Source organism: Haliotis cracherodii, unplaced genomic scaffold (assembly GCF_022045235.1).
Source record: "Haliotis cracherodii isolate W230 unplaced genomic scaffold, xgHalCrac1.p SCAF_14, whole genome shotgun sequence".
Classification (NCBI taxonomy): domain Eukaryota; kingdom Metazoa; phylum Mollusca; class Gastropoda; order Lepetellida; family Haliotidae; genus Haliotis; species Haliotis cracherodii.
Genome location: NW_027266269.1, coordinates 18,524,695 through 18,654,891, shown reverse-complemented (window position 1 = coordinate 18,654,891; position 130,197 = coordinate 18,524,695). Strand labels below are relative to the sequence as shown.

General features: G+C 38.6%; 2 protein-coding genes and 1 pseudogene across 2 annotated transcripts; 1 reads left to right on the top strand and 2 right to left on the bottom strand.

The window, feature by feature from the left end:
* Nucleotides 1–41,706: 41,706 nt before the first annotated feature.
* Nucleotides 41,707–93,835, bottom strand: LOC139460261 (uncharacterized). Its single transcript, XM_071241767.1, has 33 exons — nt 93,658–93,835; nt 92,894–93,028; nt 92,407–92,514; nt 89,172–89,393; nt 88,763–88,966; nt 87,706–87,840; nt 86,732–86,860; nt 84,413–84,421; nt 72,086–72,223; nt 70,583–70,717; nt 67,440–67,577; nt 65,340–65,474; nt 64,874–65,011; nt 63,761–63,895; nt 63,175–63,312; nt 60,454–60,568; nt 59,984–60,060; nt 59,517–59,713; nt 59,113–59,200; nt 57,371–57,444; nt 56,874–56,910; nt 56,384–56,481; nt 55,873–56,004; nt 53,685–53,839; nt 53,327–53,462; nt 52,933–53,079; nt 51,606–51,705; nt 51,231–51,304; nt 49,878–50,000; nt 48,948–49,070; nt 48,382–48,518; nt 47,922–48,057; nt 41,707–43,054 (listed from the first exon to the last, which is right to left on the bottom strand). Exons 1-33 carry the CDS (start codon nt 93,833–93,835, stop codon nt 42,983–42,985), a joined length of 4,098 nt encoding a protein of 1,365 aa, XP_071097868.1. The 3' UTR covers nt 41,707–42,982.
* Nucleotides 93,836–98,153: 4,318 nt separating this feature from the next.
* Nucleotides 98,154–101,200, top strand: LOC139460260 (uncharacterized; annotated as a pseudogene).
* Nucleotides 101,201–115,804: 14,604 nt separating this feature from the next.
* Nucleotides 115,805–125,391, bottom strand: LOC139460259 (multiple epidermal growth factor-like domains protein 10). Its single transcript, XM_071241766.1, has 9 exons — nt 125,256–125,391; nt 124,602–124,736; nt 122,243–122,377; nt 121,778–121,915; nt 118,217–118,354; nt 117,489–117,614; nt 116,491–116,535; nt 116,245–116,323; nt 115,805–115,997 (listed from the first exon to the last, which is right to left on the bottom strand). The coding sequence occupies exons 1-9, from the start codon at nt 125,389–125,391 to the stop codon at nt 115,805–115,807; spliced, it is 1,125 nt and encodes a 374-aa protein (XP_071097867.1).
* Nucleotides 125,392–130,197: the final 4,806 nt, after the last annotated feature.

Here is a 130,197-nt window from a genome sequence, read left to right as displayed (position 1 = left end):
AATACTTAATGACTTTATCCCTAGATTTTGGTATTCCCTAACCTTAGCTTTTTGTGGAATTGCTCCTTCATGTGTCGGCTGTTTTCTTGCCAACTCTGTGGCCTGCCATAGCCTGTCTTTGATTTTCGACGCATAGTTTAATACGTCGTCAGAACGATTGTCCTGTGACCAACCATCTTTGACTAGCTTGAGCAGACTCACGGGTGCGCAAACAGCAAGATCCCTAGTGACTCCCGCAGTAGGGGGCACGGGTGGCCTAGTTGTCTAAGGCGCCGCGATTCGCTGTGCAGAGTTGCGTCCCGTGGGCACGCCAGAAACCTATGATTGTGGGTTCGAATCCCGGATCGCCCCGATTTTGTTAGCACCTGCATCACTTCGGGCTTTCCTCCCACATTAAGCTGACACGCAGTCAGCTAACTGCAATACTGTTAAAAGCGGCGTTTAACCCAACTCACTCACTCACTTTTAGGTATACAGCAAATAACCTATTCGAAATTCCGACATCCCAAGCTCTCTGATGTTCTTAAAATAATACCTCAGCGACTTTTTAAGGTTTGATGAAACTATTCAAGAGGCAAGCACTAGGCCTAAACTGATGTATCCCTAAGAGTACCATGACTACTGGTCTTAAGTAGGAGACCCACAATGTCTATCAACACCTCAGGGAAAGCCTCCACAGGGATAGGTACTAGTTGGAGGGTGCGAGAAGGATAAGCTATTTGGTTATACCTGACATACGTGACACATTCTTACAAACTCTTCAGAAACGTGGTACAATCCTGGCCAAATGAAATCTGACGCAATAAGATGGTAGGTTTAGTTCTTCCTAAATGACCTGAAAACAAGCTCTAATGGGCGAGAATGAGGATGTTGTTTCTGTCGATTTTAGTTCAGGAACTACTATCTGGAATCTGTAATATTCTTATCTGAGAAATTAACATCAGCATCGGAGACACCATATTTCCCTACCGACTGAGGTTCCCGCTCTACTGAAGACTTGCAACCCGCATTGTCTGACTTTTCACCATTATCACCATTAGATTGATAGCTAACTCTTATCTCGGATCCGGATCCTAAACAGACAGGTATGGACCAGAATTACTCCTGCTGTGTACACGTATGGAGATTCTGCTGCTTATAAGTATAAAACATGTGTAAGAAATATGTTCGTTTTGCAACACAGTTGGAGGGTTGGGTGGACAGTTTTAATGTCTACACCCAACATATCTTTTGTAAGTGACTCAACATGAATGATAAATGTTACAAAGCTTATGATGATGTCCTCCAAAGACACCCGGTTCAAGCTATTATCCACCGAAACAGATTTATATGGTGCACAAGGCAAAATAACTGATAAATTACATGAATGGATTACTGCAAATCAGTGATGACACCAAACTCCACACAGCAGTAGGCCTGCATGCGACAAATTCTGGGCAAAAAAAAACAAAATCAGTTTCACAGAAGGGGTTCATATCTACGATCTACTTAATATTAAGCTCTCCCTCAACATTGAGCAGCCATGATGTAAGTGATAATACTTATGTGGCTGGTGTGTTCAAAACATTAAACGCTAATGTGTGCAATAGATATTAAATAGGAAACGGATATAGGCATAGAAGCCGATCATTCGTTATGAAAAACAGTTTTTGTCATCTGATCATTAATGGCATATATAACTGTTTGAAAGCTTCTAAAGTAATTTTCGGGGTACTTACGATCTTTATAATGTCATTATTCAAGGAAAGAAAAAACAGACACGAGCACCAAAGATCAAGAATGCGATAAAGGTAATATCATTAAAAACATTGATAAAATGGTTATTTCCTTCCAAGCTTTAGAGTTATTGTTATATCTATGTGAACAATGTTTTTCTTCTAAAACTAGAACCGTCAGTCTATCCATATATTGAAACACAAACGTAGGAAGTGTCTTGCAATATTTATGTGAGTAATTGTCTGGAAACCAAATCTGCTGACACGACTAAGGCTGAATGGAGGATGTCATTGCTCATTTGATCAAAGTTGTATTCAGTTAATCACCTTTCAGAAACTCTGAAAACACAGCAAACATCTTTTCTCGTCACTAAAACGAGACAAACCCCCATCATGCCATCCATATGAAGCCATTGTTTTGGCATTATCCATCACAGCATGGTTTCAATGATAACATTGGCTTAAAAATCGCTAGCCATGGGAGTCGAATTAGGTTGCCTGTACAATATGCTTCTGGCTAGATCCAGATGCCAGGGCACTCTCTTTGATCTCTAAGCTAATATGTCTTTAGTCTGCTTGATGGATTCTTTGCACAATTTCCCTTTTTACATTCCAACATGCTATTATGAGTTAGTGAGTGATTGAGTGAATATGGCCTTACGCCGATTTCGCACTATGCAGCAATGTCACGGCGGGAGGACACCAGAAATGGGCTTCACACATTGTATCAATGTGGAGAATCGAACCCGGGTCTTCGGCGTGACGATCGAATGCTACCCCACTGCCCAAGAATGAGTGAGTGAGTAGTCCGTAGCCCCTTTGAATAGAATTATATACTATTCCAAAAAAGAAACGCATAGGTGTTTCTGAATTTAAAAAAAGTCCTCCGATCAAAGAATATGTCAACTGAATCAATAAAATATGTTATAAATCTGTTAAGGTGACTTCTATGCAAATCTGTATTTTAAAAAAACACCAATACGCAAAACGTTGTGTTTGATAAGACCTTTTACAAATTTCTGAAAACACATCACCAAAACGAAACCAAACTCATTTTGCACGTGCAAATTGGGCCATGAGTAGCATGCTGTATCTGTCTATAAAATGTCATGTCGCAATCGAAATGTGAAGTCAGTTTTGAAGAGTTGCACGACGGAATCATCATGCCACGTCTAGACGCTGCGACACGCAATATCGCCATTGGAAGACTAGGGGCTGGTGAGTCGCAATCTACAGTTGCAAGACGTCTAAATGTAAGCCAGAGTACGATTTCTCGACTCGCAACACGCTACAACCTTACGGGTACGACAAACGACCGTCCACGCACCGGAAGACCTCGAGTCACCACAGCAGCTCAGGAACGCTACATCCGGGTCCTCCATTTACGTGATCGTACTGTTACAGCTGAGAGCACAGCGGCCAGGGTGCCTGGACTTCAAAGGATATCGGGGCAAACAGTACGGAACAGACTGAGAGAGGTTGGACTGAGAGCCCGGAGACCCTACTTCGGGAACGTGTTACGGCGTCAGCATCGTGTCCAACGTCTCCCCTGGTGCAATTACATGTCGGCCTGGAACTTACTAAACTGGAGGCGCATATGGTTCAGCGATGAATCTAGGTTTCTTCTACAGAGACGGGATGGACGAAACAGAGTTTACAGACGGGTCCATGAACGTTATGCTCCTAACTTTGTACGTCAAGTGGACAGATTCGGTGGAGGAAGTGTCATGATGTGGGCGGCGATATCCTACACCAACCGTACTAATCTTATCCATGTCCAAGGAAACCTGACGGCTGTGCGCTATAGGGACAATAGTCTTCGGCAACACCTTCACCCAGTCATTGACGTCCGACGGGAGTTATTCCAGCACGACAACGCCAGGCCACATACAGCACGTGTCACCATGGAGTATCTGGCAAATAACAACATTCCTGTGCTCCCTTGGCCATCTCGTTCCCCGGATCTCAACCCAATAGAACATCTTTGGGATGAACTTGATCGGCGTCTACGTCAGCGTGTACGTCAACCTCAAACTTTTCAGGAGTTAGCTACATTTCTTCAGCAGGAGTGGAGGAGAATTCCTCAACCAGTTATACAGCGTCTGACCCAGTCCGTGACGAGGCGGGTCCGAACTATTATTCGTGCACGTTGGTGGACATAACAGGTACTGACACGTCTGTGGACGCTGAACAAAATCATGACTGTTTAGGCTGTGGTGATCATTATTATCGTATACACACGTGGTTCTGCCATGTGCACGTCAAATTTCATGCTCCTGAGTATGTTTGTTGAATAGTTATCCACGTTTGAATTAAACCTTTGTCTCTTCAGGTTTCTACCTTACGCGTTTCTTTTTTGGATTAGTATAGTTATATGACTGCTTGTCAGGTCAATGCGGGATGAACAGCTAACTTGACACAGGTGGTGATCAGTACTGCTTTCGGGAAAGTCGACGCGTGAAGATTCCGGTGTAGAATAGGTCTTCAGCATGCTTGCCGTAAAAGGTGACTATGCTTGTCGTAAAAGGCGATCGCGTGGTCAGGCTCGCTGACTTGGCTGATGCATGTCATCGATCCCAGTTACGTGGATGATATTAATCACTGTATTGTCTGGTCCAGACTCGATTATGTACAGACTGCCGTCATATAGCTGGAATATTGCTGAGTGCGGCGTAAAACAACAAACCAACACACCAACCAACTTTCGGGAAAGTCACGAGGAGGTCTATGTTGTTGACAAGTCAAGGTGTATGTGGTTTAGAACAAACAGTCAGTGATTCAATCTATGCTACTTTGCATTTTCTCAAAGACCAAAATTCTAACCATACCATCACCTACCTTCCGGTCCGAAAATGTAACTATTACATTTTGAGCTTAGTCAAGACAATAACTTGAGGGAGCATAAGTAACGCCCCACGCCAACGGGGCACAATGACACGCAATTACTCACGTCAACAAGCTTAGCATACAATCTTTGTTGACACGTAAAGATATAAGTGAGTGAGTTGGGTTTAACACAGCTTTTAACAGTATTCCAGTTATATCACTGCGTGTCAGCTTAATGTGGAAGGAAAGCCCGAAGTGAAGCAGGTCTCAGACGTTTACCACTTCGGTGAAACCCACGAGCACGGGTATGGTGCTGACAAACCTAGAAACATAATTGGGGAGAACCGGGATTCGAACCCACACTCATAGGTTTCTGGCGTGCCCAAGGGACGCAACTCTGTACAGCTAATCGCGGCGCCTTAGACAACTAGGCCACCCGTGTCCCCCGTAAAGATATGTGTACTGGAGACCCCAAAAGGTCAATCAAATAAAACAAAGTTATATACTTAGGCTGGCTGTTTCCACAAATCCAAAACAATGAACACATCATTTTTGCTCCGTTTCTGTGGCTTCCTTTTAAGCTCTCTTTCAAAACTGAACTGACATTACATTACATTACTGATTGATGTAACGGATGGGGACGTTTGTGTGATGAATAATGAGCAGGTAACGTAGGCTTGACAGCGGATCAATAATTCTGGAACTTTTAGTATATGTTATTCTCAATCTTCCATCTGATCGTTTGTGGGACTCGCACTTAACTGCCTGAAAGCTCATTTAATCATTTTGTCTTTATCATGCCATGTCATATCTTGACGAATGGAATGGAAACCCACTCACAAGAACCCAAGATCAAGAATACGACGAAGATAATGTCATAGATAATATCATGGTTAAGACGGGTTTTTTCATTTGCCTTTTCCTCCAAACCGGGAATAGTATTCTTGATAATACCGAGATTAGATTTTAAATGTACTATTCGAGAGAAGGAAACATATTTAAACTCAGCTGGACACACTTTTAGGATGGTGCTTTTACTGTGGAACAAAGTGTATTTACTACATTACGTATTTCAGAGTCTAGAGCAGTTTTGACCTTGTAAACGTGCAATGAGCCAAAAAACTTACTGAAACGGTTTAGTGTTGTATAAGGTGTACGTGGTTTTTACCACAGCCAAACACATGCTGACATGATGTGGCGCTGCTGGCCTCACCTTCCTTTTCCAGACAAGCATGTCGTATTAAAAAACAGATATAGTAGTATAGGTAATGGGGGTTCTGCCTCAACCCCCACTGGAGCCAGATTTATATACCTATACCTCTACTACAGATGGATTTTTTATGCAAAAATGATGATGAGATTCAACGATCGTCATGATTCGTATTAAAAGAATCATCAATATTAATTAATAATGGATAAAATCTACTATAGCCCACGAGGATATTGGAAAGGTATAGGAGCAATAAAAAAATTAGCCACTGCCGCTAAGGTATCCAAAGATTTGCCAAGGATAGGTTAAAGAAACAATTGCAAGTGATGTGGCAAATATACTTACTGGCACCGCGTTATATACCGAGGAAGAAGTTTGATATTTTTACAACGAATAAAGTTCATCAGGCTGACCTCTTGTTTCTTCCCCATTATAAGGTAAAACGCAAAACATATAAATATGCTTTCACTGAGTGGATGTGGCTAGTCGCTACAAGGAGGCTGAGCCATTAACCTCGAAAGATTCAACAGAAGTACCTAATGCACTCAGCCCCATATATAAACGCGGATCACTAAAATGGCCCCAGTTATTTCAAGTAGATCCTGGTCGCGAGTTTATGGGATCAGTAACTAAATTGTTAACAAAGCACAATGTCGAAATCAGGCGTGGTGAAAAAGAGGCCCTCCGTAGTGAAGCTATCATTGAAAGATTTAACCGGACATTAGCGTTTGTTTGGCTATCAGTACGGGATCGAAATGAAATCGGAACGATTAAGATCAACCGAACGGGTGACACGATTATCCGGATTGTGTCAGCGCTCAATAATGAAGTAACGAAATTAATCAGGAAGAAACCATCTGATGCGATTAAAATGAAATCCGTGACTTCAGAATCTTCAGCACTGTTGAGAGGCAAAGAACAAAAACTTCCGGGTAGAGTATGCGTAACATATTTATAGCAGCCCGCTGAACTCGAAGGAGGCCAACGTCGTGCAACCGATCCGATTTGGTCTCTTAAGATATATAACATAAGTCGGCTGGTTATGAAAGAAGGACAGCCTATCCTTAATTATCTTAAAGATGGACCTGGCAGGGGATTTGTACGAGAAGGTTGCTCATACTTCCCAACGATACAGTATTACCTCCCAAAGTAACCATAAGTCATTTGTGGTGTCCCCCGCCGTGATATTGCTGGAATATTGCTAAAAGCGGCGTAAAACCATACTCACTCACTCACTCACTCATAAGCATAGGTAATTGCACCATCCTTATCAATCCATCTCTTTGTATCTAAGGGGGATAATGATGTCTTGATCATTCTTAATCCATATATCCTGTGATTGACACTTCTTAAAGAGTTCATCTCGTGTTTGAATGGTCTACCATTAACTAATGCTTCTTTATACTGTTCGTGTTTGATATGCTTTTTTACCACATACTTCTTAACACCCTTAGCTTTTCTTATCTCCCCATTATCAGACTTTTTTTTATAGAATACATCTTAGTCCTTAATCTGACATACTTCGCAATAGGAGTCCCAGCACATTCATCCTTCATCTTACCTAATACCTTTTTATTTACAAGGCTGTGCATTGGATTATCTTTTGGGTAATCGCTCGTGACGTACATATCTATTTTTTCTGCCATATCTTTATATACATCCTCGGTTTCTATTTCCATCAACAAAGAATCTGTGTCGGTATTTAATACCTATTGCCGTATTGCTTCATAAGTTCGTTGTAATAAAAGTCATACATTAAGTGTTTTGACAATTCAAGAATACTCATACCAACGTACACCGGTCTGTTGAATTTTATATAACTCTTCTGCATATGTAGTGCTGCTGAGTCGTTATCGAATATCTTGCTTCTGTTAAAAGCCAGAATGGCTATAACTTTCCTGAGTCTTTCTTCCTCATTAGATCTGACCAATTTAACGCTTCCTTAGATTCCAAATACTGAGTTATTCATGAGCTTATATAAGTTCTTTTCGAAATCGCTGGTGGCTATCTTTCTTAAATCTGTGTTCAGCCTTATATAGGGCTCCATCCAAGGGCTTTGATCAAACTTTAGAACTCTGTGTATGTTCTTTAGTTTCATACCTCACGAAAGATATAACTTGTGATTTCTGTAGTGAACTAAATATTTTGTCTTAGCCATCAAATTTGGTACGAGTTTTTCTACTCTAGCTAACCTAGTATTACCGATCAAGCATTGTTGATATTCCGACATCCAATCTTTACTAACCATTAATCTTTTGGGAGCTAGCGGATAACTGTTATGGTCTTTGTGCAACGAATTTGGATATTCCAAGTCAACTTCTAGTATGTATCCTTTATCAGAATCTGTGGGGATATCATTCACATCGATATTATGAATATAAACCCACTCAAAACCACCTGTTGGTAAAGGTTGACTCATAGCCCATCCGTACAAATTGTTGGCGTCGAGATATAATATGTGCGTATCGGGTTTAATCGGATCATATCCTTCCACTAATTTATTATTAGCCTTTGAATACCTTTTTGCTACCATCACCATACAACCTCTTAATCCTTTCTCCATAAACAAGTGCATATCGTAATCGGTGAGTAGTTTTAGTTCTACACCGGTCTTCTTCAACAATGACGGGACTGGAATAGTACCATGCTGGGACCAAGCCGTATTGTTTTAAACATGTCTTTCTAAATATCTCGAATATATCGGCGAGTAACAGTACATCGGTTGTTAAGAACAGATTGTGATAATCACCTAAATTCTTACAACCTAATTTATCACAGACCGTCAGAGCATGTTCATAATCGGCATCGGTTATTTTAGATTCTGTTAAGTTACTATAGAATGATTCAAGGGGTGGTAATTTAGTTTAGTCGAATCTAGACTAATCATCCATATATTCGTAAGGATATACACCTTTTCTCAGCAACAAATGACGAGTTAACGAATCGGTATATTGATTTGTTTTTGCAAAGTCGTCGGTATTGTTCGCATTAGATAAATTGTCCAGGGAAGATAATAGAAACTGTACCGAGTCTATGAATCTAAGTCAATTACTTTGCTTTATTCTGGCTTTCCCATTCTTGTCCGTATAATGTATAGTTTTAGTCAACAAGAATGATATGCATTTTTCCATATTATTAGGAATGCACGTTAAGCCGCCGTCGGTCTTTGGGATAGCTTGCATGATGAGATGTGAATCATACCCTTTAAGGTTGTCTAACACAACGGGGATGGGTATTGTTTGAGAATTCATTTTTAGTTTCAAGTTACACTCGTTATGCGCGGCTACCCGATAATTACCTGTGACGTGACAATAATCTCTTACTGAATCCCCATTCAGGGGTTTATTACAAATATGACAACTCGTTGACTTCTTATAGGTCCTCCAATCATCCTTCGTCATACACATGGCTTTCTTACGCAATAAATTTTCCCTGATTATTCTCTCTTCATTTTGTAGATATTCTAGGAAATATCATTTTGTAAATCATGGGCGGGTTTGTTTTCCCATCATACCTTACAGCTATATATCCAACCAAACCCACATGGAATATGTTCTTGAGTTCTTGATTGCTTCGGTTGGTATTTTCTATAGGTTTGATAAGCGCTTCGAAGTCAGGGTAAATTACGCACGGTACTGGCATTTTATTACAATAATGTTCAAATTTTGATATACTTTTTCCCTCTTTAGGCATATCAACACCTCTGCAGTCTTCTTTATGTGCTTCCAATAGATCTTGTCTGCTATACCCATGCAGGCATCTTTCACAGAAATATTTCTTTTCCTTATGGGTTCTTTGATCGTATAATAGTCTGCTTAAACTCTTTATCCATGTATATTGATATTTTTCAATCAGAAATGAATTGATTCTGCAAATAAGTTCCGGAGCGGAGCTTATCCTGTGTACAACAATTCCGTTAAGAGAATGTCCGAAAACATTTATAGCTAAATTATTTTGCTTTTCCGCCTTATCAATTTGTGAGATTGGTGTAGGTTCGTCTATACCATCAAGGTTTAGTCCGTCGTTTTGGGGATAGCTAGAAGGTCTTTTGCAATTTTGGATCTGCGGGGAACAATACGGATCTTATCATCATTCTTAAACAGTCATTGGATTTATTTTTAATGGCTTTTTTCTTTTTATAATACGAGGGTAAATCTACATAAGATCCATCTTTGGAAGGCATATAATTTGCTATATCTAAATATAAACTATCGATTTTATCCACACCCCAACCCGAACCTCTATTAGTCCAGGGTTCTAAAGTTTCCTGTATGCGTTCAATTGATGTATCTAATGATGAGCTTATAGTATCGGATTCGGTTATAACTTCTTGATTGCTTCGGAAATAAGGTTCGGTATATTCAGTGCTATCGTCTGCGTTACCTTTACTCTATGACATTTTAACCGTCAGCTGGTATTTCATACTATTTAAATTATCTGATTCATCGTTAATTCATGTATAATATACATTTAATACGGTTGATGTATACTCTCAAATGATTGAACCAAGACCAATTATAGACTATTATATGATATAATAATATACACTATGAGTTTATATCCGGTGGTCGATGAAGCATCTGAAAAGATGGATACTGTTGATGGATTTCAATTACATCAAATAAGCGACATTAAACATCGAATAGAGAAGGAGAGGGAGTTGAGACTTGCATTGTATAAAAACTATCGCAGAGCCGTGAATGCTGTCGACGGAGTTGACACAGTGCTTGTAACAGCTGGCATGGGACTCGGTGTAGCCGGTGTTGGTTTATTATCAACTGTCATCGCCGCGCCTATCGTACTTGGCATGGAAATAGCCCTCGGAATCTCAGGACTGGCAGGAATAGTGATACAATTTATTTCTCGTAAGTTGCAAAAGAAAGAATTAAAACATGATTATATTCGGATACTCGCGGAAGCAAAGTTGAATAGCATTGATGATCATATTTCGACAGCAATGGCTGATTGTAAGATATCCGAGGTGGAGTTTCGCTTAGTGTTGTCAGAACTCACCAAATACAACGTAATGAAGCAGGAGATTCCACCAAATTCTCGTAAGACGAGTATTAGTGAAGACGAGAAAAAAAGTTCATAGAACAGGGGAGACAACAAGCGCGTCGATTATTCCGTGCCAAAACCAAAGAACTGTTTGGAGATTAAAAATAGATTGCTTCCTACCGTTGGATCGCACCACATACAAAATCATACATTCATTTAAACGAATGCTAACATGAATATATGATAATGGAGAATTACAAACCAACGAAGGAAGAACTCGAAAAAGCTATCAAAGCAATTATGCTCAGGGACAAAATTATCAAATGGAGAGAATTACCACAAGGTATATATTGTATATTATATCAATGATGTCAAACCAACCAAACACGGTCATCAATTGTTTCTTTCCAATTACCAAGAAGAGTATTCAATATAGTCTGGTCTCCTGGTAAAATGAACGAAGAACTTGAAAAAATGTTGAATATCACTTTGTTAAAAATAATAGAGAATATTTTCATTACAATTTAGTTTAATCTCATGATGATGGTTGAATCGCATAATCATTTTTGCATAAAAAATTCCCTCTGTAGTGGTGGTATTGGTATATAAATCCAGCTCCAGTGGAGTTGCGGCAGAACTCCCATTACCTATGCTACTTATATGAAGACGGAACATAATTCCAGTCAGTTCCTATGAAACTGATTCTGGTAAATGTGACATTTTGTGAACACAATTTATATGCTTCAAATGTCAAACAGTATCTTAAGTGATACTGCAGTATGCATAAGTTTGACAAAACAGAACTTTCGTCTTACTCGTATTTCTTTGCTACATTCTGCTCTGAATTATAAAAAGAGCATCATGTTTCATGTCTGAGGCGTTACCACAGTTTTTACCGTGAGTGAGTGAATATTGTTTTTGCATACATTGTTTGTTACGAGGTAGCAATGTTTTTGCAATTTCATGGCGGCGTGTCAATAATCGATACCAAAAGACCAAAAGAAAAATGGCTGAACGCATCAACGTCACACGACGTCAAGGTACGATGATACACATTAAGCAGATTTGCAGAGCTTAACCCTTAAGTTGCCCTATGAGTACGAGATGTTGGGGACCAATTCTTACCGGAATCCGCACTGGGGTAATGTTTAGCATTGTTTTCACAGATACAATGATGCTATGACGAACTATTTATGCAATGTCTTTTTAAACTTTTATTTGCCGGAACCTTCGCTGATGTTGTTTTTTATCAACTATAAGATTACTTGTACCTACACTGAAATAGATAATTACAAACATTAAAATAACCTGGAAAAAAATCCAAAAAAAACCAAACTTAAGTGATTATAAACATTTACCTCCAATATAATGATAAGTCATACCTGAATAAATTGGTTTTAAATACTTCCCGATCTTGGGATTCGAACGCGTATACCGGATTGTTATTGATTCCGATCTCGGATCCATTCGGCCACTGATGCCTTATGCACAGACCGATTGTTCTTGAAGTCATGCTTTGAAAATATTAAAATTTAATACTTGGAAAATTTAATACAATGTATGTTTTATGGTCTTATAAATTCATGACACTGAAATGTGCAATCGCATATGAAGGATTTCATAAGAACACAAATGACAGAAATAACTGCGCACGCGTTGCTTTCATGCGATACATGTATTGCACGTGCGAAACTTACTAGACGCCAGTGAACTCAACTTATGTATTGGTGGGACAATCTGACCAATATTCGCTTAATGGTTTCTCAATATATTCTGACACACCACGATTTGTTAGAATCAAAGCTAGATAAAGCACCCTTCCGAGGTTATGCTATGGATTGTGGAACCTGAGGGAAGAATGTTAAGGAGGTTTAACGCGTACGCCCGTTGCGATGGTCGCAGTAACTAAACCTCACAGTACATATCTATGTCTATCTTCCCAATCTCACGGACCGCCTCCGTTGTCTAGTGGTAGAGAGTCCGCCCGGAGAGCGGAAGGCCCGGGGTTCGATCCCCGGCCGCGTCATACCAAAAGACGTTAAAAAATGGTACTTGTTGTTACCCTGTCTGGCGCTCGGCACAAGGGGCTAAAACAGGGACTGGTCGGCTCGGAGTCAGTATACTGTGTCTGAGTGGGTTATTCATGTTAAACTGCGGCATGGTATCTCAGTGAGCTAGCACAATAAATCGGCATCAGTCCGAACTAGTACAAGCAGACACACACAAAACGTGCAGTCACGTCGCTATAATAATCTTGGACGCGACGGTAAACCCAATTTCACCTTCACCTCCCAATCTCACGTACAAAGTATACACATGAAAGAAATAACACTCCTGAAATACACGATTCCTATGGTAAATGAGACTCTTGTTGTAATTGTACCATCTAATGCAAAGTACTATTTGTTTATCTTAGAACGCTTAGTCCTGCATTTAAATATTTCAAGTGGGTTTGATCATAATAACTTTTACAAATGTTTTCGAGACACAATACCGCGCACAGCCAAACAGTTTAGTGTTGTCAGAAGAGATGTACACGAAAAGTGTTTCTGGTAGAAATGTGTACCAGAAATGACTTTAAAAAAATATTTGCATAAATTAAATTTAAAATTGGATGTTACTGTACCTTTACGACATATCAGGACTTGCTTGGTTATCATAAAGTAATTTCCTTTCATTAATCACTTGCCTTAAATATCACAATAATGTCAAAGCAACAATAAAGGACTCCAATATTTTGGCGTTGAATTTTGATGATGAAGTTCTACCCTCATAAAGGTAGGTAAGAAACACCCCTATTGTTTACAGTGAGTGAGTGAATTCGATTACGCCGCTTTTAGCAATATTCCAGCAATATCACGGCGGGGGACACCAGAAATGGGCTTCACACATTGTACCCATGTCGGGAATCGAACCCGGGTCTTCGTATTGTTTTGATCATTGAATTGCATTTGCTGACATTGGATCATTGTAAAGTTGGCGAGACCCTACATATTTAAAGTTCATGGCTGCTAAAGGGCTTGTCAGCGGAAATGGAATATGACCTTTTATTTGTATTTTATCAGGAATGTGTGACAGACATGAGACCTCAAATCAGAGTGTCGAAGTACGTTGACGACTTAATGGTTGCACAATTGTCTGTGTACAACGCTTGGGTGACAAATCACGCGGTGTTTAGCAGCGCGGAGAGTAGTAGGATGAGTGACTGCGGCAGCTCGCCTCCAGAGATTTTCTAGCCTAACAGCGAAGCACATGCGTGCATGTGGTGTCTCTTTTGTTCGAATTGAGCCTCTGTTCACCCATCAGTAAATGGGTAGCCAGTAGGATGAGCTGGTAATATGACCGTTAACCTTCAAGCGCCTTACAGGTAGCTTGGGTTGTAAACTCTATAGGGAGCTGAGAATGCGATGAACTCATCACCAGGGTAACAATGGTGTAGCCTTGAGCATGCCCCTGTGTGGTGTGGAAATATATCACATAATAAATGGCCCACTTATTATCAGTTAGTAATACACGAATCTTATAATATAAACAAATACTCGCTTCGCATTTTTATGTTAGCTGTATAACGCCACACTCAGCTTTATCACAGCTATGTGACGTCGGCCTGTAAACAATCGAGTCTGGACCAGATAATCCAGTGAATAGAAATATTTATTTGTTGTATTTCGCATGTTGTCCTGGATTGATTGTTTAAAGGATGTCAGCTTTAAAAGATAAAAGTGGTCTCTTATCAGAACGTTTGAAGACCTAAATAATTGTGGAGATCTAGAAAATGGCCTCTACCAGAGGCACATTCGAATTATTGAAAGAAGTTTGATGTATTAAGTCATTAGCCTTCACTACTTTCTCTTTTAGACATTTTATAAAGAACGCTATTTCGACGTCTTCGTTTACAGAAATAAGAATAGGATGAAAAACATCAGCTCTGAATATTTAAACACCATCTGATACAAAGTTATTCGAGCCTCACCTGTGAGACCCTATTCTTCCCTCGTGTATTTTCTATTTCATTTTCTGGCGTTTAAACAACCCGAGGATAATATTATCTTTACACAGTCAATGTCTTTCTCGTAATTGAAGATATCAAGAGTTATTTCTTTCATGACTTGTTTGGGGATCAAAGCACACAAAACAAATCCCAACAAACCACACTTTAGTAAATGATGCTATAACTATCGGAATGTCAGCCTCCTACCGAATGTGTGCTGTCCCTTGACAGATATATGTCAAGCCTGGTGGGAAGCAACTTTCCCTTCACATCACTGGAGTCCTAGTGAACCCAAAAGTTATTTTTTTAAACTTGATTATGTTTTGAAGGTACCCTTTCGGTGCGTTCTTGATCAAGTTTAGTTATGTGATCTTAAATACTTAAATACGAAATGACTGTATAACCACGCTATATGTTCGGTTGAACAGAAAGAGGCAATACTTCTGCCATATCCAGGGAGGTAACTTATTCATACATAATCACAATGTTAAAGTGCATTGTAAAACTCTTCAGCTGTCAATTTTTTTGTCTGAGTTTTAGAGGAGTTAACAATTGTTCATTCGTTACGGTTCTAAAACACCAGTATCAATGGCACAACGAACTCATGACATGCGCTGCATAAGGAAAACACACAATGAGTTACTTCTGATATGAAGGATAGCCTAGTGGTTAAAGCGTTCGCTCGTCACGCCGAAGACGATTCGATTCGAGGGTTCGATTCCCGACATTGGTACAATGTGTAAAGCCCATTTCTGGTGTCCCCCGCCGTGATGTTGCTGGAATATTGCTAAAAAAAGCGGCGTAAAACCATACTCACTCACTCACTCACTCTGATATGAACCCTAATTTCCAACCCCCAACTTCTTGCTGCATTTTGGGACCATATAGCTTTATTACAACGTTGTTGAAAATTATTATATGAATCAGCAGAGCCTTCCATACTGTAACTACGTTTTATAGATTATAATGTCCAAACAATACTGTCTGAGGCATTGTAGATCAGCGCTTAACTTTATTCGTTGTACGAGGTTCGATGATACATCGTTAATTTCATTCACTGTCAAATCGCCGGGATTACAAAGACTAATTAAACGCATTGTTACATGCTTAAGTTCTTGCTTTTATACTGTCGTTCCCAAAAGTAGTAGTTACCTTGACGGATCTGGGCTAATGTTTCATTTTTTATTACATTTCCCATCATATTTTACATTTCAATGTCATACATAGAGTGTGCATGGATTATTTGTTACATTTAACATAATTGTTATAGCGAGATATAGTTTATTCTATTTAAGCAAAATGCCAAATTAAAAAATAATAACAAAATTACATCATATGACAGATCATAGTTCATAGGTTATATTGGGTTTCTAAATGAAAAGAAAAGACCAGAAGGCATAGAAACTTGCATAATTACAACTTGAATATGGAATAAATTTTGTAATTTCATTGTATCTAAGTATTTCTTTTTGAATTAGCCAAAACAATGGTTTTACCTATTTTTCTATTAATGATTTTGTTACCATAAATACTGCATTGAGTGAACTGCTATTTTCCCCTTTAAATCCTAAGAGTATGTGTTCATTACTAAAATTAACTCTGCCTTCTCTTTGGTTTCCAAGCCAATCTGAAAGTTTCATCCATATGTCAGCAGCACATTGACAATTACATAATACATAAGTAATTGTTTCAGATGGTTCATTGCATAATGAACAAACAGCTGCAGGCGATTCAACATATCCAATTGTAAGTAAAACACCCAGTTAGGTCTTAAAATATTGTGTTTTTCCTGAAATTGAAACCTTTTTAATACAGTTCTTTATGTACAACTTTTTGCCATAAGGTTAAAGATTATCCACATGTATCTGTATACTGATTTTCAAAGCAATCTTCCTATTTACTGTGACACTTGTGTTTGATGAATTTAGAGTTTAATAGGGCTTCATAAAATACCTTGCTCCCCTTTTTATTTTTTTATTTTTGATACATTATACGGCAGCATAGGCCTTTGGCAAACTTTAGCACGATGTTTTATAGTGTTATTTTGAAATTAGTTTTGGTGGTAGGAGCAGATCCCCAGGATCAGTGTAAGTGTACCATTTCAAGACGCGGAAAGATGAATATACACAAAGCTACATTTCACAAATAAACTGGAATGTTTTATCACATCGTTGATCGTTCCAACCCTGTCCCTTAAAAAAATTCACAGAAAGATCGACACAGTTCTCCTTCTTCCCATCCGGATCCCTGAGAGACGGTTGACCATTTTGCCATTTACTGAATGTCACAGGTGACCCGTCAGTCCAGAAGAAGGTGTCATTGTCATAGACATCCTTCAAGCCTATCCAGTGTGACTCTGAAATAACACAAAAGTTGTTTAGATGTTCAACATTAACCGACCGTGATATCAATTTACAAATTTCAGATGTATATACATGTACATGTAATTTCATTCCGTTCCAAAAGAACGCGTATTTACAATTCAAAACTTCAGGACACAGTATGATACATGTTAGGACCCTTTTTGGTCTCCAGGATATATGAAATTTAGGTAATTCATCAATATGTTTACACCTTGTTTTGAATGTTATCAGATGTGTTTGTATGAACCAGAATTAAACACTAACATACCATAAAAACATAGGCCAAATAATCTTTGGTTGCAGTTCTGAGTCATCGTCCTTTTTCACTCACATTAGCAATTACTCGTGTACTAACTAATGACAAATGCCCCAAAAGAGAGTTAAAAAGAAAAGGGACAATTTTCAGCCTCTAAAACACGAAAGATTTTATGTCAAGATTTTTTGGCAAATTGTGTGGTATTTCCCTTCAGCATAACAAAAACCAGTCTTTCAAATGTTATGGTGGTCCGGTTTGAGAAAGAACTGCTTCAAAAGGAAAATGTTAATTCTCAGTGAAATTGCCATCAGCAAAATCATGATCTGAACGTCAATTGTAACCGCTCCCAGACCATGCAGAGTGCATGCTCTTAAAATGGCATGGTAGGATATATCATTGATTGTTTGCATCTGATACGTAAAGTTACAAGACCACCTCCTTTGGTGTTGTGGATAGAGCGTCTGCCCGCAGAGGACAAGGTCGGTGGATCTTCAATGCGACGCGAAACCCCATTTCACCTCACCTCATAAAGTTACACATACATTTATAAATAAAGAAATTGCTTTTGAAATGGGATATGATACAACATGCTTTAACAATATGGTAATGTAATTTAGACAAAGTGTTGTTTATGAATATTGAATAGTGATACATTGGAAAATACTGCCATATCCAACAAAGAAGTACAAGTTTATGTCAAGGTGTTTTGAAAAGGAGAAATTGTCAATATGGGGCATGGTTGAAAAAGTAAAATAATGTTATACATACTAAAGAACGCATATTTTTTTATAAGTGATCGGCTCTTGAGGCGAGTGTCTGGTTTCACAAGTGTTCCACCATCAGAACGGCACTTTTCCAGAGCTTTCTCCCACGTTTTCTTTGCAGCATACTTTTTGACTAAAAACGCTCTCTTTCCGACCGTCATCTTCTGATAGCCCACTGGACCTGACAAAACGGCAAGGTATTTTATTATTTAAATTAAACAACATTAAGAACCGTACTAACCAAATTAATAGACAATGAAGGTTTAACACACATTTATAAAGTGGTCAGATGTAACAAATGTTATATTTGGGATAACACTTTCTTTGTAAAATACAGATTCTCGTACTTGTCAGAGTAGTACAAAAAGTATGACTTTGTGATCTAGACTACTAGTTGCCGGATTTTTATTTTTTGTGGAAGCCTCGGTGGCTGAGTGGGTTAGATCGCTGACGTTGTGTGCTGGCGATTAGGTGCCTTACTCTGTCTGTGTGGGTTCGAATCTCAAAGAAGAACAAGTGTCTGTACATTACAAAGAAAGTGTTATCCCAAATGTAACATTTGTTACAATGAAGGTTTACCTTTGACATATTGTACGGAAGAAAATAAGAAAATACAATGACAACTTATGACACACCATTCTTGTGTTATAAACGATTGATGATTGACGAGTGTCACTGAATGAATGAATGGATAAATAAACGTTCCTAAGCTTTGTCGGACGGCCTGTTCTAACTGAGTTCCGGCGAGGCAAAGCAGGAACTGAAACATGAACATAGGTCAAGGCTACTGGGCAGGATGAAATGCAATTTGCGAATCGCCTTCTACGAGTCGACCTGTTGACCAACCAATTCAATTGCTTTTTTCATGTCATGGGGACCTTTTTTACCCTTACCACAACATTGTGTCATTGGGCCAGATGTGACCATGCGTACCACATACACATGTATATATCAATACGGTTTTGATTTGTGTCCTACATTCGACAACGTGTTCTAGTTTTTTATGTTGCACTTACTTGGAGGAACGATTTGTTTCGTTTGATGGACGTTATCATCTCCAGTTTTCTTTCCATTTACACCTTGTTTGGGCATAACAACACTTGGTTGTGATTTTGATATGGTTTTTGTCACTGTCAGATCCAACTTTTGGGCTTGCTTCTTTAGTACAGTCGCATTGATTCCCAAATGATCTGGTTCCTTTCTTGTTATATTCTGGCTATGTATACCGATGTCCTGCGATGGACTGGTGCTAGATTCATTCATACGTCCTCTCTCTGTTCCCCTCCTCTTTGAATCCTGTTTAATGGCACTCTTGCGTGATGGTGAGCTGGGTTTGGTGTAATACATTCTTCCCCTCGCTGTCCCCTTTCTCTTTGTATCGTGGTTGGGGACACCACTGCGTGTGGTTGGACTGAGTGTGGTTTCATTTATTTTTCCTCTCTCTGTCCCCTTTCTCTTTGTAGCGTGGTTGAGGACACCACTGCGTGTGGTTTCATTCATACGTCCTCTCTCTGTTCCCTTCCTCTTTGAATCCTGTTTAATGGCACTCTTGCGTGATGGTGAGCTGGGTTTGGTGTAATACATTGTTCCCCTCGCTATTCCCTTACTCTTTGTAGCGTGGTTGGGGACACCACTGCGTGTGGTTGAACTGCGTGTGGTTTCATTCATTCTTCCCCTCGCTATTCCCTTACTCTTTGTAGCGTGGTTGGGGACACCACTGTGTGTGGTTGGACTGCGTGTGGTTTCATTCATTCTTCCCCTCGCTATTCCCTTACTCTTTGTATCGTGGTTGGGGACACCACTGTGTGTGGTTGGACTGTGTGTGGTTTCATTCATTCTTCCCCTCGCTATTCCCTTACTCTTTGTATCGTGGTTGGGGACACCACTGTGTGTGGTTGGACTGCGTGTGGTTTCATTCATTCTTCCCCTCGCTATTCCCTTACTCTTTGTATCGTGATTGGGGACACCACTGTGTGTGGTTGAACTGAGTGTGGTTTCATTTATTCTTCCTTTCTCTGTTCCCCTCCTCTTTGAATCCTGTTTAATGGCACTCTTGCGTGATTGTGAGCTGGGTTTGGTGAAATACATTCTTCCCCTCGCTATTTCCTTACTCTTTGTATCGTGGTTGGGGACACCACTGTGTGTGGTTGAACTGCGTGTGGTTTCATTAATTATTCCCCTCCCTGTTCCTTTACTCTTTGTTTCGTGATTGGGGACACCACTGTGTTTTGGTGAGCTACGTGTGGTTTCATTCACCCTTCTCCTCTCTGTCCCCTTTCTCTTTGTATCGTGGTTGAGGACAAGGCTGCGTGTGGTTTCATTCATTCTTCCCCTCCCTGTTCCCTTATTTTTTGTATCCTGGTCTTGAGATTTGCTGAGTGGAGATGAATTTGGTTTAGTTTTATTCACTCCACCTTCTTTTGTTTTCATTCCCTTTGCATCTTGTGTTTGAACATTGACGCGTGATTGAGAGTAACTTCGTCTGACCGTCCTTCCTGTCTGTTGATCATGGCTGATTTGACTTGGGTTTCGGTTGGCTGTGTTCAGTGCATCTTGCACCATCTTCCCCATGTTAACGCGTGCCTTCATTTTTGAGTTTGTTAACACTGAGTTGCGGGTCTTAGCGCATTGCAATCCTGCGTTTGTTTCCAGCGTCTGATTTGAACGCTATTGTTGTCAAAAATAAAAATGAATACATACGTCATTTTCAAATATTATTCAACCAGGAAAGTGTTACATTCCATGCAAAAACAGAAGTAGACTTTGAAAGAAAGATTATTATGCCTGTAGCTACTTTAATTTTAATTTTATAAGAACCTCCCATTTATTAGCATCACTTCCTGTGCGGGATAATATATCGTTGTACGATACCGAGTTTATAATTTTACCGCTATCCAAAGTGTGCAGTGATGATGTCTTATTGTTGATAGTCATTTTGGAGACAAAAACGCGAAGATTCGTTTATGCGAACATTTTTCGCATTTACAGTATTAATCAAGATGAATTATTGATATCAGGTTTTTACGAAAATGAGAGAGTATCCTGCCCTACCGCTGGCTACCCACAAAATCAAGTCAAGTACTCACCTGAACAAAACCGGGAACATATGGTACAATTTACAATAGGGAATTGCATCTACGTTTTTTTTTGTCACTGATGCGTCGGAAATAAAGTATACGGATTCATACGTATCAAAACCCTGATACTCTTTATTTAAAGAAAGCTTTCTGAACACTTACTGAGATTCTCTGTGTTTCCCCAGCGTCTCCGTGATCATGGTTTGGTCTGTGACAGGCAAAGTAGACAATTCCTGTTTGCAATACCACATACCTTTCATTCTTCACACAGACGTCCCTACAAACCTTTATCTTATGTGAACTAGCTGATGCCAATGTACTCAACGTTAGTGTAAATGTACAGAAAGTAATCATTGTGTTTATGCGATGCTCCTTCATTCAGTGAAAGACAATGGATCGACAATCCAACTTTTGATATTTAAATATTTAAGTACTCCAAGTTATGCTAACCGTTTGCCGTGGTTTCACACAGGGATTACACAGTTAGAGGTAGCAGTTTGCATTCCAAAAATGCTTGCTTCTCAATGCTTTTTCGTTCATAGGCATTCAAAGTTGCTTGTAACTAGATCGTCTTTTTTCTAGCGGATCGATTTGTGGAATACCATTGGTTTAAAAATGTAAATATTTAATCCTCTGGAATAAGTCAGTTGTGACTGTATGCACAGATAACGAAACCAAACCAAATACTCCCTGCTCATTCCAGTATTATATCAGATCGCAAGACCACGCATGTACTGGTTTGTTAGGAATTTTGGGAAAGACACAACAGAAATTATCGTCAAGATCAACAAAAAAAAATTCAACAGTTGTCTTCCAACATTTCAATTCTGACAAACACTTAACACTTTTCATGAAAGTTTGGATACTAGAGAAAATATATCATGTAATATCCTGCATTGGTGACAACCTTTTAGAATTTCCAGATCACAGATTTAAAATCATTTTGAATACTGCCAAACCCATGTGCAAAACGTGGGCTAAAGGAGAAGATGGGCCCCATGATTATCGTCCAGATAGGGTTTTGTAAATGCATGATGTTGGTAGGATGCACAAACTGAAAAAGAGGAAACAGAATTTGGACATATCCATTCTGTGTCGGTCAGCTGTCATCCAAAGTTTGGATGTTCTACATGAATGGCCTGTAGTTGTTCCACCGCGACAAGGTGTCAAATATCATAACCAGTGCATGAAAGCATCACTGCATTAATCTTTGATCAAAGACCTTGGTAAAAGTGGCACAAAAGTTATGCCAGTATGTTAACTGAGAAAGAAATCTACCCAAACCAAACATATGTACTATCGATATTTGGCCAGATTCTAATCTCTGAAGACATGCCCTTTCTTTAATATATCACAAAACACTTATCATTCCAAAGGAAATTACATCTGGAACGATTCTTGCTCGTCTCTCATACAACCCACTCATGGAAAATTTGGAATAATTGAAACTGATGTTCATTTCAAATGGGATAGTGGGTGTGCTGACCCTGATTCAATCACCTACGTGGGAACAATGGCTGAAAGTTGCTTAAAGCGTCAGGCTGATGTCACTTAGTCATTCACTCTGTTTGAGATGATGCCTTTCTTTATTTGCATATCTATAGATTATTAATCATGTGTGTAATACTGATTTTACGATACGAGTGTCAGAATTCTTGTACATGAGGGTAAAACATGAATACAGTTTCGTAATACTAATTATTACCCCAAGGGCTATGGGCAAAAATACTAATTATTACCCATAGTGTTAGAAATAACCGAGTTCATAAAAATCTTTTCGTCTTTTGACAAAATGTGGTTTTCTAGGCCAGCAGCGGCGATCAGTGCATATTTCTAAAAGGGAGAAAAAATGGTTAATAAAGAAATTATTACACTCACTTGTTTGTCATACTGGCAAATCCATGCACTACCCTCGCTCTCGCTCGGGAAATACTAGAATACTGACACCCGTTTTGTAAAATCAGCATGACACACATGCTCGTATAACAATCTTTATTTATTGACCTTTTAGAAGTTGAAGTAAAAATGGCGGCAGAGTTGACTTATGTATTTCAACTTCTTTCAATCTTCCAATGGACGTATCAGTCTATTTGCTTGTATCTTTATCAAGCAAGCGATCAAAACCGGAGCACGAAGTAGTTAGATAGCTCAAGTTTCCGTTCATACCTTCCCATTGTGATCCAGAATGTTTCCAACCTTGAAACCTTCTGGAAACCTTTCCAGAAAAAAACGTTTGGTACTGCATTTTGTTGAGTAAGATGTGAAAACCATCAAAATACACTTGAAATTCCCCCAAAAATTGAAGGAAACTGAAACTGTCAGGAATATGCCATATCCATATGCAAAAGTTAACCCTGGTGTATCGGACAGGTGTAGTCCTTTCTGTGTCAATCTGTATTTAAACTTGTATTCTTTCAATGCAACGTTTTGGTACAGATGCAAGTGCAAGAATTACATATACATAAAATTAACAAAAACAACAAACAAACAAGGGTGGCAAAGTGATGATGCGGTAAGCCTGAGAAATCCCGGTCAATGCGATCAAGAACATTTTAATTTGGCAGTTTCCAATGTAGTGTTTACAAATGTGTCTATCCATCAACACCTAGTTATCACAACGTTGTGGACACATTGGGGGTATGTTACGCATAGCATGACACCCACCAGTATTATATGGAGTTATTTTTATTTTCGGAAAGAAGAAGCTATTATGAGATCATTATTTGCATTTGAAAATCCATTCATGGGTACGAAATTATACTTTTTCAAACCTAAAACATGTTTAGGCAATATTTTTCATTCATTGGTTTACGGAACAGCCGATGATTCCTTGAACATCAAATACAATTAAAATTTGCTCGGATCCAAACGTTTCGACCCAAATACGTTTAATTACAGCTTAATTAATTCCAAATACGTTTAATGACAGCCAAATTAATTCCAAATACGTTTAATTACAGCTTAATTCATTCCAATTTGCCATTTAACTCTTATTTTTCCACGATATCGATCAAAACGAAGGGAAATATAATGGTTTCCCAGCGTGGTTAATATGATCGACACACTGGATAATCTATTCAGCTATTATACGACTTGTCATCACAGTCACGTTTATTTCCAGTTACAAACCTGTGTTGTAAGAGAAATAAGAGTAAATTTATAAAAATCAGAAATAGCTGTCATATGCAACTCTGAAAACCACAATATTCAACACAGACGTTGGTGAATTGGACTGAAACCCGAGTAACTTGATCAATGACTTACAATCAGGAAAGTAGTCCGTCATAATCTGACCTTAGTTCACCACCTTGTAGGAGCCAATCACGAGCCTAAAATTCGATCTCGCACATAAGTTTGATACCAGTTATCTCAAGTTGGTTTCTCACCAACAGTTATATTAGAAACTAACGTTTACATACGCATTGATGTGCGTCACATGCAGTTTCAGATGCATTCAGACGCATGCACATTGCTCATTAAGTAAGTCACTGAGACACTCTGGATTGTAGTTCTACTGTACTTGGTACTTGCATGGATGTGTGACATTAGTGTCAATGAGACATTACGTACACGTTGGTGATTATGTTTTGCAATCAGCTTTCTAAACCTGTATTTCCTCTCTCTTATGTCAAATAGATGAAACACATATCATTTGTTTTGATAAAAAAATACACATATGCCAATTTCAATTACTCTGTTAAATGTTAGGAACTGCTATTAAATGTATATTGCAATAGAAACTGTAAATTGTAACTCAATATACGGTGAATCGCAATAACCCTTTGCGTAAATTGTAATAACTTCTCCCATTCATTGAGAATCCAGACAGCTTGAATTGTTCATTTGACTTACGTGTACACGTAGACAATTTCGATCTCCACCAGGTTAGAGAAGATGAAACTGGGTCGATTCTTCAATTCATTTACACTGTGAATTATGATTGACTTCTGTAAAATGTGATAACGTCTAACGTAAGAAAACGTATGTCACATTATTTCCGGCTGAAACCAAATCACATAATAGGGGGCCTAGTGCCATATGCATCACGGTACATGTAAGAAACGTAGGTATAGCTGTAATTACATTTAAAACCGACCATCAAAAGAAATAAAGTTTTTTCTCCACGATCTCTTTTTTAACTGTTAACGTGTGTCATTATCAGATGCCCCTCGACCATTTACATGTCATGTTAAGGCTATTAAAGCTATCAATTTCACTACGGAATAAAACACTGTTTATATAACCTGAAAGCTTTGTGAAAAGTGGCAGTGTGTAAATGATACATGTTTTGGTATGAACGTTTTTTATGTCTCTTCATAAAAATATTCATAGCAACCTGGACAATGGTTCGGTAATTTGACTGATCAGTTGTTATCAGTTATTTTATTTACGTTACACTTTCATATTATATTTCATTACATATGAACAGTTTTGCCGACTTTTCACATGGCACTAATTCATCACAAACAACTGAGACATTGGCTACTATAATTCAAAAGTGTGCTAAAGAAAGTGGTTTGGCCAAATTAAATATCATTATTGACAATACTGTTTTCCATTCTACACTATGGTTTGATGCAGAATGTGAACATATAAAATGCTGAGTTACCAGCGATATGGCCATGTTAAAGAACTTATATAAAACACATACTAAATTAAGTAATATATAGTTCGTCGAAAAAGGGATGTTTATAAAGAAAGGGCTATTGCTGTCATTCTTGATAAATGTAACGATAATAGAAATTCTTAATGCGCTAGGCTTGGAGGTTTAAAGAGAAGATTAAAGTCAAGAGATCATGGGTAATTGTGAAAGTAGTGAGTAGCCATCGACTGCAACTGCAACTGCAACTGCAACTGCAACTGCAATCAATGAATATGTCAACCAAACCAGAATCTAGCTTTAAAAAACAACAACCAAGAGATTTCAACTCTAAATTCTAAGTAGATATTACATTGGCACATACACCAGATGGGATAATATACCTTATGATTATATGTGCACGAATTCGTTGATATGAATGAAAACATACATAACATCTACATTGTGTGTTGCGTAGCAAAATAACGTAATGAAAATACACATGCCTTCATGTCAAAAGCATATGAATTGAATTAAAAGCTTTGCACTGTTTACACTTCTTTGTCTGTTATAATCACCGTAGCCATGTTACGTCACCTTGATGGGGATGTGCTTTCTAAACATGGGCCACAGAACCGTCATTGTGATCATTCACTTGCTGTGTTTCAGTTACACACGAGACGTATTAGACATAAATAGAGGTTATCACGCGAGTGTGTTTTGGGATCGTAAATATCCTGTATAAGGAATAAACATTGTATTTAGCGAGCCTAGTGTTTATTCCTAATACAGGATATTAACCATCCCAAAATACACGAGCGTGATAACCATCTTTATCATATAATGTCATTCTTAACGTTTACCGTTGAAAAATGTTTTCTCATCTCCCACAAACATTGCAAGTTTTCCTGAAATGTGCACATTAATATATTACGTCACAACGTAAGTGATAAGTCAGTTAGACTGGTCAAACGGACATAGACAACAGACAATAGTTCCAACAGAAACTTGTATTTTAAGACACTGATTATTGGCATCTCAGACTAATTATTTTGATAATGAAAACAAACACACATTATGAAGGGAGAATATGCTTCAATGAACGTTTGAAAATAACTACAAAGGTTTGTTTTGGTTCACATTTCTGCACTTGGGCAATGTGACGGGTCATCAGGAGGCGAAACAACGACATCAGTCAAGAGTTTCCTGGCTACTATCTGAGTCAATTATTGCCAGACGCCGGGATTTCCGCGGTGGTGAGGGTTTCTGCTCAGGAACAACATTCACAGTGATGTTACCCCCCATGACAGGACCTGCGAACAAAGTGTTGACACCGCCTGACACATTCACAGTCATTTCGGTTTTGTGACCGAGTTGTGGAAGCCGCACATGGCGGGACCAAGCCAAAGGTGCCAATCGGTGGGACAGGATAACACAAGGCAGGATTGAATGAACTGAAACTGGGTCTAGTTGTATCTGACAGAACTCGGGAGATGTCACGATGTTGCTGTTCATTTAGTTTACTGTAATTGTTTATTGATTGCATGTGTTTGTGCCCCGAAAGCTGCATTATTTGATTGGGAGGGACGTTGCGGTCTGACAATTTTTAAATCAGATATTTCCTTGCTCTGTGGTTTGTGAGGCGTTTGGATGTTTCGAGTGCTGCCGACTCATTCATGGATTTCAGTGAACACAGTTTTCTATCTCCAATTGATTGGCGACGAAACCATGTGTTGGAATCACCATATTGTGCGTTTGGACCAAAAGTGTTTGTCGAAAATGTAAAAGGATTATTTGGTTCATTATAATCAAGAGGAAGTTTTGCTGCATACACCTTGTAGATTTTGACAACACTCCTATCAGGATCGTCAAGATTTCCCCACAGTTTGGGAGTAACAAACTGGATATCTTTTGGATTTGTACCTGGACGTGTTTGTCATTGAAAGTGAGAAACCCCAACCCGTTTGAATTCCGTTTCAACAAACCATCTCCCCAACACATGGATCGGTGTCGTTTCCACCCTTAAAAAGGCCAAAGTAAACTGTGGTCTCAATAGGCCTATGATCATGGAAAGGAAAGAAAATCACCCACAAGGTTCATGGTGTACAAAGTCTCTCTAGCAGTGTTTTTATTTTCATTTGTCTCTATGATTTCATCGATATCCATAAATTCTTATCTTTACTTAGTACTCCAACTTCTAAATGCCTATCAAAGAAGAAACCTTGTAGTCGTCTGCTCGGAGATCGGCATTATCGGACGTGGGATTTTACATGGTATCTTTCTTAAACGATGTCGTTCAAGTCGTCCTTCGTAATCAGTCCCAGAGATCAGAACAAAGAAGGACTTCTCAATTGAACTTCGATCTATTATTTCAGTAATGAGTCCACATCCGTGATTGTCAATTCTGACTCGATCGCCGATTGCCATGGGCGACGCCATGTTTCTTTGTAAACACTGAAAGTGGTCCCTACTTGACCTTCGATATTTGCATCTCTATCCTCATATGACCCCAACGGATATCGTTTTGATCCGGTGGTTTTACCCTGCCGAGAAAGCCACCCATTATATGATAAACCGAATTATCTTGGTGAATGTTTGTCAGGATATGTTCTTTGGTTGACACATTGAGATAAGAATCTTGGAAATGATTTCCTTAATATTGATACACTTTTTTCCTACCAGAAAAGGCAAAATGCCTTTTAAGGTGACCTTATGCCAGAAATAAATGTCTAGCTTATAAGTGTGAGTGAGTGTTGCTTTAAGCAAGAAATGGCCTTTACACAAATTACCAATGTGGGGATCAAACACGGGTCTTCAGCATGACGACCGAACGCTTTAACCACTGGGCTACACCACCGCCCCAGCTTATAATAGAATGTATGAATTGCAAAATGTATATGAAGAATGTACACGGATTCTGTTGTATCTTCATTGTAATGATTGTTATGCGTTGTGTAGGAATCAGAACTTACGGAGTCAAGAAACTGTTTTGATGTTGCAAGTAAACAAAGTATTTGTGATGATACAGATGAAAACATGTTGCCTGATAGAAAACTACATGCCAAGGAATTGCTAATGCCATCTCAGTGCAAGTGTCCTCGTGGATGCTTATGGGTGATAAAGGGCTTGCCATCTCAAATCATCAACATGCAAATTCAAGTGATCTCACGACCTTTTATAAGAGTGTCAGACTTCATATGGTAAAATACAAGTCTTATAAATAACAAAATACTCGTTTTGTATCGTTTGTTTGTTGTTTAACGCTGTTTAACAATATTCCTATAATATTGTGTAAGAATCGAGTCCACATGCCTTACGATTACAATTATGTGAAATAGTAAAAGACATATGTGTTAGCATGTTATCCTGAATTCATTGTTTGGAGGCTGGCGTTTTCTTGATATAAGGGCGCAAGGGTGGCCTAGTCGTCTAAGGCGCCGCGATTCGCTGTGCAGAGTTGCGTCCCTTGAGCACGACATAAACCTATGATAGTGGGTTCGAATGCCGGTTCGCCCCGATTAGGTTTCCAGGTTTGTGAGTACCATAACCGTGCTCGTGGGTTTCATCGAAGTAGTAAACGTCTGAGACCTGCTTAACTTCGGGTTTTCCTTCCATATTAAGCTGACAAAACTAACTGGAAAACTGTTAAAAGCTGCGTAAAACACAACTCACTCACTCAATCTTGACATGAGATATATAGAGGATACACGAGTGTGTAGATTTTTCGGTAACAACTGAACACAGTGGTTAATCCTTTTTCTCCCATAACAATACGCCATAAAAAGTCGAGCTCGTAGTTGAAGATTTCCCGTGTTTAGTAACCACTTGGGATTCCCCCCAGCCTCGTTTTCGAATATGCTCACTAAGACAACTGCACCATAAACAGGTAAAAAGGATCTAGCGAAGACAACTCACACGAGTTTTCCGTGACAGGCAAGCCACTTGTTAGCATTCATGTTATGTTTTTTGTTAACTATTAAAAGCTGATGGGAGTAACGTTTTGAGAATTAGTAATGTGATTTGATATTTGTTAATGGTTTTGGATTACTCGGCCCATATCTTTATTTGCATTCGTCTCGCCGTGACTATCATTCTCAATGCGCAACACTAAATAGGCCCACTTTTTAGTGTATGTAAATACGTTATTCGTTTATTTGTTCGCTAGAAACAAATTTTATAAACCCAATTAAGAGGAAATTAAATATTGTCTTGTATATTGTGAAATATTGTTAACGAAAAACAAGGGCCCAAAGGAATTGTCAGCAGGATTGATCAGGCAAGATTCTATAAATACCAACTCAGGCAACTGATCAACTGATTACATCTTCTCAAATCCATCAATGGATTGTAATATTTTTGGATGAAATTTCCTCTTTAAAACTAATTTTACAGTGAATAATTTAATATGTAAAATGATCTTTTTTTTTCTTTTTTCCTGAACATGGCGAGCAAGTGTTTTTATTATATAAAAAAAACCTTATTCAGTGGACAATTTTTCTTTTGAACATAATATTTAAAATCATGACACCAAAAATGTTACTAAATGAGTCATCTAATGTTCCCATATTTGTGAATGACAAGAAACAATGTGAATTTGACAAGCACAATACTTTATTGTGTGTGAAACATAAATACATAGGATATATGTAAACAATAAATTACCATTTCAGTAGTTCTACAAATATTTGCATTTTAATACCCTTGTAATTTTACATTACTATTTTACTGCAACAGTTACCTCCAAACTTTATTCTTTTGTTATTTTATCAGATTGGAAGTTAAGACTTACTGATAATAGGTAATTTAAAATTGACATTTTCTTCTTTTTAATCTTCATGAAAACAAGACATAATAATAAATATGTATTTTAGTGACCTGTTCATAAGTGATTTTTTTTTAAAAGTATTAAGATTAAAATTAGACATTGCTAATGTAAAGAATGAGGTTTATGGTAAAATGTTATAAGAGGACCCCTTGTTGGTCACTTCATCACCCATAAATTTGAGTTTTTCTTTGTTTACCATGTTCTGAAAATTTACACATTAGAATAATTTAAGGTCTCTGATCAAAGTAGCGACACAGCTTTCCACTCCCAGGCAGCCAATTAGATTATGTGAACAAAAATAAACCATGGGAGAATAATAAATAAAAATGTCCAGTTTATCATCCCAAGAAATGCTAAATACTTATCATTAAAATTAAGCTAGCTATGCATATTGGGGCTCTTTATCTGCTATGATAATATAACAATTGCATTATTCAAGAATTTTTTAATTTTTTTTATCATGGTAAATAATACATCTTTGGTTTAAAGAATATACTTGAGACAAACCTAATTCTACATGTCTTAATACTCTGTATTGTCTGTTAATTCTGAAAATGACTAACTGTAATATTGAGTTTCTACCTAAAACTAATAATATAAAATTAATTTTGAGATTATTTCATCCTATCTAAAATACAAAATATATTTTAAGATGTATACATGTACATCATTGTTGCGACCAAAAAAATTATTTAAAAAAAAAATACATAATAAGGTTGATTGGTGCCCACCATCTTTATCTTAATCATTTTGTCTGCTCCCTATAACAAGTCAAAAGACATATATTACCTTCTGGAGTTTATTTAGATTTAGGTATGACTTAATACATTCAAGTTTAAACGGGGTAATGTTGTTTTTTCATATTAACGAGTTTCTTAATTTCCTGAGATAGTATGTTTAAATAATTGAAGTCTTCATGTTTAAGAAATACCAAATAATTATAGGCCAAAATACATTAATTATAACTCCACCTGTTGAAAGGGGAAACAACTGCTGTGGTTGCAAAACATCTTGGTCGTGAGGTGTACGGTCCGTCCGGCAAAGATTGATCGTTTCCTGCATTAAAATTGAGTATTGCTTTAGATCCAAATTATCTGAGTGTTTATTTTCTTAAAATATGAAATCTAAGTCTCGATTATTTTAATGTAACTATGAAATATGTTTTTGATCGATCGGCTCTAGATCAACACTTCGTTATAACGTGACATTTCTTATGTGGTTGACAGTTGTTTTTAGAAAAAAATACCAATCAATATGGTTTTGTTTCACAATTTCATCGGTATTTTTAAATGAATTAATTAACTGTTTCATTAGCTTTGTTATTAGCCTTCAAAACGCCCAGTAAAGAATGTACAGGAGTTGCTCACCTGGTCCCGTAATATCGATGCGGTATCTCGCTTTGGTTACCGTCTGCAACTGAAAGTGGTACGTTGGGAAGCCGAAATTCTCTGATATATCTCCACATATCACACCCCTTCTTCCCCCACAAATTTTCTCTCATTCACCAACTTTCGGCAATGGAAACATTGTCACTACGGTAATGTTTTGCCAGCTGGGGATTTCCTGTACTGGACGACCTCGGGTATCCCCGATCCGAAAATAGTGCCGTCAATTATTTTTAGCCAGCCAATCAAAACGCGATGACACACTCTCCACTCTCAGCCAGCCAATCAGATTGGGTGAAAAAAATAAACCACAGCGAATAAACCACTGCTGGCGATTGAAGATCAAGCCCTGTTATGGGAGAACAGGATGCCATCAAATAGTTATCCAAAGGAAACATGTCAATATTGCACGTCAACTGAATAGGGAAAGATGGTCTCTATTCGGTACCCCTCAAAAACTGCATAATTGTGGAGATAATCAGAAGAGCCCGAAATGACCTCTACCAAAAGACAAATTCGAAAATACTCAAATATGTTTAATGTTTAGTAAGTTAATTGCTATCGCTATTTTCACATTTAGACATTGTATCAAGAAAGTTATTTCGTGCTGCTGCTCATCTGATACAAGCAAGATCGTGCTCAGTCGAGTGTCCGTATCTTTATCTGCAATTATTTTTTTCATTATAATTTTAACAAAGCACATTTTGATGGAAATCAAAACGAAAACCACCAGAACATTCCCCATTTAACGATAGTATATTACATGAAAATGTTTGTTGTACGAACCTGCACATGAATCACAGCACAAGCTGGGAAAGATTGTAATAGCATTCATAATTACAACCTATTGTATTCCTAATCAAGCACAATACATCAATTTGTAAACTTGTTGAACTTTAAAATGTGACACATATGGCTAACCAGGTGTGACAACATATGCCTACGGTTGTATGATTACATATTAAAAAGTCCTATGCTGCTGGCTAACATTTGCATTGTGTTTAAATAGGATTTTGTACGATTTTGTAAGGGGAGTTAGAATTTTTTGCTACCTACGGTTCTGAAGCACCAGTTGTGATATCAATGGCACAGCGAAAAAATAACAGATGCTGCTACGCTGCATAATTTAAAAACAGTGTGAGCTACTTCCGATATGAATCTTTTTGTTCCAACCCGAACTTCTCAATCCATGTTGCTACCATTTCATTTTGTTACAAAGTTGTTCAAAATGACCATATGAAGCAACAGACACTTCCAGACTATTACCACGTTTTATAGATCATAATGTCCAAACAATACTGTCTGAGGTATTGTAGATCATTGCTTAACTTTATTCGATGATATATCGTTAATTCCAGCGGCCCCGTCATTGTGAAATCGCCCGGATTTCAAAAACTCACTAAACGCTGTGTTGAATGCAAATGTCGTTCCCAATAGTAGTTACCTTGACGGATCTGGGCTAATGTTTCATTGTACCTTTCCAAAACCCCTGATATGTCCCAAGTTCCCAGCAATCATTGGAGTGATACCAGTTTCCAATTATTTTTATTACATTTCACATACTATTTTACATTTCAGTCTCATAGAGTGTGCATGGGTTATTTGTTACATTTAGCATAATTGGTATGACGAGACATACTTTATTCCATTTAGGTCGGGACAAACGAGATTTAAGAGAACTGTTAAAGCATAGTATTCTCTCCATCAGTTCTGAACAGTTACTGAGGTAGGTACTACTTAATTACTTTCTAGATTACAGTGTGGTCTGTGACCGGTAACATTCCTTGTTGGGGAAACACAAATGTTTCAGTATTCTCATAGACATTCCTCACACCTGATACTAGCTTTCTCAACATCTCAAAACTTTTTCAGGAAGATGTTTAACATTAACACGTCTATTGCTGTGGATGGATATCACACATTGATTTCACAGTTAGAGGTAGCAGCCTACATACTACAAGCCTTGCATTGTTACCAGGCAAAGCACTTTTTCTGACTCAGCATGTGCACTGGGACACTGGGAGACTCCAGTGCCCCTTTCACGTTGACGACTTCCTTACGTTTTGACATCAGACAAGATCTTTGCAGCAAGGCACAACAAGCTACAGCAAAATGCTGCTGCTCAAATGAACCATCAATGCAGGAAGTGATCACACATGACAGCTATATTGGTATTTCGGCATGAGTACCTAATTGCATACAGTAGTTACAATGGATCTCCACCAGCCTTTTAACTGTTGGTGTTTAAGTTGGTGGAGAAGTACAGCCCAGTCATGAATTTGCTATTCATGGTTACTTTTTCTCTATGTTCTGTGTATTAGTCTTAAGACCTTTGGACAAAGCTTTTTCTTATTATGTGGTGTTCTTTCACTGTGAAACTCTCTGCCAATTGAGCTCAAGAACTCTTTTTCTCTGTGTGTGGTTAATTATGTAATAAAACGCATCTCTTTCACAAATACTACGCCTGGCTTAATCATGTTCATCATATGCGCTTTGGGCAACTACATAATGGATGAAAATACTGCCTTACAGTTGCTGGATCTGCTCCAAAACGACGTATATGCTGATGAGAGGATTAACCTAGAAGCGTTTCTGATGAGGCCAGCGTGCTGAAACCTTTGTCATGCCCAGTTCATTCCTCAGAGAGATGGCTACTGTATTGGCTATGAGACGTCGTCGATCAACCTTCATCATACGTATTTTTCAACATTTTCCTTAGTGGTAGCAGTTGACGGTCTTCCTGATATTGGATTATCTTCGACAAACCCTTCCTCTCTTAAACTTCACTGTCTACCTCTTATCAGTGACAACGGAATGAGTATCATCCCCTAACGTCGACACCATTTTGAATGGATGGCTGTTAAAGTGTCAGCCCTTACAGTTGGTCATACTTGATGATGGTGCTGTCGCCAATTTTGTCTATTTTCGTCAACTGTGAATACTTAGTCACTTTGATGTGAAAATATGCAGACACATGCTGCCTGGATGCGTATTTGATGCGATACTTGATGATGGCGTTGTCGCCAATTTTGTCTATTTTCGTCAACTGTGAATACTTAGTCACTTTGATGTGAAAATATGCAGACACATGCTGCCTGGATGCGAATTTGATGCGATACTTGATGATGGTGCTGTCGACAATTTGGTCTATTTTCGACAACTGTGAATACTTAGTCACTTTGATGTGAAAATATGCAGACACGTGCTGTCTGGATGCGTATTTGATGCGATACTTGATGATGGCGTTGTCGCCAATTTTGTCTATTTTCGTCAACTGTGAATACTTAGTCACTTTGATGTGAAAATATGCAGAAATATGCTGCCTGGATGCGTATTTGGCTTAAATGCACCGTGCAAACATGTGAAGTATTGTACCTAACACATGCACATTACTGAGGGTGTATTATTCAAACTATGTTATTTTAAGGCACTTCTCGTATTGATGTCTATTCGTTATTCTTCGTACATGTACGATTTATGTCTGCATGGACTGTTGATCATCAATGCTCTTACAATGACTCAAAGTGTGGTTTTGGTCTGTTAAACCACCGAAACACTTCACCTGTATTTGTCTATGACAAGCATAGCTGAAGATTCCTTTCTGCAAAGTATGACACCGTTTTGTCGCGACACAAGAATCCTTGCACATCTCTACCCAGTGGGAGTTTGTCGATACAACTAGTATAACTTTCCCAAAGATCATTGCCAGTCCACAGAAGACTACCATTCTTGTAACGGCGCAGGTATCTGCCTATTATCCGCAGAATATTATCCGCCGAATGTCTTTCTTTCTGTAAAACTACCAATTAAAAAAACACCAGTTAAAACGTTTTATAATCCTAGAAATTCACTTCACGCGCAACGAGCCTAATGCTGCCCTGAGAAACTGTGGGAACGAATTCCTATATATGCCATACACCTGAGATATGTCAATTAATGATCTGTTCAGTCATGCATAAATCTGAACAAGCTAGTACGAAATCGGATCTGTCAACGTATGCATTGATTCATAATGTATTGGTCAACAGGATCGTTAGTTATCCTTTAAGTATATGAATCAATATTGGGGGTATGTATGGTAATGCTTTTCACAATGTGATAATTGCGCTGTAAGAATGCCCGTGTGTGGTGTGGAAATATGCGCAATGAAAATGGTACAGATTAAAATTAAAAATGCAGCGAAGAGGGTTTGGGTGATCCTGGCACAGTCAGGCTGCTTAGGCACATCATCAACTCAGGACCCTTTCCTCCTCTACACGCCGCCCATACAGCGAAAGGGGCTTCTCCCAGGAAGCGCTGCCTACAGCTAGTCAAACCCGCCCAGAACTTTTCGGAGAATGTGAAGCCTCCCCAACACTGCAGCCTACTGCATTACTCAGATTGTCAGAGGGGCTGTATTCCTGGTAGCAAACCCGGGTACTCTCCCGATGTCAGTCAACAGATCGAGAGGTACTAAACTTAAGGCATCGAGAACAATGGGGAGTCGGGTACTTAGGATAGCGAGGTCCGCATATTTGCCATGTTGTTTTTCGGTATTAAAATGATGTAGCCTCTCCATCATGTCACTTAAGACACTTAGTTTGTGCCAAAGCTGGGCATCAAATGACAATGTGTTCATTACATAATCTACATTTCATGTTTACATTTTGATGAATAATCACACATTGACGGTTTCGAGTGGGAAGTGACTGGTCCTGAGCAGCAAACAGAAAGCACTTTTCAGGCCAGCCGACCTCATCCAAGACGAAGGACTCTGCAGGGTTGCATTGAGAATATGTCCTACATCCTTGTCTCGTTTACGAAAACTGTGGAATGCCTTGTTTTCATCATCTTGAGTCTTGACATGCTTCACAAGAGGATTATCAGACAAATATATGTGTGCAAACGTGCTCTAAACAATTTTATCATGTAGAGTCTCCACATCAATCAAACCACTCCCTCCCATCATAATTGGTTAATATAAGCCTGACCTACCACGAGATGGTCAATGTTTTTGAGTGTGGATCATCCATTGGCAAAATGTAATGGAGGTGAGGAAGGGGTGTTGGGGATCTGTGCTGAGGAGGTCCCGAATGATAACCTTCCTCTTTGCTGAGCAAAAATCTAAATGATTTGGTGACAAACAGAAAAGCAAAGGGCTAAAAGAATCGCCCTGAAATATTCCTCTTCAATAGAAGTAGGTTCCGAAGTCACCACCCGCCCCTACGAATACACCTCAAGATGAGTTGACCAGCAATTTATTAAAGACTTGGGTAAAACAAGTAGTCGCTCGGGTGGGTTAGTACGTTTGAGTGACTTCAAAATCCATTCATGAGGTACAGAATTCTAAGCTTTTCTGTAGTCTATCCAACACATTGAAAGGTTACGGTGGTAAGTTTTAGCCTCTTCAAGGATCATTTTCTAAACTAGTAGTTGATCCTTACAACCCCAACATCCCTTTCTGGCTCCTTTCTGCTCCATGTAAATAATGTCATTGGATGCGCAGCATGATGACACAATATCTGTAAGACACCCTGTAAATATTTTATATTGTGTATTCAGACAAGTATATAGGCCGAACAATTTTGGGATCAGTCAAATCACCTTTCTTTGTGAACAAGTAGTGTTATTATTATTATTATTATTATTATTAGTAGTAGTAGTAGTAGTAGTAGTAATATGATGATGATTGTTATGTAAAGATAAAAATAAAAATTGCAGCAAATAAGGCATGGGTGATCCGAGCACATTCAGGCTGGTTAGGCTCATCATCAGCTCAGGGCCCTTTCCCACTCTACACGCAGCCCAGGCAGAAAGTGGGACTTCTCCCACAAGTGCTGCCTATTCCTGGCAGCAAATCCGGGTACTCCCAATGTCAGACAACAGATTTGAAAGTACCGAACTTACGGTACAGAGTACAATGGGGAGTCTGAGAGCCTGGTACTTGGTTTTAACGCCAGTTTGACGCCAGTATTCCAGTCATATCACAACATGTTAGATAAATGTGAGAGGAAAGCCTGGAGGTATGTAGATCTCGAACGTTTACTACTTTGGTGAAATCCACGAGCACGGGTATGGAGCTGACAACCCTAGAAACATAATCAGGGCGAACAGGGATTCGAACCCACATAATGATTGGTGTGCCCAAGGGATGCTACTCAGCGAATCGGTCGATATCAGAGGTCATTACAAAGTGTTTAAATGCTGCTTTTAACTTATTTCTCCTAGGCGACACCAGATCATGTAAAAACATTATTCACTTTGGGCATTATTGCCACAATTATATCAACCTATGCCGTTTTGTATTCTCAATTAACGTAATGGTTGTTACACATGGTATATTACACTTTGTCAGATGGTGGGGTGCGATTATCACATTTGCATGCTCTTTATTTAACCTCGTGTTTCAAAGGATGAAATAAGGTTTACTGAAACGTATTATTTGGAAAATATGTTCCCTGTTGGTGAAAAATAATTTAAATGGAATATTTTGAAAGAGAATGCCAATGAAGTTTTACGTTTCCGTGGCATGGAAAACGATGGCCATGGAAAATGTTGTGAATTTGTGGCAGTCTGTTGTTACTTGCATGAAAGAAATGAAGCCTCTCCTCAACGGCATTTCCAGGACCATAAATAAATGCCTTGTGATGAAAGGTTACCTTTCAATCATATTTTGTTTGACTGTGTGGAATGTGCAGTCGCAAAGGAGGTTTATTATAAAGCATAAAATCGGAACGATCTGCTTTCCCCATGTTCGTGGGCATCTGCTAATAAATACCTGAAGGAAAATGCTCTGTATCAAATATTGTGAGGCCCCGCCGTAAGGTTGCCGTGTATCCCAAACCATTGACCTGTACAGAGTAAATCCTAATCGGGTTCAGCAGTGAAAATACAACTTTCATCAGTTTATGTTTGTGTGGAGTTCCCATAAAGGAGATAGATAAACTTGATATTATATCCCTGTGAAATGCAAGCACTGCGTGGTATCAAAGAAAAAATAGGCTTCTATGAAATTCAAGCAAAACCTTAAAAATCCTCATTTACGTGTTTACTCTACTCAACAATAATGTTTAATCTGCAACTTTTATCATTGTTCACATGAAGATATAAAACATGTCATGGCAATGAAAAATAGCGATTTTCTAAAGCGTTTATCAATGTCAACATGATTGATGTCCTTTATATATCATGGCATAGAACGTTTTTTGAATGATTAAAGACTTGTGTTGATTTGAACATTGAGAGGTGAGGTGAAATTGGGTTTAACGTCGCGTCCAAGATTATTGCACTTATATAGCGACGTGCATGCACGTGTGTGTTTGTTGCTGCTTCTACTAGTCCGGACTGATGCCGATTTATAGTGCTAGCTCACTGAGATACCATGCCGCAGTTGAACATGAATACCCCACTCAGACACATTATACTGACTCCGAGCCGACCAGTCCTTGTTTTAGCCCCTTAATGCCGAGCGCCAGACAGAGTAACAACAAGTACCATCTTTTAACGTCTTTTGGTATGACGCGGCCGGGGATCGAACCCCGGACCTTCCGCTCTCCGGGCGGACGCTCTACCACAAGACCACGGAGGCGGCTGAACATTGATAGAGAAAAGCTTTTGAACCGCCAAAGATACCAATATCATTTTGATCTTTTGTAAAAATTGCCTACGTCCTTTAACTCAAACAGCTGTTTATATAACAGACTATCTACATCTTTTACATCTGGTGTCACAAATATGATGGTAGCATCGGAATACTAATGGTAATAATACAACGAATATTTTACAAAAACAATTTTTTAAGAAGTAGACTATTGAATATTTAAGTGTTGCATTTGCAAATTATTTTGTAGTGTGATCTCCAGAAATATAGTAACGATATCAGTAAGAAAGCTACTGTGACATATAATGTCCAAAATTCCTGTCCTTTTGAGCAATTGAGATAACCTTTAAAACATATTTGTCTTGTTGTAAATGGCCTCTGGCTCATGCAAAGAAACGAATCGTGACAGCTGCCAATGAACAAACTCATATTTCTCACTGTCCTGATAGGTCAAAGGAAGCTAAAAATGATTTGTGCTTAGCTGATATCTCATGCCAACTAGAATAGATTTCCCGTGGAATCATATCTGAAACGCAAATATACTTGTTGTATAGTATACAAGTTCAGAAGCATGTTTTACTAACAAAACATTCATTCTGTAAAACATATCTACATGATTAATAGATATACAGGACAAACAAAAAATCGCAAACAGAACTTGAGAAGTTCTACCTTTCAACTATTCTGGTTGGCATTCCCGTTTATCGTCAAAAATACATCTAAATGTAATCCGTATGTCCAATCTTCATAAATATATTTGGTCAGTTTAAATATTGAAAGCCAAATAACAAGGAAAAAATAGTTGGTGGATTTCTTGGAAGTTTTCAAAACGAGGAACTAATGACAACATGAGCATATAACATGTCCCCGGGTCCATCGTTAACACAACCTTCCAATCTTTAACCTGAATCAAGAGATAAAATTTCAGAAGAAAGCTTAGTTCCATAATACGACAGATTCATGTTCACAAGTAACTGACAGATATTTGAAGCATTATCAAAACTCGTCAAACGACTGGTGGCAGGGATTTTTCACGATGAGGTCAAATGACTTATGAAGTTGTACTAAAATTAGCAATTTGATGTCATTAGGAAATAGTTACTATTATTTTAATACCAACGGCTTCATATTCTTGCGACACCTCCTCTGAAATCTTAAGACCCATGAAGATTAACTTTTGTATGGATGATCCTAGAAATACTTTCCACAAGAAATCCACTGGGAAACAACATTAGATATGCAGCAAGACTATGTATACGTGGCATATGTTGATGCCAGCCTTAACTTAAGTATTGTGTGATAATGTATGGCTACAGAAGGATATAAAGGTTATGGGAGTGTTGTGGTGTTTGGTAAATATCATGTATTAGGAATAACGTTGTATTCATAAATATATTGTTTAAATTGACATTCACGTTTGAATGCGATCGCTCGGACATTGCGTTTATCTGAGTTGCCAGCTTCACGTATGGGGAACAACTCACTAGGCAGTTCTCTCTCAAAAATTCACTTGGCGGGCGCATTTTCGATTCTTCGGAAATGACGTCATGATAAAACAATGTTATATCGTGAAATAAATTACACTTCATTCTTCATTGTTCTTTGCGATTTATCGCGTAGCTGTCTTAAAAAGACATCATTACACCTTCGCAACTCCCTCGTTCAAGCCAATGCCAAATGCGTAAGAGTGAAGTCAGGTTTTACGCCACAGTTTCAGTTGCATCATGTCATCTTCACAGTTGAGAAACTCTATTGTGACAGTAAGAGAGTGAGTGAGTATGGCTTTACGCCGCTGTCAGCAATATTCCAGCAATATCACGACGGGGGACACCAGAAATGGGCTTCACACATTGTCGGGAATCGAACCCGGGTCTTCGGCGTGACGAGCGAACGCTTTAACCACTAGGCTACCCGACCGCCCCTCTAGTGTGACATGGGTCTTTGACATTGACAACCTTCATAAAACACAAATGCATGAAACGCGTGCTTACAGATCAAACATCACATTAGTGACACATATGTGACAAGCTCCAACGATTAGTAGATCTTGTCCAGGCGTAGGACGAATTATGCAATTTGCGTTGCCTTAGATAGCTTGGCTGCTTCTGTTAAAAGGAACAAAGACAAATTGAGGAACATATTTTTTATTTATTTCTACAAACTACAAATGCTCGCAAAATATTGTTTTGAAGACTAATGTTATTAGGTCAAATGTTTGTTCATGAGATGCAGTGCCGTCAAGTAAATGTATACCTGATTTCCTAACATTAATGAAAGTGCCGCCATGGTGCAGGTGAAGCGATTTCAGTGGCAATTGTTGCATAGTGACACTTATTTTCACGTAAAGCTTTTCTATCAAAATAATAAAAGTATATAAGCTACACAAATATAAAAAGATAAGGCAATATAATAGTGATATAATATGTATTGGAAATGTCATATATATCATAACCATCTATATTTTATGTATGTTTCATTTTGACACATCACTAAAACAACGACGGAAGCAAAACTAAAGGCTATAGATATACATTTCAGATTGAAATACTCATTTCTCATTGTTATAATAAAATTACAAACATAGCTGAAATGAAAATCAATAGTCAATGTCTTTATCTCTTTTGATACCTTGCATTCTCAACCACCCCGTATACTACAGAAAATGCTATCTTGTTTGGTCCCAGCATTGTGTATTTCTTAATAAAAGCTATGAAATCACTTTGAGTATGGATGATTCGAGTTGTGTATTGACAGTCTGATATGCATCAACATTCCTACAAATCTGAAACTTCTGTATTTTTCTTGATTAAACAAAACCAGATACGTATCAATATAAAAAACCTTAGGTAATTCGGCAAAACATAAGTATCGATACATCGACGATATCAGTACCTGATCATTAAGTCCTCTGTGTCCATGTGTCACAGTGCTCGACCGAGCGAAAACAAAACACAATATTGTACGTTACAGGCTGAAAAGTCCAGTCCACATATATAAATGATGTAGGGACATGTCCATTGGTTTTCAAAATATAATCCATTTTATTTGCTATATTTTTACATGTGTGTGTCCCTATATGTTACATATACTTAATTGTAAATAACAGAGATTTTGAGTACAATGGCCTACAAAATCCACAATATATGGTTAGAAAATAACTGAATGATTGTGATACCGACAGAAAATATTAATAAAAAAATCATTCCAACCGATTTTTAAAAAAACGTAACGTAAAGTGCATAAGTTAGACCTAGTTCACCAAAAAGGATCCATCAACTTGCATGAAATACATGTCTAACATTATCCCCATGAAATAACCACTACTAATGAATATAATAGCAGTAAAGTACTCCTTACACGTATGTGTGTTAAAAGTTGAAAACAAATGGCAATATGTAACGATTCTATCCCTGTTTACAGGTTGGCGTAGACACTGGAATCTCGTAGGTACTCTTTTACCATTCCGTAACAGAACTTGTACTGATCCTGGAAAAGAAGAAAACCGGTATGTTGTACTCAAACTTACTCAGACAATTAAGTATGCAATACATTCGTTACTGGAATACACAAACGGTTCATCATGCATACATTTCGAAACAGAATCAGTGCTTGAGGGACCAACAGTTTGCTACTTAGAAAAAAACGCTTCAGATTTTAAGAAATAATTTGGAGACTGGATATCCGGAAATAAAATGTGTTGTGGTTCATAAACAAAATTTGGCTTCTCCCTCGTGATTATTCAGCCTCCTATACGAATGGCTGACATTTTACAACGCCACTGTCACTGAGTCACCGACTGCTTGGACGTTACGGGTATGCCATGTGACTTTATCGCCCTGGGAAATGTGTTTGACACACTGGTGTATCATGTCAAGGTTAAAGTCATCTTCAATGCCATAGCCGGAAAGAACTTTGCATAAATATATGAAACATGGTACGTCTTCCTTAGGGCCCACGTCGGAAAGGCTTTGATTGAATTACGTATGCGAATGCCACTCATAAAGAATATGCGTCAGTTTCACTCAAATGACCTTCTGCAGCTATTTTACAGTCGCATGCATGTAGTTCTTATACATTCAAATGTTTTTGAAGGGAAAATTTTCTTTTAAGGTCACTATCACTATCATGCATTATGTGCACAATATGAGTTCATTCTAATATGGTGAAATTTGGTACAATTCTTCAGGGAGGACCATAAATGTAATATGGTTTGTGGCGCATTCTTTCATGGTCATGGTCACTGGAATGGCAATAATTACGGTAGCTTCATTGTGTATTTCACCAACCCATGGCCGGGGTATATGTGACATGTTAGTGAGAGCTATGTCAACCAACTGTAATTATGCACCCCCCTTCTCCAAAGGGAGGAGAGACATATTGTTTTCTGCTCTGTACCGATTGGCTGTTCTTAACATAAATTGGCATGTGCATTGTTCATCAGCCGAATTAGTGCCGTTTGACATTTTTAAAATTTTCAAAATTGTATTCTTTCATGATATATAGAAACAATTTCGACTTTGTCTCAAACGAGGGTAGGGTTCGTTTCCGGGCCATAATTTGAAAACCGATCAACATATTTCAACCAAACTTGGCATATGCATTATTCTATAGATGAACTGGTTCTATTTCAATTTATTTCTTAATTTTATTTGTTACTTAGTCTCATAACTCTCAAGCTAATGAATATGTTAGCTTGAAACTATACATGTGCTATGACCTGATGCTCAACTATTGCCTTATCATATTTTCCATTTTTTTTCTTTTTTGCTTTCTTGTGTCTCCATAGAAACAATTTGGACTCTTAAACAAGTACCGTTTGTTTCCCGCAAAAACTCTACAACTAATGAATATGTAGTCCAAAACACAACTGTAACACTCGTATCAAATGGATCACCATGGAATAACTATTTATCGTTTGCTTCAGTTTTAGCCAACATCAAACATGGGTGTTTACTTTCTCTTCCCGGGAGTTTATGCTTTCCCATACCCAAAATAAAGTGTGTTATACTCTCTTATTACGGCATGGGACTTTCTGTTAGAATATCTTGCATTAGACATATTTTGCCATGTCGAAAGTGAAGCCGTTAAATATGCTTTTGTGTTCCTCATTATATTAGCTGGAGTCAAGGTACTTTAATCTGCAATGAGGTTATAGTGGACATGCATTTATATAAACTGAAGGCAATGGTATCAAACTGAAAATGTGTGGTGGTATGTATTCATTTTAGGGACATCCATGGCGAGGCAGCGTCTGTTTTTGTAAGTAGTTTCAAACACTATTCTAGCTCACAAAGGAAGAGATATTTTAAAGGAATAAGTCAGTTATGTATTAGATACTCTTCAAAACAATATAGGGATACTCGGAAAGTTTCAAAAGTTGTAATCGATATTAGTTTTTGTAATTGTTGTGTGATGATAATGAACGGATTGGGATACCATTACAACCGGTAGTGAAGTATGACAGTAGATGATAGGACTGCCAACGATCTGGAAGGACGATAGGGGTAAGATGGGAAATTTCAAAGTTGACATTTTTGGAGCAGTAATACCGCCACGTTTTGTCAAACATTTATTCACTCGACGAGACATACTGCGTATAAGTCTCCCAATTGCGATTTGAGGGAGTCTATCCCAAGCCTCTTGCAGCGCCTGACCAAGTTCAGCCAACGTTGTTGGCGGTCTATGACGTTGACGTACACGTCTCCCTATAATGTCCCAGGCGTTATCAATGGTGGAAAAGTCCTGGGCTCATTGCTGGTCAATGCATTTGATGGATGTTAGGCTTCTAAAGGTGAGCACTGAAGATTCGTGCACGGTAATCACGGGCGTCGCCGGCCTGAAAAACAAACCGTCGGCCTAGACGCCTTGTAAACAAAGGGTGACAGTAGGATAGTACTGTCAAGTGAGCCTTCCTTGAACAAAATGGTGTGGGGGTTGCTGACTCGTAGTGACCGAATCTGTCGTGAGGTCTCAGGTTAAAATTGGGCTGACAATCATTTCGAGGACATCAGACACGACCTGTCAGGAATGACACCCTACGCATATGTGTGGCGATATATTTTGGTGTAAAATATTACAGACACAATAGCATGTTTGTCGTCAACTCTAATCTTTGTTCTAATATAGTATTAACATTATTATACCATGATCCTCTACTTTTCTTGAAGAGTATATGTTTCTAAAAATCTGAATGTTTCTGATTCGCCAAATTTCATCGTTAACTAATTAAAGATTCATATTTCAATTTACTAATATAGGATACATACTACACCTCTGCTTTCAAACTGAGAATAACACTCATATAACCTACATATTCTAGTGTTACGTGTATCAATATTTAGACCCATAACATCGGTCTGTTCAATATGTGTTAAGAGCCCTGTGTTCCTAGTGTAACATTCTTTTCTTTTCTCAATGGACTTAACGGCAAAGACCTAATCGCTCCCAGAACTGTTTTTTGTGGGTTTTTGTGTGTGTATAAACTGAAATACAACCACGACATACGTAATTTCTCGTTTAGCTACAATCTTCCCAGACATTGAAAACGCTCTGTCTGAAAATACTCAGTTCTGAGATGAAAAAGATGAAAAAGGATCTGTACTGAGACCAGATAACTGTGGAAACTGAAATGTATGAGAAAGTATTTCTCTCCCCAATCTAAAATCTACCGAGACTTGGAAAAAACCGCTGTTTTCTGAAAATGCCTAAATCTGAGGTAAGATCAGAGGAAACGAGCCTGATTTGTCGTCCAGATCACCGTGGAATCTTGCTTTCATGAGAAAGAATTTCTCTCTCCAATGTGCTCGAGGCAGATTTTGGAAGAGATATGAGAAAATATGGGTAACAAGCTGATTTGTTGTTTCTAGAATATTCAATGAACGTGTCACCATGCATGTGTTTTCTGAAAACACGATGAAAAAGACTTTGAGGGGCGGGGGGGGGGGGGGGGGGGGGTGTATACATTTTCATACTCTTGCTTGAGAACGGCGTTACAACTACACCGAAACGTCGCTCTTAATTGTAATAAAGAAGTTGTTCATCCATAAATCTTATCCTTATTTATTACTTTTCTATGCCTATAAAGAAGTTAACTATCAAAAGACAATACAATTAATACATACTATTCTTTTCTTATCGATATGATGAATATGTGTAACGTCATTGAGTGAACGGGGGCACGAGTGGCCCAGTCGTCTAAGGCGCCGCAATTCATTGTGCAGAGTTGCGATCCATGGGCACGCCAGAAACCTATGATTGTAGGTTCGAATTCCGGTTCGCCCCGATTATGTTTCTAGGTTTGTCAGCACCATACCCGTGCTCGTGGGTTTCACCGAAATGGTGAACGCCTGAGACCCGCATCACTTACGGCTTTCCTCCCACATTAAGATGACACACCGCGATATAACTGGAATAATGTTAAAAGCGGCGTTAAACCAAACTCACTCACTCTCACATTGAGTGAACATTCAACGTTTTAATCGACGGCATTGTCTCGTGGTGCCATGGCGAACGCTAGTAATCTGCCAAACATTATACAAAAACAAACAGTGACCGTCTACTAGTCATCTCAACCACTTAAACTACAGGTCACGTGAGGACAAATCGGCACATTTACCTCCGGTAGTTTCCGGAATACGAGGATTTTGTTATGTACTTTATTTATGTTTTTTGTTTACTGTAATCTCATTTAAGTTGTTTCGTGTCACAAGTTATGAGAAGGTCAAAGGTCGAGGTCACGAGAAATGTGCTATTATGCGCGTGCATACATTTCCTCAAAAGTGCCTTATGGATTGGGTCATTCTTGTGTTCAATGAATGATGCAATGTTCTGAAAGTTTTGCTCAGATTCTGGTGACTTAAAATTTCTAACACTGTGTGTGGTTGTTTGGTACCGGGATGGTGTTAAGTTTTAGACTTGCTACAATGTTGTGACACTATTAAAAATGCGTCTGTTTCACTCGAGAGTATTGTACACTGACCATAAACCATTGCCTAACTATACATTGTATGTTCTTTGCGCTTGTCGCTCATTAAACAAAACTCCTGTAATTGAAGGGCAATATCATAGTGTTAACTTTCACCGTCTACATGTTACATAGATAGCAGTCTATCCAATGTAACATTAATTTAGCATTAAAACCTCGTGCTGTGTGTTCTGATCAATTAGTCAGGTAAACTAACTCTACATAGGAGCTCATTCGTTTGATATCCTATAACATCAACCCAAAGTGAATGCCTTGATTGCATACAAGTTGTGGAAGCAATGAGTGTTAAGTGTTTCCCATCATAGTGCTGATCTGTTGTGACACACACGTGTACCTTCCCTTTTGGATGACGAAGTATCTAATACTTACATAGGACTCGATGAACTGAGGTCTGATACACTGAAGTTCCCGGATTGTTAGGTAGATGTCCACTTCCTTGTCCAGTCGGAGTCTGCTGATGATGTTGAGGACGCTGCAGAACACTCCACACAGTCGGGCACCGTCACTGTATAAGATGAGAAAATAACATCAGTAACACTTTGAAACTGTAAATGTGTACACATTTAACTGACTTAACGAATCTCACCAAGATCAGTACTCACAGAGTTTCGAATTGATAAACACTTAAAGTATTATATCAGCTGTAGAAGATGCATAGAAAAGTATGTTGTATAGTTATATATACAATGCCATAGCATCAGACAGTAGTCTCAAAGAGTAGATAGACATAAAAAAAGGAAACTGGTTATGATGAATGGAAAATAATGGGACATGCTACAAAAGGACATTCAACTTTTTTTAAAAGCGCTCAGATCAGTCTGAAACATACGGGCAATGAACAAGTGTCCTGTGTTCTTCGGAACTGCCTTTTGTTCCGACTTCATTCACAAAGTCTAGGAATGGTTCTGGAGGTCCAGGAATCTGTGATCTTAGTTTGAACACACGGATCTGTTGATGTGTGTTATCCTAAAGATAAGAAGGCTATTAGTGAAGCATAGCGACACTTGACTAAGAAAGTGTTCCTGGATAGTATATAATTCCTTATTGACATGAGCTTTGAGAGTTCGAAGTGTGTAAAGACTCCTTTGGTACAACTATACCAACACTCGACTCAATCTTATCCCTGACGTTAGCTTTGCCACCATTTAGTGAAACTCATATTTGCACCTGATGCGCTGGTTTCACATGGCTATTACAGTATACAGTACAATCAGGCGGCATTACATACAAGTTTTATACTTTTAACGCTAGTGACATTTGTTCTTAAATCGGCCGCCCAACCATACGAACTATATGCAGAGGGATCGGTGCATACAACATTACTACGCTGTTGCTTCCGTAAGCAATAAGTAGGTCAAGCTATAGGCCGAGTGGACCACAGTGGAACGTCACTACCTGTTCCCGGAGAGCCAAGTTAAGCTGCATCACAGTAAAACTGTCTCGGGATGCGTCCACCTGCAGTGTTGTGATGCGGAACGGTCCTATGTTCAACGTCTCATTCTGTCTTGGATATAAGGCCTTCAAAGAAAAAAGAAATCATTCAGAAATCTGTATATCTAAGAATTGAACTTCGGGCTGGATGGGTTCATTGATGTGTGAACGATTTGAAAGCGCTGGTTAAAAAGAAAATAGAAAAACGAGTTGATTGTAAACCCAGATCGAGAGTTCGGGATAACGCCGGAATGTAGTTACGGCAAAAGTTCACACGATCAATTTCAGAAAAAAATTGTTCACAACGTGTGAACTTTTCTCTCCGTTCACAGGTGTGTGAACTCCAAATATCAAATTAGGTGACTATTCATTCAGCCAATCAGAATGAAAGAAACGGTGTAACTTGTAAATTATATAGATATAACCGAGTTCATCAAAATCGTATATGCACAAGAGCAAACATCACTTCTCGCGCACAAGTGTATTGTTGACGTCATCATTCGAATCTTATTGTGACACACTAGAAACGACATCATTGCTGGAGATTGTTGAGGTCATTCGACAATTGTGGGTTTCTAAGATTCTACGGGTAGATCAAAACGATTAAGAAATAATTGGTATAAAGACAATATTGCACTCTCATCGTATGATTTCACGAAACTTGTGTAACGATTAATGTATTACCCTCGCTTTTGCTGAGGAAATACAAGAATACTTCATTGCAGGCTACGGACACCAGACATTTCGGTAACAACTCGATCATGAACCTAATTCCACTGACTCTACAACAATAAAACCGCCAATGCTTTATGAGATGCTACTGTGTTGTTCTTGGTGGGACAGACGGCAAATGCACAAATACATGTGTGTCGTTGAAGTTCATGCATCACTTACCTGATTATCCTCCAGGCAGACGATGGTGAAACAGTCATGGTCATATACCAACCTCCAGAAGTCTACAACAGTCTGCGTCAGCGGTGTCTGGGTTGCTAGCAGACCCAGGGGCTGTGTTGCAGACTATAAAATAGGTAAATAACATAATCTAGTTCGAAATTAATATCATTCAGTCAATCAATGTTTATTCATGACGATGACAGGGTCATGTGTCTACATTGAATAAAGTTCTTGCGATTTTGCCTTTTACGTCGAAATGAATCAGTTTCAGCAGATAATTCTGACTGATAATTCGCTGGCGTTGACGTTTTATTTGTACACGTCCATTTTGAAAATGAGTGTACTGGACAGGGTTGATACCATTTCAAAAGTTCTCAAGAATGTGACATGAAGTTGGTCGGTTGGTTCGGTTTTTAACGCCGCACTCACAATATTCCAACTATATGACGGCGGTCTGTAAAAATCGAGACTGGACCAGACGATCCAGTGATTAATATCATGAGCAACGATCAAAGCAATTGGGATCGATGACATGCATCAACCAAGTCAGCAAGCCTGACCACCCGATCCCATTTGTCGCCTCGTACGACAAGCATAGTCGCCTTCTACAGAAAGCATGGTTTGCTGAAGACCTATTCCAGCCCGGGTCTTCACGGGTCTGATATGAAGTGACCGCCTCCGTGGTCTAGTGGTAGAGCGCCCGCCCGTGGAGCGGAAGGTCCGGGGTTCAATCCCCGGCCGCGTCTTACCAAAAGACGTTAAAAGATGGTACTTGTTGTTTACCCTGTCTGGTGCTCGGCATTAAGGGGCTAAAACAAGGACTGGTCGGCTCGGAGTCAGTATAATGTGTCTGAGTGGGGTATTCATGTTAAACTGCGGCATGGTATCTCAGTGGGCTAGCACTATAAATCGGCATCTGTCCGGACTAGTACAAGCAGCCACACACACACGTGCATGCACGTCGCTATATAAGTGCAATAATCTTGGACGCGACGTTAAACCCAATGTCACCTAACCTCACCTTTTGTATGAAGTCTGTGTTTAGATATACACTAGGTTGATAAGTTTTACAAATGTCAAGTTCAAGGGGCGAACCTATGTACATATCAATATAACTAACGTGACTGAGAAGGTCGTAAGCATTTTGTGAAATATGTATTGCTTACATTTGGTTTGGAGAGTGAACACGAGACAGTGAAATATATATATTCTCAAGACTCCTCAAGTTAATTGAGTCAAAGCTATACTTGGAACGATTTCTCATACGTATCCTAATGTCCAGTGCAATTCATATCATTAGTATATACATGTAAGCAGATCAAATGTTTTTGAAAAGACAGTCGACATACTTACAGGAAGTACGACAGCGTTGATGTAATCATTGTGATCTGCGACAGGAGTTGATAGAAAGGGCCGGACTCTGTTCGCTAGAATCACATGAGATATACGACAAAACCCCACTTTGTACACAACACATGTATAATGTAAATGATCTTTTGAACAATTACATGATATTTGGATGTATCGTGCAAATGACAAGAACGTTTATTACCACTACTGCTGTTTACCTTAGATTCGGCGTGGATTAAGTTTGTATAGGCAAATATATATACGGAGGTTTAGACGTTGTCAGCAAAACTTGTGAAATCGTTCATTTACCAGTTGCAAAGGAAAATGAGGAAAGGTCAGTCTTTAAACATGGCGGACCATGCGAGACAAGATGCAAACCTGGGACAATATCCTTGTTTCTGTTTTTGCTGATATTATCTGGAAGATAAGCATCAGATGCCAACTTCCCTGGGATCTCCATCTTCATGGATTCAAGAGACTGGTCAAACGAAACATAGACACGTCATTACATCATACGTAGGAATGCATAAGTACAATACAGTGTTTTTCAAAGAATAAACTTAACATTATTACAGACACAACATATCAATAAAACGTTTTCTGACTATTTTCATTAATATATAGAGCACACTTTGAAAAGTATGGAGCCTTTTGGTTGAAACGCATGTTCTCGGGGATGATGGAGTTGTGTCCCTTTGATTGAAGAACGCAATCAACACCGACTGCAATACTACTGACATGCATATGTTACTGAGAGGACGATAACTATAATAAAAGAAACATGATTAACTATTGATTAACTGTGTTTTCAACTTTCATTTAAAATAAATTTACATTTATGATAAAGCAGGGAACCCATTTCCATAATCATAAGAAATCTCTGTAAAAGACTACAAGTCCACTGTGCGATTCTAAATATGCATGTGCAAGGAATAGTATGTATCCGTATGTTTTACATGTTTTGCCACAATATAAAATAAAACATACCAATATCAGTCCCTAAGTAGTAGCTAAACCCTATTCAAGGAAAGGAACTGAGATCATTCTAATAAACATAATTTTCAAAATACAATGAAAATTGTAAACGTGTTCACAAAATATGTTAACATGCTCTTGACCCCGAATTCGTGTTAAATGGTCAATGTCAGTCTCATACTTTCCTAAAGAAATTGCTTCGGTCGAAATGACAATCCTTTTTGGTGAGAATGGAAAATGCTGTTTATGGGCATGTGCACACGGAGTCTTTAAATGTACCAATATCAATGAGATGTATGGTTCATCTTGCGGAGAATCCGGGTAAAAGCATTCAATGAAATTAATATTGATTACGCAAACATGTTTAGCTGACACATGTATTATATCACTGAAGAGAAGTAAGAGAGCGATGGGTAATGCGGTAATGAATGCATATGATTACATATTATTTCATCAAGCTTCAGCCCCGTGATATCATATATATACCCTTTAGCTGGACCATGAGAATTCAGGCAAGTCTTACTGTCAACTTTTACATATAAGGGCGAAATGACATGATCCTGTACTTTCATTTTGGAACGCGATGATAACGCCAGAACATTTACAATATCATGCATAACGTCTTCAAAATGTTGATTCATTTTTTGGAAACCTTCAGGTCTTCAAGTTAACTGCTAAAAATATTATAACAAAACAAGTGTTCCCTTTTCCAACTGATGGTAATCCGCACCTGAAATTGTTTGTTCATCTCCATTTCCTGTTGTCTGGTATATTTCACCTCGGTACCAAACTTCTTCTCAAAGTCGGACAAAGTGTAGAACGTGCCCCTACTCGCTATGGCTTCCATGACAGACTCGTGGACAAAACGGTACTGCTCCTATAAATACGATTTTCTTCTGACAAAACAACTTCAAAATTGGGTATAATTTCTTTATCAAACAGTTAATAGATTTTTCCGACGATTCTAAAGCTCAATAATGAAACATGGCCAAGCATGATATTGCTGCTGGCCTACCTACAACACTGACATAGAATTTGTCTTTTTTAATATTTCAAACCATGTTATACCGACACATGAAACAGGAAGGAGTCATTTGTCGTCTACAGTAAAAATGTGTCCTTACCACAGTCTGCACCATGTTAATCCTGGCTTCTCTCATCTTGGACACACACGCGAACACGTTTACTTTGTTCAGAGATTCTGCTTCATCAAAGAGGTTGTCCAGAGCAATGAACGTTCCCGTCCGACCGACTCCCGCACTAGCAATACAGCGAAAATACAGCTACAATGTGTACATTTATTTCCTGTACAGAATCGGAATATATACTGGATGAAATGTTTTGGATGATACTTATCTAGGTAACATACAAATGCACGAAATCGAGTGGCATGGAATCCATTTCCTGTCGTGTGTTATTATTGAAACTGATATGTTATGAAACTATTTTGCATGTTATTACACAAGCATGTATGTTTTGTACCTGCAATGAACTACAACAGGTCCGGTAATGTCCTCCTCTGATGACGTCAGACTCCTGTACTGCTTCCAGAAGCCGACCAGAGCCGGCGCTGAAGGAACATCGTGGTCAGGCCAGGACGTGAAGTGAAGCTGGGTGACTGTCCTCTTGTCAGAGGGCTTCAATTGGAGACGTATATTATGCAAACATTTGTCTAATAGGGAGACTAATTATTCATGAAAAGAGTATTTTTTTACAAATAAATGAAATCATGAATATGTGTCTCAGTATCATCCAAAGCGAAAAAGAGATCATGATAATAATGTAATTTGGTGGTCGAAGAAGATCGCCATTTTGACAGTCGCAAAATACAAATACAGATCATGAACATGCAAAATCGCCCAAACGCATCCACGTGAATTGTGAATGCGCGATCTGAGCGTGAAACATAAGCACATGTTCAATTCAATTCATTTCGGTTTATTTCGTAAGTGTAGGCCATCGGCCCATAGATACATTTGTATTACAATGGACGTGATGTACACAGCTGTTATTGTTGTGACAATAATGTACTACGAAGTGACATCGCTTGATAGATATAGATAGCTAGACGTTCAATTAATTTAAAATCAGTTGTAGACATAATGATATTAAATTTTTATATGGTCGGATATTCATAAAATGTTTGTGGTGAGTGATCCATGCGTAGCTTGTTATAACCGGAGCAAACTAACAAAAAATGATACTCGTCCTCCACATTCCCAGCATTACAAACACAACATAGTCTTCTGTTACGTGGGATATCAGCATATCTCCCAGTTTCAACACACAGCTGATGCGAAAAACATCTAAACCGAGCTAGCGCCACTCTCAATTTACTGACGGTCACACAGCTAAGATACAACTCTGTACCAAACAATACCTTGAATAGAGAATACGAGAAAGATTTACTACCCTTTACCAGAAGACTATGCCAATCCTGTTCATAACTACATTTCAGACGCGACATAAATTCTGTCAAAAACGAATGAGGATGACTTATACACTGGTTTTCCCATACAGAGCCAAAACACAAACGGAACAATAAAGATTTACATTTTGATACCCAATTAATTTTACCATTACTTTCTGCCTGAAGCATCATATAATAACATTTCTTTGGAAAGCGACAATCGGACATACTCAATAACCTTATCCAATAACCAATAAATCTTTTGTATGCATAAATATATAATGGATACCGCCCACATAAGCACATGTGCTTCAGAGGGATGTGAATAATGTGCAGGATTTTCGTCTAGAGCACAACAGAAAACACATTGTGGCGGCTCAGTAAAGCAGAAAGAAACAAGGTCATTGGTTGCTTGCAAACGTATGAATCCAGGTCCCAAGCACAAAAACTGGATTCTGGAATCGTTACCAACACGAAGCGACATCACGCGACTTTCCCTGATCCGGTTGATTGTGTGTCGCCACTATTGCCTATTGCCTAGGGCAGCTACCTGGGTCGACCACGACAACCTCTACAGCATCTACCGTACCTAAGTGTACATAGGGTATCAGCCTAGACGGCGAGGAACAGCATAAGTGAGGCAGATCTTCTATCAAAACGGCCTTTTCGGTGTGCTATTGTAACATCGTCGACAGCGACGTGGAGGGCTGTGTGCTTTAGCGACAAGTTTCTTCTTCGTCATTAAAGCGAAGGATGTCGGGTGTATTTTGACGTCGACGTGAACGAGACTAGTGTGAGAGTGTAGGCAAGAATCTCGCACAACTTCACTGCACAACGATATCGATTTGAAAGTCCACAGCCACACGTCACTCCCATTATGCAGAACTTCAAAGCCGCATTCCAACATGATAATGCCTGGGCAGTTTAAACGTTGTTTGTTTGTTGGTTTGCCCTATTCTGTAACATTTCAGCTACGGCAACATATACTCTATTACAAAGCTACACTTGCTTTCTGGAAGGGAATTTATTTGTGATTTTGTATGAGTCTATGGCTGCATCGATCCTGAATCATGCTATGAGTAAATGGGATACAACTATCCAAAATCCTTCACAGACTGAGAGATGAAGAACGCCCGGGTTCAATGCTTCTTTCATCAGTACTTCGATCATATCACTGCTACCTTACTGGCAAATGTAGGGAAACAAAGACTAATCTAACAGGAAACAGTATTCCTATCTGAAGAAGTCATTTATAACTACCTTATTGGAATGCTGAACCAAGAACTTCCTGGTGGTAAAATCCGCCCTGACAGTTGAAAGGAGTGGCTTGATTAGAATGTTTCCACATTTCTTTTCCTTCGTGCCATCTGGCCAGTACTGTTCACACTTTTTCTATGTAAAGACATTGATATGATATGAACAGTAATGTGCACACAATTATTACACCTGAACGCAGTGAAATCACTTAATATCAATCACGAACATTTTAAAGCACTTTTAACCGTGCTATTCTGACTTTCCATAGCACATTTGTAACGTTTCGTTACTGATTTCAAGCAGAAATATATCTGGTGCTGATCTTAAATTCCGACACCTAGTCCAAGGACAAATAACAAACATATATTGATATCAGTTAGCATTATAATGTTCTTGTATGTATTCTATGTATATGGATTGTCGGTTTACATGTTGTATTCAATGCTACTATTATTGAAAGGTTTCTGTTTGATTAGTCAAAGGGAAACAGATAATCAATGTGGAAGGGACTTACCCTGTTGAGTTCCATTACCCTGGTCAGCATGACAATCTGTGACACGTTCTCTTGCCATATCATTCTCCAGAAGTCATCCACGGTTACGTTATTTGGGCCTGCAGTATGGAGAGTTTTTATCTACTTTATCGAAAATTAAAGTTGAGACCAATCAAGGGTTTAATTAAATGCAACGAACGTCTTATATGAGTGGGATCAAGCGTTAATTAATGCCAAAACCATAACCCGACTAAACATAGCAAAACCCTAATAAGATTATTACCATTCAAATGTGTTTGAAAGGATAGCGGTGAAAATTCACGGAATCGTCTATTTCTTACACCAAATGCAAATGGATGTTTGATAACTCTTGAAACAGAATCACCCACTTGCAAATAGAATCAGTATGACGTAACGGTCTTTTTTGTATCCAGGTTCAAATGTTGTGTTATTTGTCATTTGTAATGTATTAGTGCTTTAAAGTAAGAAGAATTCATTATGTAGGGCATACCTTGAGCAGCTATGAAAACACTGGTTTCATGAAAACCCTGAAAGAAATTAACTTTATCTGTCAAAAGGACTTAGGAACTAAATTAACTTCGTAATAATTCATTTAGGAATTATAACACTTGTGTGTCATTGTGCTTCCAGGTGACATGAAAAATAGCCCATCGACGACAGATTGACCTAAACTCACAAATTCAGGTGAGTAAATATAAATAAATGTACATCTGAAGACATTACGCAATTATTCAACATTACGAAATGCCACGCCTGTCCGAAAATGAGCATCTGCGAGCCATTGTTACGCTTGAAGCAGGGTCGAGTCAACGTAATGTTACAAGACAATTCATTTTATTTCTTAATCACGGAACGTTCCATGTACATATAGCACAACTCAAATTGTTGTAATATGATTAATGCTTATATGCTCCTTCGGAAACAGACCCAAGCGTTTATCAAAAGTGGCCCAGTAATCACTAGAGATTCTCAACAGTGATAACTGACCTGTACATAGCTGGCGTGGATGTAGTCACACGTAGCGTCACCATCAGGGGACAGGACAACACGACTGGCATCATCTGTTGAATAATAAACATGTCGTAGATGCGTGTTGCCATGGATATGGTGATGACAAACTAAACATTATAATCCAAACAAATCTTCAGTCGGACCCAAGGACTGGTGATCCCAGCAGTAATACGGGACGCAACTTTGTGTTCATACTTTGTTTGAAACCGATTAATCACAGAAATACTGAGGCTGAATCGACTTTGACCTAAAAGTTTTACTTTATGTACAATGTATATTTCAACGTATGTACTCTCCCACTGATAACACAGGGATCTGTTCTTATTCTGGTAATCTGGCACATAATACTTAGTACAGGGTCCATTGAAAATGTTATATTCTATATAGAGGTAAATTATTGAATAAATGCAATATTATTATATGTAAGTTATCCTAAAATATGATGGATTCCATATGCCTTGTTTAGCATCGTGCAACCACTCAGAAAAACGACAAAATTACGCAATTATTCAACATTACGAAATGCCACGCCTGTCCGAAAATGAGCATCTGCGAGCCATTGTTACGCTTGAAGCAGGGTCGAGTCAACGTGATGTTACAAGACAATTTAACGTCCACAGAAACACAATTTGGTGTTTATGACAATGTTGGCAACAGACAAATGAAGTCAGAGACCATCCTCGGTGTGGCAGGCTTAATCGATAAGACAACTGGATTCGAACAACACACCTACGAAATCGATTCCAGCCAGCAACAGTGACTGCAAGAAGTATCCCTGGATTTCGACGGATATCTTCACAAACCGTACGTCGCCGCCTCAGATGTGCAGGGGTTGTCGCCGGAAGACCCGCCAGACGTCCCATTTTGACAGGAAACCACCGTCAAGCACGTCTACAGTGGTGCAGACAGCGTCTACGCTGGACGGCCATGCATTAGGGACAAGTTCTATTCACTGATGAGTCTCGTTTTCTCAGTCTCAGCGATGGACGGATTAGAGTGCACCGACGTCGAGGTGAACTTTACGTCAATCATTGTGTCATGGAAGAAAATCGGTTCAGGGGCGGCAACGTTATGGTACAGGGTGGGATTACAGCAAGACAGAGGACCAGTTTGATACCGCGACGAGATAATCGGCCCTGTTGTTCTACCATTTTTGTGTCGTCATGGCCCAGGGATTACCTTTCAACATGACAACACCCAGGGTCATATTGCTCGACTTGTTCAGGGGTCTCTTCAACAAAACAACGTGAATGTCATCCCCTGGCCGGCCCCTAATCTCTCACCAATCGAGCACATGTAGAATGAGATTGATCTCATTTGAAAACCTTACAAACGAGCATTTCGGAATGTCTAATATAAGGTCCCGATTGTATGTCGGTGCTTCCGAAGTACTGGGAAACGCCTCCTCCGTTCAAATGTTTATCCCACGGAAGCGAGAGATAGACGATAATTTTGACGGAATCTGTCGTACAGGTCGTAACTATCGTTCGGATTACCCCGAGTTAACGTTTTCGAGGTTGCATGATTAGAAAACACATTCCGACTGTCGCTTTCATGATCTGGTAAACGACGCTTTGATTGGTCGGATGAAAGGTCGTTCTGACGTGACCTGTAATAGGATGTCCTCAGATCTTTGTTTGGCGGCAGAGAGAACTAAGATTTGATGTTCATGAGATCGTAAAACAGCATGAATCGTCTCAAACTAGTATACAACTCACATGGAAACAGAGCCAGAAATCTGTTTCTCTTCTTATTTTCAGGTTTTTTTCCCTCCGTGTGCTCTCCATTTAGTCCATGACGTAGTAGCTTTGCAATAAAAACAGAAGAGTTAAAACCTAAATGAATATATTGATTTGATACCAAGCACAATGTCTACAGCTACGAAGCCTACAAGTTCTCTGTGCTGCATTATTGACTGATATGAAAGCATTTTAGAATGGATGTTGGCGTTTGTGTATATTATGTATCAATGACCATGTGTTAACCTTCAAATTCCGAGGATTTCTCTCTAAACACTCGTATTAATTGGAGGTCGCTTTTCACATGACTCTTGAAACATTAAATACTTTTCTTCAGTTTCACCTGGAACAATGTTTATACCATTTATTTAAAAAACACTGACCTTATACTCGTGTTCGAATCCCATGCCCGTCACCTTCTCCCTGACATACTGCATGAGTCTGTCCAGGCGTACAGGGGCTGGGAGGACGTTATAGTAGTGGTCCGAGTTCTCGTACACGTTGTCGGCGGGAGGTTTGGGTTTCTTTGGTGGCTTAACAGGCTTTGTGGACTTCATAGATGTAGATGCTGTCCTTTCGCCTAAAACACGTAACATTGGTGAACCCTCTTAACAAAAACAGTTCAAGATTTTCGTGATGCAAGAGAAGTAGACACAATCCCTTAAATGTAATATATCGCCTTTTTCAAACTAGACTATAAATTCAGTTGAAAACACGCTATGCAGTACTCTAACTATTATTGACAGGGCAAATCGATGGTGAGCTAAAGACGGAAAAAGTCCTTTTTCCTGCTTCTGCTGTAAGACGAGGTATAGTATAGAATACATTAAACAAATATCCATTTACTTACTGGAACCTGCACTGAAGGAACTCTCTGTAATATCTTCCTCGGGTTGGTCTTCTTTGTGAGAGTTCTGTGTACTCCTTCTACGAGTTTGAAAGGAAATACATAAATACATGTGTGAGACTGGTACACGGTATAAAAAATGGCAAAAAACACATACTTTACGCTTCTCGAAAACAGGTACACACGAAATGAATACACGAATATTACTATGTATAAAGCAAATGGACATCTTTATTCCGTAAATGTGTAATGAAAAAAGATCAATCACATGAAGTTTTAATTTTACACAAAGGTTAAAAAATTGTGTGATATCCTTGCGGCTAAAGCGTGGCTCCTTCCGCTGACAGCTCGGGTTCCAGTAAATATATGTGTGCAATGTATGGAACCTATTTCTGGTGTCTCCCTGCAATGATATTGCTGGCATATGGCGGCATAATATCAATCTAAGTCACTTACTTTAGTTGGAGACTAACCTTCGTATGTAAATCAAAACAACGACGAGAGCAGCAACTAAAAGCACTGCTATAACAACACCCACAATTACTCCAATCATCGATTGTGGTCCGAGCGCGTTGCTTTGTTGTGCCACTGCAACATAAGAAAGGTTGAAATACAATAGTTAGTAATTAACATCTACACTTAGCAAGAAATGAACACATTAACTTATTTTCTAGTGAGTGAGGGAGCTAGTGATTAACATAATCGAGTGCTCTGTTTAGGCTGAGATGCCGAGAAACGTACGTTACACGGCTCTTTGATGTGCAACAAAACGAAAGGTTACAGTTGTTTGGAATATCTAGCTTATTGTACTTTAGAAGATTACCGCTACACATGTACACTACTAACATTTAGTAACTCGAAAGGTTGTAGAAAAACAACGTCTATCTACCTTTCAAAAACCAAAGGGTTGGATATGAAAACAGTATTGTGGTAGATTGTTTTCAAATGTCCTCAATACTTTGTGCCCCAAATGGGCAAAATTCAATTTTCAACAATTCCCCACCCACTCAATCTGATCTTGCAGTGTCTGTTTCATTCAAGTTTCATTCAGCTACATAGAGGTTATCACGCGAGTGTGTTTTGGGATGGTAAATATACTGTACTAGGAATAAACTTATATTTAGCAACCCTTGGCAGATTAATAGCCCGTATTAGGAATAAACATTGTATTTAGCGAGTTTTGGCGATTCTTACCATCGCTAAACACACACGCTCTATAGTGATAAACACTATATCATATAATATCATTCATCAATTCTGTGGTCGAAAACACTCTTCCCATCTCTCACAGACATTATCTAACCATTGCAAATTTCCTGGATTGTGCGCATTAATATATATTACGTTCGAAGGCATGTGAAATGTCAGTTGAACAGTGTTAGCAATCAATATAGTTCCATGTGAAACCTGTTTCTTATACAGTGGCGTAACTAATATAGGCAAAACAACAACTGCCTCACAATTGTTTCTACTTATCTTTCTCGGCAATCCATCGGTCTGTACCTCAGAGTAACTGCCCTTTATCTACTCTAACCCTAGTCTATGAGACGTCACGTTTGCTGTTGTCCCGTCATAACGATACGCAGTGCAGTCAACGAAACAAGGTAACAATTCGGACATATTTTGGCCAAATCCAACTGTTTTGATATGGGGAAAAGGTTCCAAGCCGCACAGGTCTACAAGCACAGCTATGGACAGTTGTCATAGCTATGGACAGCTATGGACAGTTGGTAATTGATCCCGTTTGGCTTGTGTCCTCGCTAAATTGCTTCGCAATTTACATTTCAAAAGTTGTAAAATGCCTTACCTACGTCACAGTTAGACATTGATTTTCAGTATACAGTAAACTACGTTTATAACGAACTCGAAGGGACCACTAATGTTAGTTCGTAATAACCGTAGTCTGTTATAAGCATAGATACAGCAACATATCGTGATATCGGTCATTTCGTTTTTAGCGTGTTCGTTATAAACGTAGTTTAATGTATTAGACTATTCTTTTGAGAATGATAGCAATTGTCCCAGTAGTTTCTCCAGACACATGATTGTTTATTCTTGCACGATGGCCAAATTACAAGGGCGATGCCATGTAATCCCTACTTGACCTTTAATATTTGCATCTCTATCTGGACATCGTTTTTATCCGCTGACTTTGTCTTGCCGAGAAACCTACCCATTATATGATAAATTATAGGCTTAATGTTTTAAGGCTTAATGTTTTATTGTTTCATGAAAATAAAAGTTCAGTTGAAGGAAAATTTATGGATTAGACATAACAACCCAATGACAATAACTAACCAAAGGCCAAAGGTTTTTTCAAACATTTCTGGGTTATATATCGGCAGCATATCCCCTCAGAACACAAGATACCCCTCCTTTCTGACCCAATCTTTCCATTACCTTCATCGCTCACACTATTAAATTGCCGATGCTGGTGGATTTAATTGACAGTAGGGAACATGTAAAGATTGAGAGCCTGCTGTTGTAGTTGCCCGAGAGTTTTAATACAACGATAATAAGCTGGGACTCAAAATGTCAATTAAAACAAAAATAATTAATGAGAATTACATTCCGTAATATTATTCACCTTTACACAAGGGTGGACTTTATCCAACTTTACATCCACGTGTACATGTGCAGTTACCATCATCTTATCTACAGCTTGCGACATCACTACAATGACCACAGGTTAACAAACAATTGAAGCCATATTGGCCTGAAGCACTATCTGTATTGATTGCCATTTAGTATTATGAAGAAAGTTAATAAAATGTCTTGGACACATATGTAATGTGTTTGGTTAATGTCTGTTTGGTTTCTACGATATCCATTATATGTTTATGGTAGATTAAATATATGTATGAACTAAATATACTTTAAATATTGTGTGATGGTGACTGAAATGTGTAAAGAATGTTATTACAATGATATCGCCATTCGTGTATTGGTCAGACCCCTGTTTCATCTACTGCTACTTCTACTACTGCTGCTACTACTACTACTACTACTACTACTACTACTACTACTACTACTACTACTACTACTACTACTACTATATAAAACAATATACGTTTTTAGAATTGAACTAAGCTGATAACAAGTGGTCTGTATTTTGAATGATTATTGAAATAGCCTGTGGCACTGTGATCCGGTTTCGAGGCCATGGTATTGCCTGTTTTCCACAATTGACATACCTTCCTGACATCCTTCTCCCTGCTTTCCTTCAATACATCCACTTCCACAAGAGCCGGAAGTTTTCTCACAGATTTCAGATTTGTTTCTACAGTGGCAATGTTCGGAACAGCTTCTGCCAAATCGCCCATTCTCGCAATCTTCGTGAAAAAATGTTTCATGACTACATCCTACCAGATGCATCACAAAACAAAAATCTTGTAAATATCTTTTGTCTAGTTATTTGTGTACCATACATAGAGAAAATGAATTAAGACACGAATCATAATAAAACATAATGCAAGAAGTATAACTGCATTTGGATTGAATATAAAGATGTCGGATTCTATTGAGGGAGACATCGTTATTTAAATAGGGGTTAACCCATTTTATCAACATCCTTAAATATTCTGTGCTTTATGTTGATATCACATATGAGAAATAAACGACTCGTGGTCGTTGCGATCCTCATGGTTTATTCTCCCTGCAGTATTTTATAGTACGATAAACAACAATTACGTGTCGTTTTTTTCTTAAATTAGCTGCGACTCAAAATGGCAATTAAAACAAACACAGTATGCGAGAATGACGTTCCGTAATATTACTCACCATTACACAAGGGTGGACTGTATCCAACTTTACATCCACGTGTGCAGTTACCATCATCTTTCCTACAGCTTGCGACATCACTACAGTGACCACAGGTGAAGGAACAATTGAAGCCATATTGGCCTGAAGCACAATCTGTAAGGATTGCCATGTGGCATCATGAAGAGAGTAAATAAAACGTCTTGAACACATATGTCATGTGTTTGGTTTATCTTTGTTTGGTTTAATGATTACCAAAATATGTTTACAATAGAGTCATTACGTGTATGAAATAAAAATGCTTTGAATATTGTATGATGGTTACTGCAATGTGTCAGAATAACATTACATGTACAATGGCATGCCGCTGCTGCTACTGCTACCACATAAAGCAATATTCGTTTTTTTTAATTGAACTAAGCTGATAACAAGTGGTCTGTATTTTGAATGATTACTGAAACAGTCTGTGGCACTCCTGCCCGCTTATCGAGGACATCGTATTGACTTTTTTTCACAATTGTAGATAAGGGGGTTGTGTTTGGATTATGCTTGTTTGGTATCTACGATATCCATTATGTGTTTACAATAGATTCATTACATTTATGAAATAAAAATACTTTGAATATTGTATGATGGTTACTGCAATGTGTAAGAATGCAATTACAATGATATCGCCATTCGTGTATTGGTCCTATTGCTGCTGCTGCTGCTGCTGCTGCTATCCCTACTACATAAAGCAATATACTGTTTTTGGAATTGACCCCAGTTGATAAAAAGTGGTCATCCTTCTCCCTACAAGAAGTAGTAGTTTTCTCACAGATTTCAGATTTGTTTCGACACTGACAATGTTCAGAACAGCCACTGCAATCTTCGCGAAACAAAGTTTTATGATCTTGTTGGATACACAACACACATCCATATTTATTACAATAAATATAAATCTAATTTACATTTAGCCTAGTTATTTGTCAACCATACTTCTACAAAAATAAATTTAGGCATGAATAACAATAAAATATAACTCAAGAAGACTTGCTACTTTTACTTTTAATATATATTTAAACAATAATAAACACAGATATGTATCAAACATGAGTAACTTTGTAAAATAATAATACAAGAATAATGAGTTACCGTCCTGACATCCAGATCCCCTTTTCCCAGCCAGACACCCGCTTCTACAGTTCCCGTTCACCTTGTCACATACTTCAGTGATATTGTTGCACTTGCACTTCTTGGTACAATTAGTTCCAAACCAACTGTCATGACATACTGCAATAATACATTTGGGTTGGTTTTTGTACATATAACATGCTATTTTTATCCTATGAAAATGCAAGCATTACCATTAATAAATACTTTGCATAACAGAAGATGGTGGGAATATGAAAAAGATATTGATGACACTTGCCACGTCTGAACTTACCTTTACAGTGCAGTCCTTGGAAAGTAGGTGTACATTCCCCTTTACAGACGCCTGTGGTCTCGTTGCATCTTTTAATTATCTTTCCCACACAACTGTACGCATAATTTGTATATAATTCAGTGAATTATGTGTAATTATACATATAAATGGAATGCCCATCAACTGTAACATTACCTTTACAGTACGGTTCTTGATGATGAGGTAGACAACCAGTTTCACATACTCCACTTGTATGATTACACGTGACACCAGTTGAGCAGGCACCGCAAACTTGAAGGCAGTCTTCACCGTATGTCCCATGCTGGCACTCTGAGAATTAATGTTCTAAGTCACTATGTAAAATATTTGTATATTTGAGTAGCTGTCACTTACTATGCGAGGCAGCCGTGTATATCACGAGAATGTGTTAGTTAAACCAGTACTACCTTATTCCCCTCTAAAACTTTGCATTGAGAAAGCATGGTGCACGCTTGTGAAACGAGTGTTCCACCATTTTCACACGGTTTGAGCACTCGTTGATTACGTGTGTGCAAATAGTGAAGTCCATCATTTTACAGGTACATGTTCTGGTGGCACAGGTGATTTACACTTATCAAGTATTTAATGGAGCTCTAGAGGAAGCAAAGTAGAATAAACTGTGTCTGATGATTGATTATTACCCAGAGGGTTAAAACTAACCGAGTTCATAAATATCGTGTGTGCATTAGTGCAAATATCACTTCTCGCTCACCAGTGTATTGTTCCCGTCATCCGTACAGCATTGGTCATGTCATTTAAATCACAATGTGACGTAAGTTGGGAATGACGTTACACTAGAAATGAAGTCATAGCTAAAGGTGATGAGTGCATTTTTTGTAAAGGAGAGCTCAAAAGGATTAAGAAGTAATGGATAATAAAGAAAACATTAAACTCATATGACTGTCATCCTGAATTTACGTAACTCGTGTAAGAATGTATGTATTACCCTCTCTCTCGCTTTAGAAAAGTCAGTATGACACACATGCCAGTATAAGAATCTCTATTTACGAAATGTAGGCATCTTAGCGTGTCACATCGGTAACACATTGTCTTAGTTTTGTCTGCCTCGCCACCGAGTTTGATAACAGTGATCAATCAATTAGTTTCTACAACATAACATGTCATGCATGCACACTTCTCGCAATATGCAATGTACATGTATGCACGGATGCGAATGGTTTGTATATGACAGGTCAATAGTAGGAGTCACAGACGTTGCCAATGATCATCTATTACTATCTATATCACAACTACAATGACATGAACTCGTTTCCAAAATAACAAAGACAATATTAACAACGAAATGTTAAAAGATACGTAGGTTCATATCCCAAAGAGCACCAGGTCATTATTCGGCTCTCGGCAGTCAGTCGCTGCTGTTTTTCAAACATTTCTTGGTTATATTCCGGCAGCATATCCCCTCAGAACACAAGATACCCCTCCTTTCTGACCCAATCTTTCCATTACCTTCATCGCTCACACTATTAAATTGCCGATACTGGTGGATTTAATTGACAGTAGGGTACATGTACAGATTGAGAGCCTGCTGTTGTAGTTGCCCGAGAGTTTTAATACAACGATAATAAGCTGGGACTCAAAATGTCAATTAAAACAAAAATAATTAATGAGATTTAAATTTCCGTAATATTATTCACCTTTACACAAGGATGGACTTTATCCAACTTTACATCCACGTGTACATGTGCAGTTACCATCATCTTATCTACAGCTTGCGACATCACTACAATGACCACAGGTTAACAAACAATTGAAGCCATATTGGCCTGAAGCACTATCTGTATTGATTGCCATTTAGTATTATGAAGAAAGTTAATAAAATGTCTTGGACACATATGTAATGTGTTTGGTTAATGTCTGTTTGGTTTCTACGATATCCATTATATGTTTACGGTAGATTAAATGTATGTATGAACTAAATATACTTTAAATATTGTGTGATGGTGACTGAAATGTGTAAAGAATGTTATTACAATGATAACGCCATTCGTGTATTGGTCATACCCCTGTTTCATCTACTGCTACTTCTACTACTGCTGCTACTACTACTACTACTACTACTACTACTACTACTATATAAAACAATATACGTTTTTAGAATTGAACTAAGCTGATAACAAGTGGTCTGTATTTTGAATGATTATTGAAATAGCCTGTGGCACTGTGATCCGGTTTCGAGGCCATGGTATTGCCTGTTTTCCACAATTGTAGATAAAAGGTAGAATCGTGTTGACATACCTTCCTGGCATCCTTCTCCCTGCTTTCCTTCAATACATCCACTTCCACAAGAGCCGGAAGTTTTCTCACAGATTTCAGATTTGTTTCTACAGTGGCAATGTTCGGTACAGTTGCCGCCAAATCGCCCATTCTCGCAATCTTTGTGAAAGAAAGTTTCATGACTACATCCTATCATATGCATTGCAAGAAAATAAATCTTGTAAATATCCTTTGTCTTGTAGTTTTTGTACCATACATAGAGAAAATGAATTCAGACATGAATCATAATAAAACATAATGCAAGAAGACTTACTACATTTGGATTGAATACAATATGATAATATGATAGCTAGGCGATAAATCGAAAAGAACAATGAGGAACGAAGCGTGGTTTATTTCACGATGAAACATTATTCTATCATGACGTCATTTCTTGAGATAAGCACATGCACTCGCAACTTGATGATGTCGCTTGTTTGACGTAGTTGCATCTTAGAGGGGAGTGTCTGGTGAGTTGTTCCCCATAGATGTAGCAGGACAACGCAGATAAACACAATGGCCGAACGATCAGATCCAAAACATGGAGAGACATTCAGATCGACTCGTGGTCGTTGTTTATCGTACAATAAAACACTGTATATACAATGTATACGTTTTAGTAACGTAACATTCGACGTCAGCACAGTGCGGCACTGAGCGGTATGCAGGCTGACTGATGTCCATGGCGGCACCATGAGGGTTAAATGACACAGGAAAGGTGGAAGTAAGCATTATTCTTTGCAAATTTATCCTTTTGGCATGCAAATCAGATGGTTTAAATATGGGCGAAAATATTCAGTGTAAAGCTGATTGGCCAGTTGAACAAAGATCAATTTTCATTCGACAACGGGAATTTTTTTCTCATGCCATTCAATCACAAATCGACCCCATTCTTTCACACGTTTACGTGCTACAATCTCATTGATTCGATATTTTTAAGACAAGAAACATAGTTTCATATCAACAACATGATTTCACATTTTTATTTTTATATCTATTTCACATTATTTTCATTTTAGGGAAAAAGAACAAAACTACGTCTGCGTTGTTTGTAAACCATTTGACCATTGGACACCTGTCAAAGTAAAAGACCTCATTAAAGCGGACGGAGATCTGACTGACCCGATGGGTTATTCGTATAATTCAACCTCTGAACACCTTTAATGTCTTTGTTGTCAAAACTGTATAAGTACAGACTGAAGTTCCAAGATTCAGATTGCGATGTTGCCAGAAACTGCTTCTTGTGCGCCAAGATCAACACCACCAAGTCCGGGTTTGCATCGGTGTTAGAGATTTGCTGTTTGATGATTTTTTCGACCACCCTAATCAAAAAACCGGACTTAGCAGTACTATACAGACAAGTTTGCCTTTGTGAACGATGATGACATCGATAACTGCCAATGGAAATGACAACACAATGAAAAAGACTAAACTTGACAAGTTGACATAAACTTTGTTCACAAATTTATACAGTTAAGAAAAACACGAAAAATAAGACAACTCACACTTTCAACGATGGCATCGGAATAAAAACAAACTCATATTGCAACAACTTTTAGACTTTCCGAAGGACAATATAAACCTCCAATATTTCGTAGAATTGTGTTACGTTGAGTGAATAAAAAAGAACGTTGTGACACTTTTTTATACAATTGTATACGGTTTGGTAACGTAAAATTCGACGTCAGCAGAGTGCAACACTGAGCGGTATGTAGGCTGACTGACGTCCATGACAGGCACCATGAGGGTTAAATGACACAAGAAAGGTGGAACTAAGCATTATTCTATGCAAATTTATCATTTCGGCATGCAAATCAGACGGTTCAGAATTCGAACTGTCTCCTTTGAAGGGGATCAAGGGTAACATAGACCGTTGCCTGAGCGACATGATTACCAACATCTGCTCGCTAAATCGATGCACTTTGATGAACTCGGAGGGGTTTAGAAATCAAAACAATTTCTTTTAAATATACAAAGAAAAGAAAACTTACCTCAGTGAGCTGATCCTGTGTCCGATATTGAATAAAATGACCTCCGTGAATGCGGAAAGCTTGGCACTAAGTCTCCAGATACTGTGTTAGTCTATGAACAGCATATATTCGATCATGTAGCCTGTGAATCACATTTTAAAATATCAACAAACCCCCGTCATCTAGGCCTACTAGGCTGTGTCCACTCAACAAGCGTGTTTGACAAGTCCTTCTAAAATCCCACATGCACATGTTTCCCATCAGTCACACTTGTCTCAAATCACAAGTTCATTAAACTTGTTGTCTGGATTAAACTGTAACGCCGGTTCTCTTGACATTCCTGGTTTCGGCTATCTCATATCTGGGCCATGTCGGGTTATTCATTCCGACACTGTGACAGCAATCGTACTTTTCAAAATTTACCTACTTTTAGTAACTTTTCTCCAACAAACAAGACTTCTGAACCATGCCGTCTATGTATTTGTTATAGGTTTTGGCATTTTTTTAAATGTGACATGAAAAATATTGACAGGTTTTCCGTGTTTCCTCTTTTCAGTGTGAAATGCATGTCTCTGCCGATGCACGACAGTTGTCTGTCAGAGACGAGATCTTCTCAAAACAATTTTAAGCCTTGATTAAAAAAACCTGTTGAACCTTTTCGGAAACTTACCATGTCTATCAATGCTAGATAGTGTATGCAGTGTAATTCAGACAGAAATATAACTGCAATAATCTGATCTTTATAGTCTTTACGTGATACAACACGTTAAGTGAGTGATGCGATTGGATTAAGTGGAGTGTTTTTTTTAATACGCGGATTGATACAAAACAGCTAATTCTTGATCGCGACAGTCCCCCGCCCCCGAAACATCTTTTATATGATTATGGGTAATAAAGCTAAAGCTTGGAACTTGAATCATTTTTTTCACTCGTAACATATTTTCCGTAATTACTCGTACCTCGTGGGTAATTCTATAAGTAGGGAGAATAAACCATGAGGGGCGCAGCCCCGAGTAGCTTATTCTCCCTACAGTGTTTTATTGTACGATAAACAACGATCACCACGAGTCGTTTATTTCTTTAATTAGCTGCGACTCAAAATGACAATTAAAACAAACACAGTATGTGAAAATTACGTTCCGTAATATTACTCACCTTTACAAAAGGGTGGACTGTATCCATCTTCACATCCACTAGTGCAGTTACCATCATCTTTCCTACAGCTTGCGACATCATTACAGTGACCACAGGCGAAGGAACAATTGAAGCCATATTGGCCTGAAGCACAATCTGTAATGATTTCCATTTTGTATTACCATTTTGTAAAATGTCTTGGTTTGTTTGTTTGATTTCTACGATATCCATTATGTGTTCACAATAGATTCAATGAATAATGTAGGAAATAAAAATACTTTGAATATTGTGTGATGGTTATTGCAATGTGTAAGAATGCAATTACAATGATATCGCCATTCGTGTATCGGTCTTATTGCTGCTGCTGCTGTTGCTGCTGCTATCCCTACTGCATAAAGCAATATAATGTTCTTGGAATTGACCCCAGTTGATAATAAGTGGTCATCCTTCTCCCTACAAGAAGTAGTGGGTTTCGCACAGATTTCAGATTTGTTTCAACACTGACAATGTTCGGAACAGCCCCTGCAATCTTAGCGAAACAAAATTTTATGATCTTGTTGGATACACAACACACATCCATATTTATTACAATAAATATAAATCTAATTTACATTTAGCCTAGTTATTTGTCAACCATTCTTCTACAAAAATGAATTGAGGCTTGAATAACAATAAAATATAACTCAAGAAGACTTGCTACTTTTACTTTTAATATATATTTAAACAATAATAAATAGAGGTTATCACACGAGTGTGTTTTGGGAATTGTCAATGTCCTGCATTAGGAATAAACATTGTATTAGCGAGCCTTGGCGAGCTAAATACATAGTGTTTATTCCTAATACAACAATTGTTTTTACTTGCATCTCGCGGCAATCCATCGGTCTGTCCGCTAGAGTAACTGCCCTTTGTCAAAGGGAAGCTACTCTAACCCTAGTCTATGAGACGTCACGGCCACGGTCAGACGTTGTTGACAGTCGCACTGTCCTGTCATAACAATAACAAGTGTACTCAGATGTACACACAGCGACAAAACGAAACAAGGTAACAATTCAAACATATTTCCGTCAAATCCGCAGAGGTCTACAAGCACAGATATGGCTACTGATCCCGCTTAGCTAGGCCTCATGCCCTCGCCAAATTGTTTCGAAATTTATATCTCAAAAGTTGCCAAAACTTATAAAATGCCTTAGCTGCGTCACAGTTAGACACAGATTTTCAGTATATTAGAATGTTCTTTTGATAATGATAGCAATTATCTGTGTAGATTATACAGATTCCCGATGGTTAATTCTGACTCGATTGCCGAATGACGAGTGCGACGCCATGTTTGTTTATAAACAGTGAAAGTATTCCCTACTTGACCTTTGATATTTGCATCTCTATCCGCATATGACCCCACCGGATATCGTTTTTATCCGTTGGCTTTATCCTGCCGAGAAACCTACCCATTATATGATAAACACAGATATGTATCAAACATGTGTAACTTTGTAAAATAAAAATACATGAATTATGACTTACCGTCCTGACATCCAGATCCCCTTTTCCCAGCCAGGCACCCGCTTCTACAGTTCCCGTTCGCCTTGTCACATACTTCAGTGATATTGTTGCACTTGCACTTCTTGGTACAATTAGTTCCAAACCAACTGTCATGACATACTGCAATAATACATTTGGGTTGGTTTTGTACATATAACATGATCGTTTTATCCTATGAAAATGCAAGCATTACCATTACTAAATACTCTAGATAACAGAAGATGGTGGGAATATGAAAAAGATATTGATGACACTTGCCACGTCTGAACTTACCTTTACAGTGTAGTCCTTGGAAAGTAGGTGTACATTCCCGTTTACAGACGCCTGTGGTCTCATTGCATCTTTTAATTATCTTTCCCACACAACTGTACGCATAATTTGTATATAATTCAGTGAATTCTGTGTAATTGTACATATAAATGGAATGCCCATCAACTGTAACATTACCTTTACAGTACGGTTCTTGATGATGAGGTAGACAACCAGTTTCACACACTCCACTTGTATGATTACACGTGACACCAGTTGAGCAGGCACCGCAAACTTGAAGGCAGTCTTCACCGAAAGTCCCATTCTGGCACTCTGAGAATTAATATTCTAAGTCACTGTGTAAAATATTTGTATATTTGAGTAGCTATCACTTACTATACGAGGCAGCCGTGTATATCTATATATGAGATTGTGTTAGTTGAAGCAGTACTACCTTATTCCCCTCTGAAACTTAGACGCATTGAGAAAGCATGGTGCACGCTTGTGAAACGAATGTTCCACCGTTTTCACACGGTTTGAGTGAGTTAATATTTAACGTCACAACGGCAGTATTTCAACCATATCGTGACGATCACACGGTTTGAGCACTCGTTGAACACGTGTGCACAAATCGTGAAGTCCATCATTTTACAGGTAAATCTTCTGGCGACACAGGTGATTTACAATTATCAAGTATTTAATGGAGCTCTAGAGGAAGCAAAGTAGAATAAACTGTGTCTGATGATTGATTATTACCCAGAGGGTTAAAACTAACCGAGTTCATAAATATCGTGTGTGCACTAGTGAAAATATCACTTCTCGCTCACCAGTGTATTGTTTCCATCATCCGTAAAGCATTGTTGACGTCATTCAAATAACAATGTGACGTTTGGAATGACGTTACACTAGAAATGACGTCATAGCTACAGGTGATCAGTGCAATTTTTGTAAAGGAGAGCTCAAAAGAATAAAGAAATAATGAATAATAAAGAAAATATTACACTCACATGTTTGTCATCCTGATTTTACGTAACTCGTATAAAAATTTATACATTACCCTCTCTCGCTTGAGAAAAGCCAGTATGACACACATGCTCGTATAATAATCTCTGTTTACGAAATGTAGGCATCTTAGCGTGTCACATCGGTAACACAGTGACTTAGTGTTGTCTGCCTCGCCACCGAGTTTGATAACAGTGATCAATCAATTAGTTTCTACAACATAACATGTCATGCATGCACACTTCTCGCAATATGCATTGTACATGTATGTGCGGATGCGAATGGTTTGTATATAAAAGGTCAATAGGTGGAGACACATGACGCAGGCGCTGTCAAAGACAATATTAACCATGAAAAGTTAAACGATACGTTGCTTAATATCCAAAAGAGCACCAGGCTCCTCTCTCGACAGTTTGTCGCTGCCCTTTTGAGTACAATGTCATCGACAGGTCACCAAAGGTTGATCACCTGGCTTAGGAAATTGTCCATAATTTCATTCTTACACATTTCAATTGGGTACACTGATTTTATCGGACACAAATTCAACAAGAACTGCAATCGATAGAAGGCATGTGTGTACCAATGTCTGCTTCAAACTATACTGCAAATACGGTGTAATGCATCGTCACCTTTTGTTATTAATATCGACACATTGTTACTTGAATGTATTTAATCAAACTCAGTCCGATGTTGCGTCTACAGTTTTAGCCATGCTTTATCATGTTTGTATAACACAGGTGATGCGCACCACTCAATAAACAAAATACTAGTAAACAAGTATGGCACGTTCTAAACACACCAATGGCTGCTCACGGGTTGCGTCACACGTTGCCCCAGTGGGAATGAACTTGTAGGCAGTTTTGTACATACTTAGTGGACCAGAAAAGTGTTAGCATTACATAACAGAAGCAGCTTCACTCCACCATTTCCCGAATGCCCCAAAACTTGCCCATGAGTAACATGTATCATGAACCAGTTTGACTTTGCCAAATCACATGACAGCTGACCTCACCTTTATGTATCAAAATTCGTCTTTAATCCCAAATGTTGCCCAATGCAGGAGACTTTAGTGTTATACCTCAGGATGTAACTTTTAACAAGTCATAAACACTTGCGATTTAGTTATATCACCTCCGGACTTTGAAACAGAAAGTCCTGTACCTCTAAGCGGTTTTCGGCCGGGAACGCCAAATTTAAATATCAGGTAGTCCCGAGAAAGCCGAACTCATAATTCAAAGGATTGGTACCGCGAGCGGCAATTTGATTGATTAGCCGTGAGTGCGGTGAACCGTGAATGCATATCTTTTTATGATATAAACGAGGAATATCGAAATAGAAGCTTTATGATGTAAACGAGTTATTCAGAGTTATTGACTGCGTTAACAGTTGCAACTAGTGAGTCTACTCTCAATGCGGATGTGCTTACTGATGAAGCGGTTCTTTTAAAGATCAAACAGTCGTCATAGGGTGTTTCGTCCATTACACACAGTGTATCTGGACACTTGTGCTAAGCTTGTCGTGAGGGGCGACTAACGGGATCGGGTGGTCAGGCTGACTGACTTGGTGGATACCTGTCATCGTATCCCATTTGTGTGGATCGATCTTCATGATGTCAATCACTGGATTTTCTGGTCCCGACTCGTTTATTTACAAAGACCGCCTTCATATAGCTGGAATATTGCTGAGTGTGGCGTTAAACAACAAACAAACAAACCAAAAAAGAAGTGAAGACTCTGAGGTGAAGAAGTTAGTTAGGCGTGCCGCTGCCTTGTCCCTTGTGCCACTCGACGAGGTAGCAGATGTGTGGTTTCAACATTTTAAACATTTCAAACATTTTAACTGGTAAGAACATCATCAGGCAATAACGAACAGAGAAGCCTTCGTGACATTATGACATTGCTTTGGACGGAGGTTTTGGAACCATTGAATACTGACATTCCTTTACATTTAATTCTTGCACATATTTATTTACAAAAAAATATTTTTTTGAAGAAATGTTTTGTTTGTTGTTAAACGCAACACTCAGCAATATTCTAGCTATTTGACGGTCGCCTGTAAGTAATCGAATCTGGACCAGACAATCCAGTGATTGACATCATGAGCATCGATCTATGCAATTGCATTAATCAAGTCATCGAGCTTTACCACCCGACCCCGCTGTAGGTTTATCATCAAAATGAAACTTGCATTATTTGAAAAATGAACATTGTCTTTTCCACATTATCCAAAAGTTTATGCTGTGGAATAGTGCGGTTATGTGGCTGTTTCATTTGCAAATGTTGACGATGCATTCTTCTCTTTAAATTTTGTCTCCCGAATATACTTTTCATTGCAACCACTGCAAATATTCAAATATATAATAAATATTCTAATTTACTTTGATTTATTTTGATTTACAACTTATGTTATATAATTGGACTGAACATCCTTCAGTTATACAAACGCAAGTAAGACGCTTAAGCACCCGTGGAGTAACCGCAACTGAATTAAATTGAGAATATTTCAAACGCTTTGTAAGATACTTGGTTGCCTTTTGCTGTAGATAATTTGTAGCACCTTTAGATTACACTACCACAACTTCTCTTGAGGGCAATATCTGCCGTAGGTCTCAAAGACAAGCAACCAGAGAATCCGTCGGACGCAAACTCGCTACCTTCGGATTGCCAGCCCGACAGCTAAGCGACTGACCTAGACAAATTTACCTAGTCCTGCCTACGCCGTTACGGAACTGAACGAAAAGGGTCGGACAGGTGACGGACACTAACGAAGGTTACGGGTAGGAATGTTGTCTCGTGACTATAGTCTACAGAAAATAACGAGTGACCCTGATGTCATTTGGCACACTCGTCCCATTGTGTAATCTACAAGGTACCGAGTGGTGAGGAATGATTCGGGTGATTTTTGTGACAGAAAAGTGTGGTAGGGAACACTGTATGGATAATGTGGATAATCTAAGGAACAAGGGAGGCATGAGTAGTGCTTGTGACGACACAAGGATGAGTCCGCTTTGGAATCAGTACTGAATAAATGTAGCGGGTGAAAGTGACTTGTGTGTATGTTCCAGGACAGTGTCCAGTAGTCAAAATATATTTTTGACACTAAATCATGTCATCCTTTTTGTCTCGACGTTTTTGTGTGAAGAATATTAGGAGTGAGTGAGTGAGTGAGTTGTTAACAGTATTCCAGTGGGCTTTATGTGGGAGGAAAGCCCGAAGTGATGCAGGTCTCAGAAATCCACGACCACGGGTATGGTGCTGACAAACCTAGAAACATAATCGGGGCAAACCGGGATTCTCAAAAGCACAGAAACACACATGTTTTACTTTCCATCTCATAAGGATGCGACCATGGTGGATCTTTTGTTGGTAAACAATGCATGCTTCTTAAAGAACATTCTACTCTTGACGCATTACATACAGAATTGCACATTTACTTGTGGTTACTTTACAGACAGCTGCCGGGGGAATATGTCATCTTTCTTGTTTACTTTGACCTACAATAAAGGGGTAGCATTGAACCAGTGATTTTGTGATGGTCAGGATTGAATGTAGACAAAAGAGTTTAAACTTTTTCATCATCGTTTCCTTCAGTTGTTGTTGCTCAATACAAAGTGTATTGTGTGTTCTATCGTCAGTTAACTTTGCTGGATAATGTGATGCCTTAGGAAACACTGAAGTTCAGTAAAGTGACTACGTTTAACATCGAGCTCAGAAACAATGGCACAGACACGATGGAATATTACTATTAGTGTGATAAGTTGAGATGATCCAAAAAGTAAGTATCACTGTTCTTATATCAGATAACACTTTGAACAAATCCCCCAAATGTCAAGCTGATTCGTGCATTGAGACGTTTAAACTGGATTGAAAAATAATTATTGAAAAATTGAGTGAAGGATTAAGAGAATTTCGAATTTCATCGATATCTTGTATAAGTTGCCTTTCACTGCTTTTTCATCTTAAATAACATGTTCAGGGATTTTCAATGTTTACATGTAAAGATTCACCATAAAAGAAAAGCTTTTGAAAAATCCTAAAACAAGAATTGTGTAAATGTAAGTAGAGGTTTATTTAGTACCAAACAGCTACTAGTTTCTTTTACCAGCAATCAAAATAAAACATATATTGGTAGTTGCCATATTTAGGGCATCAGAACTCACGGTGGTACTGTTTAAGACGGGATCCCATAGCTTCCTTTTCGAGCTTGGTTTCAAATATACAAACCAAAAGCATTAGACCTTAATAATATAGATCCTTCAGGTACATTGGAGAAGGTAACACGAACAAAAAGTCTACTTTAACTCTGAGAAACCATTTACTTGCCAAAGGCCTAAAAATAATGTCTAGGTTGTATGTAGCTCCTTGTTCCTCGAACAATAGTACTCGGGATGGCATTCTTGTTGTACATAAACGGGAGCTAGCTGGTTCCTTAATGTCTTCCCGAAATTCCTTGCGCTTGTACTCAGTAAATATGACAAAGATATAACACTGTTTACACGGTTAAATAAATGCCCCAAACAGTGTAATACAACTAATAGTAACAAGGGAGCTGGGGCATCAGTGATTATCAATTAATTAATATCAGTGGAGAAGTTACCTTGAAGACACGTGGGCTTCAGATATCCAGATTCACATCCACCGAGACACGTCCCATTGTGTATGTCACATGCATCAGAATTCTTACACCTTCCACATTTCGTACATGAGGGGCCATAGAATCCTTGTACACACTCTGCATAAAATACATAACATCATATAATGGGCAGGTGTCTCGGACGGGTAAAGCCAGTACGTAATATCGGTATTACTTTGGGTCATTTACGCATGAATATGCAAATATAATAGGTCATTTTCGTACAACATTCAGTGTTTACAACATGTCGCCGTCCTTGTCTATCGACGACAGTTTCTGACAAATATCTGGGATAATAGATCACAGTTCAATTATAAAGTTATTCTTGGTTCGGATGGGACTGAGTATAAATGATAACTGGATGTCGTTTCGCTTCCGAACTGTTGACGGTGCAGACATATTAGCCAGAAGTACCCTTGTAGTTCGTTTCCAAACGTTCATTGGAGGCTGTACTTAATGTTGATATCACATTTGAGAAATAAACGACTCGTGGTCGTTGCGATCCTCATGGTTTATTCTCCCTGCAGTATTTTATAGTACAATAAAAAACGACCACGAGTCGTTTTTTTCTTAAATTAGCTGCGACTCAAAATGGCAATTAAAACAAACACAGTATGCGAGAATTACGTTCCGTAATATTACTCACCTTTACACAAGGGTGGACTGTATCCAACTTCACATCCACGTGTGCAGTTACCATCATCTTTCCTACAGCTTGCCACATCACTACAGTGACCACAGGTGAAGGAACAATTGAAGCCATATTGGCCTGAACCACAATCTGTAAGGATTGTCATTTAGCATAATGACGAGAGTTAATAAAACGTGTAAAATATGTTTGCAATATAGTAATTACATGTATGAAATAAAAATACTTTGAATATTGTATGATGACCACAATGTGTAAGAATCCAATTACAATGATATGCTGCTGCTGCTACTGCTACCGCATAAAGCAATATACGTTTTTTTAATTGAACTAAGCTGATAACAAGTGGTCTGTATTTTTGATTACTCAAACAGTCTGTGGCACTCCTGCCCGCTTATCGAGGACATCGTATTGCCTTTTTTCACGATTGTAGACAAGTGGGTTGTGTTTGGTTTATGCTTGTTTGCTTTCTTCGATATCCATTATGTGTTTACAATAGACTCATTACATGTATGAAATAAAAATTCTTTGAATATTGTATGATGGTTACTGCAATGTGTAAGAATGCAATTTCAATGATATCGCCATTCGTGTATTGGTCCTAATGCTGCTGCTGCTGCTATCCCTACTACATAAAGCAATATACTGTTTTTGGAATTGACCCCAGTTGATAATAAGTGGTCATCTTTCTCCCTACAAGAGGTAGTAGTTTTCTCACAGATTTCAGATTTGTTTCTACACTGACAATGTTCGGAACAGCCCCTGCAATCTTCGCGAAACAAAATGTTATGATCTTGTTGGATACACAACACATATCCAGATTTATTACAAAAAATATAAATCTAACCTACATTTAGCCTAGTTATTTGTGAAACATACTTATAGGAAAATGAATTGAGGCATGAATTACTATAAAATTTAACTCAAGAAGACTTGCTACTTTTACTTTTAATATATATTTAAACAATAATAAACACAGATATGTATCAAACATGTGTAACTTTGTTAAATGATAATACAAGAATTATGAGTTACCGTCCTGACATCCAGATCCCCTTTTCCCAGCCAGACACCCGCTTCTACAGTTCCCGTTCGCCTTGTCACATACTTCAGTGATATTGTTGCACTTGCACTTCTTGGTACAATTAGTGCCAAACCAACTGTCATGACATACTGCAATAATACATTTGGGTTGGTTTTGTACACATAACATGCTCTTTTTATGCTATGAAAATGCAAGCATTACCATTACTAAATACTTTGCATAACAGAGGATGGTTGAAATATGTAAAAGATATTGATGACACTTACCTTTACAGTGCAGTCCTTGGAAAGTAGGTTTACATTCCCGTTTACAGACGCCTGTGGTCTCATTGCATCTTTCAATTATCTCTCCCACTCAATTGTACGCATAATATGTATATAATTCAGTGAATTTTGTGTAATTATACATATAAATGGAATGCCCATCAACTGTAACATTACCTTTACAGTACGGTTCTTGATGATGAGGTAGACAACCAATTTCACACACTCCACTTGTATGATTACACGTGACACCAGTTAAGCAGGCACCGCATACTTGAAGGCAGTCTTCACCGTATGTCCCATTCTGGCACTCTGAGAATTAATATTCTAAGTCACAATGTAAAATATTTGTATATTTGAGTAGCTATCACTTACCATGCGAGGCACTCTACAACTTTGCATTGAGAAAGCATGCTGCACGCGTGTTCCACCGTTTGCACACGGTTTAAGCACTCGTTGATTACGCGTGTGCAAATCATGAAGTCCATCATTTTACAGGTACATGTTTTGGCGACACAGGTGATTTACACTTATTAAGTATTTAATGGAGCTCTAGATGAAGCAAAGTAGAATAACTGTGTCTGATGATAGATTATTACCCACAGGGTTAAAACTAACAGAGTTCAAAAATATCTTTGGTGCACTTGTGCAAATATCACTTCTCGCTCACCAGTGTATTGTTCCCGTCATCCGTACAGCATTGTTGACGTCATTCAAATCACAATGTGACGTTTGGAATGACGTTACACTAAAAATGACGTCATAGCTATAGGTGATCAGTGCATTTTTTGTAAAGGAGAGCTCAAAAGGATTAAAGAAATAATGGGCAATAAAGAAAATATTACACTCCCGCTCTCTCCCGCTTGAGAAAATTCCGTATGACACACATGCTCGTATAATAATCTCTATGTATGAAATGTAGGCATCTCAGCGTGTCATATCGGTAACACAGTGACTTAGTGTTGTCTGTTTGATAACAGTGATCAATCCATTAGTTTCTACAACATTACATGTCATGCATGCACACTTCTCGTAATATGCAATGTACATGTATGTACGGATGCGAATGGTTTGTACATGATAGGTCAATAGGTGGAGTCACATGACACAGGCGCTGTCAATGGTCATCTATTACTATCTATATCACAACTACAATGACATGAACTCGTTTCCAAAATTACAAAGACAATATAAACTACGAAAAGTTGAACGATACGTAGGTTAATAACCAAAAGAGCAGCAGGCTCCTCTCTCGGCAGTCTGTCGCTGCCCTTTTGAATACAATGTCGTCGACAGGTCGCCAAAGGTTGATCACCTGGCTTAGGAAATTTTCCATATTTTCATTCTTACACTGCATTTCAATTACATACACTGTTTTTATCGGACACACATTCAACAAGAACTACTATCGATAGAAGGCATGTGTGTACCAATGTCTGCCTCAAACTATACTGTAAATACGGTGTAATACATCGTCGCCTTTTGTTAGTAATATCGACACATTGTTATTTGAATGTATTTAATCAAACTCAGTCCGATGTCGCGTCAACAGTTTTGGCCATGCTTGATCATATTTGTGTCACCTTGGTGGTTTGCACCACTCAATCGCAAAAATACTAGTAAACAAGTAGGGTACGTTCTAAACATACCAATGGGTGCACACGGGTTTCGTCACGCGTTGCCCCTGTGGGAATAAACTTGTTGGCAGTTTTGTACATACTTAGTGAACCAGAATAGTGTAAGCATTACATAACAGAAACAGCTTCACTCCACCATTTCCCGAATGCCCCAAAACTTGCCCATGAGTAACATGTATCATGAACCATTTTGACTTTTTACCAAATCACATGACAGCTGACCTCACCAATATGTATCTATATTCATCTTTGATCCTAAATGTGGACCAATGCAGGACACTTGAGTGTTATACCTCAGGATGTAAGTTTTAACAAGTCATAAGCACTTGCGATTTAGTTACATCACCTCCGGACTTTGAAAGGGAAAGTTCTGTAACTCTAATCGTTTACCGGCCGGCAACGCCAAATTTGGATAGCAGATACTCCCGAGAAAGCCGAACTCATAATTTGAGGGATTCTGCTGTTGGTACCGCGACCGCCAAATCGATTAATTAGCCGTGAGTGCGGTGAACCGTGAATGCATATCGTTTTATGATATAAACAAGGAATATCGAAAAAGAATCTTTATGATGTGAACGAGTTATTCAGAGTTATTGACTGTGTTTACAGTTGCAGCTAGTGAGTCTACTCACAGTGCGGATGTGTTTACTGACGAAGAGTTTTTTTAAAAGATCAAACAGTCGTCATAGGGTGTTTCGTCCATTACACATAATGTATCTGGAAACGTGTACTATGCTTGTCGTGAGGAGCGACTAACGGGATCGGGTGGTCAGGCTGACTGACTTGGTTTATACATGTCATCGTATCCAATTTGTGTGGATCGATTTTCATGATCTCAATCATTGGATGTTTGGGTCCGGACTCGTTTATTTACAAAGACCGCCGTCATAAAGCTGGAATATTGCTGAGTGCAGCGTTAAGCAGCAAACCAACAAACCAACAAAAAGAAGTGCTGGCTATCACCTACAAGGAAGATCCCGAGGTGAAGAAGTTCGTGAGGCGTGCCGCTGTCCTGTCTCTTGTGTCACTCGACAAGGTAGAAGATGTGTGGTTTCAACTTTTAAAAACATTTCAAACATTTTAACTTAAAATGCTTTAATTAAACATTTACTTTTCGGAACTTCTTAACCTGGACTGAACATTGATATGAATATATACATTTTAAACAGTCAATAACCTCAATGCATAAATCCGGTAATGAAATTGATGAGAAGTACTCCTTTGTTCTCGTTTTATTTGCCTGGTACCGGGGGCGCCAAATACCATGTCAATGAACCGTGTCTGAGCCTTACTGGTCCCGGGAACGCTAAAACGAGTTTTCCTCCTAAATATCACATTTGGCGCTCCCGGCCCGACACCCATCTAAACACTTCCGGTCTAATGACTTTAGCCTTCATTCCAGAACACGAGCTGCACAAAAATTCATGTTGAAAATATACAATGTCAATGACTGAAAAAAACAACAATGAATGCCGAAACATACATGTATTCCATTGGACATAAAAGGCAAATAACGTTGAACATTATATGCATGAATCACAGAAAATCAGCGATGACACCAAGCGTTCGCGAGAGGGGTAAACATGTCCTCACCGGTAGCAGATTCTTAGTCACACAGTTTGCAAAAATAGTAAAGCAGTGTTGTCAACTGTTACAAGAGAAATTAGTGCTGAAGAGACGAATAGTCAAGTTTGGATTCATCCAGCCATTGTTCCAATTACTGTTTTAGTGACGTGAACTTCTTGTACATTTATATATAAACAGAAAATCACTTCAGTAGAACATACTTTACCAAAACTACTTTCAGCTGGTAAGAACCTCATCTGGCAATAACTAACAGAGAAGTTGCATATTTACGTGGCATTGTGACATTGTTTTGGACGAAGACGTCACAAAAACTATGGTACCAAAGAGTATTGACTTTTCCTTTTACTTTTGATTCTTTCGCATAGTTATATATAAAATATTTCTCTCAGCAATACTCTAGCTATATGACGGTCGTCTGTAAGTAATCGAATCTGGATCAGACAATCCAGTGATTGACATAATGAGCATCGATCTACGCATTTGAGATACGATGCCATGCTTCACTCAAGTCAGCGAGCCTTACCACCCGATCACGTTGTAGGTTTATCATCAAAATGTAACTTTCTTTTTTCCATTTTATCCAAATGTTTACGATGTGGAATAGTGCGGTTGTTTGGCTGTTTCATTTGCGAACGTTGAAGATGCATTCATCTCTTGATAATTTAAGTTCTGTCCTCCAAATATACTTATCATTGCAACCACAGCAGATAATCAAATATAACATATTGTTGTAGCATTACAATTCATATTTTGCTTTACAATGTTGTATGATTTGACTGAACACCCTTCAGTCATACCACTGCAAGTAAGGCGCTTAAGCACGCGCGGAATAACCGCAACTGAATTCAATTTAGAATATATCGAACGCTTTCTAAGATATTGGGTTGCCTTTGGCTGTTGATAATTTGTAATGTGCTGAACGCCTTTTCGATTTGTCACTTTGACGTACAATAATCATCGTTTCCTTCAGTTGTTGTTGCTAAATACAAAGTGAATTGTGTGTTCGGTCTTCAGTTAATTTTGCTGGATAATATGATGAGAAGGAAACACAGAAGTTCAGTAAGGCGACTACGTTTAACATCGAGCTCTTAAACAATGGTACAGTCACGTCGAGCAACACACGAGGAAATATTACTATTGGTGTTATACGGGTAAGATAATGCGTATCACTATTCTTATATACGATAAGATTTTGTACAAATCCCCCAGATTTTAAGCTTATTCGTGCATCGAAATGTTTCAAACTGGATTGACCTGTTTTATTCAAAAAATGAGAGAAGGATTAAGTGACTTTTGAATTTCATGAAGATCTCGAATGCTGTATTCATATGATATAACAGTCATCTTAAAAAAAACATGTTCAGGGATTTTCAATATTTACTTCCATAGATTCTCCCAGTGTGTCTCCCACTTTACAAGAAAATCTTCGGAAAAAGCCTAAAACAATGGTTGCATAAATGTAAGTAGAGGTTTATTTTGTAGCCAAAGCTACTGGTTCTTTTGTTAACAATACCAGCATTCAAAATGAAACATATACTTGGTAACTGTCAAATTTCGGGCATCAAAAATAAATACAGCAGAAATCATGGTACATGTAGTACTGTTTGAGCCAGGATCGAATAGCTTCCACCGAGAGCTTGGTTTCAAATGTACAAACATTTCTAACATAGACCCATCTGGTACATCGGAGGCGGTAACACGTACAGCAAGTCTACCTTAACTCTGAGAAAACCTTTCGCTTGATATACAAAGGCCTTAAAATAATGTCTACTTTGTATGTAGCTCTCTGGTCCTCGAAAAATAGTATTCGGGATGATATATTGTATATAAACGTGAGCTAGCTGGTTCCTTATTGTCTTCCTGAATTTTCTTGCCCTTGTAGTCATGATCAGTAAATATGATAAGCAATAACAGTGTTTATACGGTTAAATGAATGCCCACAACAGTGTAATCTAATTTATAGAAACATGGGAGCTGAGGCATCGGTGATTATCAATTAAGTAATATCAGTGTAGAAGTTACCTTGAAGACATGTGGGCTTCATATATCCAGATTCACATCCACCGAGACACGTCCCATTGTGTATGTCACATGCATCAGAATTCTTACATCTTCCACATTTCGTACATGAGGGGCCATAGAATCCTTGTACACACTCTGCATAAAGTATATAACATCATATAATGGGCAGGTGTTACTTTGGGTCATTTACGCATGAATATGCAAATATATTAGGTCATGTACGTACAACATTCAGTGTTTACAACATGGCGCCGTCCTTTTGTATCGGCGATATTTGCGGATAAATAACTGGGATAATAGATCACAGTTCATTTATGAAGTCATCATTGGTTCAAATGGGACTGAGAATGAACGATAACTCGATGTCGTTTCGCTTCCGAACTGTTGACGGTGCAGACATATTACCTAGAAATACCCTTGTAGTTCGTTTCCAAACGTTCATTGGATCGTATTGCTCCGTCATAACATATGTTTATAGAAAAAGAATTCTACAAAACAATATTCAGTTGGAACTATATTGTCTGTGGTCAGTGTCCGACCGATTAAATCCCGATCAAATATACTGATTATAGGAAAACTGGAAATATTTAGGAACTCATTTATGAAAGATTACTATTTCGACGATAGAAGCTCAGAATGAGATCTACATTTAAAACTACATTATATAGAACAGACATAGACAATCTCGTCTAAACATTAAACATTGTTATTAAATTGCAAATGTATTGTGTTGCGTCTGTGGATGGATATATGCGTGGGTTGTTATGGTTTTACCCCGGTTTTAGCAATATCATATTGTAAGTCATACCATGGAGGAGAGGCATAAAAAAATGAGCTTCACACATCGTACGCATGTGACGAATTGACAATACCTGTGGCAATAACAGTTGAAGATTTATAGTTATAGATTTATTTATTAGATACCTGATCTATCAATCATTGTATTACGTATTGCGTTAAACAATGTAGTATTGTGTTACAGAATCAAAAAGCGCATCATGTCATTGCTCTAAAGGTTGCCGAAATTTCCCAAGTACTGCATGTTGGTACAACGAATCCGACTCATCTTGTGTATTACCATGGTTCGGAAAGTATTGCCAAATGGGTAAGAGCAAAGTTGACGGCGCTGACTTAATAAGCACTAAACAATGTGTTGACATGTGATCATTTGATGACTTATTTCAACAATAACTTAGACCAGATCAAAAACTTATCGAGAAACATACTTTACTTCGTTCCAATTACTGAAAGGAATACATTCACATGTAGAGAAACAAACTTAACTAGTCAAGTATTGATCACTATCGTTTGTGAGTAAACTTGTTATATGTCTTTATATGTGAAGACAGTTGGTTGTGAAAACGTTATAGAAAAAAGACATAAATGATACATATAAACGCTAACGATAAATGATACTGTGGTCATCTTGCTTTCAAGAACTATTTTGTAGTATCAGTGTAAAGGACATGTTTATCAAATGATTCATAAAGAGACAATACAGATACACAGGAGTTTAATATGCTAAAAGTCTCGGACCTAAACACCCGTCTCCGTATCTCCCAACGGCACACCCGCTGCTACAGTAGCCTGACTGCTTGTCGCATACTTCAGAGGAATCACGGCACTGACACTGATGCTCACAGTCATTGCCGAACCAGCCATCACTACAGACTTCAATGATGAAGCACAACGTTGTAATATGGGAATAATTGACTCATTATGTTCACGATTACACAGCGTTTCATCACTAAGCTGTGGTATAACAAGAACAAGAAAACAATGATTAAAGAGGTTATACTCAAAATGTGTTTTCAGTATAAAGCCGATTGCTTGTAGACTTAACCACGCCAAAATGATTTTGGAAGTGTATGTTCAGCGTGAGGTTTCTGATGAACTTGTATTTCTATTATACAGAGACGCGAACTCTTTTGTTAGGTGAAAATAAGGAGTTTATTTGAGGGATTGGTGATAGGCCTAAAATAAAAATGGCACTGCATGTGCTAAAACATTGTCTTTCACATCATTTAACTTAATTCACATACATGACAGACTCTGAAAGTGTGCTGCACAACTACTTCATAAAGACTTCAGTTTTCAGCTCGGAAGGTGTATGGGTTGTTAATTGACACATTATGTTTCACAATTACACGCGTACGGTGTTTCATCGCTAAATTGTGATGACACAGAGAACAATGATTAAATACGTGTAACACAAACTTTCAATGAGTAGCCAGGATGCTTGTAGATTTAACCAGGTCAATCTGAATTTGGAAGTGAATGTTCAGGTTTCTATTATTACAGAGACCTGACCTGAACATGTTATGTGTGGTTATATATGATGACAGAAGATGGTTAAACATCATAGAATCAAGACATTTATGTTATATAAAACGTTAAAAATGATAACGGGGATATCATAAGTCTCCTAAATTATTTTGTAATATGCACAACAAATCTTATTATTCATATAGATACAAAGCAGATACCCAAGTGCGTAATATGCTGAATGTACTCACCTAAACACCCGTCACCGTATCTCCCAACGGCACACCCGCTGCTACAGTAGCCTGACTGCTTGTCGCATACTTCAGAGGAATCACGGCACTGACACTGATGCTCACAGTCATTGCCGAACCAGCCATCACCGCACACTAAGACACAAACCCTAACTTAGTAATATGGGAATAATCGACTCATATGGTTCACAATTACACGGCCTTTCATCACTAAAACGTGGTACAGAGACGCGAACTCTTTTGTTAAGTGAATATAATGAGTGTATTTGAATAGGTTATCGATCTGAAATAAGGAAACACTGATAGGCATTTGCTCAAACATTGTCTTTTACGTCATTATACTGAATTGTACATATGTAATAGACACAGAAAGTGTGACACACTGCTACTTCATAAGGACTGTTGTTTTCCGACCGGAAGGTTGGCCTGGGATATTGCTTAACGCCGCACTGAGCAATTTTCCACCTATGTGACAGCACCCTATAAATAATCGAGTCTTGATCAGAAGGTCCAGCGATTGGTATGATGCGCAATGATCCACGACGTCAGAGTACGATGACATGCAATCGACCAAGTCACTGAGTCTGACCAACTGATTTGCTAAGATGCCTCATGTGACCTGTAATTCGGTGCTGCCGACCAATTATTCTAAATGGAATCCCGAAGTGGCATTGGGGTCCTTGGGGTTCGGCCGATGCCATTATACTGCCTTTTCCGACCAACTTAAAACAAAGGCACCGTTAAGTGCGGCATTGACTATTGGAGGTTGGTTCTTCAAACATGGAAAAGATCAACACAACAAAGATCGGACTAAACTATTAGAGGTTAATCTGTTTGAAAGTGCTTGAGATGTAGATTTATTTTTGTTTTGAAGAAGCAGATCATCCAGATTTTTTTATATAAAAGTTAGAGTGATCTATTGAACGATGATTTCTATGGAAGTGATTCAGCACTGCATGAGGTACCACAAAGAGATGATGAATCTTCTTTATAAAGAGATTCGAAAAACTCTGAACTTAATTCAAATGTTATCCTGGGATATGACTATCCAACTCACCAAAGACCTGAACCTCGCACAATGATAGAAAAGGTGCGTACATTGCGATGGTAACATTTCTCCCTCTTATGGGTGGTGAACACGTGACATCGAGAGGGTTCTCTTTAAGAGTTGCACCGGTGACATATGATGACCGTTCGAAATGCTGACAGAGTTGTCCACTCACTATCACATCCATGTCATTGGAGTGCGACTTGTCGAAGACTTGAAAACATCAAGATTAAATCATCATGTAAATCATATATACATGTCATACATTAAAATCTACGTAGTATTCCCTTAATTTATTACAGTACATGAAAAATGTAAAGCCCAGGTGAATCTATGATCATGTCATTCCTCTGTCCAATACGATTAGCTCAAAATTAAAACACGGATAATTGAGTAAATAATAACGAAGGAACTTTACCGTCGTCACGCAGATAAATTCTGATCCGGCTGATGTTGAATATCAACTTGGTATCAAGAATAACGTGCCAACTTGCAGTTTCCGAGCCATTAGTGTGGGAACAAGACTTAGCGATGAAGTTTGTGTCACTATTTCCATCAACAGCCAATGAAGCATTGTATAGAGTAACACTTTCATTGTAAGTGCTGCTCTGATCCGCAGTCTTGCCATACGCAATGTTTTCTGTGAACAGAAACAATGCACCATGCATTAGTTAGCGTAGCTTACATGTCGTCTGTGTTTTACAATAAAGAGTGTTGATAAAACCGCCAAAGTACAAAATGGTTTAGTGCTTACAAAGCCAGCTCCGTCATCTTTGCTCTAACCCATTTGACAATACTTTTCTCTGGAAGTATAACAGTCATGTAACTGAGGCCACATTTTACCTCTGATACCAAGATGACAGAGTAAATTTTACGAAGATCCCCGAATGCCAGATTCGATCTAAGGCTTTCTCATTATTATTTCTCATTCTTCCTAAAGCCAAACTGCAACATATCGATAACATAACAGCTATTTCGGAAAAGTCCACGTTTTTAATTTTTCTTTCCTCTGTAATTAACAGGGTTTGATTTATCTTTTTACCCTTGTAAATAGGTATAATTACCCCGTGTGTAAAGGCTACAGGTGTGTACTGTAGTCTAAGAATAACATTAAATACTAATGCTAACTTCCCTACAAGCAGCTCACCACAAACATCTCATGATCAATATTGTTCCGCCTCTGTGTACATATCCAGTGACTTCGTGAACGGATATTGCAGCACACGGTACATTGTCAACACATGAATTAGTTTAATTATTTGAGGCTATTTTCTCAATTTCATGATCAATACCATCTTTAAAGTCATACTGGTCGAACTGGTCAGCGTCATATGGTTTTGCTAGATCTGCACAGTGCCTACCCCAAAGCTGACATATATCGGTGGGGGGCGTTACATTAGTCATCACATACAAATTTATCAACTCCAATCTTCTGCTCCTGCAGTTTTCTCACAGACTTATATAACGTATTCACGTAAGTTTCACAATTTTATTCTAAGTCCGAACAAAATTTCTTGGCTAAACCTTGTTTATGTTATCATTACTTCTGGAAGTATATGAACTAATGTCGTGAATGGTATTCACAAAAAAACGAGTACTGACAAAATGAGACAGACGTTTGTCACGTGGTGACACTAGACGCTTACATATATATTGGTGGACGGAGGGCGACGTGCAATCACATACATGTCAGCGGCACGTAGGTGAGGGAACTTAACAAGCAATACTACTGTCAGCATGTACACATTGATTTTCTGAAGAAGAGCTATACCACGGGAACGTCTTGTGAAGGTCGATTTATCATCACATATGTATGACAGAAGTTTACAACATTTAAGATCTTTAAATCTTTGAATATTGCACGTTTTTAGGCAGTGTTCTAGTACAGCAATGTTATCGGCATAGTCCGGTAATATAGGATTGATATGCTCGGTCGGATGCAACACACCACGCGCATTCCAGGTCGACACACTTGGTGTCAGTTTGAACATAGAAGATGTTCCTTCTGTATTCTTGCTGTTTCTGATCAGTTTGACGCTGCCTTGGCATATAGACTCGCCACACGATATCCTTAGGCTAGAAGTATTCGTAATTTACCATGACGTCATAATCATCTAGTGGCAAGTTTACTTGAACAGTATAAGTTGAAAGTGAATCCGTTTCTTCATGAGTCGGACATACGAAACACGGACGTGACGTTTATTGGCATGGCTGGTTATGATGTTCTTCAGTTCTTCGAACGATTTGTCCACCTTGATGTTAGACAGAACATTGTGTCTCGTACGCAGACGCGAGACACCTTTTAGAGTGTTATACGATTTGCCGAAGGATCATGTGGGATAACCTTCGTTTTGTGTGTTACTCTGATTATTCTGCTGGACAGATCCCTTCCGTGTCACTGTTAGTGTTCATGTGAGTATTTCCACTGAATTCAAGGCAATGAGAATTATATGTGTAGAGTGTCCACATATATTCTTTGTCAGAGAGGTCCACAAGAATACTTGAACCTGGGCGACTAGTGTTCAAATCAGATGCCGTAGGTCCAGCTGCTGTCAGAGACAGACGCCTGGTTAATAGAAGCAGCGTGAAAGGTCTCAATATTGAAACTCGATTGTTCATCACAGTTAGTAGTGGGAACAGTTTTAAGGGCATTGGTGGTAGGTACTCCGTCATCAGTGACTATGTCACAGTCCTCTGCCAATGTTTCGTCAGAGCTGGTATCACATGACTGGTTCATAGATAGGTTTCGTTATTGTTGTGCATATTTTAGAAGGGATGTTGGTCATTTTGTTATACAGGCTTTTTGTTTTGTGTCAATTTGATAGTTTGCACGCAGAAATTCATGTTCCTGTCTTTTAGCGACTTCATTTCTTGTCTTGTCTTTAAAATATTTAATGATCACTTTTTCACTGCAGCGACTTGAATTGCGACTTCCCAGTCCGACACATGCGTACTTGTATGTCCATAATAAACACTTTACGGATAAGTCAAATGTTTACAAAAGCTGCTATTGGAAATGACATGTAAATTAACTATAATGAATCTGTCGACATATACTAAATATACTATAAAGTATTTGCATCTACGAACCACTCATGCAGCTAGTTTATGTGTCAATTAAAAGCATTACAAAGATAACCTGACTTGTTATGTTCATTTAAATACAAAATTATATCATACAGTACTCAGTTTATCTAACCGCATATACGTATGTTTAGCGTATCGAGTAACACAACAAGATTGATGTTGCATAACATCTCATCATGGATATACCTGTTGTTGCATAACTAGATGCCATGCCCACAGACGGTGAGAATATACATGCAAAAGTAGACTGTCAGTTTCCCTGATGTATATACACTGAATGTACATCCACCTACATGTAGTTTGACACTGATTCCCTTCATGATTGCCAAGCTTAATCAGGATGTTTTAATGCTAATTTAGGCGTATCTTCATCTGTTATAACGGGTCTTTTCCCTCTTGTATAACCGCACTTACAATGTAAATGTTTTATGTAACCCTTGTATATGCCCAGTGGTATAAAGTTAGTTTCACATGATGATGGTTACAAATGATGAACAATCCAGATCACTGTTTATTCACATTTGGTGTGGCAGATAAAAGGTTAACTGTATTAAGTTTGCCCTTACCCATTTGACAGTAAGGTCCGAACCAGTGCAGTTTGCAAACAGTCCCTGCCTGTGTTGAGCATGCAGCACCGGGGAAATTGTCACATGTTTCATTGCAGTGACATGATCCTGTAACAACATATACGTTAATGTACAACACAATGCATAACTATCACAATTAGAGCGATCTAACTATTTTTGCCTCGTGTAGCATGCACACACACATGAACATTTTATTTAGATTTATTAGAGAAAAGTATCTTACTCTTAATCAGTCGATTTTAGATATTTATCGTGTGTGAGTAAACTTGTTATGTGTTGTTATATACGATGACAGTAGATGGTTAAACATCATAGAATCAAGACATTTATGTTATATAAAACGTTAAAAAAGATAACGGCGATATCATAAGTTTCCTAAATTATTTTGTAATATGCACAACAAATCTTATTATTCATATAGATACAAAGCAGATACCCAAGTGCGTAATATGCTGAATGTACTCACCTAAACACCCGTCTCCGTATCTCCCAACGGCACACCCGCTGCTACAGTAGCCTGACTGCTTGTCGCATACTTCAGAGGAATCACGGCACTGACACTGATGCTCACAGTCATTGCCGAACCAGCCATCACCGCACACTAAAACACAAACCCGGGATAATTGTAGGTTTAACCACGCCAAACTGAAATAATAAAGTGAATGGTCAGCGTCAGGTTTCTGATGTTAACTTGTATTTCTGTTATACAGAGACGCGAACTCTTTTGTAAGGTGAACATAATGAGTTTATTTGAGGGACTGTTGATAGGCCTAAACTCTGAACTCTTTTGTTAAGTGAATATAATGAGTGTATTTGAATAAGTTATCAATCTGAAAAAGGAAACACTGATAGGCCTAAAATAAAATTGGCTAATATATGTGCTCAGACATTGTCTTTTTCGTCACTGAATTTGCATATATGATAGACACAGAAAGTGTGTCGCACAGCAACATCATAAGGATTTAAAGATCATTAAGCAATTCTTTTGATTTGAAACCTCTAATTCGAATCTGCATCGTGTATTTCCAGAATTCACGGTCGAATCATAAGTGTCAAAAGACCAGACATGTGTCACTTTTACATGGCATATTTGATAAAATTTTGCTTTTCTGATAATACATAGTACTTATAATAGAAATTAATGATTTTGACATTTGAACTGAAGAGGTCGCAGAGGTTTATTTTGAAGATGTAAACCTATTTTCTGAGAGATGCTACTGACTTACTTACCAAGCACCTGCACCTCACATAAGGCTAAAAACTGTCCTGCCATGACAATGGTAACGTTGTTCCCTGTTACAGGTGTTGAACGGTTAAGTAGTACCGGATTGTACACAGGATTTCCAGAATTCTTCAAGGCAACATCAGGGACGGTTTGAAACATCTGACCATTGACGAACACTGTCATGTGTTCATTGTTGGCACTGTCTGAAAATGACCCGATGCGATGGTTTTAAATTAATGATTGAGTCCTTTCTTCAACATTTACGGTACAAAAACGTCACTTGTGCGACAACAGACATGAGGTCTATGGTCTATGAATATAAATGTCAAGTTTCATTGCCATATTATAAGTAGTAGCAGGATCCCTCAGGGTACATGTGGTTTTATGCGTTCCGCATTAGGTTTTATACCACGGTCCGAAGGTAACCCATGTACCCTGAGTGATCCTGCTTCAAAGAATTTATCTTACCGGCATGTTTGAATATGACTTTGTAAAAGAATTCAAACAAATTCAAAATTGATAGAAAACGGTTGCTCGATTGAGCTGAGGTTAGCTTGCGCTATGTCACGTGACCTCTATTGGCTCGGGAAAAGCGTGGAGCTGTTTGCTTTGAAGTGGTGTATAAGGGATTTATTCTATTTCTCCAGACATCAACGTGCTGTCTGATTTGCTCTTGGTGGGGTATTAGAGATTTATTCCCCGCGGAGAAATTTATTGCCCTCCAAAGCGGCTTACACAGTATTTTATCAAGATCACGTGGACTAATGAGATTGCATCATTTTGTCATGGAGGCATGATAACAGAATTTATTTTTGAACGCACGTCCAACTATAGTTCTTGATGTATCGATTACGGTTGGCGTCTTTAAGCTCTGATCTCGCCTGCAACTATGATACAATCATAGAAAACAAGATCAATTATAAATCACGAGGGATGTAATAGTGGACATTAATGTCAGAATTACCACCATTACACTTATTTACTGCTGCATTAAACTTAATATTTTACTTCTGTCCCTCGTTTATAATCACATTCATCAAGCTATTTTCCAGTATTTTTATACATTTCCATCTGTTTGAGACACAAACAGCACAAACAATGCGTCTTCGCTAATTTGGGGTAAATCCACTGTCACTTTCAAGATATCCATATGTGGACACAGTAGGTCACATATCCCTATGGGTTACTCCCATGTACGTCTTCGGACATATGTGTGTGTGGGTGAGTTGTACTGTACGTCATTTGTTTAACTATTCCAGCCATAACACGAGGGTGACGCTTATAATGGTTGGGCACAAATTTTACTCACGCGGGGAAGCGAACCCAGGTTTTCTGTGTGACGAGTCAGCGCTTTAACTGCTAGGCTATCGCTTCACTGAGTAAGTGTCGAGTAGATACAATAACACGAGGAATGATTTTGTACACATTGCACTGATGTACTTATTATTATGACTATCATCCTAAATGACCGATCATTTGCGATGTTGTATCAAGATTACATATTATTACTTGCCCGTGAAGATAACATACAGCTGTATTACACATTGTGTAATACCAAAACGCGTGCTTATGTACTCTCGGAACACGTTTAACGAACAAATATTGAAAGCTCTCAACATCCCTTGGCTTATTCAACGACATGGCGTGTGGAGATGATAGATTACTGAGAGGAGCTTATGTACACTCGATGACCCCAGCAATCTTGTTGCTTGGCTGACGTCACATGGGATTGTTTCGCCGATGGATCTTGCAACAAAATTCTACAAATTACGTCATCGGGTATTTTGACGTTATTGTAAACTTTGAGGTGCAAGGCCCTCTCCACAAGGCGATTGTATTGTAGCGCAACGACAGTCGTTAGTCTAAGTTAGAGTATGTGAGTTGCGATAGTCTTAGCCCTACGATAAGTTTGTGAATTCTAAAGGTGGACCGTTGTATGGTATAAATTAAACGTTTCAACTTTTGCCGTGTTTGAAGTTTTATTCTGTTAAATTCAATTGGACTATGCCGTGGATCCTGTAGGTGTCAGCCTATTCATACTCAACAGTATAATTCTAAAAACGTTATAAATAACAAGTAATAAATAAAATACTAAACTAGCTCCCGTGTAAAACCAATTTTATGAAACTCGTGAATAGTTGTGGTATCTGACTCGCTTTCGCTCGTCAGATACCACAACTATTCACTCGTTTCATAAAATTGGTATTACAGGGGAGCTCGTTTAGTATTAACCCAGATATTTGATTTGAACTATGAGCGCGATGTAAAAAACCTCACCTCGCCACAATGCCTCTTTTGTGGCAGACAATTTATTATTTATTTTTTAGAACTCAATGGGGAATCTAGGACACAGTAGGTCAACGCTTCTAATAAGAGCGAAATAAACGACAATAGGACAGTTTGAAGTGAATAACCTGGCTTATAGTGTTTGATATAATCATTATTTTGTATGTACTGCACAACAAATCAAGCACCATGATTGTAGACTTCAAGTGACTTACTGTCTCCACGGAGATATATTTTTATCCGATGGATGGTAAATGTCTGTACAGGACCAAGATAGACATGCCAGCTCGCATTGTGTCCTTCATTTTCATTGGTATGTGAACAACCGCCATGATTAAAGTTTGTATCTATATTTCCATCAACAGCTTTCTCAGCATCACCTCCACTCCATGTGCTGCTCTGATTAGCGGTCTTGTTTCGTGCAATGTTATCTATGACAAAACAAACCTTTAGTTATATATGAGAGACGTTAGGTCGGGTGTATAGAATATGATCTAACTATCGCACTTGGGTCACATGAATGACAAATGTTTTCACTTGCAATAGATTTGAAATCTATATTCATAATACAAAAACAATTTCATAGTGAAGCCAAATGCTACTATGGAACCCGTGTGAGAATCTTCAATTAGTTTTGGTTAGATCAAAGCTTATTCAGTTCATCCTTACTTTGTAAGATAAACTGCTTCCAGAACAAACATTTGTATCCCTTTGGTGTTATTTGAACAGATCCCATTGGACGTAAACGGCGAAATAGCGGTGACAGCTGTATGAACGGATCACTGACAATCAGTCATTACATCAGATGTTCGCAGAAAGGAAAAGGGGGTCCTGCCCCACGGGTTGCACCCGCTTCTCAAACACTTTGTATAAAAAAAAATATTAAGAGATATCTAATAAACCGGAGGCTGAACTGTTACTTACGAATTTGACAATCATTCCCAAACCAGTCATCCATGCATGCTTGTCCCTGAGTATTTGCTGTGCATGGAGTACCTTGAATGGATTGGCATCCGTTTGTACAGTGGCAACCTGTTGCAGATACATCTGTAACAAATAAAGTAACAATGAGACCGAGTTTAAGTGACTGCTCTTAATGTTTGCACTTGTGTCATGCTGTAATGTTTTATACTTACACGGTTTATATATAAATATAGCATATGCTATAATCCTACCTTGTGCAGATATTACTGTGACCGCAAGTACGAGCAGAATGGTAAGGACACTCATGCTAGCACGTCAATGTAGTTCTGAAAAAATGAAGAACATTCACATGACCCCACAAGGTTACCATATAAGTCTTATGACGAGTGAGTGAGTGACTGAGTGAGTCGAACCTTGCGCCACCTATTCAGATATTCCAGCCTGATCACGGAGGGGGCACCTATTATGGTCTGTACAGACGTTACTCATGTGAGAAACCGAAACATGGACGAGTGAACGTTTTCACTGCTAGGCTACCACTTCGCTGAGAGAACATGGCAAGAGGAATGATTAAAACAACTTATTACCCATTCCGGAGAAAAGATACTGTGTAATATCGTTTTGATATTTGCACAGTGTGCAATTAATGATTCTCGAAGCTGATTGGTCATTTAAACAAATACAATGTATGTACTTTGGACGCTGGTAAATCGGTTTTATGTCCTTTCGATAAACATTTTAATGCAATTTGGATACAGCCACACTGAACTTCCACCTGAGAACACAACATTGTCTCAATTGAATTGTCTCTTTAGAAACATGAACAGTTCCTCCATTGATCATTTCTATACTCATGCGTCTGTTTTCAGACGCCAATATACCAAAGCGCCTTCTATCACCAACATTTTTTTTCTTTGGCCCACTTCCTCCCCTTTTGTGCTCAATTATATTTCAACCAATCACGTCGTAATGCGTGATCACGTGAGATAGCGAAAGCGAGGTCAGAGTCGGTGCGATTAACGAGTTCCAAAAGTTAGACATGGTTGATTTTACTCTGACAATTCGGGGTATAAATCTACGTCAATTTCCACTCATCGTGGTACAATTACCAGTTGAGTAGGGTTGTGAAGCCTCAAAGTGATACAATTATCATTTGAGGGTAGCAGTGGCCTGCTTGTGAACCAGCACGAGTCTCGACTGGAGAGAAGCCCTAGGGAGCGAGCCCACCCGCCCGGCATTATGGCATCGGAGAAGCTGCAATCAGCTGTAACCTCTCCGAATACCACGTGCGCGTGACAGTACCAATATGGCGGCGGATCGGCCCACAGAGGAGAGACAGTTAACACAGAAATATCTGCTCTCAAAGATAATGGCTCAAAGTATGCACACTCAGTAACTGATTGTTGGAATGTCGACCTCAATATCTCAGTTTGGGGATACCTTCACAAGGTTAATGCAAAATAATGTTGAGAAACGCCCAGCTCAAGATGTGCTCGATGCCTCCAGATTGTCGAAAATTCGGAGATCTGGTGACGATCCTTGTGTAGATGCTGGTGACGGATCTGATCACAGTGAATATGAAGCAGACTTGGAGGATCTGTTTGATGATGTGCAGTCCACTCAGAACACTGTTCTTACTGCACGGTGCCTTCAGCACGGCCACACCTCAGCCCCTGATATGTCTCAAGTCGTGTGTGACGACGTTGGTTCAGGTGACACAGCAGAATATGGGGACATTCTTGATTCACTGTAGGAGGATTATTCTTGTGAGGGCCAATTTCGGCCTCCTATCAATTTCAAAACTAGCTGCTGCTATGAACAAGATGTTGTTTCAGAAGTTGGGTGATGACAAATTCAAATCCAAAACTTAGGCCTATGACAGACCCAAGAACTGTGATATGCTACAAGCGAGCAAAGTCAACCCAGAAATCTGGGCAGATTGCGGGCAGATTGCAGGCACACACCAGGTCTAATGACATCAAGATGCAGAAGCTTCAAACCTGCCTTATCACAGCTACAATGCCCATTTTACAACTGACTGACACATTGTTGAAAGTCAAGAATAAAGAACTTTCTCATGATAAGTTAAATGTGAATGCCCTTGCCAAGCTGGCAACGGATGCTGTCTCCCTCATATCCCATGCTAACACCGAAATTAATCACCGCAGGCGTGAAATGCTGAAGCCTTGTTTAAACAAGCAATTCCAACAGCTCTGTTCGCCCCAGACGCCAATGTCCACTCTGTTATTTTGCGACAACCTGGCGGAGACCATCAAAGACATGAGTGCTACTAACCACGTCAGCGGTCAGCTTACCACCGGCCATGTGTTTTCCGGCCCACGACCCAACAGACCGTCAACTTCACGGCCTTCATTCACTTATCCCCCACATCGGCCTTCTCAAGGCAGAGGCAGGGTTTTTTTAGTGAAGGGATATCAAAACTTCAATAAGAAAAGGATGGATAAGGAGAGAACATACAAGAGACTGATGCCCAGGAGGTAAGACGAGACACTGTTACACAAGATGTTTTCCAGGCAGACAGACTCCAGTTCTTTCTCCCTGAATGGGAAAAACTTGCATCTGACAGTTTTGTCTTACAAACTGCGGTTGCTCCCGCAGCATGAGAAATAAGTTTTAATGACAGTAAACTTTGCATTATTGCTAACGAAATTGTGAACTTTGAGAAGAAAGGAGTGGTACTCAAATCTCATCAAGAACATGGACAGTATGTGTCAACTATATTCATTCGCTTGAAGAAAGACGGTTCCTATCGCCTTATCCTGAATTTGAAACGTTTGAATGAAAAAATTGATTATGTTCATTTTAAGATGGAGAGTCTGTTCGCCTCCATCTCCTTAGTCAGGAAAGACTGTTTTATGGCATCCATTGACTTAACAGATGCGTATTACTCAGTGTCCATTCACCAAGATCACCAGAAATATTTGAAATTCACGTGGCAATTCAAGGACAACTGTATCAGTTTACCGCGCTTCCGAATGTACTTAGTTGTGCCCCCAGATACCTTACCAAGATTCTCAGAGCACCATACTCATATCTACGGTCGAAAGGTCACATGAATGTTGGTTACATTGAATATTCGTTTATCTCGGGTGATGACAAAAGTGAGTATAGAGCGTTGTACAAGAAACAGCGGAACTGTTCACACGTCTCGGGTTTATCATACTCCCAGTGAAGTCGGTTATGATACCAATGCAGGAGATTGTGTTCTTGGGATTTGTTATCAACTCAGTCACGATGACTGTTTCACTCACGTGTGCGAAAGCTACCAAAATTCAGTCTTCGTGTATCAGGCTACGGAATAAGCAATTCATCACAATACGAGAATTAGCTGAAGTAGTGGGTAACCTTGTGGCAAGTTTCCCAGGCGTCAGTTTAGCGCAGCTCTATTACCGCCAGTTGGATAACACCAAGTCCAGAGCAATGCAGGCGTCAACAGGCAACTATGATTATGTCATTTCTCTGCTGGACTGTGACAAGTCTGATTTGAATTGGTGGATTAATCTGTCCACTGGGTGACACTGGTCACGTGACGAGGCGGAATTACACATCAACTACTTGGAGTTATTAGCGGCTTTCCTCACTCTGCGTACTTACTGTACAAAAACGTCTAATTGCCACATCAAACTGTTGATTGATAATACAACAGCGGTTGCGTACGTGAACAACATGGGTGGAAAGAAACCAACTTTGAACAAATTAGCCAGGGACTTATGGGAGTGGTGTTTGTATAAGGACATCTGGCTCAGCGCTGCACATCTTCCTGGTAAGCAAAATACTGTTGCCGACCGAGCATCACGGGTGATCAAGGACAACACTGAATGGTTTATCGTGTCCCGTGTTTTCAACAAAATTTGCCAAATTCTCGGTACACCTGACATAGACTTATTTGCGTCTAGGCTGAACTATAGACATAAGAAGTATGTTTCTTGGCAACCGGATCCGGATGCATATGCAGTCGACGCATTTTCTATACCATGGACATCATATTTCATCTATGCATTTCCACCTTTCAGTCTGTTGAACACTGTACTGAAGAAGATAGACGAAGACAAGAGCAGCGGTATACTGATTGCCCCAGTGTGGTCTACCCAGCTGTGGTTCCCTCGTCTGCTCCGGCTGATCAAGCATCCTCCAGTGATTCTACCTCCAGTACGACAGGTTCTCCTCTTACCACACAACGAAGGCACAACCCCTAACAAAAATGAAAATGGCAGCATTTTTCTTGTTCGGAGATCTCTCTCAGAGGAGAAATGTATCGCAACGAGCTACCGAAATCATTCTCCAGTCCTGGCGCAAATCCACAAGAAGACAGTATGACTCGTACATCAAACGCTGGCTTCTCTTTTGTGGTAAAAGGCAAGTTGATTCGCTGTGACGGAAGTGTTAGATTTCCTGTGTGAACTATACGACGACAACTTAGGGTATAGCGCTCTGAATTCAGCTAGATCAGCGTTATAATCTGTGATTATCTTAGACACTGGTACCCTGGGTTCTCATCCGCTCATAAACAGATTTATGAGAGGTGTGTTTCAGTCACGTTCAGCTCTTCCTAGAAATACTGTTACCTGGGACACCGACACTGTTCTGACATATCTGAAAACAAAGTCACCTGTGAAGAAACTGTGCTTGAAAGACTTGACATTGAAAGCTGCTACTCTTTTAGCTCTATTGTCAGGCCAGAGACTGCAATCTTTACATGCTTTAGATATTAGAAATATGACTGTTTCCTCTGTTTGTTGTAAGTTTAGAATAGGTAGTTTAGTTCTGGTACTCATCTAAGTGAAATAACAATTCCGGCCTCTCGAGTGAGTGAGTGAGTATGGTTTTACGCCGCTTTTAGCAATTTTCCAGCAATATCACTGCGGGGGACACCAGAAATGGGCTTCACACATTGTACCCATGTCGGGAATCGAACCCGGGTCTTCGGCGTGACGAGCGAACGCTTTAACCACTAGGCTACCCGACCGTCCCACGTGTACTCGAGCTGGGTGATGTGGACATAAGTATATTCAAATCACACAGCAGCAGAATGGCCTCTACAAGTGCTGCTATGAGACAGAATGTGCCTTTGCAAACCATTCTGACTACAGCCGGGTGGAGTGGATCCTCCACATTTACCAAGTATTACAACAAACCTGTAAATAATGACTCTGCGTTTGCTTTGTCAATTCTCGATAAAAGTTCTTGTTAATGAAAATTGCTCAGTCACATCATTGGAAGCAGTAAATTATATCTGAAATAAACTCAATTTTGTTTATCAGTGACTGTTTTGTGGTTTGTTTGAAACCCCGAACGCTTTAAACATCTCACGTGATCACGTACTACGACGTGATTGGTTGAAATATAATTGAAAATTAAACGAGACTTAAAGTAAGTTGAAGTTTGATTAGGATTATACGAAACTCATCACAAGTATAGGGATCACGTGCCCACCCTACTACTGCAGTAGCTATCACCCACCCTGTGTGGTTACGGGTTTCAAACACTTTAAAGTCTGACTCTGACCTCGCTTTGATCACGTGATCCCTATACTTGTGAATAGTTTCATATAATCGTAATCAAACATCAACTTACTTGCCGAGACTTAAAGTAAGTTGAAGTTTGATTAGGATTATACGAAACTCATCACAAGTATAGGGATCACGTGCCCACCCTACTACTGCAGTAGCTATCACCCACCCTGTGTGGTTACGGGTTTCAAACACTTTAAAGTCTGACTCTGACCTCGCTTTGATCACGTGATCCCTATACTTGTGAATAGTTTCATATAATCGTAATCAAACATCAACTTACTTGTAAGTCTCGTTTAATTCTGTCTCCACTCTCAATAGTTTTCAAAACACGGTACAAAGTTGAAAGTGGAATGTTTTCTCTGTAATGACCGGTACTGATCTGATTCCTCGATTGTATAATTCAGAAATAATCTTTCTTAGTTCCAAAGCTGTCATTTCCACAGAGGTCTTACTCGCCAATATGGCTGAACGTGGCGTTAAACAACAAACAAATAAACTTTTTTGCCGTCTGCTAGCTTGTTTACCAAGTATGGCACGTGGCGCTTCCCTGAATCAAAGTCAGAATACGTTCTATATACAGCTTTGATATGGTAAATATTGATGGCCAAAATGGTATGGAAAATGATCAATACTTTCACATCAAATTATAATTCAGCATGATACAATGACTCTTATATTCCTAAGGCATATTTCATCGTTCAAGATTAATGTTTCTATGTCTCGATTTCTTTCCTATAATTTGGTATATAGTGAATCTACGTTATCTGGACCGCACCTTTACCAGTGATATCAACAGGACAAACGAATCATCGTTACAAAGCAACGGTCTCTGTCAGAATCAAATGTTCCTAACAGTTATGGTCAGAGTAGAGGTCTACCCGGATAAGAGGGTTCCGGACTAACAAGGTTCCTTTGTATACCACTGTAAGTAATAGGCAAACTGTACATGCAAATGTCAAATGTTTGATATATTCCTTATTATTTGCCACAGTTCCGCACTATTGTCAGTTTGATTTAACACTGCTTTCAACAGTATTTATCACAGTGTTGATTGTATCATAATGAGTTAAAACGACTTATAATGAACAATTAGTTGAATGACGTGTTCATGAAAGATTATGATATCTGGCTTTTACATTCTTGCTGACTAGACAACATGCACCTCAAAATGATGCATATGTTTCGATTCACGCCAAACCAGTTGGAAGGTGTGTGGTGCTTAAATTTGAGCTCAGCCGCTATGTTTAAAACACACCTTTGTGACGGATGTTGGAGACTTCATACTTCATATACCTCCTGTACCTCGAGTGAACCTTTCGAGGTATGAAATATGATTAGATGATGTGGAAGGTCAACGAGTTCAACTTGACTTAGACAAACTTTTGTAGACGAAAACTGGATTATTTACGAAAGGAATTTGATGAAACTCCGCATAGGGTCACAAGAGTGGTCATATTAAACATAACATTTCGGAATAATTCATAATTCATGAATAACACATATTTCATTAAACAGTTTATCCAACAGGAATAGCCATTTAGAGCGTGTTATCTTGCATGTATACGTCGCTAGATATATATGTGTGTCTCGGTTGTGGCAAAGCGATTGGCTTAAAACAACTATCAACCTATCATGGTACACAGTACATACGACAGTGCTGACTGGAGGCTACCCTTGAGATGATGGCACATGTTCATGGCGAAACCGAGAACAAATGCCAATACACTAAACAGCTGGTGTTTTACAAAGAAAAACATAAATTCGGTTTCGCATAATTCTGAATAAGACATATATTGGCACTAACTAATAGTTTAACACGACTGCACCTTTTAACGTACAATGAAATCACAGATTGAACTTTTTTAAATCTTTGAACATAATTGCACCAATTACATTTTACGTCATTAGTACTTTTCCTTGCAGATTTAGCTTATGTCTTAGTTTGGTACGCTGAATACGCTAATATTTCTAATACTACAAACTCAGGGATTAATGTAAACATACTGCTCCTGATTTTTTCGACTGGGTGTGTCCATTCCCTAATATGTAAGTTCGGGAGTAGCCATTCAGGAGATAAACCATTTAGGCGCTAATGCGCTGGGTTGTAATTTATTTAAGAGGTATCAACTCCACAGTAGGACTATATCAAATTTTCATGACGACATGAGGGCTTTGAAAACGGTGCTCTCTTGCAATGCACAACTACACAGGGTATAAGGGTCTGCTATCTTAGAACATTCTGTAAAGGGGCCGCACGCAATAAATATTACTAAAGTTCATCATTAAATAAACATGGCCTTGACGAGTTCAGAATAAGGTTTCAAAACACATAATTTTTCAAAAAGAAATTGACAACTAACCATCCAAAGTGAGTCCAAAGATATGTGTTGTAATGCTGTGCACTGTTTGGACTCACCAACTTATTTCTTGGAAATACGCGAGACAAGTCATTTCTTTGTAAAACAATTTACATTAAGGGTTACGTGTTTACATTAAGAGTAGCAACCCGCAACCCTTAATGTAAAAATTATTCTTTTACATTAAGGGTGAATATGGTACATATCGCCCCTTAATGTAAAATATTCTTAAAAATAAAGTTTGATTGGAATATAGGATACTTTTTGCTATTTTCACGATTTTTATTTGTTTTTGCTCGGTTTCTTGCAAATATTCGTTATAAGCGACAGCGTGAGAAACTGACTTTGCTCAGATCTGAGGACAAGAGGGGCTATTATAAGAATGGCAGGCTCGTCATTGTGGACATGCCAGCTACTACTCTGGAAGGTGATGAGCATCAGTTGTCGGCTCCAGTCGCAGATCGGGACTCAAGTGGAACATCGTCAACTGTGGATCAGGAGCGGGTCCTGCCGTCAAGGTCAAAGGTTATGCAAAAGCTTATCTTACATTGCAAGGAATATAGAAGATTTAACCAACAAACTGTCCGACATTGGCTTTGTTTCTTTTGTATCTGAGAATTGTTGCTGTATATGAAACATAGTCAATAGAAAATTACTTTAGTGACATTTTTTTAGAATATAAGCTTTTTTGTTTACCAGCCACAAAGGTCCAAGTTCGGAAGGTATTCGGGAGGAATACTTTTTATAAAATATTCACTGGTAAGATATGTTATTGATGTTCGATACAGAGAATGTTATTACTATTCTGTTGGATAAAAGTATGTTTGGTTTCACTAGAGCTACATTATGCTTTGTTTAAATATATCCAACCCGAAGAGATCGACCTGGTATGATAACAAAGATAGACAAAATGGGATAGAGATGTTGCTGTTTTTTTATTGAGTACATTGGAAGAGTACCCAGCTGTTTTTATCATTGTTCTTGGATTTGTTTGTTTGTTTGACCGTCTGTCGGTCTGTCAGCAGAAAATAACTTTTCGAATAATTGCTTCCAAACTAATTGACTGATTTCAATTAAACTTTGTACACGTGGTCACTTCAACATGTTGTTGGACACACCAATTTGGGCGGAGTTATTGCCTTTTATTACTTCGTCATTTCAACTTGTCTGGGCAACTTCTAAACTACTATGTCGATTTCTTTCAGATATGTACGTAGGTGTGGCTACGGACACCGTTCATTAATTCCCCATAGGCCAGTTCTAGTTAGCTCCATTTTTATCCATACATGCAAGATGTCCGAAAGACTTATGTGACGTATTGCCATCCGTCTTTGTACGGCGTACGTTATCTGTCATGCGAAATCTATTCACAATCAAATACGATAGAAACTTCCTATCCGAAAGATATAACTTTTAATTGACTATATTTGACGCGGCATGTTACTTGGGAAACCTACGTTTTGTTATTTTAACCAAACACCATTGCATTGGAATTCCTGTCGTTTGCAGTTACATTTGATTCTGGTGTGTGCTTAACTGTCATTTCCGTAATACAGCAACAAAATGTCCATTATTTTATGCCTAAAACTCTGTTAATGGACAACCCACCATCATCTACAACTTGGTCTGATCTGCTTGGGCTGAGTCCTCCTTTCCGTCGTCACGGTATAGGATAGTAACCAGGTTACCTTGCAGAGTATCGAAACATAACCTTTGTAAAACAGTAAGTCTGATAAAAATCCTTTATGAAACCTGAATATAACAACCAGTTGGTCGTTGTAGAGTAGGAATAGAAAAATGATTAGTCTTTTGCACATCTAGACAAAGTAACGATCAATTAAACCTGCGAAGTTTCATGAAAGTTCGATAAGTATTATTTCATAGTGATAACCCTAAATGTAAAAAGAAATATCTATCACTTACTTCCTTAATGTAAAAGCTTTTACATTAAGAGTAATTTTTACCTTAAGGGTTGTAACAAAAGTTAACCCATCACCCTAATGTAAATCTTTTTACATTAAGAGTAATCTTTACATTAAGGGTTGTAACAGAGCCGGCTATTTTGACACGAAGGATATGGTTTGACCTATCAATTTGAAGATTGCACGCTTTCAACACCAGCGTGTGAAACAAAGTGTGACAGTTTTGCCCCAGAAATAGTTGATTGTGTATGGTTTGCCTAAGTCCGCGTGTTCTCAAATGAATTTCATCAAGTTTGATAAGTTGTTCTGATCAAAAGGGTCTGTGCTGTGACTTCGGTGATGTCCGACATTGTTTTCGTGGGCTTTCGAAGGTAGGATTTCTTATGGACTTTCAAATGCCCTCCTGCAAATCCTTACGGTGGTGGTTAACGCAGAGGGCAATGAGCATTGATCACAAAAAGGTTTTTTAACAACATGTCGTCATGAATGAAGTTTTTTCAAATATTTTTTTTATGTTATCATTTACTTTCATTGTCGGTTGTTTCAGTGAGGAAATTGCCTGTTCCGAGTCTTTTCACCATCAAACATGTCCCTTACAGTTTCACAAAATTTCATTTGTATGCAAAAGATATGCCTTCGTAAAACAATCCCATCATCGAAGCAGTCAGGGTTACAGTCTAGAACATCATATCGTCGCCAAACACATCCTATATCAAACTACCGTATTTCCTCTATTAGACGCTGGGTTCGCTATTAATTTCGCGAGAGCTGTGAAACGGTGTATATTGGAGACCAGGGTTGTATTAGAAACATAGCGTGTAATAGTTGATATATATCGATACGTTGTACTGTTCCAATGGGTGATAATCGGGAGCCATTTTTGATGGATCGATATGTTGGCTGTTGATGTATTCACAGGCACATTTTATGTACGAAACGGTTAGTATATTTAAAAGGGGTTTCCGTAGCAAAAAGGAAACCTCTTTTTAACCAATCAGTATCAATCATTCTTTAATTATTGTAGGACAAAAAATTCACAGACGAGTTGAAAACGTGAGATATATTTTATTCGAGCAAAGTGTTTCCTAATTTCAGGAGTCTGACCTCAAATGCTTTTCGTGTACTTTGGGTGACATACCTTCAAGAAACAACATACTCTAATGTTTGGTGTATGGAACAGTATGATGCACAACAGTGTTGAAATTGAAATTGTTTGCGGAGATGTCCATTTATGTCATGAAGTATTCAGAAATAGATGACAGTACTTCTTTCTGCAACATAACAGGTTTTTCAATTAAACGTAAGACATAAGAAAAGCTCAGGCCTTCATTACAATTTTTCATGTCAGTTTTATATCTTCATAAAGTTTTCAAACATTAATGAAATACTTTTCGGTTTTATTCTCATAATGTTTCTTCAGTGTGAAACGAAATCATAACAAGATATTATTTATATTTAAAAAATGAATATTATCAGAAAGAAGTAACTGACCTTCATATGAAGAGGTGAAAATTTTATGCTATTGAAAATAACAACATAATACTTGGATATAATAATGGATCAAACCCAAACCTGGTAACAGAAGACAGAGTGTCTCGATAAACAATGTCTGTATCGGGTATATTGAAACAGACAAGTCAGCGGCGGTTGAAAATAGCCTGAGGGATGTTGTTCCCAATGTTCCAAAGATTATATACCAACTGAGCTTGCGTGACAGGCTGGTTCTGGCTCTGTCGTAGGAGTCGCTATATCTCATCCCAGACATGTGCTATTTGGGGTGAGAAACAACCGACCATGGCAGTGCAGCAATGTTATGCTGCCTCAAACAGTCTGCTACAGCACGTGCAACATGTGGGCGGCTATTATCCTAAAACGCTCTCCTGGACACCAGCAGACCCTTGCACGACCATCAGAGCAGTCCAGATGAAACCTGGACTCCTCTATGAACAAAATGCTGTCTCAGTCTTGACTTCTGATCCCCAGATATTGTCTACACCAAGCTAGGCGTGCCTGAGGGTGACTTGGAAGCAAAATTGGGCGTATCGCTGGACCTCGTAAGTGTTATTTACGGTTAAATAAAAGTGTCTTATGAGCACCTGATAGCTAAATAATCCTTGTGTGCTGTTCTCATTTAAAAGGACACCTGCGTGACAATCATGCTCCCAACAAACACAAACATATCCAAATTGTACAAACACGTGCAAACTATGAATCATGAGATGTTTTAATGAATATGTATTGAAAGATGCATTACTGAATTTCAGAATAAATATATTTTTTATCGACCTTTATCTGAAGTACAGTTACTATTTCCTTTTTGTATATATTCTAGATAACACCAGATTACATGGTTTTCTCTATATTCTCTTTGTGAAATAGTAAGCTTCAGTGGTAAACAAGTGAAATCATATTTGCTGAATAATCATTTCTCATTATACAGCGGCATGAATTATATACTCAACAACAAAATTTCCCGTGACACAAATATTTTAGTATATTTTTCAAATAAGTAAAGTTTGGTTTTCAATATTGCAGTACATGTATGGAATCAAGTCTCAAAAACGCAACTGCTACAGAAAAGCATGCATTCCATGCAAAAGTTGACTTTTATACAAGCCCCATGCATTTCACTACCCAAGAATGGGTATAAAAACATGTGCGTTAACGGGATTCCATATACATTGTTTACCAACGTGCTGACAACAACTACTCAGAAAAACAACAAAATTATGCAATTATTCAACGTTACGAAATGTCACGCCTGTCCGAAAATGAGCGTCTGCGAGCCATTGGTATGCTTGAAGCAGGATCTAGTCAACATGATGTTGCAAGACAATTTAACGTCCACAGAAACACCATTTGGTGTTTATGGCAACGTTGGCAACAGACAAATGCAGTCAGAGACCATCCTCGGAGTGGCAGGCCACGCATAACCAATAATCGACAAGGCAACTGGATTCGAACAACACACCTACGAAATCGATTCCAGCCAGCAACATAGACTGCAAGAAGCATCCCTGGCCTTCGACGGATATCTTCACAAACCGCATGTCGCCGCCTCAGATATGCAGGGATTGTCGCCAGAAGACCCACCAGACGACCCATTTTGACAAAACGCCACCGTCAAGCACGTCTACAGTGGTGCAGACAGCGTCTACGCTGGACGGCCATGCAGTGGGGACAAGTTCTATTCACTGACGAGTCTCGTTTGCACCTCAGCCACAGCGATGGACGAATTCAAGTGTACCGACGTCGAGGATTAACGTTACGTCAATCTTTGTGTCAAGATCGGTTCGGGGGCGGCAGCGTCATGGTATGGGGTGGGATTACAGCAAGACAGAGGACCCGTTTGATAGTGGTAGAGGGAAATCTCAATGGACAGCGCTACTGCGACGAGATCATCGGCCCTGTTGTCCTATCCGTTTTTGCGTAGTCATGGCATGGCCTAGGCATTACCTTTCAACCTGACAACGCCCGGCCTCATATTGCTGCTCGACTTGTTCAGGATTCCCTTCAACAAAACAACGCGAATGTCATCCCCTGGCCGGCTCGCTCCCCTGATTCCTCACCAATTGAGCACATGTGGGATGAGATGGATCGGCGCCTTCAACGCCAACCACGTGTTCCACAGACACTCCAGGAACTTCGAAACATGCTCCAGCAGATATGGACAGATATCCCACAGGACTTTGTGTGACGCCTGGTCCATTCCATGAGACGAAGGTGTGTTGCATGCATCGCAACCAGAGGTGGACACACACGCTATTGATTTGTAAATTGACATTGTGGCATGTTCATGTTTTTTTTATATGAAATAACGCATTTTCTGAAGTCTGTATGGCAAATTAAACCATTTGAACACTTACTGGAGTCTTTTATCTGTTTCAGATTTGGTAAAAAACATAACTTTGAATTATTCAATGTCACAGGAACTTTTGTTGTTCAGTATATTATGTACTGATTATAGGTTGAATCGTTCTTTAGACAATGATATTTTATACTTGTGACATCAACGTGCAATCTCACCAATCAGCAATCATTCATGTGTCATAGCTTTTTCATATAAACTATTATTTCTACATCTGGTTGCCCTTGCCGTGATATTGCTTGAATATTAATAACCGTGGCGTAAATCACTCATTCATCGACTTTACTTTGAGCAGCATGATCAAATTCCTTCGAATAACTTAATAATGACGTTTTTGTTACATCATCAGTAGAAATAAATGTGAAATCTTTGAGAGAAAAAACTCAAATACTAGTATATGGAATATACAATCAATTACATTTACAATGTTCTCCCTCACTCTAACCCAACTCTCAAATCGTGCTCTAAACATTCACACAGAAAACGTGTATTGTAGCTGAAGCATATGCATTTTTTTATCAATGATAGTCACAATCATTACAACCGTTGAACTACCACTGCTTCTCGGAGATTTGAGTACACATGTTCTGTCACACATACGATACGGTGCACTGTGAGAGGGTGCACTTCCCATGAAGTCAAAGTCAAATGGAATTCTCAAACATTTATTTACATATGTCAAGGTACCTGGTCTTTAAACCTATTGTCCAATGTGTAATTGTACATACATTCTTATCACGGGCCTTTATCGCCTTAACAGGATTTCTACTGTTACAGCATAGTGCATGCCATTCTGTCATGATGACATTATGATTCATTGTCATGGAAATCAGTAACCAAATTGCTACTTCAAACCGACTTACACAGAATATTGTAAAATGAATAGTTTCTGTATACTTTCTATGATGTCAGATATTATGTTCTCAGTCTTTATGAAGGATATGGGGTTAAACACCTCCCTGAGCTGTATTTCAGTTATATCCCAGTGTGCCAGGTCAATGTGAGACAAAAGTTTAAGCGATTCAGGTCAGAGACTTGTACCACCTTTGTGAAACCCAAGCAAGGGGCTGAAAAATAATATAAATGAATTGAAGAGGCTTACCTGTTTTCCTAACATCACCCGAATTACTCCAGCCCAGTTTGTGTTGAACAGGGAAGTAAATTAATCTCTTATCACGATTTGGGGTCAGGATGCACAGCTCATCATTGATAAAATATGTAGTCAGTTTGCAATGTTCGTCCGACAATGTGGCTACGCATAACCCTTTTAGTAACGATAATATAACCGTGTGTACATTATTTACACACGAACGGTTGCCATCGAGTGGACATTGATAAAACACATACTCATAGATCCCTCCCATTCCTCGTCTATTACATCTGTCTGTCGTGTGTTAAATAGTTGAATTGATGACGCTTATTCATTTACATGTATAACAAGAATACATGTTTTCCAAATGATGCCAATACGTGGACATAGGCTTATGCAAAACACAGCAAACAAAAGGTATATTTATCTGACTCGAGGCAACAATATGGGAGCGACGAAGGGAACTGGAACTGATAACAAGAAAACGATCGTATGTTGTTTTCTGTAGCAGACGTATCGATATACACGTATACTAAGTTTACTCTAACAGGAATCTACTGTATTCAGAAATTAGATACCCCAGTTACTGCTCTCACCCGTGAAAACAACTGTCGTTTAGACTGGTTAAGAAGTGTTCACAGCAGTGAGCTTCAGGTAACAACACTCTATATATACCGACAGACATCCAGACAAGTGTTGTCATAAGCCACATGATCCAGGATATATGCATATTATTTAACAATGATACAGGTAACAACAGGCTAAGAATACACTTAGGTTTTTCAAATAGCAGAACAAAAGCGAGGAATGATGCATGTTAATGTTGGTGCACATGGTTGTAATATGTCTGCTGTTATTGTACATATTAACACATACACAATTGTCCCATATTAACATAGTCGAGAAACAAAACATTTATTACGATAAAAATGTTTTACAATTGCACGGATTAAAGCCAAAAAAACAAACATAGCAAACCACAAAAACATTGATTTGTTGGATTAAACACTTGAAAGAATAATGTGCTGATCTAAAGATACATCACATGACATGGAAATTTCAAACTGGATGATTTAACAACAAAGCCACACAGTATGAACCAGCTGCATGTAAATAGGGCAACGTCAGACACGCCCATTGGTGGTGTGTGGGTGAGGGGAGGGATTGGTATTTGGGAGGGCATGGTTTTGTCGATGACCTTTCACCTTTCAAGCAAATTGCAATGTTACTTTTCGACATTGCGTACAATCGAGGGATAAGGCGGCAATAAATGTTGCTCTTGTGCTCAATCCCTTTGAATTTTTTGACAATAGAATATGATTAAAACAAATACAATCAACGTTTATTTTTCGAAGATCACCATACCGAAGTGTAATTTAAAATTAATCAACCAACTTAAGATCAAATATATGTCACGACATCAATCGTATTGTCTTACAACGTGACATGTCAACGTGACCAGCACAATACGTTTTAAGTTAACAACGGTGGATTGCTAATGGTAAACATGATATTCATTATGTGTAAAGGGTTAACATGGAAGGAAAAGAGACCCACCCAGAAAATCTAACCTGAAATTGATAACGAGTGAACACGCGACACAACAAAGATGTAAAGATGTTTAACTCTTCTGTTTTAAAGAACTAGCTTCCTGATATGGGACAAACGGGCATGTGGAGTTTTGATAAATATGGAAATATTCTTATTCGTTTAGGTTGTCATTTAATGAATGCGATGAAGTTATGATACAAGGTCTTCGCAATCAGGCATCCATCACAAACACATGCAAAGGCAAGTAAAGTATTCACATGAACCAACGCGAAAATATTAATCCTTCCACTTTCATTGTTTTGAATATACTCCTCCACATACATGAGCCTCAATTACAATTCAGATGATTATCCTTCATTTATGGCTATTACATAACACAATGGTAAGTTTACTTACACTGTTACATGCTGTTTATAAATATGTGTCTTTTCCTCTAATTCCGCATGTACTCTGTTTAACAGAATATGCATAATTTTGACTGAAATTTTGAGAAAATAGACCGGAGAAGAGGTCTTCCCTCAAATAATAGGAACATGTTCGAGGCCCTCACTTGATGAACATCCCATCCAATCATATTTATGTGCATTGGGGTGGCCAGATTGTGTGATCGGTTCAACTCTCAATCTCAATCTCAATCTGTGATCTACAGATCTACATTCAAGGTGCATGCGTGAGGTATCCATGTTAAACTCTCATTGGGAAAGCTCTGGAAATCGTACTTGTTCAAGCAGCCACACACAGTGCATGATCCTCGCTACAACTTAAATTGCACAGCCCATAAGGAGAAACAGGCCATAGTTCCCATGCTTGGATGATGATGGTCGGGTGGTTACAATGTGTGACCTGGTTGATTGTGTGTCATCGTACTCACTCAGCGTGATTCTCTGCTGATGCTGCCAAACACTGGAGGGCTCCATATTAATTATCTAGAGATCTTTCACAGAGATTATTTTTCTGTTTAATATTTAAATTTTAAACATTAACTTAGAAATATGCCTTTTGGTGTCGTTGAGGTATGTACTGTATGGTAAAATGATTATCGTTCTATGTTAACTGAATCCAGTATCATATCTCACTGTCCCTAATAGTTGATGTCTTGTTAATGATACGTTATGTAGAAACAAAAGAACTAAACATATAACATGATTTTATTACCTGAAACTGCTATCATCATTATCAACTCATTGCATTACTTATAACATACAGATGTAATCAAATTAGAAAGACAACTACAAGAATGAATAGAACAAGGACGACACATATACGTAAAACTTAAACATGACTAGATCATGTTATGCTTCTGCTGACTGCCTTCATAATCTACAGTTCATTCAAACTTTAGTAAAGGTTACTCGATTCATTGCATATATGTAACATTATGATGCAGAACTCATAATCATTGTGATAGACGCGGGAATCTGCATTTTTGTAAACTAAATGCAGCTCCTTCGATCAAGCTGAAAACAAACACACCACATCATTCCAGAAAATCCAACCTCCCTGGGCGTTATCTGTTTAAGTTATCTCATGGGTGTGACGTAATCACGTGGCGACCTCTTATATCGTGAGCATACTAACATGCGTCAGAGAATGATAACATAAGAGTTGACGAGTTTAGGACTAGTCATGGTTATACTTCAAAACAGTGTATAGACAATCTTAGATAACCTCTAATATTATGTGTTCTGTGTTAACTAATGTGATGTTCTAACTTATACTGTGATTGAAGAATAAAACAAGCCCTTACACTCGTTGCAGAAACGCACCACAACCCTGAGCTGTAAACCCCTCCCAAAGATAATGGATGCTGTATAACAAACGTCACAATGCTAATTTCTCGAGTGACCAACTTCTTGCCACAATTGTACATTTTCACCAGCCCTGTGGTGGTCAAAATCATCAAAATCGGATAAAAAGTTTTTATTCGCCATATCGTTTGCGCAGTCTCCACAGATGTTCACAAGTCTATTTTGAGGCTTAAATTTTGAATTTTAAGAAGTGGCCAGCTTCTTGCCAAAATTGTACATTTTCACCTGTAAAGAATCGTGTCAAGCGGAGACGGTCTGTTCAAGATAATATCGATGTGATGTATTATATCGCCAAGACGTGGAATGTTGGATAGGCGGTACGTTGTATTCACATGTTGAACATTCGAGGGTTAGGGACTCAGAAGGCGTGGGTCAAACTTCAATTGAATCACCTCTGGGTGTTATAGGGGCAGTGGGATAGCCTTGTGGTTTAAGCGTTTACTCGTCACGCCGAAGGCCCGGGTTCGATTCCTCAAATGGTAACAATGTGTGAAGCCCATTTCTGGTCTCCCCCGCCGGGATATTGCTGGAATATTGCTAAAAGCGGCGGAAAACAATACTCATCACGAACTCATTCACTGTATCTAATAATAATCGGACAATAAGCGCATGCCTTGAGTATTATTGTCTTTCATATTAACACCATTCATCTTGCGGACCACACATGACATGGGTCTTCTTCAAGATCATCTGTGATGTCAATATGACCGTCATAGAAACATGCACGCCCTGTTCAAGTATACATGGACATTACATTTGTCACATATGTCTCAATCACGTTGACTTTTCTTATCATGCAGACATCAGGCATGCTATAAGGAATGTTCATCGCGTTTCATGATATGCCTGGTAGTATTTTCATAATCACTGTCATCAGGTTGTACGTCATTGCAGTATGTATGAGGTCCGGCAATGACGTCATAGACGGAGGCGTCTCCACGAACCTCCAGCGACACATACTGCTTCTCTAGTTCAGCGTTGGTTTTGGCAACTTTTTGTTTAAGTCTGAAAGAATGCAAAACAAGAAATTTAAGTTTTTATCTGATTAACTAATCTTGTTGATTTTGGAACTGATTCAATACTGAAAACACTAAAAGTATAAACACGTTGTTTCAGATCGATTGTTTGTAGAATTGCAAAGCAAATTCTCAATACAAGTGTGTATATGCCAACGAGTTTTCATTAGAGAAAGCTCATATTTGAAGGTAAGTAACAGACTGATAAACGAATAAACCAGGAAGTAAAACCCTACCTGAAAACGAGAGTCGTGGTTGCAGCTGAGTAAACGCCAAGCACCACCATCAGACAACACACTACGATGAAACGAACATCTGAAACAGGGTAAAAGTCAGGAGTCATGGACATGTACCGTATATATTTGGGGTAACATCGATTTATCTGGGAACTTTCTCCCTCATTACTTTTGGCTAGACATCAAGACACCATCTTTCATATAGCATAAGATATGTATTGATCATATGGGTTCAAATGTCAGTACCTGTTTTGTGTCCACTATTCTCGTTCTTCAAAAGACTCGCTGTGCCTATATGGATAAAAAACATAATAAACCAAGCATGACAGATATCTGAATCTTACAACAATAAATCTACATTAGAACGTTTGAACTGGCTTCTTCAATATTATCATAGTCATGTAACATCGTGATGTTTGACACTTATACGTGTATTAAACATACTGCCGTGCCGCGTAAGGCCATACGTAAACACATTTTTTGCAAATTGTGTAAGTGGCGGGTACTACTCGTAGAGCAGGACATGCCTACCCTTTTCGCGGACACACTGATATTCAGTCATCTGTTGATATAATTTTCACAACTATTTTGCCTTTTACCCCCATCGAATCTATTGCGGCAGATAATCGATAGTATTCTCTGGAGTTGACTTTGACTGCTGTATGGTCACCTGCTGATTGTGTCAGTTATATTTCATCTAGATATTCCTTAGCACCCAAAAATATATTTATTGTTAACAATGGCGTTTGATGTTTGTATCCAAAGTATATCAGATGTATAGTTTGCATAGTCACAAAACTCTCTCTCTCTCTCACGTTTCTCACTCTTTCTCTCTCAACATTACGAAATATAGTGAATAAGGAAGGATCCATACGTCCAGTGCATTGTACATTAATGTTTTCTCAACCATTAGGTTTATGGGCGAAATAAGAATGAACTAAATATAAAATATGAAAGAAGGATATGTCGTGTGAAATAAAGAACAAATTATTGAGTGAAGATTTATGAATGGATTACGAAATATAGTGAATAAGGAAGGATCCATACGTCCAGTGCATTGTACATTAATGTTTTCTCAACCATTAGGTTTATGGGCGAAATAAGAATGAACTAAATATAAAATATGAAAGAAGGATATGTCGTGTGAAATAAAGAACAAATTATTGAGTGAAGATTTATGAATGGATTACTCAATTCACATATACGAATGTCATATAGCTTTATAAGCATCCACATGAACTGACTCTTCTCCGCTGTTGTAGTGTGATATCCAGTTTGACATTCCCCCGTCACCTTCTCACACACCTCACACTGGTTCAGACAGCTGCAGACACCGGAACAGTGGAAGCCGTATGTGTAGTCTGCACATTCTGTAATCAAATAGGTTTGTAACAAAATCATGTTCACTGAAGTAGTCACAATGTCGTGCCTGTACATAGATTAAAACACAGCCTTCCCTGTAAACGTATGGGTTGGCTCATTTTACAACATAAAAAGTCACCTGCTACCTGCTACCTTTGAAGGCCCTCCGTGTTTTTAGTTGATGACTGTGTGGCAGAAGAAATATCTGCTACATATTAGCCAGATGAGTATGCAAACAGTATTTTAAATGGGTGGTGATTAAACGAACTGAAAACAAAGGAGCAAACGTATGTGAAATTTCGCTACAGTTTATGTCTTTCTAAAAGCAGAATGTACCAAAATAAAATTGACTTTATATAATTAATAAATTGTTTTTCATTACTTTCATCAACCATCTCTGATTCCCAAGTCCATGTTTTTGCGTCAATGTTTCCACTCCTTAATTAAGCCAGTAGGTTTCATACACATGACTAAGGACTAGCTTTGTGAATTAGCCTACAATACAAATACATCTTATTTACCCACTACAAGATTTCAAATTATACATATCTATTAACAATATTTGAATAAAACACATTTTTCAACAGGAAAGATTGGAATCATATCCTACCCTCCTGGCATCCAGATCCGCGTATCCCAGCAGGACATCCACTTCTACAGTTACCTGTCACCTTGTCACAGATTTCAGTTCTGTTTCTGCATTTACAATGTTTGCTGCAGTCAGTGCCAAACAAGCCATCCTTACAAACTGGAAAAGACCAACAGGCCTTATAACGTAGCCATATGAACTTGTACAAACGATCAGCACAGTGAGAATCGATGTTCGTGGGAATACTCACTTCTTGGCCAAATTTCACATAGATGCTACCTTCTAAATATAGAATACTACAGGAGTTCTCGTTAAATACCAGAACTATTTACGAGTTTCATGAAATTGGTATTACACGGGAAATTATTTTTTTATTTCTTATTTGCCGTTAATAACTGTCATAGGCAGATATCTACGCGATCCATGGCATCCATGGATCCAAGCCAAGGGATGTTGGGAGCGTTTTAATACCTAAACACTCGCTTTGGTATAAAATATAGTGAAATACAGCTGTGTGTTTATCAAACGGGTGATCTCTTCACGGCCGAGAAATGAAGTAGGCTTATCCAGATTCAGCTCATTTTGTCACTCACCTACAGTCCAGGGTAACACAGTACCATTGTTCCGTGTCAGATGTGTTTTCTGGCGTCATTGTGCCAGGGACCGTTCCGTTGCGAAAACGGTAAAACGGCCTTTAGCAAAATCTCATTCTGGTATGTCGAAGCATCTAAATTCACATTATTAATAAATATCAAATTTCGTCCTTCAACCCTTAGTCATAATGCTACTTACAAAGTGAGTGAGTGAGTGAGTGAATGAGTATGGTTTTACGCCGCTTTTAGCAATATTCCAGCATTATCACGGCGGTGTCCCTAAAATGGGCTTCACACATTGTGCCGAAGTGGGCAGTCGAACCCTGGTCTTCGGCGTGACGAGCCAACGCTTTAACCACAAGGCTACCCCACCGCCCCTCCTTACAAAGAGGTTGCCTTCAAGAAACATGATGTGACGTCACGTTCACATAGACGCCTGTATATACGTATCCAGCCATCGGGTCAGTGATGACGGAAACGTGACTCATCGTTGAAAATGTAATAAAATGTCTATGCTCTAAAGTAATAATAATGCCTACACAGATTACATTTCTGTCGAGCCAAAGTCCACGCCTGCAGGTATGCTCATAGTGCTACACAGATCAGCGTGCTCTCAATGGCATTCTCTGCTCACATTGGAGTATATAACATGTAAGCTGCCAAAGAGGCGCTAGAAAGTAAGAACTCACATCATGATTTGGTGATATTTTTTGTCTTTCGGCTTGCGTTATTATGTATATATACGGTTTTGGCTGAAAAACCTGCCACCTCACTTACCTTGAAAATGTAAAACATGGACCCTGAGAAACCAAACCTCGGAGTATTTTTATTTAACTGTAATGTAATCAGGAACGGTTTCTAAAGCTTCACATAGACATTCCTTGCTCAGTCAATACTTTTTATCGGGCATGAATCTGATTAGATTGGAGAGATACATGAAATTCGGAAAACATTGTTCAAGCTTTATACAGTAAAAAGTAAAAATTCCAACAATTCCCCATACACTCGATCCCATTGCTAACATGATACTGAGGGATCTGTGTTTCTAAATCTTCATTCAGTCCCTTTATATTCTCAAGCCTACTTTATTAATTTGACTTTGACAAGAAAGCTGCATATTATTACTTACTATAATCTTTAGTTGAAGGCTTTATATCTTAATGTTTCATGGAAATAACGTAATAGTGGTAGGTAAATTTATGGAAATAGGCGTAACCCAATGATAATAAACAACTAAAGGCCTCTGGATTTTGTGAAATGTTTCTTGGTCAGGTTACGGACTGGCAGCACCTCCTTTCTGACCCCATCCTTCTATCACTGTGATCGCTCACACTATCAATTTGTTGATGCGGGTGGAATTAATTGACATCTGGCTGTTGTTGTCGCGTGAGATAACTGCGTAAGTTATAAGTTTTAATATACAGTTAAACTATAACAAGAGTTTGCACACTAACGTGGCTATATCCACCGCCCCTGTTGCAGAATTTATGACATAATTACATCTAAACAAACCCTTACCTTTTTTAACCGAGGTGGAACTTGTTGTCATGGAAATTGTAAAAAAAGGAGAGTTTGCCACTAACGCGGCCAAGTCTCCTGCCCAGCAAATGAAGTGTATATTATGTCAACAATAGTGAAAATATTCAAAATGTTGTAAGGTGTAAAAGGCAGCAGGGGAGCATCTACTTGATGTAAATGCAAAATATCCTGAAGAAACAAAATAAAATGTTGCAAAACACAATTTCTATGACGTTCAAGAACGAAATGAAACCTTCTCCACAAAAATATGATGGAAGTACAAACTGACAAAACCAGTTACTACATTTACTACTGAATTCATTAGAGTGTGAGAAAGAAAAAAAATTACAGGTCATGTTACTGGCATTCACTGCGAGGAAGTAGGCTGCCACGAGTGCCACACACATTTTATGTTGTGGCTTTTTAACAATATGGTCATACCATGTGAAATGGTAAAGTGAAAAAACAAATAAGACCATATTATAAAAGTGAATGTTAAAACTCTACAGCACAAAAGTCTTCATATCAACATGTGCTGAAAACTGTAAAAAGTTTCATAGAGAAGAATGCTGTCTTATCGCACACTCATCTCTGTCATAATCAATGCACAAGAGGAGATGATGGATTTGATAATGAAGTCATTCAACGAAAGTTATACTCAACCATTATTGAGGCACATACTGACAACTTGGAAGAAGGCACGCACAGTTTCCCCTACTATGGGAGATACCTCCAAATGATGACAAACACAAAATGTAGGCACACCATTTTTTTTAATTATTACATAAGATTCCTGAAACAGGTTAAATGGGTATCAAGTTGAATTGTTTGGCATTTAAAAGAAGAATTCATAAATTTCTTTTCTCGTTAACCTTTTTTAACCGAGGTGGAACTTGTTGCCATGGAAAAATATAAAATATATACATTTCCAAAAAAATTAAATACTAGTAGTAAAGACACCAGTAGATCTTTGGCCTGACAGACCTGCAAAGTTTCACGAAAAAATATTTAACGGTTTATGAGTTATGCTCCGGAAACACCACGTGACGGACGAAAGGTCGGAGCCTGTTTCTATATCCCCCGCCCCGCCCCAAAATATTTAACGGTTTCTGACTTATGCTCCGGAAACGAAACGTGACGGAGGGACGTACGGAAGTACGGACGGACGGAGCCCGTTTGTATATCCTTCGCCAACGTCGTTGGGGGATAATAAGCCGAGACTCAAAACGACAATTAAAACAAACACATTATGTGAGAATTATTGCAATAAATATAAATCTAATTTACATTTAGCCTAGTTATTTGTCAACCATACTTATACAAAAATGAATTGAGGCATAAATAACATTAAAATATAACTCAGGAAGACTTGAAACATTTACCTTTGATATATATTTAAACAATAATAAACACAGATATGTATCAAACATGTGTAACTTTGTAAAATAAAAATACATGAATTATGACTTACCGTCCTGGCATCCAGATCCCCTTTTCCCAGCCAGACACCCGCTTCTACAGTTCCCGTTCGCCTTGTCACATACTTCAGTGATATTGTTGCACTTGCACTTCTTGGTACAATTAGTGCCAAACCAACTGTCATGACATACTGCAATAATACATTTGGGTTGGTTTTGTACACATAACATGCTCTTTTTATCCTATGAAAATGCAAGCATTACCAACACTAAATACTTTGCATAACAGAAGATGGTGGGAATTTGAAAAAGATATTGATGACACTTGCCACGTCTGAACTTACCTTGACAGTGCAGTCCTTGGAAAGTAGGTGTACATTCCCGTTTACAGACGCCTGTGATCTCATTGCATCTTTTAATTATCTTTCCCACTCAATTGTATGTATAATATGTATATAATTCAGTGAATTCAGTATAATTATACATATAAATGGAATGCCCATCAACTGTAACATTACCTTTACAGTACGGTTCTTGATGATAAGGTAGACAACCAGTTTCACACACTCCACTTGTATGATTACACGTGACACCAGTTGAGCAGGCACCGCAAACTTGAAGGCAGTCTTCACCGTATGTCCCATGCTGGCACTCTGAGAATTAATATTCTAAGTCAAAATGTAAAATATTTGTATATTTGAGTAGCTATCACTTACTATGCGAGGCAGCCGTGTATATCATGAGAATGTGTTAGCTTAAGCAGTACTACCTTATTCACCTCTAAAACTTATAATTAAACGCATTGAGAAAGCATGGTGCAGTCTTGTGAAACGAGTGTTCCCCACAGTGTTTGCACACGGTTTGAGCACTTGTTGAACACGTGTGTGCAAATCGTGAAGTCCATCATTTTACAGGTACATGTTCTGGCGGCAGGGGTGATTTACACTTATCAAGTACTTAATGGAGCTCTAGATTCAACGGGGGCACGGGTGTCCCAGTCGTCTAAGGCGCCGCGATTCGCTGTGCAGAGTTGCGTCCATTGGGCACGCCAGAAACCTATGTTTGTGGGATCGAATCCCGGTTCTCCCCGATTATGTTTCTAGGTTTGTCAGCACCATACCCGTTCTCGTGGGTTTCACCGAAGTGGTAAACGTCTGAGACCTGCATCACTTCGGGCTTTCCTCCCACATTAAGCTGACATGCTGCAATATAACTGGAATATTGTTAAAAGCGGCGTTAAACCCAACTCACTCACTCACTCACTCACTCACTCACTCACTCACTCACTCACTCTAGATGAAGCAAAGTAGAATAAACTGTGTCTGATGATTCATTATTACCCACAGGGTTAAAACTAACAGAATTCATAAATATCGTGTCTGCACTAGTGCAAATATCACTTCTCGCTCACCAGTGTATTGTTTCCGTCATCCGTACAGCATTGTTGACGTCATTCAAATCACAATGTGACGTAAGTATAGAATGACGGTACACTAGAAATGACGTCATAGCTAAAGGTGATCAGTTCAATTTTTGTAAAGGAGAGCTCAAAAGGATGAAGAAATAACAGATAATACAGAAAATATTACACTCGCATGTATGTCATCCTGATTTTACGTAACTCGTGTAGACTTTATAACATTTGTATTACCCTCTCTCTCGCTTGAGAAAAGCCAGTATGACACACATGCTCGTATAATAATCTCTATTTACGAAATGTAGGCATTTCAGCGTGTCACATCGGTAACACAGTGACTTAGTGTTGTCTGCCTCGCCACCGAGTTTGATAACAGTGATCAATCAATTAGTTTCTACAACATTACATGTCATGCATGCACACTTCTCGCAATATGCAATGTACATGTATGTACGGATGCGAATGGTTTGTATATGATAGGTCAATAGATGGAGTTACATGATACAGGCGTTGCCAATGATCATCTGTTACTATCTATATCACAGCTACAATGACATGAACTCGTTTCCAAAATTACAAAGACAATATTAACTACGAAATGTTAAAAGATACATAGGTTAATATCCAAAAGAGCACCAGGCCGTGATTCCGCTCTCGGCAGTCTGTCGCTGCCCTTTTAAGTACAATGTCGTCGACAGGTAGCCATCGTCACCTTGTTATGTTATTACTTAAGTATTATACCTCAGGATGTAAGTTTTAACAAGTCATAAACACTTGCGATTTAGCTACATCACCTCCGAACTTTGAAACAGAAAGTCCTGTACCTCTAAGCGGTTATCGGCCGGGAACGCCAAATTTAAATATCAGATAGTCCCGAGAAAGCCGAACTAATAATTCATAATTCATAATTTTGTACCCACAGCTACTAGTTTCTTTTATTAACAATACCAGCAATCAAAATAAAACATATACTTGGTAGTTGCCAAAATTAGGTCATCAAGAATAATTTCATCCGAATTCACGGTGGTACTGTTTGAGCCAGGATCTAATAGCTTCCTTTCCAAAGCTTGGTTTCAAATATACAAACCAAAAGCACCAGACCTAACTATTATAGATCCACCAGATACATCGGACTAGGTAACACGAAAAAAAAGTCTACTACACTCTGAGAAAACCTTCTACTTGCCAAAGGCCTAAAAATAATGTCTACGTTTTATGTAGCTCCCTGGTCCTAGAACAATAGTACTCGGGATGGCATTCTTGTTGTACATAAACGTGAGTTAGCTGGTTCCTTATTGTCTTCCTGAATTTTCTTGCCCTTGTACTCAGTAAATATGACAAAGAAATAACACTGTGTACACGGTTAAATAAATGCCCCAAACAGTGTAATACAACTAATAGTAACAAGGAAGCTGGGGAATCAGTGATGATCAATTAATTAATATCAGTGTAGAAGTTACCTTGAAGACATGTGGGCTTCAGATATCCAGATTCACATCCACCGAGACACGTCCCATTGTGTATGTCACATGCATCAGAATTCTTACACCTTCCACATTTCGTACATGAGGGGCCATAGAATCCTTGTACACACTCTGCATAAAGTATATAACATCATATAATGGGCAGGTGTCTCGGACGGGTAAAGCCAGTACTAAAATCGGTAGCACTTGAGGCCATTAACGGATGAATATGCATTTATGCTACGTCATATACGTACAACATTCAGTGTTTACAACATGGCGCCGTCCTTGTCTATCGGCGATAGTTTCGGACAAATAACTGGGATAATAGATCACAGTTTAATTATGAAGTCATTATTGGTTCAAATGGGACTGAGTATAAACGATAACTCGATGTCGTTTCGCTTCCGAACTGATGACGGTGCAGACATATTAGCCAGAAATACCCTTGTAGTTCGTTTCCGAACGTTCATTGGAGGCTGTACTTAATGTTGATATCACATATGAGAAATAAACGACTCGGGGTCGTTGCGCTCCTCATGGTTTATTCTCCCTGAAGTATTTTACAGTACGAGTCCACGAGTCGTTTATTTCTTAAATTAGCTGTGACTCAAAATGACAGTTAAAACAAACACAGTATGTGAGAATTACGTTCCGTAATATTACTCACCTTTACACAAGGGTGGACTGTATCCAACTTCACATCCACTTGTGCAGTTACCATCATCTTTCCTACAGCTTGCGACATCACTACAGTGACCACAGGTGAAGGAACAATTGAAGCCATATTGGCCTGAACCACAATCTGTAAGGATTGTCATTTAGCATCATGGCGAGAGTTAATAAAACGTCTTGAACACATATGTAATGTGTTTGGTTTATCTTTGTTTGGTTTATACGATTACCAAAATATGTTTACAATAGATTCATTACATGTATGAAATAAAAATAATTTGAATATTGTATGATGGTTACTGCAATGTGTAAGAATGCAATTACAATGATATCGCCATTCGTGTATTGGTCCTATTGCTGCTGCTGCTGCTGCTGCTGTTGCTGCTACCCCTACTACATAAAGCAATATACTGTTTTTGGAATTGACCCCAGTTAATGATAAGTGGTCATCCTTCTCCCTACAAGAAGTAGTAGTTTTCTCACAGATTTCAGATTTGTTTCGACACTGACAATGTTCGGAACAGCCACTGCAATCTTCGCGAAACAAAATTTTATGATCTTGTTGGATACACAGCACACATCCACATTTATTACAATAAATATAAATCTAATTTACATTTAGCCTAGTTATTTGTCAACCATACTTATACGAAAATGAATTGAGGCATGAATAACAATAAAATTTAACTCCAGAAGACTTGCTGCCTTTACTTTTAGTATATATTTAAACAATAATAATACAGCTATATATCAAACATGTGTAACTTTGTAAAATAAAAATACATGAATTATGACTTACCGTCCTGACATCCAGATCCCCTTTTCCCAGCCAGACACCCGCTTCTACAGTTCCCGTTCGCCTTGTCACATACTTCAGTGATATTGTTGCACTTGCACTTCTTGGTACAATTAGTGCCAAACCAACTGTCATGACATACTGCAATAATACATTTGGGTTGGTTTTGTACACATAACATGCTCTTTTTATCCTATGAAAATGCAAGCATTACCATCACTAAATACTTTGCATAACAGAAGATGGTGGGAATTTGAAAAAGATATCGATGACACTTGCCACGTCTGAACTTACCGTTACAGTGCAGTCCTTGGAAAGTAGGTGTACATTCCCGTTTACAGACGCCTGTGGTCTCATTGCATCTTTTAATTATCTTTCCCACACAACTGTACGCATAATTTGTATATAATTCAGTGAATTCTGTGTAATTATACATATAAATGGAATGCCCATCAACTGTAACATTACCTTTACAGTACGGTTCTTGATGATGAGGTAGACAACCAGTTTCACACACTCCACTTGTATGATTACACGTGACACCAGTTGAGCAGGCACCGCAAACTTGAAGGCAGTCTTCACCGTATGTCCCATGATGGCACTCTGAGAATTAATATTCTAAGTCACAATGTAAAATATTTGTATATTTGAGTAGCTATCACTTACTATGCGAGGCAGCCGTGTATATCATGAGAATGTGTTAGTTTAAGCAGTACTACCTTATTCACCTCTAAAACTTAAACGCATTGAGAAAGCATGGTGCAGTCTTGTGAAACGAGTGTTCCCCACAGTGTTTGCACACGGTTTGAGCACTTGTTGAACACGTGTGTGCAAATCGTGAAGTCCATTATTTTACAGGTACATGTTCTGGCGGCAGGGGTGATTTACACTTATCAAGTACTTAATGGAGCTCTAGATGCAGCGGGGGCACGGGTGTCCCAGTCGTCTAAGGCGCCGCGATTCGCTGTGCAGAGTTGCGTCCCTTGGACACGCCAGAAACCTATGTTTGTGGGTTCGAATCCCGGTTCGCCCCGATTATGTTTCTAGGTTTGTCAGCACCATACCCGTGCTTGTGGGTTTCACCGAAGTGGTAAACGTCTGAGACCTGCATCACTTCGGGCTTTCCTCCCACATTAAGCTGACATGCTGCGATATAACTGGAATATTGTTAAAAGCGGCGTTAAACCAAACTCACTCACTCACTCACTCACTCACTCACTCTAGATGAAGCAAAGTAGAATAAACTGTGTCTGATGATTCATTATTACCCACAGGGTTAAAACTAACAGAATTCATAAATATCGTGTCTGCACTAGTGCAAATATCACTTCTCGCTCACCAGTGTATTGTTTCCGTCATCCAAACAGCATTGTTGACGTCATTCAAACCACAATGTGACGTAAGTTTGGAATGAAAGTATACTAGAAATGATGTCATAGCTAAAGGTGATCAGTGCAAATTTTGTAAAGGAGAGCTCAAAAGGATTAAGAAATAATGGATAATAAAGATAATATAACACTCGCATGTATGTCATCCTGATTTTACGTAACTCGTGTAAGACTTTATAACATTTGTATTACCCTCTCTCTCGCTTGAGAAAAGCCAGTATGACACACATGCTCGTATAATAATCTCTATTTACGAAATGTAGGCATCTCAGCGTGTCACATCGGTAACACAGTGACTTAATGTTGTCTGCCTCGCCACCGAGTTTGATAACAGTGATCAATCAATTAGTTTCTACAACATTACATGTCATGCATGCACACTTCTCGCAATATGCAATGTACATGTATGTACGGATGCGAATGGTTTGTATATGATAGGTCAATAGATGGAGTTACATGATACAGGCGTTGCCAATGATCATCTGTTACTATCTATATCACAGCTACAATGACATGAACTCGTTTCCAAAATTACAAAGACAATATTAACTACGAAATGTTAAAAGATACATAGGTTAATATCCAAAAGAGCACCAGGCCGTGATTCCGCTCTCGGCAGTCTGTCGCTGCCCTTTTAAGTACAATGTCGTCGACAGGTAGCCATCGTCACCTTGTTATGTTATTAATATCGACACATTGTTATTTTAATGTATTAAAACAAACTCAGTCCGATGTCGCGTCTACAGTTTTAGCCATGCTTTATCATGTTTGTATAACACAGGTGGTGCGCACCACTCAATCGAAAAATACTAGTAAATAAGTATGGTACGTTCTAAACACACCAAGGGGTGCACACGGGTTGCGTCACGCGTTGCCCCTGTGAGAATGAACATGTGGGCAGTTTTGTACATACTTAGTGAACTAGAAAAATGTTAGCATTACATAACAGAAACAGCTTCACTCCATCATTGCCCGAATGCCCAAAAACTTGCCCACGAGTAACACGTATCATGAACCATTTTGACTTTACCAAATCACATGACAGCTGACCTCACCAATATGTATCTATGTTCATCTTTGATCCTAAATGTGGACCAATGCAGGACACTTGAGTGTTATACCTCAGGATGTAAGTTTTAACAAGTCATAAACACTTGCGATTTAGCTACATCACCTCCGAACTTTGAAACAGAAAGTCCTGTACCTCTAAGCGGTTATCGGCCGGGAACGCCAAATTTAAATATCAGATAGTCCCGAGAAAGCCAAACTCTTAATTCGAGGGATTCTGCTGTTGGTACTGCGAGCGCCACCAGTTCGATTTATGAGTGCGGTGAACCGTGAATGCATATCGTTTGATGCTATGAACGAGGAATACTGAAATAGAAGCTTTATGATGTAAACGAGTTATTCAGAGTTATTGACTGTGTTAACAGTTGCAGCTAGTGAGTCTACTCACATTGCGGATGTGCTTACTGACGACACGGTTATTTTAAAAGATCAAACAGTCGTCATAGGGTGTTTCGTCCATTACACACAATGATTCTGGAGGCGTGTACTATGTTTGTCGTGAGGGGCGACAAACGGGATCGGGATCAACCGATGGACTTGGTTAATACATGTCATCGTATCCCATTTGTGTGGATCGATGTTCATGATGTCAATCACTGGATTTTCTGGTCCGGACTCGTTTATTTACAAAGACCGCCGTCATGTAGCTGGATTATTGTTGAGTGCGGCGTTAAACAGGAAACAAACAAACCAACAACAAAAAAATCAGCGATGACACCAGGCGTTCGCGAGAGGGGTAAACATGTCCTCACCGGTAGAAGATCCTTAGTCACACAGTTTGCATAAATAGTAAAGCAGTGTTTCTTTCTTGTCAACTGTTTCAAGAGAAATAAGTGCTGAAGAGACGAATAGTCAAGTTTGGATTCGTCCAGCCATTGTTCCAATTACTGTTTTAGTGACGTGAACTTCTTGTACATTTATATATAAACAGAAAATCACTTCAGTGGAACATACTTTACAAAAACTACTTTTAGCTGGTAAGAACCTCATTTGGCAATAACTAACAAAGAAGTTGCATAGTTACGTGGCATTATGACATTGTTTTGGAGGGAGACGTCACAATACCTATGCTACCAAGGAATATTGACTTTTCCTTTTCCTTTTAATTCTTTTGCATATCTATATATAAAATATTTCTCTTTTTGAAGAAATGTTTTGTTTGTTTGTTTGTTGCCACACTCAGCAATATTCTAGCTATATGACGGTCGTTTATGTTTACGATGTGGAATAGTGCGGTTGTGTGGAAGTTTCATTTGCGAACGTTGAAGATGCATTATTCTCTGGATAATGAGGTAGCATTGAACCAGTCTCAGAAATATTTTGTGATGGTCAGGATTGAATGTAGACAATAGAGTTACATCTTTTTCATCACCTTTTCCTTCAGTTGTTATTGCTCAACACAAAGTGTATTGTGTGTTCTGTCTTCAGTTAATTTTGCTGGATAATGTGATGCCTTAGGAAACATGGAAGTTCAGTAAGGCGACTTCGTTTAACATCGAGCTCAGAAACAATGGTACAGTCACGTCTAGCAACACACGAGGGAATATTACTATTGGTGTTATACGGGTAAGATGATGCGTATCACTATTCTCATATACGATAAGATTTTGTACAAATCTCCCAGATTGTAAGCTTATTCGTGCATCGAAATGTTTTAAACTGGAAT

Excerpts from the sequence above, each read along its gene's own strand:
- LOC139460261 (XM_071241767.1), bottom strand. The coding sequence starts at position 93,835 with ATGACAGTGTTCGTCAATGGTCAGATGTTTCAAACCGTCCCTGATGTT. Across the intron at positions 87,841-88,762 it reads GTGCGAGGTTCAGGTCTTTG|TGTGCGGTGATGGCTGGTTC; the intron begins GTGAGTTGGATA and ends TTTGTGTCTTAG. Across the intron at positions 70,718-72,085 it reads GGGATCTGGATGTCAGGACG|ATTGTGCTTCAGGCCAATAT; the intron begins GTAAGTCATAAT and ends AAATCATTACAG.
- LOC139460259 (XM_071241766.1), bottom strand. The coding sequence starts at position 125,391 with ATGGCTTCAATTGTTCCTTCACCTGTGGTCACTGTAGTGATGTCGCAA. Across the intron at positions 122,378-124,601 it reads GAAGCCCACATGTCTTCAAG|AGTGCCAGCATGGGACATAC; the intron begins GTAACTTCTACA and ends ATTAATTCTCAG. Across the intron at positions 118,355-121,777 it reads GGGATCTGGATGCCAGGACG|TTTGTAAGGATGGCTTGTTT; the intron begins GTAAGTCATAAT and ends GGTCTTTTCCAG.